The sequence below is a fragment of the Tripterygium wilfordii genome, chromosome 18, assembly GCF_013401445.1.
Source record: "Tripterygium wilfordii isolate XIE 37 chromosome 18, ASM1340144v1, whole genome shotgun sequence".
Taxonomy (NCBI): Eukaryota; Viridiplantae; Streptophyta; class Magnoliopsida; order Celastrales; family Celastraceae; genus Tripterygium; species Tripterygium wilfordii.
Window position 1 is genome coordinate 1,991,096 of NC_052249.1, and position 121,979 is coordinate 2,113,074.

A 121,979-nucleotide genomic window follows, 5' to 3' on the forward strand; every position below is an offset into this window, starting at 1 on the left:
AGACCTTTGTACAAGTGAGCTTCATTTGATTTAGTCTTGAAGGAAAAACTTTAGTGCATAACTTAGGCATCGCAGTTTCATACCACGGAAACAAACCTCTGTGCATTGCAAGGGTAAAGTTGTGTTGTCTTTCTTCTTGAAACCTTAACACCAAAGTCTAGAGAATGTTAGACAGTTTGAAGTTTACTTTAGATGCCTCAAGTCTATTCTTCTGGAGGTGTTAAAATACTTTCTCCGAACAGCCATTCTGCAATCATCATGAAGTGAATGATTTAAACCAAATTGTACCATTGGTTTTGTCTTATATTAATGGCAAGGATCAATTAAGGATGGAAGACCAGATAAGATCTACATTTTGGTGTAAGCATCTACACAAAGTAACCACTTTTGCCTACTCACTCTCTCAGTTATAATACGATTGTGGGATCCCAAGAGTGTTTAAATTTACAGTCATTGGGCTGGTATAAATAGTAGCAGTATTGTTTATATTTAGCATTTTCTCTCAATCAAGAATCCCATCGCAGTGGTAGTTGCTCCATTGCGACCTTGGTGTTGTGGCTTCCTACCGGCAGAACAACCTCTTTGCAATGTGGGGGGAAACTGCACTTATTCGTTATCTCCAAGTCTAAAATGGTGGAACCTTGTGCACTAACTAAGTTGCCTAACCCTCATCTATTTCGTAATACTCAGGGTAAATTGCTTCATCTTTCACTGTCATTCTGCCTTTAAAAGGATCCATTCGGAACTTAGATGTCTTCTCAGAGAACTTAAAAGCTCCTTCAACCCTGTTATCTAAGAGGGAGAGCTCTGTGGCCAATTTTCTTTAGTTAATTTTACATTTCAAGTCATTACCCTAGAAAATTAGAATGTCTCGCCCTTATGCTTGTTTTGACCTTTTCAAGGAAGATTCCTGAAATGAAATGGAAACTAATGGTAAATGTTTTGTAGTTATTATGTATTTAGAAGTTAAGATATAAAATGTCTATATAGAGTTTATAGATGTAGGCTATTTCATTGCATTGGTTTAGTTTATCAGGCCTCATTGGTTTTAGGCGTTGCTGCGCAGGTATAAGAAAACACTTTAGATTATTAGGCTCCTCGTGAAAGGATAAAGTGGTACGCGAATCAAATCCCATTGAAATGAAGCCCTTCCTAACAATTTAGTCACCATTCTCTCCCTCTCTCTATGTTTGTGTGTATATGTTTTGTACAAGATACAGGGTTATGGCAATATAACATGAGTTATTTGCAGGTACTTGTATAGAGGCTTGTCAACTGGAGATCGTCCTACATGTGACCAGTGTCTACGGATTCATGAAAAGCTGACAGAAAGAGCTGGTTTAGGATGCATATTACGTGCCCTGGCAGACACAGTCAATACAGTTTGATTTCGTTACTCCTTTTATCTTAAAATTTTCTCAGAACATGATTGATTCTCATGTACATGTAGTTGATCGTCTTAGAAGTATTAAACACAGTATACAAGAAGCTCTCTTCTAAATAAATATTCCATGATAAATCATCAATAGATTTTTTCAAGAGCTTTTGATATTTCTCAGATCTTATTTTGCAAGTTGGATGGTGAGACTGCTACCACTTCCACTAGAAGTGTTAGAATTCAATAGGACAATCTATTGGAGAATGGAGACTCAGAAACATCTGAACTTCATAATCATTCTTTTCATTAGCATCTCTGATGTGTAATCTCACTCTTCCTATACCAGAAGAAACAAAGAACATTTTTCCCATATCATATCACCAAGTCCTTCTCTAGCTAGTCCACCCTATCTACAATCCCTCCCTCTCTCAAAACAAGGTTTTACCTAAACAGAAGTCACATCCTAATAACCATTACTGGTCTCATCTTTGTCCCCAAATAACAAAAAGAAAAGGAGAACCCATGATCCTACATCCTTTTGGGTTATCCGTGATGTCATTAACCCGAGCTTACAACTATGGCCGGGAAGTAGGGGCATCAAACCGTCGCTGTTGATTTGGCAATGCTGCCCAAGGACTGATAGTTATTGGCCTCTGACCATTGGAACCCACAGGCTGGTGGCCAGAGGGAATTGTCGAAACAGCTGCAGCAGTGGTGGAGGAGGATGACGACGACGACGAAACGGCAACACGTTGACATGAAGGGCACATGGTGAGGCTGGTGGGAGGTTTCGTGTTCATGTAGAGGTTTGGGGAGAGTTTTAAGGCCCTAAGTTCCTGAACCTCCTTCTGCAACCTTCTGTTCTCCCGAGTCAGATCCTCACAGCACCTCTTCAGGTACTCACAATCCACTTCTGTTTGCTTCATTTTGGTCCTGCATCAATAATTTTGATCAACCCTTTCAATAATGAAAATGATTAAGATCCCAACAATTGGTATCCCAATTATCTGAGTTTCCGTGTTGGATATACAGGATTCAAGTGAATTTGTGGGATCCACTTGTCCCACGTGATGCATATGAAATCCTATATGTACAACTGCTAGTATAACAGATAACTGGGATCCCTATCATAATTGTTTCAGTAAAGGCTCTCTAGTGCAAGCTCAATGATTAATATCTCACCTGGCCCTCCTGTTCTGAAACCACACCTCTACTTGCCTTTGCATCAGATTCAATTGCTTTGCCAGAGCCACCTTTTGCTTCTGCAACCAAAACTCCACTTTTAATAAATTGCAAGTTAAGGCCATAATGCCAATGAATAACCAAAACTTCCCATAACAAATCAATCAAATAACCACCATGCTACTCACATGATTGAGTGTGCTATGTTCCTTGAACGTTTCTTCAAGGACCATGGACTCTTCCCTTGACAGCCTGAGCTTCTTCCTTGACCCATTGCCCTCACCGCTACCACCTTCCTCATCGTCACTGCCACAAGAATAGGAGACTCTCTCGGCCTCATTCTCCTCTCCAATAGTCTCTATCTCACTCCTCTTCCCACTTAAACTTGAAATAGTGCTGTTTGGGGATGAAACCCCTGCTTCCAATACTGAATTAAGATTTTGGACCATGTTACTAGCATGCATAAATCCTCCTTGAAAGTGGAATTCTGTAATTAACAGAATATTGATGGTTTTTTTAAAAAAAAAAAAAACTTTTTTCCCATCATTTCTTAGGGAATTTACTAAGTGAAGATTTGCAACAAAACTGGTGATGTTGAGACTTGTCTTGATTCATAATCCTTGAAGGCAAGAAATCAAATATTATCAACAATTTTTTAGCTATAACTACAAATCAATGAAAATAAATGCTGGTGCAAAATAAAGAGATATATTGCATGGAATGTACAATGTGTCCTTGTTTAACGCAAGATATAAAAATAAATAAATAAATAAAAAAAAACCTAAAAGCCTAAAATATAAAATTATAATCTCTGTCACCCAGCTTTTCCTAAAAAAGCAGAGAAAAATCAAGAGAGAAAGAGAGTAGTATTACCAGATGATTGGAATAGTTTCTTCAGACAAGGTTGCTGCTGGTGATTCTGTGTAATCCCAAAGCTTAGACTCAAATCCAACCCCAACCCATCATCTTTCTCACTCATTTTTCTCTTCCTATCCAATCACAGACCAATACCCGCCAAAATTTTTCCTGATTTCCAAACAAAGCTCACTCCTTTCAGCACTTCAGGGTATATTCTGTTTGGACTCTGAGACAGAGAGAAAATTGGAAGGAAAGGGTGAGAAGATGGACAAAGTTCACTACTTTTCTTTGGGTTTTGTTTTGTTTCGACTCAAATGGAAAAGTAAGCATGGAAAACCCCAAAATTTGGCATGAACTCACTCATTTTTCTTCCTCTCAGGCTCTCTCCCTCTCTCTCTGCCTTTCTATATAGAGAGAGATAGAGATATGGATATTAGGATATGCACAAAAGAGAGAAAATTTAGAAAGAAGAAACAGAGTAAGTTACTTGTGTCAGACGATGTAGGCTCAATCATGGTTTAGTATAGAGGAGTTAAAGAAAAGGTTCGTGTTTCGTAAGACTGGGTTGCCCTGGGTTGTGTTTAGTTGCGTAATAAAACAGTATTTTAACCGTGGTTAAATGTTAACCTTGTCTGACCATTGACTAAAAAGAGCTCAAGTGATTGATTGATAACTACACGCGCTCTCCTGTCTCCAGACTTCACGCACTTGAAATCATCATCATCATTATCTGATGATTAATTTGATCATATCATATCATGTGATGAATTGATGATGGTACAAAATCCTAGGTGGGACCACCCCATTGGCTCAAAGTCTTATTGCTATTCGGCACCTATATTTTTTTTATTGAGATCAAACTTTGAGGACACATATGCGGGATATGCCTAATCGAACCCAATTGATTGTCAACCGAACGCTTTCCAAATTATTCAATTTTGCTGAAATTCTACCAATTATTAAAAACAAAGCTCAAAATTGTTATGATTTTTTTTTCATCGAAGATCAATCATCATTCCATATAATCAAGAGTCCTCTCAAATGGATGCTACATTCAACACTTCAAATTGCACTTTATTGTTTATTGTCAAAGCGTAGTGCTAGAGCACCAGAATGGGTGCTGCTAAACAACACTTGTGTTTGTCTATCTTGAAACCTTGTACATACTCTATATATCAAGTGTCTATTAAGTTACCAATTTGAACCCACAAAACCAATAGAAAAATGACACGTGGGCAACCATTTTTGAAGTCTTGCCAAAGAGAAGGAAATAGTATAAATGATAGATGTGTTTCAAGTGTTTGTATTGTAGGGTGGACTCTTGACAATATAGTGATACACAAACACCAAAGTAAAATGAAGAAATTGAAACTAATACCCACCCATTGAAGTTGCTTTTAGTATTTGTGCCCAATTGAGCTCGTCAGTGCTCATGTATATGCCCTCTTCATAGAATGTCCTGTGTAGGGAACTTTTTTCTTGTAGTATGAAAATTGTTGTAGGGTCTTTCAATGGTTTGAGAGTGCCATAGTATTCTGTTTCCGAACTCTTCAATACACCAACTTCTAGCTCCCTAACATTGTTTAAGATAACTATTTATTTTCCAGGCAGCCAGTTATGAGCTTAAGAAATAAGAATATACGAACATAGAAGAGAGTTGTATGATCAATGTGCCTCTAAGAGTTGCAAAATTAGGTAAACAATGAGAAAGATTATTCTTTCAGCCATTCTTTACTTCAAATTGAATTTTTTTCCCCGGATAAGTCATTGTTATCCTTCAAATTGTTTGACAAGCTTTGGCTCCTTGAATATTGCTTTTGTAGGTACAATGTTCATGAAAAGATTGTGAATTTCATGGCACCTCTGCCCATCAACCTTCCAGCCATGGCCCCTATATTATTTGAGAACTTGTTCGCATTGAGAAGTTTTTAGTATCGATTTTGTAGTATTAATCTTATGTTTAATTGTACGTTTGGTAATTTAATCAGAGGCGTTAATGCTAAAACCTAGTACTAGACCATTTTCAAGCAAGTTTTTTTATTGTCTAAATTGTGGCTGGTCTTGTTTGCCGTAACTTAAAAAAATGGAAGTGTTTGGTTGCAAAGATTGATCTTGAGACGTTTTCCAGCATCCCCAAGGCCTCTATGTGAATGAAACTTTGGAAACAAAACTAGGAGAGTCACAAGAGATAAGAAGACATAACATCTATCATCTGGTATAATGATTTTTTACCATTGTTTTATCAGAGATCAGGCCCCTTAAAGGGCATGCCAAGAGTACCGCAACCCTGGTAGAGAGGGTGATAGTAGACTATCATTTCCCTCTCAATTTAAAAATTCAACAAAAAAGCAGGAAAACATTGAAGTACTCAAGAGGGATTCTCATGTCTAATCTTTGGCATCATTTGTATCATTAATGCTACAGAGTTTTTGGGATAACAATACCAGTAAAATACCAGTGCCATGCAAGTGAGACAGTAAAATACCATCATAGTCCACTTTCCAAAGCCATTCCATGCAAGAAATTCAACCCAAGGTTACTCTATAACAAAAGCACTAGGAATTCAAAACCAATACATAATTGTTCCAGTAAGGAAGAAACAGGCACCAGATAGCCACCAGATAAGCATATGGAGAATATAAGTGGATTTACAGGGTAAATGTAAGGATGGACGAGAGCGGTCTCCTGGTTTTCCCAACTTATCATCTCGATTAACTGGGGTGAAGAGAGAAAAAAATATCCATCAATCAATGGGTAAAATATTGATATTTATTCAGAAAAAAACAATTAAGAAACGAGTATTTCAGAGTTACTGCTTCACCAAGCAGCCAGACTGGGGGAGTGTGTTCCATACAATAATGAAGACACCTAGCATTCCCCAAAATGCAATACATACAGTAGCAACATGACAACCAATAGAGGAAAATGTGCATGTAGAGGAATTTACGTTGATTGTTGAGCACCAGCTTGTTGTATCATCTGAGAGTAAATGTATTCATCAACTCTCAGCTTTGCCAATGCCACCTGCGTACAAAAATAGTTGTTAATAGAGTCCATTGACATTCAAAACTGAAATCCTTGGTCTAAGAACAGCATCAGAGAGCGAAACTTCATAAAGCTGCTGTTTTCGGACCCCCTAAAATCAATCTGTCCATATGTGAATGTTTCAATGTTCCATTATTTTATTACATAAGACAACCCCTGAACCAACAGTACAAGTTATTGTAATTACACAGTTCAATGACACAATAAAATAATGTATTTCACTGAGCCTTTCGTATTAACCTGGACAAGTACAGGCTATATTCTTGCAAACAGATTTAGTAATTTCTCTTCATTATACTCTTTAAGTCAGCAATCTTTAGCAAGCAGTGTCTCTAAGAATAACCATCATCAGCCAGCAAACTTAGGCAACTAGCTGTCTTTGGTTTTTTTATTATTAGTATATCAATATGTTACAATATTTCATTAGCAATTTTCTCAGCTCAGATAGCCTAATGCATATACAATTTACAAAGCTTTGACATGACAACCATGAATCACCTGCACAAGAAATAAGGGAATATAACAGTCGTCACTCAAATCCACAACAGTTAAACCAACATCTTGAACTCCTGTTAGATACATTTAATTGCACGACAGAATACAAAGACATACTTCACCACATCTTTGCTATAACCTGCAACTAAGAAAACTTTATAAAGTTTAAAACAGAATTGGACATACCTGCTGAGCACTACCGCCAAATTGGATTTGCCTATGTTTCTGTTCCCCTTTTCCCCCATAAACCTATAAAATAGGATATAACTGAAGCTTAAGAAAGCTACAGGCAAGAAATAGAGCAACAAAAAACCAAGAGAACAAATTTTTTACTCCTCATGTTGGATAAAGGATAAAGTCCCCCATCTAGTTCAAACCAAACAGATTATTAACTGAATATTGAGAAGACAATTTTACCTAACATGAAATTTATATAAACCTTAGTACCTAACACAAACCCTGCATATTCGAGTGTATTTTCCTATAAACAACTTAGATGTGATTTCAAAGTGGGTGTTCTTGGATCTTGATGGGTGGACAGTTAACAGTAACAAAATCATGGAAGAGAGATAGATGGGTCCAAGGCAAGCAAGAGAGAGAGAATTCGTGAGTCCAGCAAGATGAGGAGATGAAGTATCACGAGTGAAGAAAAAGACTAACCCCTATCTGAAGTACAAAAAAGAACACCTCTTCATGGAATCGTACAACTACCCAGTTGGTTTTGATATTTCATCTCATTCCTCTTCTTGTAATAAATATATGAAATGGGTGACGGGTTAAAAATGAAAGTTTTGAGCTTTAAGAGAATGAGGTGAGGAAATGGCCTGTTGATAATTATGAAATATGAGTTTTCAAAGCTAGATAAAGGGGGAAATGGAGCTGCAATGGTTTGAACAAGAAATTTTCTCAGCAGTATTAGGTCATTTTTTAAACAAGAGTCTGTCTGCCTTAAAAAAGATGTGAGGGTACTCTGCAGTATTAGGTCCAATGTGGCAGAACAATGGAGAGGTTCTCTATTCTTGAGCAAAATTTACAGCAACTGTATTTTACCCAAAAACTATATGTACGCACAAATCAAAAATTATCAACACATGACTGTGAAAACTTAACCATCACTGCATGGCAGACACTAAACACAGGTATAGAAAGGTAGAAGCTAGCAACTACAGCAACCTAGATCCCTAAGAATTCCTAGAACAACATGCGAATATATAGATAAATGATCAAAAACTACAGCTTAGGTATTGACAATCCACCTACCTTGATCATGGCTCCAGACTCACTTCTGATCCTTGATATGTTGGAGCCGCATCTTCCAATCAAACCACCAACAAAAGTTTCCGAAATCATCATCTCGAACGTAACATAGTCAGCTGCAAGATTGGTTGTCCTAAAGATGATGTCGTTATAACACAGAATATTAAAACTTCATATTGCTACAAGATGTAGCACTTGAGAAACAGAGTTATTTTGATATTTGAAACACAAAATAACCTGAAGTTGGGTCCACAACTGGTTGGGTTGGTCGAATTAAGCTATAATTGTATGTTGGACTAATAGAAATCACTTGACGGGGTGGGTTTTCCCTGCCCAGCACAAAACTTGTGTAAATAAACAGAAATACTTTTATTACCAATGAGCGGAAACATCAAACATAGCCACTCAAAGTTAATGAGAAACCTGAGTTGATGACCAATCTCTTCTAGAGCCTTCAGCACTGCAGGAACATCACCTGATATCTGAATATGATATAAACGTTCAACATTCCGCAGCGTAAAAAATAAATAAAAGAGGCTTTAAAAGACCAAATTAAAGAATATTCAAAATCCAGCAGAACAAGGGCAACGGCAATTCTATAATATTTTAACATATTGACCCCTCAAATGCCATGAACTTCACACAATGCGTCATATCTTACTAGAAAAGCACTCAACTTTGAAATCATTAGACCCGTATTCTCTGAGAAGTTTCAATTCCAAAAAGAGAACGACAAGCTAGCAAAAAACTGGTATCAATTCAAAACAGTGAACCTAATTATTCAGGAGTAGGAAGTATATATCTGATAGAACATATGACCAATGACAAACAGGTTAATATCTTTAGCAGGCCATTGAACAGTCCTTCACACCCAATGTTTACCGCACCTAATCAAGCCAATTTTCTACCATTCTTGAAACCGAACTGAGTTTCCCAAAAGTGGTCCTCAATAATTTTTCAGGGAACTAGAATATATTAGGCACATCTTTACTTTCAGCAATATGCCCTCAGTACAGTACTTTCAGCAATATCAACCATACATTCCCTGAAGATTAAAGAAAAAACAAAACCATATATTCATCTGGTATGTGGTAACCCCTTCAATACCCTTTAGCATAGAATTGTCCTAGCAAGGGTAATAAGATAAGGCTATAAGGAAAAGCAACAATGGGATTCTACATCAAAAATATTAGTCAATCAGACGGCGAATTAATATGTTCATTTCATAAGCAACATTTTAGAAAGCTCACCTGCACAACTCTATCAGATTCATAAGCTGACGCACACAAAGGCAACTGATTTTGTGCGAGTACCGTGATTGTAGCACCAGAAGAATTCCTCAATTTCTCGATATTTTGACCAGACATTCCAATTAACGAACCTGCTTGGGACCCGGCAATCAAAATCCTTATTGTATTGGCAGCTACATGTCCTGCAGCAACTTTTGATGCCTCAGCATTGCTATCATCCTCCTGTTAAGTAACAAAGTGAAATTATTTATTTTGACAGCGAGCCTCACCAACCAACCGAAAGCACTTGCTAAGCCTTTGGACAGACTGAAAAACAGAAAATCCAGAAACAATCGAATAATCTAGCAACCAGAATTTATAGTTTTATACAATATTATTGCAAGTAAAGAAGAGCTGCTAACTTCTAAAAGCACATGCTTGTGATTTTACAAATAACATAGACAATTTTGAGTGCATTAATAGTGTATAATTGTACTTCACAAGTTTCCATCACCTTCAGAATTAAATTGGCAATTTGCTGCAGGGCATTCTCTGCATCACATTTCTCGTTTTCACTTTCTTTAGAACTTATGATAATCACTCGCTCTTCATGTCTCTGCACATAACCCAATAACAAAAGTAGCTCAACAAAGAAAGTAACAATCTTTTGAAACATAAACCCTAAAAAGTTCTATACTTACGGCGATGGCATCGGCGATCTTGATTGTAGCTTTCGTGTCCTCTCGAATCTTCTGGATACGATGCCCCACTTTTCCAATCACCTTCCCGATCTGCCTCGAAGGCACCACAATCCTGAATATCACGTCCAAAGCCACGGCTCGGCGCTTTGCGGCCGAATCCACCGTCTCCCCAGCCGCCGAGGCAGACGATGGGTCTCCGTCTTCGCGGCGGCGCTTTCCGGTTCCCGGAGGCTCGAGTTGCTGCTGAGGGTACGACTGAGGTAGAGTCAGAGGCAGAGGCTGGGGCTGGGGCTGAAACTGAAACTGATATTGGGGCGGGGGAATCATGGGTGGTTGTAAGGGGTAGAGCGGGTACCCGCCTCCCATTTGAGCCATCGTCAACGGGTCAGGGAGAATCGCAAAACAACGGAGAGAACAAGGGTTTTATACAATGTTCGAGATTACCAGATACTTGTGTTGTGGGAGACGATGAGCTGATTACGGATATGCCCTTTCAGAAGCTTATGAGTTATATCACTTTATCAATTCACAGAGATGAGTATCAAACTCCTCCAATAAGCCTGAACAACCAATTACCCATTTGGAGCCCACTAAGGCCCAAGACATGAAAATCGTGTCAAACCGACCGTTTGGTCGGTTATTGTTAAATGTATATTAGTAAGGATCAATCAAAAAATCAAAAAGAAAAAACTAACCAAACCGTCAATAACCAATCGAACGGTCAGTTAAATTTATGTTCAAAAATCAATCGAAACCAACAGTAAAAACCTTAATTTTGAGAGTGATTGGAGGACCAGAGAAAGGGGAGTAACGATAAATCTTGTAAATTTATGATTTTGAATTTTGTATGAAAGGGGAGTAACGATAAATCTTGTAAATTTATGATTTTGAATTTTGTATTTGATTGGACCTTTCTTTTTTCTAAAATGATTAAGCAATCATCCAGTTGCTAAGTTATAAGTACAATTTAAATGAATTTGTGGGTCCACTCCACGTGTCCTACATGATGCATATCAACTACTGGATGATACCTAACGATTACAAAAGCGGGAAATGTCTTTCCAAGACAGATTTTTTGCAAATCGAAATCCCTAAATCCCTAAGTCATGCATGGCCAAAATTTCTTACCGGGCCGGCCCATTTGGGTCTGGATCCCGAGTCCAGTTCGATTTACTAATTTTGTGCCAGCCGTGGCCGGGCCATACCGGTCTCATAGGCCCGTTCGACATCCCTAATCAGACGCGACTCTTCAGTCTTCAAGGTTAGCCACGGAAGACGGTGGCAAAGATGTAAAATCTCCCTGCTTTCTGGTTTTGTTCCCTTCTTACTTCTCACCGTCTGCCATTTTTTCCGTCGCTCACAGAAGGCGGCAACAACGTTCTTCCTCCATTACTCGACAGGAAACCTGAAATTAGTCTTAGACGCACATATAGGTATTTGTGTCTTTATTCTTTCTTTCTTTCTTCTTTTGAGTGTCAAGACTCTTCATTTCCGTGGAATGAGAATTATAAAACCTTGATACTGAATTGGGTTAGTGTAGTTTTCTTTACTTGCTTGATGGGATTTAAGTTTGGATTGGAGTTTCTTATGATTGTTTTTGGGTCTTAATAATATTTTTGAAGCAGAAGTTGCTATGGAAATCGTTGGGTTTTGATTTTTCTTTTCCATAGATGCTTGGTGAATTCTCCTTTCTTTCCATTGCATCCATTTTTCATATATAGCTTTCTGTGTCTGATAGGTTTCATTTGATTGATACTCAAGTTTGTATTGATGATTTTCTTTTTGTTTGTTCATATAGAGCTTTCTTATATTATTGTTTCTTTTTACTTGCTGTAATTTGATTTTATGTTTTAAAGTGTGAGAATAATCTGAGGGTTATACCCATCCAGCAGTCTGTCAATGTCATTACTGATTATTAACATGTAGTATTGCTAATTTTGTTAGGATTATTTAGTATGATTTCTTTTCTGTTCATTGCAGATGGCCAGATGGGATGAGATTTTTTCACTTCCTGTACAAAACCCACCAAATTTGGAGTTTTCTTCTGCTGAACTTGTTTGGTCAAAGGTGGAAGGCTGGCGTGACAAGCTAGACAGGGTTGCTTTAATCCCCTTTTCTAGGGTGGATGATTTTGTGAGGGGTGAAGCTGCAAATAAGGACTGTCCATCGAGATTTCATGTAGAAGCAAGGCGACGCCGGCCTTCTCAAATGCCTTACAAGGCAAAGGTTGATGGCATTCTCGAGTATATACTGTAAGTTCCTCTTTAATTACTAGCATTTTGCCTACTAAGTGTTCCTTTGGCTTCTGACTCTAGTGATTCTTTTGAATCTGCAGGTATTGGTGTTCCTTTGGACCTGATGACCATAGAAAAGGAGGCACGGTTCGGCCCAGCAGGAGTACTTACATACCAAAGAAGAAAAATGCTGGTCGACCAAATACTAAGAGAGGGTGCACCTGCCACTTCATTGTGAAACGTTTGATTGCTGAGCCATCTGTAGCTCTTATTGTATATAATCATGAAAAGCATGTGGATAAGAAAGGTATACCATGCCATGGCGCACTGGACAAGATGGCTGCTGGTACACGTGCTATGTTTGCTCCATACATCTCAGAGGATCTTCGTCTTCGTGTATTATCCTTGTTACATGTTGGTGTTTCAGTAGAGACCATAATGCAGAGACACAATGAATTTGTGGACAAACAGGGAGGTCCATGTAATCGTGATGACCTTTTAACTCATAGGTATGTTCGGAGACAAGAGAGGAGCATTCGGCGCTCTAAGTATGAGCTGGATCCAGATGATGCAGTTAGCATTAGTATGTGGGTTGAAAGCCACCAGAGTCATGTATTCTTCTTCAAGGATTTCTCTGATTCGGATCCTTTCACATTAGGCATTCAAACAGAGTGGCAATTACAGCAAATGATTCGGTTTGGCAATTGCAACCTTGTGGCTTCTGATTCAAGGTTTGGGACTAACAAATTGAAGGTTTGTAAATTATTAGTTTCTATAACATAGTCCTGCTAATTGGTGCTGTCAGCTGGCTTGCAGATTCCTCAGAAGCTAATAAGCTTGTAAATGCATGTTTTTTTTTCAGTATCCCATTCACAGTCTCATTGTGTTCAACTCTGATAACAAGGCTATCCCAGTAGCGTGGATAATCACACCGAGATTTTCTAGTGCAGATACACATAAGTGGATGATGGCTCTCTACAATAGAATTCGTGCAAAAGATCCTACATGGAAGTTGGCTGGGTTTATTGTGGACGATCCTTCAGCCGATGTACTTACAATAAGGTTGGCTGCCATTGAATTGAGTTACTATATTTATGTGTGCCTAAAATGTGTTTTATGTTTGAATTTAAAACAAGCATTTAACATTTTGTGTAGAGACATTCTAAGGGTCCTACGGGATCTGGTTGTGTGATTGCTTTGTCATCCTGCTTACTTTTTTTTTGTTGTCATGGGTCTTCCCCACTTCCTATCTTCTATAGCTCTATACTTCTCAATTAATTGGATTCTTGTTCTATATATCAGCAGCTGGGAAAGAATCATGCCCCTTAAGATTGTGAGTTTTTATTGTACATCCTTTCCTGCTAAAGGTGGTTTGTTGATTTAGATTGTCGAGTTGATGCATTATCTCTTGTGCATTGTTGTTTCTTTGAAATTCTTTGGTAGATGCTTAACTAGTTGAACTTTAATGCATAGAAATTAGAAAGTGTGCAATCTTGTTGACTTGTAAAAGGTTTACATTCTCTTCAATGCATGTATATCATTTTAGGTTCCTTACTCTATTCAATTAGATGACCTTGGACAATTAATGTCCGAGAGGGGGAAGACCGAAGATGGCTTATTGTCCTGGTGCATGCCATCGTAGTGTGATTATATCTAACATTTCTTATCTATTTTTTTTTAACGGATGCTACTTTTTTAAACCAGCTCCTTTGTCTATTTAAACTCAGGGATGTATTTCAGTGCTCTGTATTGATATCCTTTTGGCGAGTACGCCGTGAGTGGCAAAAGAACTTATTGAAGAGATGTTCGGGGACACAGATGTCTATTCAGATAGCAAAAAGGCTTGGAGAGGTAGTGGATGACATATGCAGAGGAAATGGAACTGTTGATCTGTTTAATACTTTAATGGAAGATTTTGTTGATGCATCTGATTTTATGGACTATTTCAAGGCAATCTGGTATCCTCGACTAGGTCAGTCGCATGTTACTTGCTTTCAAATTTCACGATTTAGCTCTGCTTGCTAACATTTGCATCTATTACTGAATTAGATCTAAGTGACTAGTCCCACATTTTATTTGGATGTATCTTTTATATGTATTGGTAAGTACATATGCCAGCGTGTCCCTATCAAAAATAAAATCAAATTGAAGATGCTATGTTTTATGGTTTCTTCGCTCTTAACTTTACTGTCCTTCTTTCTGTCTCATGCAATTAATGCCCTGGTTCCACTGCAGCACCAAGACTATGTGCAGTTGAACCACACTATCCTAGCCCACCGTCGCTGTCATCATCACAGCACCACCAAAATCGTTACCTTGATCCCATTGAATTGTCTCTCCAATAAAATAAGAACTAGAGTTTTTGTAATAGGTATGGAGTTGTAGACAAGAACATGGTCAGCATTTGCTTGCTCGATTGAATGCAAGATATATACCACTTTTATTCTTGTGGTTATTTTGTTTGGATCTCATTTAATTTGGCGTTAATTAGCTTGGTGTTTTGGTTGGAGATGAGAATTGGGAACCTTAGTCATCCCTGGCATAGGTATTCTGGGACATGGATTTTTCTGGCAAGTTGGGAATGGAGAAGTTAAAGACGCCCTACATGAAGTGCTATGATTTACACTTAATGGCCTATAAATTTGACTATGAACAGTAGATTTTGTGCTGATGGGGGTCAAGTGTTATGGGAGTGTTTATTAGGGTGATGATATAAGAACGAAGGCTAACAGTTAATGAACAATATCAAACGTAGGCATTCAGAGTGTATTCAGGGATATGACTGAGCTTGGGATTTTATTGGGTTTTTTTTTTTGTTTGACCCTTTCCTTTTATCAGAATTTGAAAGCTGAATTTCTTTGATCTCAGGAATTTGGACCACTGCATTAAAAACTATTCCACTGGCTAGCCAGGAGACTTGTGCAGCATTGGAGTTTTACCACAACCAGCTGAAGCTAAGATTATTGAATGAAAAGGACCCTGGTGTTTATCAACGCGCTGATTGGTTGGTTGATAAGTTGGGTACCAAAGTGCATTCCTACTTCTGGCTTGATGAGTACTCAGGGAAGGATGATTTTGCAAGATACTGGAAAGATGAATGGATTAGTGGTTTGACATCTTGGCGTAAAGCACTGAAAATCTCTGACTCGGATGTCGTCGTGGAAGGTAGATGTGCAAAAATTACTGATCATTGTGATCGAAACATCACCTATATTGTTTGGAACCCTGGTTCAGAGTTTGCTATTTGTAACTGCACCTGGGCAGAAATGGGCAACCTGTGCGAGCATGTGATCAAACTTATAAAACTATTTCGCGATAAAGGGCATACTAAGCCATCTATTACCATGTTTCAGTACAACCGGACCTTGTTTGATACGCTATTCTGCTCACCACATGATTCCGTGTTTCGTGATCATGCTGTTTCCTTAGCAGTCTCTATACAGAAGCAATTAGGTGCACTAGTTGATTTGGAAAGTAGCCACACTACTGCGAATCCCACTCAGAAACTAGCCGAAGTACCTATTGAGCAACAAACTTCTAATCAAGATAGAGAGTTAGTGAGTGAGAATGACTTTATGGATGAGGATGTGCCATCACAATATAAGAATGCTTGTGCTGGCGGAAATGATGGCTGTGAAGATAGTATAGGTGATATTCATAGTGGTAGTGCAAATGGCACTGGCATCGAGACTGACGGAGAAGAAGGTGCTTGTGCTGAGATGGATATTGATCCATTTACCATCTGCATTTCTCCCGCCAGTTTAGTCTCTGTTGATGAGGGTGTATCTGGAAATCTTCTCTCAGAAAATGCAGATGTGGTTACGGATATAGGCGATAATGGGGGCAGAATTACGATTTTGGAAGATGATGCATTCACTAACAAAAATTGTTTTGAAGAAGGTATATTGAGCCGGGATAGCTTTCAAACTATGAAATACGTGAAACTGCCCGCCAATGATGCCCCTGCTTCTGCAACAGAGTTTCTGGAACAGTGCATGATGACCCATCAGGATAGTGTTTGCAGCACTGATGCTGGGCCATCAAAAGCTTCCAGCACAGCTGATGCTGCTGACTTATCGGACAACACATCTCCATTCCCTGTGCAAACTGAATCAAAAGTGGCTGAACCTTCAGGTGCTATCATAGAAAACCAAGGGACACAGTTTGAACGAGAGAATGTAAGCTTGGCTAAGGATCATTTCTGTACAGATGGTGCTATTTCGTTTGATGGAGTTTCCAATGAGAAAAGAGATTGTTCAAATGGCGGTCATGATATGTTGCATTCAGAATCACTGCCCAAACAACCATTGGTGAGTGCTGGAGATGAGGAAGCTGCTTCCTGTGAGAAGTTATCTTCGTCTGACAAATCCGTTTTGAGTGTATGCGAACTTCAAGAAGGTGTCAAGAGTGATAACGCTGATAACGCAGATGCCAACAACTTAGAGACTGGCGGTAGCACTGTTTCCGCCACTAGTTGCATTAAAAAGCCATCTTTAACTGAGAAATTATCTCCAGTCGAACGCAAGCTTTGAGAGGCTCCTGACAATGGAAATGGGTGTGGTAGTGTCGACAGTGATATTACCAGCCATTTATAGGAGGCTACTGGTACTATTACGGGGACGAGCAATCTCAAGTTTAGTCTGACAAATCTCAAACAGAGGCAATGTCACTGCATCATGGCTAATATTTTGACTATTGCCTGCTCATTTTTCATGCACATATATATAGTTATAGTTATGAATTACACTTTCAGGAATGCAGGAAGTATCTTTTGTTACAGGGTTTATTTACTTTGAGCCCCGTTGATTGAGATGGAACTTTTTCCTCCCTCTTAGCCTAAATTTTCTGAAGGTATATACATGAACTTCTCGCAGTATTTTGGAAATATTATAAAGAGCAATTTATGAGAACAGAAAATGTGGAATTAAGGGAAGTTTCTGTGATGTAAATATTACCTTGAGCATGTTTTTAGTTAACACTTTAAAATTTATTATTTTTTTCTTTTCTACAAATTTATAATCTGTAGAAATTTATGAGGCACAAGGGCAAACATGTCATTTACCAGCCATTTTGGGGTTAGTGCACGGTGGTAGGGTGTAACCGACTTAACCGTCACTTCTTTCAAAAGACGAACAGAGAAAAATAAAACCCAGAGACTCAGAAAAGGCACATTGAAGAAGATTTCTCAATGAATTTGAAACGGAGAGACCAGTAATTGTCTCTTTCAATCACTTCAAACGGATCTCTTCGTGGGTTTCGAAGGGTCTTCTTTCCTCAAGATTCCACAACCCCAATCAGGCCCTGCATTCTCAGCAGAAAGTCAAGAGCTCTTGTCCAGACTCCAGGATCCTTATTTTCTCGACATGTTCGGACAGGCACACGCTCCTGTGGTAAGTTGTACAAGTGTGCTGCTGCTGCTGCTGCGGCATGGAAGTAGCAACAACCCTGCAACCCCATTTACCAGTGTAACAAATTAAATACTTAGATGGCATTCTCCCAGTGTGTCTCCTTTCACCTATTATTTACACTGCAAATATAGCAGCATTTCTCATTTCTAGCAATCAAAACAAAAAATGAATCACTTCCATGAAAGTCTTTCTGCTAATTTTACCTGTAAACAAGAGCAGAATTTTCCATTTCTATAAATCAAAACACAAATGAATCATACGAACTTCAAAGAAAATAAAACCAGTTGTCTGCTGATAGTTTTACAATCAATGGATCTGAAATTGTAATTTCTCTCAATAAATGACTTGAAAATAAATCCAGGCAAATTCACCAAAGAAAACAACTGTTTTGAGTCGGACATTATTTCGACCACGTTTGGGATAGAGGTTCTGTTTGAACATTTTCCACTTTGTCATCATTTGTTGTGCTCCCTGGTAAATAACCAATTCCAGTTTGACCTGGATTTGTAAGCACCTCAAAGTCTCCAGCAGTTTTGGCCTGCTCCTTGTTAGATATCGGTCTTCTTAGCTCTGCAAAGGCACAATAATCTACTTCATACACAGTTGCGCCCTTCAAGAACGCCGAGACAGCAACACCAACTCCTTCCCCTATGTATGCAAAACAGAATAAGTGCCATGAGCTTTGAGCAAAAAATATTCTGTGTTGATCATTAGGAACCAAGAACTTTTAAAAGAAGAATGATAACCAGGACACCAAATGAGTCAGTCAGAGTGCCAAAGACAATAAAGCCAAAACAGGAAAAATTGCAAAGAAAATCTTTGAATTCATTAGATCAATCATCAATGTGTGAGAACAAGAAAACTCCATGTTTTTGTGTTTTTGTTCGAAATGGTCCCACAAAAATGAAGTTCAAGAAAAGCGCAACAGATTATGTAGCTCACCATGTGTGACAAGGAGCAAGTTTTCTGAAGGGTATTTATCTGCAAGAGCTTTGATGATTTGTTCATATCTACTCCTTGCACCAGCCACAGTCTCTTCCCACTCGGGCAACTATAGTTCAAATCAAAGGATCCTATGTAAGCCATGACAACTGTGCTACACATTCATGTTTGAACACATATAACATGAAATTCTTCTGAAATGAAGAACATGGAAGGGTTGTGGCATACCTCTTTGTACACTCGTTCGACAGAATGGTCCACAGTCCCAGCAGGTAACGCTGCTTCAATCTCTGAGATGTTGAAACCAAAGTTGCCATCTCTGGGTGCATAATCATTTCTTATGGCTTCCCTATTCAACATCTCACATAATCCGTACTCAACTGAGACCTGAACAATGTAAGATGGAAGATCAAAGCGAAGCCAAATATACTAATGTACCCAACTGTTAACGGCAAAAATTCTTCATCTTGGACTTCTTCAGATACTATTTAAAGGTGAAATTTGATTCCTAAACTGCATTAGTGACATACCTAGTAATGCTAATAACTCGATTAAGTTCATTCTCGAAAAAAAAAATATATATATATATATTACCAATTTTTAACCCCGGAAAACTTTGGATAGACAAGACAACACCAATTCTCAATGATAACTACTTGTGTCACTCAAAAAGGAGTAGACTTACTCTCTCTTCTAGCCATTTATGGTCTATACCAACCTCAGCTACTTTCGTTTCTAACAAAAAATAACAAACACCAATGAAAAAAAACAACCTTAATCTCAAAAAGTTTGGATTGACATTATAAGGATCAAAATATACTTGAGTCCACTGACTGAATTCTCTTTGCCACTCAAATCCTGTCTATGTTAATACTTTCTACAAATTGTATTTTGTCCGTTTCATTGCCTGCTACATGTATTCATTTAAATCCCAACCCAAAGCAAAAGTAACGACATAGCTTAATGACAAATATTTTCCATTGATTCTGATCAAAATTAACCAAAAAAAGAAAAGATTGCAAATTTATAATGTATTTCCACAAATCAGAACAACCCACGAATGTTTTCTTTTCATTCAGTTGTCTTCAAACACAAATCACTCGAAACAAAAACAATAGGCAGTGATATCTATTTTGATCTGATCTGACCTTGATTTTGGAGGCATCAATCGAGACTTCATCGGAGATGGTGGCGTTGGGGTCATCATCGACGGCGCAGAGTGCAGAGACAACCTCGGAAGCAGTCTGGACGCATCGGATAAAAGGGGATACGAATACCCGGTGGATCGGGAATCCGAGATAAGTCCGGAGCTTCCTACCCGTACAAAAAGCCCTGACTCGACCCTTCTCCACCAGAGGCGGGTCCCAAGGCCTGTCCGTCGTCGTCACCCAAAGTGGCTCGAAGTTATCTATTCGGTCACCGTGCCTCATCACGACGACGCTCTGGTGCGACTCCACCTGCTCCTTCTTGTTCTCCATGGTTTTGACTCCTAATTTTGGATCTGCTTGTGAGTTTTCCTCCCCTTTTAAAAGGTGATTTCGGTTTTATAGGATCCAACAACGTGGAAATAGAGACAGCGTGAACGTTACAAGAAATGCCGGAGTGTTCTGTGGTTGCGTACAGGAAACTCTACCATTGTCCTTCCCTTGCAAAATTCAAATTCTTCCATGGGAATGTAGTATACTAATATGACTGTATATATTCTTTTTCAGGGAATAAGTGTATGCATATACATATATTTTGTTTTATCATGTCGTGTACAATTATATCGTTAAAGTCACAATTTATTCGGCTGACATGTTATTCAATTACATCTCGGTATTATTTGGTGTTAGTCGGTGTTTATTGCTCTGTTTTGTAACTTTTGGGTTAGAATTTGTAAATTTATAAATTATTAATGTTTGGTTGGTGGAGTAATTGTTGGGTTTAAATTATTTTTTTATAAAAAAGAAGTCACAAAGGTACATGTACTTCCAATCATCTCATATGGTAAGATTTTGGCAAAAATCTGATTTGATGTTCTCTCACTCTCTTATGAAAAGTGGTTACATAACTTCGTGGTGTTATCAATCAATATGGGCAGAGAGATAGGACAGAATAAGGTGGGTTTATATAATAAATAGAATAAGTGTTTTAGAAAAGAAACCCTTACAACGTACTTCTCTCCTGTCATAGGGTGGAATTTGGCTACAATCCCACTTCATGTTCTTGCCAAACAATTTCCAAGAAGCTTTTTAGAAACTTGGGCCGCATTTGGTTAGTCGTGCGAGTGTTAATGGGAACGAAAACAGGAACGAGAATGGGAATAAAAATGAGAATTATTTGAAATCAAGGATTCCCCAACTTGCTGCTTTAGAGTGAAACAAATCGACATTAACAAAGAGATTTACGCCGGTTTCCGAATTCTGGCTGTACAGCGGGGCCTTCATCACTAACGGCTGCTCATGAAATCCCTTAACAACTTTGATTGTTTGGTCCATAACCTCCAAAGGAATCCTATGATTGTGTTGGTCCTCCCCTGCAATTCACCCAAAAACTGAGCTTGATATGAGATAAAGCTAAAAATTCACTACAAGTTGCACATTCGTAGATACAAATACAACGCTTATGGTAAAGGTTGTCAAAATCGAGATCTTACATAAAGGTTGGATTACAACAATCATTCAATTTTACAACAATTACATGATGGAATCAAGAAATTACAACAATCATAATTTTACAGACCGAAGCAGCACCAGATTTCTGGTATCGACAAAGGCAAATCGTGGGCTTAATCAATCTCTGTGTGATTTGTCCACTCCATTGCCAATTCTGAAATTGCATTTGGAGAATCCCCATCAATGGCTAGTGCCTTGGCAGCTGCTTCTTTCAAGCCACTCATAACTTCACACATTCTCTTCCTTTCTTCTCTTCCCATTAAATTCTTCACTACTTCTGATATCTCCTCCCTCACTACTAATCCATTTTCACCAACTTTAGGCCTGATAGCCACCTTGATGTCATTTGTTAGCAACACTGCATTCATTTTCTGCTCCGCAAAGAGTGGCCAAGCAATCATTGGAACTCCATTGACGATGCTCTCAGAAACAGAATTCCAACCACAATGGGTTAGAAAACCACCAGTAGATTCATGACTTAGGATATGAATCTGCGGCGCCCAAGACGGCATTACTAGACCTCTCCCTTTGGTCCTTTCCAAGAACCCTCTCGGCAAGAAATCAAATGGGTCATTCTGACTTCGTATATTGAAATACGCCGCGTTGACAGATTCATCATTCGGGCTCTTCACAACCCACAAAAATGCATGCTCGCTCATTTCCAACCCAAAAGCTAGCTCATTCATTTGTTCAGTCGATAGCCTTCCACCGCTACCAAACGAGACAAATATAACAGATCCTTGTGCCTGATCGTCTAGCCATTTCAAGCAATAGAAGACATCATCATTGTCAAGATTGTTTGTATCAATCCGGATAAGCGGTCCAATTGCATAAACAGAGGATTTACAGAGTGTTTTTTCTTGTAACACTTTGATGGTTCCCGGCTCCAACTCCTTGAAGGTGTTAACCATGATTCCCTTGGCTAAATGTAGCCTTTTTGTCATGGAAAGGAGCCATACATAATACTCAGATTTGAGGTCTTGTACACCCTCAAATAGATCATTTCCCTGGATTGGAATACACCCAGGAAGCTTTACAGGTTCAATTATGTCTCTGTACTCACATGAGACTAAATCATCAAGCGTTGGTAGATAGAGGAATAAAGACAAACACATGGCGCTCATTGAAAGGAAAACATACCATGGAACATTGAATTCCTCTGCAACATCAACAGTTTCAATAGCAAAAGCATCAGCAATAAAAACGACTAACTTGGTACTTGCAACTAAGGACTTGATCACTTGACGCAAAGGAGACAGAGAGAGTGATATGGCCCTTGAAATTAGGAGCGGCGGCGGGTCGTTCTCTGGCATGTCCTGGTACTGAACTGGAGGGAGAAAAATATGATTAATGGTTGAAGGGAGGCCATGTAGGGCCTCTATCATCGCATCTGGTGGAGACCCAATTGTGGGAATGATTAGTGTTGTGTGGAAGTTGTGGTGGTCGACGAGTTTCTTGGAGAATTCGATGAGGGAGATGAGATGACCAATTCCAATACTTGGAAGGATTGCAACATGGGGTGCTTCATCTTCCATTGATATCTTTGCTTTCTCTGATAAACTGAATATGTAAGGTCGTTGCTTTACCAAATGAAGTTCCTATGGTGGATGTTAGGGCTGTCATTATATTTCTTCTTTTGTGTTATTAAAAAAATATTTCATGCTTTGTATATATTCTTCCTTATTTTACCGTTGCCTTTGCTTTTCTTTTTCTTCGAATACATATATGCAGTTCATGAAATATTATTTATAGTTCATGCTTATCTTACTGGACAGTTACTTGCTTAATTGCTTTTGTAGGATGCTGCATGTTTCGGTGTTACTTGCTTAATTGCTTATCTTATTTGTACTGTATTTGCCTTTGCTCATCTTACTGGACAGTTACTTGCTTATTTGCCTTTGTTTGTCTTACTGGACAGTTACTTGCTTAATTGCTTATCTAATTTGTACTGTATTATTCTGCTTGCAGGCTGTAGTATTTTGTTGGAAGTGTTCTCTTGTTCCTCCTCTAGTCCTCTGTCACGTGAAGGTTGAAGCTGTAGGAGGAAATCTATTTTTTTGAAGCTGTTGATGTATAATATTATAATGTATTCACTATTTATGTAATAGTGTAATCTATATTGAGTATTAACTCAATGAAAATATGTAATTTTAATTGTTATTATTGTGTATTGTGTTGAACACTAGAACTGAATCACTGTTGGATAATGTCTGTAAGAAGCATATCTTCTTTTTTTCTTTATTTTTTTCCTGCGACAAGTCTATCATAGGTTTTCAGAATTGGTAAATTTATCAATTACCGATCTATCATTACCGATCGAACGGTATATCGACTCTAGCGGTAGCGATAGCAATAGCATTGTTTGAGTTGCCGAACGCATCGATATGGTAACAGTATTACGTGTTTGGTAACGATAACCGTTACCTTAACAGCCCTAGTCGGCTAGTCCTACTTCCTTTCTTTAATGAGGGAGAAAAATTAGTATTGTTCAAGGTTTTGAAAATCGGATCGGTCATCAAATCGAAATAATTTTCGGTTCATGGTTCAATAGTTCAACCACAACATATTGAATTATTATATATATTAAAATATTTCATATTTTATAATACTTACATTAATATAGAAATATATCAATAATGCCTCCATGCAAAAATTCACAATCATTTATAAGTTCTTAAGCACATTAAAAAAATGTAATATATCAAATGATAAAAAAATAAAAATAATTATTGTGTAATAAACTAATAATATGATCATTTCAATAAATTAAAAATTTTTAACAAATTTTTTTTTTTAAAACTTGAAACGTGTGTGTATATATATAGATACACACTTTAATATATATATCTACACATATATAATGTACATTATATGCATATGTAAGGAAACTTCTATAATACCATATATTCAAATAAATTGTTACTTTAAACGAAGAAAGTCCCATATCTTAGTTGGTTATAGCATTTCTTAATGAATGAGAGGTCATGAATTCAAACTCTACCAAGAGTAAAATTTACAACAATCATTCAATTTTACAACAATCACATGATGGAATCAAGAAATTACAACAATCACAATTTTACAGACCGAAACAGCACCAGATTTCTGGTATCGACAAAGGCAAACCGTGGGCTTAATCAATCTTCTTGTGATTTGTCCACTCCATTGCCAATTCTGAAAGTGCATTTGAAGAATCCCCATCAATGGCTAGTGCCTTGGCAGCTGCTTCTTTCAAGCCACTCATAACTTCACACATTCTCTTCCTTTCTTCTCCTCCCATTAAATTCTTCACTACCTCTGATATCTCCTCCCTCACTACTAATCCATTTTCACCAACTTTAGGCCTGATAGCCACCTTGATGTCATTTGTTAGCAACACTGCATTCATTTTCTGCTCCGCAAAGAGTGGCCAAGCAATCATTGGAACTCCATTGACGATGCTCTCAGAAACAGAATTCCAACCACAATGGGTTAGAAAACCACCAGTAGATGCATGACTTAGGATATGAGCCTGCGGCGCCCAAGACGGCATTACTAGACCTCTCCCTTCGGTCCTTCCCAAGAACCCTCTCGGCAAGAAATCAAATGGGTCATTCTGACTTTGTATACTGAAATACGTCCCGGTGACTGATTCATTGTTCGGGCTCTTCACAACCCACAAAAATGAATGCTCACTCATTTCCAACCCAAAAGCTAGCTCATTCATTTGTTCGTTCGATAGCGTTCCACCGCTACCAAACGAGACCAATATGACTGATCCTTGTGCCTGATCATCTAGCCATTTCAAGCAATTAGAGACATCATCATTGTCCAGATTGTTTGTACCCATCCGGACAAGTGGTCCAATTGCATAAACAGGGGATTTACAGAGTGTTTTCTCTTGGAACACTCTGATGGTTCCTGCCTCCAATTCCCTGAAGCTGTTAATCATGATTCCCTTGGCTAAAGGTAGCCTTTTTGTCATGGAAAGGAGCCATTGGTAATACTCAGATTTGTGGTCTTGTAACCCCGCAAATAGATCATTTCCATGGATTGGGATACACCCAGGAAGCTTTACAGGTTCAATTAAGTCTCTGTACTCACATGAGACTAATTCACTAAGCGTTGGTAAATAGAGTAATAAAGACAAACACATTGCGCTCAATGGGAGGTAAACATACCATGGAACATTGAATTCCTCTGCAACATCAACAAAGTCAATCGCAAAAGCATCAGCAATAAAACTGACTAACTTGGTAGTTGCAGATAAGGACTTGATCACTTGACGCAAAGGAGACAGAGAGAGTGATGTGGCCTTCACAATTAGGAGCCGCGTCGGGTCGTTCTTTGGCATGTCTTCGTACTGAACTGGAGGGAGAAAAATGTGATTAATGGTTGAAGGGAGGCCATGGAGGGCCTCTATCATGGCATCTGGTGGAGACCCAATTGTAGGAATGATTAATGTTATGTGAAAGTTGTGGTGGTGGACAAGTTTCTTGGAGAATTCGATGAGGGAGATGAGATGACCAATTCCAATACTTGGAAGGACTGCAACATGGGGTGCTTCATCTTCCATTGATGTTTTTGCTTTCTCGGATTAAGTTGGTTGCTTCAGACACTCCAACAATAATAAAGATTTAAATCAGACAACATATAAAAAAAAAAAACCTAGCCAATCCAATCCAAATCCTTATCTAACGTTATAAATATCTTCATGATAAATCTAATGTCCTGATCTTTTCCTAATACTTGAAACAGGGGCAGAAGAGGTCCCAGGCTCGTCTTGATGGCTAGCAAAGTCAATAGCATTGTGCGCAGGCCCACACCCCCTTGGTGGACGCGTGATAGTTTTTAGTTTTTTGATGAAAAATTGATGAAGATATGAGACCCACAAGAAGAATAAGTAATTGAATAGGATAAAATTGACGCTTGATTTGTCTCTGTGTTCTTTTTCTTGGTAGAGTTCAACACGGATTGTTCTTCTTCAAATACATGTAAGCGTCGTCATTAAGTGTCGAGGGTGTTGAGGGCAGACTCGAGTGGGCAGTGCAGCGGGAGACTGTGCTGTTGCTGGGTATGGCGCTCAGGCGGAGTTTGTGCATGAGTGGTGACGCTCATAGTATAGAGAGAAATCAAAGGGTTGTGTGCATTGAGAGAGAGCAAATGAGATAACTTTGTGGTGTATCTCTCGGATTTAACACATGTTTCTTGGTGATCTTAGGTCAATGATGATCTCGCATCCTTATATTGAATAACATTGTTTGAAATAGCATAACGACACTACACAGAGTAACATCTTTAATGAAAAAATAATTGACGCTACTGAAAGTAACGTGAAATGTCATTTTGCAAATTACTTACAAAATGTGCTATAGTGCCATATAATTTATAAAATAATGTTATTCATAAAACTAAACTCATTGCTGTCATCATTGAAAAAAGGATCAAACCATCCATCAAATCTTCAACAATAGAAAAGCATATTTGTTTGCCGGTGAATTCCCACTAAACAAAAGAAACTAGCAAGTATGTAGTTGACTTGAGCTCAATCATGGTCCTCCAATTGTCCCATCTCAATGCCTCTTTTTAAGACTTTTAGTTGTCATTCTTTTGTCTTTTTCCTCTTATTAATTTCTCCTTTTCATGTGAGAGGCCAAGCAAGTCACAAACTCCTAATTGTCATGAAGTGGCAACTAAAACGACTAATCATCAACTCTTTTTTTTTTTTTAATTGATGATTGATAATGATTTTATAGATAAGAGTACGACGGCATGAACAAATATGTATTGGTATATATGTAAATTTTATAACTAAGCGATAAACACATAATCAATGGTGGATTGAGGATCCGAATTCATCGAGAGCATAGTTAAGCAGCGGGGGTCATGGTTAGATTTGTTTTCTCGCGGTGAGCAAATGTAAAAAAAAGAGGGTAAATAACACTTGTGCAAAAGGCTTCCGCAGCAAGGAGATCGAAGACAAAAAAGATGTACGCAGACCTTATCCCCATATAAGATATGGAGAGGTTTCTAGGAATTGAACTTACAATGACACCAACTGAAAAAAATTATATTAGCAAAACCATGGCAGTGGAACAAGTTTTTTTGAAAAGGTCATAGACCTTAATATATTTCTGAGCCAACTTGAAGATCCAGAGAATGAGGCCAAAGGCACTCGAGCTATCTTTTATAATGACAGCTGAATCTCCTTCAAACATTGTATGTCTGAAACCCAATTCTCTAGCTAATTTAAGTTGTATTATTGATTTGATCAATCAATTTGGTGTAATTGTTTGTGGGTATAGGTGATTTTAACACAACACTCGTGATAGGTTGCGACCCTACATGATATCACATAATTGTTTTGGAACTTTGCGCATCTCCAGTAATCGTTAGGCTACATTGAAAACACAATGGCACAAACTGGAAAATTATATTAGCAAACCATGGGATTGGAACAATTACAGAAGGCTTGAAACATATATCATTCAGTTTCCATATCATTCGATTTCCATAAAAAAACAACCAACAAATTTACTGATACTTATGAACAAAAATCCTTAGCTTTACAGATATGGCATATTCTGAGATAATATCTAGTGCATTAGTCACCAAAAACAGTCCAAAAATCCAAATAGAAACCTCAAGATAAACTCTTAACATCAGACATGTAAAGAATTTCCGCTTCAACCATCAAACAATCATTCATGATAAGACCTTTCACTGATTTCTCGAGATTCTGCAGGGATATAAAATTCGGAAACCCCCATTCGAGGCTAGAGCGACCAAACCAAGCCTTGCCTACAAGAGAAGAGTTGGATCAACAGCTTCGATTAAAAAAATGTGCTTCAGGATGCACCCCCAAAAAACACATGCATCACAAGCATTACAAAACTGACCAGACAGTATATATTCTTTTGCTAGCCATGCTCAAAGTCAATGTCTTTGTGTCATATTGAACAGTATATGCTCACTTCTGTGTTTTTAGCAGAAAAAAGGGGTGAAGGATGGAAATGAGATGATTCACAATGAAGCCTTACCAATCCGTTCAGCATGTTCAGACTCTTGAATTTGGTTCCTTATTCGCAGCTTGTAACGAACAAACAATTTCTGGCAAGGAGCAAGGCTTACAATCTTACATAGGAAGAGGGAAAGGGATTTACCCTTGGGAATCCGATCACCTTTTGGATAAAGCGCCAACTTCCTGGATACAGTACAAATGGACACAATGCAATCTCTTAGTGTGTGCAACAGTTATCTTCAATCAAGAAGCAAGAATGTACAAATTGCGCAAGTTATACCATTTTGATCCTTCCACATTAAACACTCCAGACTCATAACATATCTTGTCTAACTTGGAAAAATCTTTTATCTTCCAGGTCATGAGATTGTTACGAGTGTACTTAATCATGGAAAGACACTCAAGTTTGCAACTGCTTTTGACAACAAAGATCTCCGCCCCAAATGTGCATGAATCCCCAACAAGGTATCCAGTAGATGCATTCTTCAAAGAGTCGAGGGACAGAAATTGAGCAAATCCCCATTCAGTCTTTATCGCATGGAATCGCTTCATAGAACCCTTACAACCTGTAGAATAAACTATTTGTATAAGCTAAACAAGAAAATGGACAGAAAATTAATGTGATGTTTTGCTCTCTCTCTCTCTCTCTCTTTTTCCTTAAAAAAAATTATGAAAGAACAGATTAAACCCCATTTCTACATCACCTTCGATGGTCAAGTATTTGTCTCGAATATGATCAAACACAAAAAATTTGAAAGTGGCATTAACCTCCCAGCAAGCAGGAAGCTTTTCTGTCTCTTTGATTACCAAATAAAGGAAGATGTGGTTGTCTGCATTGGCATTCTTTTTACCATTTGGATAGAATATCAAGCTCCTGCGTGGAGAATTACAAGTAAGAAAAAGCATTTTTCACTTGGTAAATATTTCTCAGGGAGTGTGAATCAAACCCATGTTTGAATTGAAATTGAGATACTGATGCAAGTTCTTCCTTTCTGAAGCAGATAGATTCATAGAGAATTACAAGTAAGAAAATGCATTTTTCACTTGAGTAACTACTAATCCATGACAGAAAAAATATATATATATAAGCAAGAAGAGAGATGGAACCCACCATTTGTAGCCCCCAACTTCAAAAACATCAGTTTCATATTTTTCAAGCTCTGCTTCCGCGAGAGAAGAGAAAGACTCTATCTTGAACATGAAGTGGGCAGGAGGAAGATCCCTTTCGTAACTTGTTTTTACTTCTGCATCTGTGAACATACATTCTCGTGTAAATGTCAGAAGACTTTAATCTAACAGAGGAAAATGGAGAAAATGCCCCTTTTTTTTTAACTTCTGACGACTAAAATAGCGGAGTCAAAATTACAAATACACACAAAGCACAAATACAAAGTAAATAGTGAATAGTGAATAGAATTTGAGCACATTGCGAATCCAACCAAGAGTACAGGAAGAAAACTGAAAGCATACCAAGACTATGATCCATAACCACAAAGCTTCAAGCTTTTCAAAGTTCTCTCCTTTACCCAAGTTACACTACTCGCTGTCCCTGTATGTGCTGATAAATAGAAAGAGAGATGCTATTCAGGGAGAGAGAAAGTAGGGATTAAACTCACAATCTCTTAACAATTTCTTTAAATAAACAAATAATCAAGCATGCTTGTAAATAAACCTAGAAAAATCCCTCTTTTATTTATACATAATTTATGTACTTTATGTTGGGGAATTAGACTCACTCTCATCCTTGAGTGACAATAGAGAAATTTAAACTGAGAAAAGCAACAATCAACAATACAAGATTTACGTGAAAAACCTCTAAACCCGAAAGAAAAACCACGGTCGTTCTCAAAAGACAATCAAAAGAAAATTCATTACGTCGAAAATTTGTACAATCACACACTCAATTTTATCTCACCAAGAAAAACCCAAGAATCTCAAGACATAAACCACTAGTATTTATAGTACCTAGGAGTCCCGCCCCAAGAAATTTCCAATTACAAATATGATTTCCTTCACATTCCTAACTAGAGACTAACTTGGAAAACAAGTTTTGTTCCAACCGGGACTCTTCCATAACACCTAATTTTTTATCAAAATTCCACACTTAAATGTTAATATTTGGAGCGCTGCACTTGATTATCCATGTAGCAACACAGAACAACTTACTGTACCAACTTTGTCTCCTATATCAACACCAGGACACTCCAGATCACCAGAGAAATTAGAATACAAGCAAGATAACAACTCGTAGACTACTAACACAGATGCAGAACCGGATTACAAGTCTCTTGCATGGAAAACAAAGTTTGTATATTTCAAAGACAAAGGCCCGTTTGGATGACATTTTCTACTTGTTAGTATAAATGCTGCAGGTCATCCAAACAATCATTTTTTGGCACATAATTCAATACAACTTTTAGAGGCATTTCTATTACTTTTGAAGTGCTCCAAATTTTAACAATTTCACTACTTTTCACAAGCTTTTCTCTGTTTTGCCCCCATCCAATTAATATTATGCCAAATATACACTTATTAAGGAATAGTTTTATTTAAATACTTTTCATTTAATAAATTAATTAACACATAAATTAACTTTTATTAATATGCATAATTTATTACAATCTACTAATGATAGGACTATCCTACCGGTACCGGTATGTATCCTAGTGATAGGATACTTATGTATCCTACCGGTAGGATATTATAATTAGACAATACTTAGTTGTTTCACGACTGAATTTCTAAGATAAATTAAATAATAAATTAATTAAATTCAAATAAATTAAGTAATTTATTATTTATCATTATCTTTAATTAATTTAAAAGTCATTATATTATTTTTAATAATTAAATTGTTTGTTTGGATACAACGTATACAACAAATATGCATAATACCCCTGCACGTAATTTATCACAAAATGCTACACAAAACAAATGTTAATAACAAAAGTACAATCAAACACCTACTTAGCATTCAGTTAGCATTTCTGCTACTAAAATTGTCCAACATTTCTACTATCACCATTTTTACGGACATATCTACCACTTTGTAAATGTTCTACCAAACTAACTCAAAACAAAGAGAGAACGGCTTCTTTCATACGATAAAGATAGTTCTTACAATACCAGACTAAGACAAAAGACTAGATATGCTTCTAGACTTGCTTACCTGGCAGCACAAGATAAAATATTAATGAAACAAGTGACATGGAAGTCAAGTTAAGTAATACAAACATAAATCTTGGTCAACCAAAAACCAAATCAAACACAATAAAGAGCGGGATAATCATGTTTATCGCGAGGCAAATTATTGTGCAGATAGTCTAGCCAGACTCGATTTTGATCTGCCTCAGGGTGTTCATTTCTTTTCTAATCCTCCTGCTGTTATTATTCCGAGATGACATTGTAGGGTTTCCCACCCCAGGTTATGCCTAGTTTAATAATATTCTATTTTCACCAAAAAAAAAAAAGAGCAAGGCTTAAGTCTCTGAACCAACAATCCACTCTCTGCCTGTCATAGAGCAGGATTAGAAGTTAAAGACATCTTTCATGGCTCAGGTATTTCATCAAACAGTTGGAAGGCATGAGTATAATAGTAAATGTTTTACATTCAATATAAAACATTAAAAGATTACTGTTCTTCAATGTAAGAACAATTTGGTGTATGACTGCAGACTTCCCTAATCATTCCAAGGCCTAATTATACTTCGTATCATTGAATCTCTAATACCAACCTTATATGTTTCTTCAATGACTAAATACGGAATAAGTGATTTCTCAGAGAGTACTAACAAGAAAAGTCCATGGAAACACAGTTCCAAAAGCAAGGGAAGCAAAAAAAGTAAGAAAAATCCATACCCAGTTCACGATTTTGTGATATTTCTTGAGCACAATGTGGAGAGCAAGTTTAGGTGAAATACTAAGTATAAATCCGTCTCAAAGGAGTTTTCCTCCGAATGCATTAGAGATGTCCTGTATGCAATGAAGTTCTTGTATTTGTGTTGTGCACGTATCATGGCATTTATCAACTTCTGTAATTTACAACTAAAAATAAGATTTAGAGAAACTTTTTCTTCAAAAAAAAAATTAAGAAAGATTGAAAACTAAGCAAAAAAAAATCTAATGTTAACTGTACCAAGGTAGTGTACTATACTATTTTTCATTGTCAGCAATAAGGCCTTGATTTGGGTCCTAGAGATCCTCTAGAGGGAAGAATTCGAGCCACTCGCAACTGTCATTTGCAACTTAAAACCAGTGATCATCTGCAAGAAGACATAAGCCCAAATCTTTTTATGAAACTGTTCTTTCCTCATTATACCATTTGGCATTTGCCTTAACTAAATCAGTAATTTGTGGTAGGAAAATCTGAGACTAGACTGCTGGTAATACCTTAACTCTTAAGGTATCTCACCAAGGGGGACCAGATAGAATGAATGTATCTGTCTATAGCACACTATGAGGAGGCAGCAGGGTTAATCTCTAATACACTAAGAACTTAGCCTACCAAGTACCAACTATACTAACTCTTCATATTAAACAACATACATTGGTGCTGAACAATTAACTTTGTTTGATGACTGTCATATCCGATTAAACCCCCCTTTTCATGTTTTTAGATCTCATCCAATTTTTCTCTTGCAACTCAACATTGGTTTTCAAATAAAAAAAAAACTCTTGGTTTTCCCAGTTTAGTCATGATTAGAGCTGCTTTCATGTACTGTGAAAATTATAATAAAAAAAGACGAACAATTCTCGTGTACAAGGAAATCCTTGTGGACGGAATCATGAACAAACAGGTTGTATACCCCGCATAATATGTGGAGAGATTATTTCCATGAATTGAACATGTGACCTATAAGTTGAATCATATCACAATTGTTTTGGAACTATGCATCTCTTGTAATTGTTAAGCTACATTGAAAACACAATGGTACAAACTGATAAATTACCAAAACCCTGGGACTGGAACAATTATAGAAGGCTTGAAAGTTGAAACAGATATCATTTAGTTTCCACATCATCCCCAGTTTCCATAAAAACAACAGCCAAATTTACTAATACTTATAAAGGAAAACCCTTAGCATCTAGATACGGCATATTCTTCATTAATATCTAATGAAGTAGTCACCAAAAACAGCCTAAATAGAAATCTCAAGATAAACTCTTAAATTTAGACACATAAAGAATTTCCGCTTCAACCATCAAACAATCCTTCACAATAAGGCCTTTCCCCGGTTTGTCGAGATCCTGCAGGGATATATAATCCGGATAACCCAAGCGGAGGCTAGAGCAACCAAACCAAGCGTTGCCTACAAGAGAGGAGTTTGATCAACAACTTCGATGAAAAAAATGTGCTTCAGCATGCACCCAAACAACAGATGCATCCAAGCATTGACAAAACTGACCAGAGATTATTTTTTTGCTAACCACGCTCAATAGTCAATGTTTTGTCAGCTCATATCTTATGGTTTTTGGCAGAAAAAAAAAAGGGTGTTGTTAGATTGGCTTATATTAGGGTGACTAAAGAATGAAAATGAGAGGATTCACAATGAAGCCTTACCAATCCTTTCAGCATGATCAGAATCTTGAATTTGGTTCCTTATTCGCAGCTTGAAACGGGTAAACAATTTCTGGCTAGGAGCAAGGCTTCCAGTCTCATTCAAACATAGGTAGAGGGAAAGAGATTTACCGTTGGCACTCCCATCACCTTTTGGATAAAGCCCCAACTTCCTGGATACAGTAAAATGGACACAATGCAATCTCTTAGTGCAGCAGTTCTCATCAATCAAGAAGTAAAAAATGCACAAATTGCGCAAGTAATAATACCATTTTGATCCTTTAACATCAAACACTTCAGACTCATAATATATCTTGTCTAACTTCGAAAAATCTTTTATCTTCCAAGTCATGAGATTGTTACTAGAGTACTTAATCATGGAAAGACACTCAAATTTGCAACTGCTTTTGACAACAAAGACCTCTGCCCCAAATATGCATGAATCCTCAACAAGGTATCCAGTAGATGCATTCTTCAAAGACTCTAGGGAGATAAATTGAGCAAATCCCCATTCAGTCTTCATCGCATGGAATCGCTTCATAGAACCCTTACAACCTGTACAATGAGCTATTTGTATAAGCTACAGAGGAAAATGGACAGAAAATTACGTGATTTTTATTCTCTCTTTTTTTCTCAGAAAAGTTATGAAAGAAAATCGAACTCTACTTCTGTATCACCTTCGATGATCAAGTATTTGTCTCGAATATGATCAAACACAAAAAATTTGAAAGTGGCATTAACCTCCCAGCAAGCAGGAAGCTTTTCTGTCTCTTTGATTGCCAAATAAAGGGAGATGTGGTCATCTGCATTGGCATTCTTATTACCATTTGGATAGAATATCAAGTTCCTGCGTGGAGATTATGAGTAAGAGAAATCATTTTTCACTTAAGTAACTGATCCATGAGAGAAAATATATAAGCAAGAAGAGAGAGATAGAACCCACCATTTGTAGCCCCCAACTTCAAAAACATCAGTTTCATATTTTTCGACCTCTGCCTCTGAGAGTAAAGAGAAAGACTCTACCTTGAACATGAAGTGGGCAGGAGGAAGATCCCTTTTGTAACTTCTTTTTACTTCTGCATCTGTGCACACACACATGCCAAAATGTAAATGTCAGACGACTTTCATCTAACAGAGAAAAATCGAGCATGAAAAAAAATTCCCCTTTTCTTAAACTTCTGGCGACAAAAATGGCGGAGCCAAAATTACAATTACAAATACAAAGTAAATAGTGAATAGAAATGGAGAACATTGCGAATCCAACCAAGAGTACTTTCCAATCAAACGTACATCATTTTTTTGGCTTAATGAACAATCAATCTCTGATACAAAAACCCTCATTGGTATTTCAAAAATTATTAAGCCAAAACTGAAAGCATACCAAAAAGAAATGTGAAGTTAAAAACCGCAACTAGAAGAGAAAAAAAACTGAAAGCATACCAGGTCTATGATCCATAACCACAAAGCTTCAAGCTTTTCAAAGTTCTCTCCTTTACCCAAGTTACACTACTCGCTGTCCCTATATGTGCTGTTGTGAATTTGTGATAGATAGATAGAAAGAGAAATACGAAGGTGACGGTGTGTTGTGTGTTTGGAAATGTTTTTTTTTTTTTTTTTTAAATATTGATTTTAAGTTTAGATTTTGAAAACAAATTTAAGAATTAAAACGAAATATGGAAGAGTTTTACATAATATCAAATACTAATTTTTATTTTTTGGTTTTCGAAAATCAAAAATATTTTTCAATTTTGTGAAACAATTTCTAAAAATCAACACCAAATGAATTTTCACATCCACTTTAATTTTCAAAAACTAAAAATTGTTTTCGAAACTCTAACAAACACACTCTTGTACTTGGCCTTTTGAATCAATTGTGAAACCATCAAATTCCTTTTGGAAGTTCCTATGTCGCTCGACCATTGAATGTTATCCTAATTAATATGAAAAAATATTAATTTAAAGATAACTAGAGATAATATAATTAAAATTTACATTAATATATTTGGACTGAAGATTAGATTGAGTTTGAGAAAGCAAGACAATAAATGACAAGGTAAAACCTAGGGCGGTGCAAAATCCACATATGATCTGACCTGACCTGACTAGGTTAACCCGACCCTTATCCGCATAGTTGAGGGTTGGCTAAGGGTTTGTTAAAGGGTAGCCCAACCTTATACGGGTCGAATAAGGTATTTACCTTAACCCGATCCGTATTAACTTGACCCGACCTCATTTTATTATATAATGTTGTTTTATACTTGTATAGATCTGTATGCAACATATATATGTATGTATGCGTGTGTATATACACACACATACATGTACATATATGTGTGTCTATACATGTGTGTATGTATATATGTGTGTGTCGTAGTGTCTACAACGATAGGTAACCCGACCCAATCCAACCCATCTTCAAATGAGATTGGTTAAGGGTTGAAAAAAATCTCACCCGATCTTATTCGGGTCGGATAAGGTATTTTCCTAAATCCGACCCATCTTCACCACTAGTAAAAACAAATCATGCAAAAAATAAAAAAGCGAAACCTAAAAAAATGCCAAAAGACTCAGAGAAGTAATTGAGATTCTCGGCGTTTCTTCTTCTGGAAATCACCCTGCTCGGGTATTTCCACTCTCTCGTTCTGACTACAGGAAAACTTGAAACTCTGCGTGTTTAGAGGAGAAGAGACTTGACCGAACCCGTTCGCAAACTCTCGAGAGCTCTCCTCTTTGTGTGGACGCCCTTTGAGGTACTGCTCTCTTTATGCCTTGTGATGCAGACTGATGAAACTCTCATTGTATTGATTTAATAGTAGTTGTTGTATTTCTGTGGCTCGATACTTTTGAATCGAAAGCATATCATCTGGGATTATTGTTTGCAGTCAGTGAATTGAATTCGACCTCACTTTCGTCCCGTTTGTTAAAGTTGTAGTCTTTGGCTTTAGGGTTTACTTCAATTTAGTGATTCATGACGTGCAGAAGGAATCTATACGTTGACTGATGAGAATGAGATTTTCAGAATTCATGTGAACTAATCAAGATGTTAGTCGTGGATGGGAGAGTTCAAACCCTCCAAAAAAATTGTTGGGCAAACGCTTTGATGGTGGATTTGTTTTCAGGTTTATACTGTTCACTGCAATTTTATGCAAGTAGTTTTGTTGTTCTTTTCGGTATTTTGATCACGAGCCCAATCAACATACAGTTTTGCCCTTCCTTCCAATACGGTGCAATGGAATCTCTGATGCAGTTTGGTAGCACCAGCTAGCATTACACAGCTATGAGAAAAGAAGATAGCATTACACAGTGCATAACAATGTGCTATATGTTTTCACATGATAAATAGGTGAAAATTTATCGACCATTTTGAAGAGCTTTGTGTCTTTATGACAGATTGGAGTATGTTTTCTTTGGGTGTGCGGATTTTTTTAATGTCAGAACCCTTGACTGCTGACACAGAAATAGGGATTCTAGCTAGTCTCATTAGGGGGGAGTTGGGCAAAGGATTTTCTGTTAATCAGAAAGGCCGTTGGGACCCTATTTATGGGAAGACATTGCATTCCTTGAAGAAAAAAAGTACTAGCTGACACTTGATAAACTGTCTCAAAGCTCCCACTGCCACTATGATGTTTGGGGAAGGCATGTGTCAAGACATCTTAGATTCTAGCAGTGACTATTTTCTGGGAACAAGAGATTCTGCTTCTTAATTTTATTCTGCTTGCATATTTTTTCCTGAATTCTTTTGTTGAGTATGTGTGTGAACGTGTTTTATCATCTTATAGCTTCCGAATGTACTAGCTACATATTTTCACAGCTATTTGAACATTTTAGATTAGATAATGAATGGAACATGGATTGTTTTCCCCATTTGTTGGCAATCGAGGTTATTGGAGCTAATCTTCTGTCTTGTATTCTACTGCTCAGTTAGGGTCAATTAAGTGCATTAGCCATCAAGCATGTTTGGTCGGTCGGGCCCCAAAGAAGAGTGATAATTCCAAGTACGATGATGATCTTGGTGTCTCTAAAAGTGCAAGTCAAGATGAACTGAAAAATACAGGAGAATGTTCTTTAGCTGACGAGATCATGTCGAGTGCTATCAAGATCAACTCAGTGGAGGATGCCATGACCAGGAGGAGGGCGGCGAAGAAGAAACATGGTTCTGCTAGGAAGTCGACTGAGGTGGTGGTTCTCCCAAAGGAGGTTCCTGTGGGGGTTGCCGACTGCAGCTCTATTCACATCTTCCAGGTATTCATTCTATTGCCTTCATGGTAGTCTACTTTGGATGTTTTCTGTGGTTCGTAAGCTAATTTTCATTTTCCTTGTCAACTCACAGGGCTTGCAGGCACACTTTTATTTGAAGCAGGAGGTGTCGAGCTTGACTGGGAGAGTGAAGAGTCTTCAAAACTTAATGAAGGAATTCAAGGAAGGCAAATCTGGCGAATAGCGTCCGGATATATGAGGCCATTGCTAACTATGAAGAACTGCTAAGGATGAATGCTGATAGCATGACTTCTGAATGAGGATGAATACACATGTATCCAACACTTTTGTGGAGCTTTTTCCTGATTAGCAATGAAGTCTCCTTTTTTGATAGGTGCTGCTGTGTTCATTTTGTGAGAATCCTGACTTGATTAATTCAGAGAAGTTTTTTCTTTAAAAATAAATTTGAATGATACAGTTTTTACGTTTCTAGATTATTGACTATTTGACATCTTTTCTGAATTGTGGGGTATATAGAATATAGATTGGAGTTCTGAAGTGTGTGTTTGATGCAAGAATATCTAAAAGTAGTACAGAAATAAACTCTTTTTTTTTTGTATGTCGTATTAGTCGGGGATGATAATTGATTAACGTTTTCTTCACATTCTCACCTTGTTGTCCGCTGGCAAAATTGTTGCAGAGTTAAACTCAAAAGATTGTCGAACTTGTGTTTCTAGAAGGGTCATTCACTTCTTTTTTTACAGTCTTGTCTTTTGTGTATCAGTTTCAAAGAGTTGGCTCATGCTTATGAAGTTCTGATTGATCCTGAGAAGAGGGAAATCTATGATCAGCATGGTGAAGATGCTCTTAAGGAAGGCATGGGTTGAGGAACTCGTCTTGATGGTAGGCAGCTCGCCAGCTCCTGATCAAGTAAAACCCTGGAGAGGTCATAAAACCTGGTAATGGCCAATGACATAAACAATACCCATGCACAAGACGCCCGCAGTGTGTCGGGGACACGCAAGATGTAATGGCCAATACACTAGATAAAATTTTCTTCTTTAAATGCTGGATGTTCAATTGTTCTTTTGAATTACTTGAATGCAGGTCAAGCCAAAGCAATCACTGATGAGTGAATGCCTCAATAGTCAATACCAAAGTCCTTCCATTAAAGGGAAGCTTAATTTATCTTTTCAATGTGGAGTTCCCAGATTCAGGGTTTCTCAGCCCTGATCGGTGCCAAAACCTGGAGGCAATACTCCCCCCAAGGCCAAGCAAACAGCTTTCTGACATGGAGCTGGATGACTGCGAAGAGACCACTTACCTTGCACGATGTCAGCTCTGAGGAGGTGAATAGGAGGCAACAACAGCAGCAGTTCCACCGGCATATGATGAAGAAGAAGAAGATGATGATGATGAACAATCGTTGCCTCGAGTGCAGTGTGCCAAGCAGTAAGCTGACCATAATCTTTTGTCCGGCATCTTAACTGTATGTTTGTTTGCTTTGACGTGCAATTGTATCAGCAATTTTAGTAATCTTTTTCATTAAGCTAATTTGTTAGTTTGTAGCATTTCACATCATATATACTATATATATATACACACACTATATATAAAGTGGGTGAGACAAAGCTTGCCAACACGTGGCTAGTCAGCTTGCCGACACCTGTCCAGTGACACATGGGTTTTGATAATTTGTCAAGGTTTATTTCGTAATTTACACGTGGGTTTTGATAATTTGTCGAGGCTTATTTCGTAATTTACTTGAGGTGCATTTGTGGATTTTATTAAGATTAAATAAAGGAAAACTAGGAAAAAAAAAAAAAAAAAAAGGCAGTAGGAATCTAGAGCGTGTAAAAATCTTCCATTGAAGTCATTTTTAAACTGAGAGCATTGAGCTATGCCATCGTCATAGCGAGCATGTTAGTTTATATATATATTCTAACAACTATATCTTGAGAAATTTGTAGCAGCAGATAGATCGAGTAGGACATGTGATCTTTGTATTGAAACACATCAATAATGTTTTCCGCTCTGGCTGCGGGCCCAAACGAATTTGTTTTTCGTGAGTCGTTGTCATTGGTTTTCAGTCTAGAAAATACATTCTTGTTGAGAGGTGTTTGTTCTTTATTTATATACCACTCGATTGAGTTATACCAATCCGATGTGGGATATTAGTCTTGACACAATAAACACAAGATTATTGTTAATTGTTGGTTGGTGGCAAGTTAGGTACTTATAATTAAATTATTACATATGTTACCAACTACATATTGGCGTGCAAATTGTATAATCACTGGTAGTTTCTTGGGGATTAGAACAAGATATACATACATAGGTGTATATGTATATGTAGCTATAGTGTGTGGAATTATATTACATCACAACATTCCCTAAAATGTAACCAAATCCTGTCGTATGTACCCAGACAAGCATGCGCAGAAAGTCCTTAGGATACCCTACAAATACACGACTGGTTAGGTATTTTAACTTGGTTTGATATATAATTCTCCAATTAGTGATATATATATATATATATATATATATATATATATATATATATATATATATATATATATATATTAGTTAATGAAAGGAACACATAATGGCATAATGAAAGATACAAAGTATGAGCTATGTGTTCTTCAAGTTGTTACATTGTTAAATCCTATTCCATGCACCCCTTTTGTTCAAGACAGAAAACTAGATTATACTAATTTTGCATTTAATTTCAAGGTCCAACAATTAATAGAGCAATACTACAGACCCCCAATTTATCACTCTCACTTTACCCTCAATCCTATGTGGCATATGTGATCATAGTCATTGATTATAAATATAAATGTAGAGTTCACTTAAATATCCAACACTCCACATAAATTGAGGATCATGCATCGGGGTTTTGAGAGGTTTTCAAATTAATATTAGTGCAAGAACATTTTTACAAAGGAATTTAAATCTTCATCAGTGGTAATAAACACTAGATTGGTTTGATTATCAGGTTTAATTCAGTTTCTTGATGTCCCCCCACAACTTTAGGACAATTTGTGGATGACCCAAATGATTAACCTCCAATATTAATTAAGGGTAGAAATTTGATGTAATCCATCAAAGATTATGAAAGTTCTTTATTGATTAGACATATCCAAAATTATGGACATCAAATAGAGTTGTTTAGAGATGATAATGTAGGGTAGATACAATAATTTGCACTTAAAGATAGGATTTGACATTTTAAGTAATATATAATTCAAAAGTTATATATATATATATATATATATATATATTCTTAAACACAAAAGTTTCTACACATCATTTTGCTTTAGAAACCCCTCTAATGCCCCATTAGTGACCCTTCCTTTTGGTTAGTAAGAATAGAGAGTCCAACTTATATTTTGACATGACCAAGTCTCCCAAGTAACCTAGAGTGGGCCCATTACCCAAAAATAAAAATTACAAAAGAAACTAAAAGTAAAATTAGTGGGCATAATAGATCCTAACAAAGCAAAGATTTGGAGAAAGAAAGAAAAAGGCAAAAGGGAATTGCAACTCAAATATACATGATTTGGTTTGGTTAGATATTGGTGTTGCCCCAAAGTGAAGCTTTTTTGTGCATAATAATGAACCTAATTGAATTTTAAAGGATCTATAGATTGGATTTGGCTTTCAAAAAGACCAATTAATGGATTACATTATGTGTAATTTCCAAGAAGGATCTCATACAAATTTGGACAACAAGTCACCATTACAAGGACCCATATGAGGCCATTTCAACCAAAAATGGTGAGCAAGAGTACTTGTGTGATTAAGGGTTTGAACCACTTGACAATCATGACTTAATATATAAGTGGTGGTCCATGTACTTTGTATTTTTAGGGCATGTACATATATAATAATTGGAAGCTCTTTTCTTCTCACATTAGGCTCACTTGGTTCATCTTCTAAATTCAATACATATTTTTTTAACCAATTTATCATTTGGGGTTTAAGTTGAGACAATACCCAAATGACAAAAAGATTAAGTTATATTGACATATAATCTATATTGTTTATATGTAATAAAGGTTAACTATTATGTAAACAGATGAGTAACTATTCGTGTATTTCTCAAACAGGTACTTAACAAAATAATTTTTTTCCCAAAATTATGTGTTTATTCATTTATTTTAACGTATCTGTATATACATCTGTTATTTATATTTATACACTACATGAAATTGTATTTACTACATAGTACCTTTTCTGTTGCATTTTTTAAAAGAAGTTGGGATAACTTGAACAATCATAGAGGTTTTGGGTAAGACCAGAATAGCATAAAAAAATTTATTTTGAACAATAATGGGGACAAACTATTATTTTACCTATTCAGGGTTAACTTATCAATACAAGACAAAACATAGAGGGCTTCTTATCAACAAAGAAGACTTATGTACAAAGGATAATGAACTTCTCGAAAAAAAAAACCCAAACAAAACACTAATATCTATATATATATATATATATATCAAATTAAACAGTAAAATATGGCAAGAATAAAAATAATATATATATCACAGGTTGTAGTTCTGTATAGACAGGGAGATGTTTGTGTTCGTTTGTTAAGATACTTAACGAGCTCGAGCTTTAATATTGAACATAACGAGTATGTTTGCGAACGACAAAACCAGTATGTTCACGAACATAACGAGCTGAACATGAATATGTTTGAGCTTGGCTCGTTTATGAAGCATACATTAATACGTGTTTCTATACATATTATTAAACCAATGTCAGTGTTCCAGCGCCAAGGCCAGATCACATTCATGACATTATTGGGTCCAATTTGGAGCTGACATACCAACAAAGGCTTTTAAGATATATATATATATGACTTGATTTGATCGATTTTGTTGGTGCTCATACCCACAGAAATATTGAAATTAAAACGTAAAATAATTAATTCTGGTGAATTTCATGTTGGGGGCTCATACTCGTTGTTCATGTGAACTTCCTGGGTTGAATAAGACTAATACAAATGTCTCGTTAATTTATAAGCTGTGAAATAAACTATTATGAGTTTGGTGAAATTTTATGAACGGAAACTGACGTTAACTTATACATTTGTGAAAAATGTGCTACCGCTTGCGCTGCGTTTGCCAAATGGGTGTAAGATATCACCTCAAAAATTAAAATTAATTGAAAGAGAAGCATTGTATTATTCAATCTGTCACATGGTTCACAATTTAACTGAACTGTATAGTATTATTCCCCTTTGTGCCATGGGCCCATCTTGTTTTCTTTTTTTTTTTCCTTTAAAATTAAAAATAAAAAAAAAAGTATTTTAGAGGAATTTAAAAGCCCAAAGGCACTCGCATTCTTCATTTGCTCCAACAGTATGGAACAACAAATCAACACAGAGAGTGATGCCCAACCAAACCTCCTCTCCTCCTCCTCCGCCACCTCCACCTCCACCTCCACCTCCACCTCCACCTCCACCTCCACCTCCTCCTCCTCTGATTCCCATGAAAACAGGGGAGCAAGTAAGAGAGGTCATCATGATCAAGACATTGAGAGTGGCAATGAAGGTAATAACAAGAAGAAGAAGGGTAATAATGAGAAACATCCAACATACAGAGGAGTCCGAATGCGGAGTTGGGGCAAATGGGTGTCCGAAATCCGGGAGCCTCGCAAGAAATCAAGAATATGGCTCGGAACATATCCAACGGCTGAAATGGCTGCTCGAGCCCACGATGTAGCCGCTCAAGCCATTAAAGGCAACTCGGCTTACCTCAACTTTCCAGAGCTGGCTCATAAGCTTCCCCGTCCCGTCACCACCTCTCCCAAGGACATCCAAGCCGCCGCCGCTGAGGCTGCTTCAGCGACGGTGGAAATTGTCGGGAGTCGTGAAAATGAGACCGAAGCCGAGCAGAGCCTAGAAACTACTACTTCAGCCAGCTCGGAAAATTCGCACGAATCTGCAAGTTCTCCTTCCGTTGATTGTGATGACACATTGTTTGACCTCCCTGATCTATTCATCAACGGATGTGATCGAGGGGATGCTTTGTGCTATCACTCTCCAACGTGGCAGTTGCTTGGAGCCGATTATGGGTTCCGGCTTGAGGAGCCCTTCTTGTGGGAATATTGCCCCGAGCTGGCTCATAAGGACATCCAAACCTCCACCGCTAAGACTGCTGCAGCAGCGGAGGAAATTGTTAGGAGTCGTGAAAATGAGACCGAAGCCGAGACTAGCCGAGACACAACAACTTCAACCAGCTCGGAAAATTCGCAGGAATCTGCAAGCTCGTTTTCCGTTGATATTGATGACGCATTGTTTGACCTTCATGATCTATTATTCATCAACGGCTGTGATCGAGGGGATGGTTTGTGTTCTCTCTCTCCTACGTGGCAGTTGCCTGGGGCCGATTATGGGCTCCGGCTTTAGGAGCCCTTCTTGTGGGAATATTGATTGATTGGATGCTCAATTACAAGCCGTCTGATTGTCCATCATATTTGATCACATGGAGGACCACCAATATTGGAATCTGAGGAATGCTTCATATGATCATCTCTCCTATTACTTGGAGTAACAGGAGAGTGAGAGAGAGAACGGTTGGAGAAGAGAAAGATTTACATTGATTTGTTTTGTTTAATTGCTTGGTTGGCTGGTAACATGCATGGAAATGACAGAGAATGAATTTCTTTTTTTAGGCAAGTGGATGAGGGAAGACTTACTTCTTAAGAACTTGCAATACTTCCATGTGATGTAATTATTCCCAATAATGTAACTTTTCGTCATTGAAAGATTTTTTAGGTTTCAAATCGGTTATCGAATGTTCAAACATTTCAATTTAGTAATGAGAAGTTCAAATTTGCTTCAATCCAGTCACAAGGGTAGATTTCTCATTTTTTGGGCGGTTATGACATTAAATATACTTGGGGTTCTAATATACTTGATTTTATGTGTATTAAGAGAAGTTTAATGCAAGTGATTTACCTTGGTGTTTATAGACATTTACCCACCTTAATTACAATGGAATTTCCATATATAGTAATATAATTTGGATCATTGTTGTCCCTAATTGTGACAAAAAAAAACCCTTCACCCTTCTCAACCAACCTCTTCAATTAATTCTTCCTCCTATTCTTTAAATTGAATAAAGAAGGGGAAGAACTTTTGAAAAGTAAAATCTATTACTTAGCTATTGTGTGAATGATGATTGACAATGATGCACTAATTCTTCAACATTTAATATATAAAATTTTTCAAAATTGCTTTTACGTTAAGTGACTATAATAAGACCTTTTTGCCAGCATTAGGTACTCCAAGTTTAAAATTACACAATTAATTATAAAATGATAAAGTGATGAGCTATAGCCTATGGGTGGCTTTGTTTTCTTCTTTCTTTTTAGTAACAATAAAGTACATGCTAGTTCTATTTTGCTACCAGAGTTCAATCCTCTCCAGAGGCATTAGCTCACAAATAAATTGTCCATGAACTTGTCTAACATGTGTAATTTTTGGGTTAACACACAGGCCCGACAAGGTTTACCCAATACACACCTAAAGGATAATTATTGCATATCCCATCGTTAAAAAAAAAAAACTATATATGATTAGACCCAACTAAATTAGAGTAGTACTACATTCCAAAAATCCCTTGTGTGGCGAATGTTTGCTACCTAAAAATGGTGACAACCATCACATAAACTAAAGCAATGTTAAAGCTCAAAAATCTCTCTCTTTATTGAAAGTGCTACTTAGAAAAACTTTTAAGTGTTGCCATATACTTACACACACACAAACAAAAGAACACATGTATTAGTGCTAAGTGACTTCAGTGTCATTATCTCCAATAATATTATTTTGTATTCGATTCCTTCAATATCATTATTTTTAAGCCACACTTCAATTTCTCATTGGACCAAATGAAAAACCAAATTAGTTTAGACTTAAGTACCCACAAGTAGCCAAATAATTGGAGCTGTTTTTTGGGACAAAACAGTAATTATAATCCAATCTTACAAAGAATGAGACAAGAGAAAAGACAATATGTAACTTGTAAGGAAAATGACTGCAAGAATCTTACAATTATTTTTGTGTCAAAAAAATTGTGACAAGTAAGTAATCATGTTGTGATCAGGGCTTTGCAGGTACGAGATCCCGAACTTTATTTAAAGTGCAGGATCCATCTAACATCATTCATGCGCGAGCCTTTTCATGTGTGGGAGCGGCACTTTTACACCAAATGAATGGTGTCAGATGGATCCCTTACTTTAAATAAAGTGCGGGCTATCATATTGTTATTCTCTATTTTTTTTTCTTTCTCTATATAGTCTTGACCAAATGATAATGACAAAATGCAATATAGAGGTTTGTTAGGAGATTGGTTTAATTCAGGAAAAAGTTTGTATTGATTGATTTGTTAAAACATACTTTGTGGGATTATCTTCAGAGATGCGGGTTTTGTGATCATAAATGGAAGACAAGGTCAATTTCGTAGGGTCTATAAGGTACAAATAATCTTAATGAATGTTTAATATTTTTAATGTATAATGATTAGGACTGAATTAGACGATGTTCACACCTTATAAAGAAATAATTAAGTTAAATAAACATGTATATATATATATATATTATTTATTTATTTTTTCATTATGAGTGCAATTCTTTTGTTCTAGTCAAAGGAATTGATTCAACCTACCATTTTTGTTAAACAATTTAGTGAAGTAAACAAAAAAATTAGTCTATCGAGATTAAATTGTAAAACATTTGGGTGATAACCTAATTGCTTAATCTCTCCAGTGTCAAATTGTATGGACTCGAGAGTTCCTGAGTTCAATTCTCGTTGAGAGCAATACCATTGTGGTCACGCACTGGGTTTTAGTCCAACTTACCCTGTCATCAAGTGAGAAACTTATGTGTGCGCGGGTCTGATAGCTCAAGTTTAGGCACATATCGAATGTGCAAAGCGCAGTCTTTGTATGATGTCGTTTTTGGTTACCAAAGAAAAAGAGATTAAATTGTAATTTAATTAGGTCATAGGTTTTAATTTCTAGATTGTTTATATACATCTTCTCTAGTTCTAATTAATTTTCCATTATGCATTGAGAAGTTTTAACAAACTTCCCAAAACAAAATTAAAAATATAAAAAATGAAAACGAAAATAGTCTTAGCTACCTCAGTTGACAAAATCTTGGGATATTTATTAAGAACCATGACTTAATTAATATTACATACGGATGGATGTTCATACGTTATTTTCAAAGCATGTGAAAAAAATTAATATTAATTTCAAGAAATTATTTTATAAATGAGCCAATGATCATGCTGAGAATAGTTAATTATGGTCGGTTTTTCATTTTACAATTAATAAAATGATTGGTCTATGATCTTTCAAAATATCTTGAAGAGCAAATCTCATTTTTTTATATTGTTAATTAAAAAAAATTAATCGACAAAAAAATCTCTATTTTCTTGAAGACTTAACACCTAATTGTAGGATTGTGTTAGTTTAAAAACATGTAACACGAGGGACAACAATGTAGAAGTACGTAGATAATGAATAATAATAACATAATGATTTGAGATCCAATTGTTCGTTCAATAAGTTAATTAAAATATTACCAACGAGAGATGACTCGGTTGGCATATGTGTGCTCAATATTCGATTTCAATGAGAAACGTATTTCTTAGTGATATTTCAAAAAAAAAGTTAATTAAAATATTAATTAGATTATATATTTTAAATTAAATAAAGGTTATGGTCAATTGGCCATCATGCATTAATATGTAGTTGTATGCCTAAGACTGAGTAGGAAATCATGCATGTCTTTGAAAATTAAAAAAAAACAAAAACAAAAGAAAAAAGCAAAGAATCTCATCTTTGTTTTTTCTTTTGTTTTTTTCCTTTTTTTTTCTTTTAAGTTGGAAAGAAAATGCATCAAATGCTTTTTACTCATCAAATAATTATGAGATACTTGTATGCTTTTGATGCATGTTTCCGCTTTTGTACTTGTGTGTGTATAAGAGAGAGGGACTTCTAATTATATATATATCATATGTAAAATTTATTAATAGGGTGATTAACATGAGGTTTTAGATGGAGTAGTATTTTTTATAATCGATAATGATATTACACAAGTTTATCTTTTGGATAATTGAGCCGTCAAGCCCGTATGAACAGAAGTTTTCCATCTAACGATATGATAAATTGGGTCAAAACTCAGTATACCTCTTCATTGGATTCATCATAGAACTTCGGATCTGGGAGAGAATGAGTGCACCAAACAATTTTTTTAAAAAATTAAAAAAAAAACATAAATGTGTAGTATTTAGCATGATGAATATGACGATATTTTTTTGTTCAAAATAAAAATCAAATTCAAATGAAAAAGGCATAACAGTTTTAAACCATCGGAGATAAACTTAAAACATTTGATTTTCGATTACGATTAATTTGACTTTTATTTCAGATAAAAAAATATCGTTGAATTGGTCATACTAAACACTACACATTTATGATTTTTTTTTCAAAATTTTTTCAAAAAATTAAAGCACCAAAATGATACACGATTGTAGAGGGACATAATCACACTTAACAAAAAAAATTAATTATTTGACTTTTTAGTGCGTATCATTGCATTGACTAGTTGGAGAGGGCCAAAATCTTCGGTAATGACTATATTGGAATGATTTCAAAATTCTCCGTAATGATTATATTGGAATGATTTATAAATTTTGGTCACTAACGTGAAATGTTTTAACATTCAATTACTTAATTGTAAATTTTTTAGTGGCTAAAAGTTTTATTAACTCGTTTAAAAGGAAAATAAAATTATACTTTTAAGAGAATTGATGTTTCACAATAGTTATATGGTATATAGGATTTAGAGGTGTAAAATCCCTCTGATCAATCGTTCAAGTCGGTGGGACGTAGTTCCTTGGGTTTTGTGGGTTGAGATCTGATGGCATGGGCCTACTTCTTAGGAGGGGGGTTAAGAGTCCTGTTTTGGGCCTCGGCCCATTCTTAGTTGTGCATTATGCTTCGGCTTATGACTAAATAGGTGGCTCGTTGTGCGCACGATGTGCCATCCCGGGCTTAAAATTGGCCCAAATCTCATAAAATGACCGTTAGGTTGAGGTCTTCCTTGTCTCCAAAAAAAAGTAATTATAAAATTTTCTAATCCCTCAAAAAATAGAAAGATTGATTAATTTATTCTTTTCGGTTCGATAGCGTGGATAGATATGAAATATTAACACCCATTATTGAGTTTAGTAAGTTGTTATAGGTCATAAATCAAGTTAATTTTGATTTTGCATCAATCAAATCATGGTTTCCTAATTGAAAATGTGAACATGTAGTCAATAGAAGTCATAGAATATTAACACAAATTACTTATTGCATTGTTTAGTCATTAATCAAGACGTTGAAGAACAAATACTCAATCAGCTATTCAGCTAATTGATTGAAGAGAGACCATCAAGAACAAATTACCATGATGTCTTGCTTCAATTGGAAAATTTTGAAATTTTGAATTCATCATATCTCCATGTTCCAACCATTTTGAGAAGAACAAGATATGATGGTGCGCTTCATTTTCAGTGAGTTGGAGTAGTCCTGTCGATGCTTTGACATTTATACACAAGTGTGTAAACGTAGACATATATTATCAATGAACCAATGAACTTCGTCTGACAAATATATATATATATTTGTGCATGCTTGACAGCAGGATATTACATGCTTGATTATGAACCTTCTCCATAATATTTATTTTAGAACATTTTGCACGTTTCATCTAGATGTGGTTATGAGGTTTTGTGATAGATTCGATGCTTTTTTGGGTAACTGAAAAGTTCTCCAACTCAACATGTCTGTCGAATAACTAAGTCAGTTCTAAACTCGATACGTAATAACCATCCCCAGATATTCAAAGAGCACCAAGCATTGTGAATGTTGGGATTTTAGTATGGAGCTTTTGTTTTGTGAGCGGTGACTCGACTTGATGACCTGACCCGAGAAGATTGTTGCATATCCTGTGAGTGGATTTTCGAGAGGTTTACTTAGTGGAGCAGAGGTGAGGACGGACTGTGTTTTCGTTTAAATAGGATTTTTAGCTGACAGACTAAATAACCTTGAAATAAAATAAGCCTGCATTTTCAGAGTTTTTCTCTTTTGTTTCTCTAAACCCACTTTCATGCGAAACAATCTCCTTTTGATATCACTATTAGGAAACACCGATGTATTACTTTGCCCAAATTTTAATACTATCATTTTAAAGATATTGTATGTTTTCCTCAAGTTCAAATCTAAACCCAACCCATCATAGGATTTTTCATGACCTTATAGGATTTACAACTTTAAAACACGTCTTGCTAAGTTAAGGAATACATAAGCTTATAAACCGTCTATCAGATCTTTACTTTTAGTGATATATGACTTTTTTCTAAACAATCTCCCCCTCACTTGAAGGTATGGGTCAAGCCCACTAAGTAGAATCAGAAGTCACACATGTACAATCTACATTCAAACTAAACAACATGGGTCTGATATCACAGTTAGGAAACACCAATAGATTCCTTTATCCAAAATTGACTATCATTATAAGATATTATCCGTTTTCCCAAGTCTGAGTCCAAGTCCAACCCTTCACAAGACTTCCAAGGTCTTCCAGGATTAACAAGTTTAAAACGCGTCTTACTAAGTCAATAAAACTCATAAATTATATACTATCCATTATATCTTTATTTTAACAGAGTGAGACTACGAAAATGTTGGAAGTTTAATCCATACTTTCCATCTCTAACCCTCCTGAATCCTGATTGTCAAACACCTTTGGGTTCCAACAAAAACAAGATTTACGGCCCACTTGGCCTAGTGGGTTAATCCGCTTACTTTTCCGAATGTTGGGCCTGACCCATAAAAAAAAATGGTTGAAGAAGTGTTCATCTTTCTTTCTATCACAACAGCACAATGCACATTCAAGTCATATAGGGACAGCGAGTAATCGAGTACTGGAACTTGGGTAAAGCTGTAAAGGGGAGAGCTTTGAAAAGCTTGAAGCTTTGTGGTTATGGATCATAAACTTGGTATGCTTCCAGTTTTCTTCCTCTTCGCTTTGCGGTTTTTAACTTTAATTTTTGTTTTTGTCGGTACTCGTTTTGGCTTAATTATTTTTGAAAACAAATGGGGGTTCTTTTTGTATCAGAGATTGATTGCTCATTAACCCTAAAAAATTATGTATGTTTGATTGGAAAGTACTCTTGGTTGGATTCGCAATGTGCTCCATTTATATCCACTATTTACTTTGTATTGTGCTTCCTATGCATTTGTAATTTTAACTCCGCAGAAAAGGGGATTTTCTCGATTTTCATCTGTTAGATTAGAGTCTCCTGACATTTAGATGAGTATGTATGTGCACAGATGCAGAAGTAAAAAGATGTTACAAAAGCGATCTTCCTCCTGCCCACTTCGTGTTCAAGATAGAGTCTTTCTCTTTACTCTTGGAGGCCGAGGTTGAAAAATATGAAACTTCTGTTTTTGAAGTTGGGGGCTACAAATGGTGGGTTCCATACCTACTGATTGTTTTTCTTTTCTCTCATGGATTAGTTATTTAAGTGAAAAGTGCTTTTTACGTCGATTCTCCATGCAGGAGCTTGATATTCTATCCAAATGGCAGCGAGAATGCTGATTCAGATGACTACATTTCCCTTTATTTGGTAATCAAAGAGACAGAAAAGCTTCCTGCTTGCTGGGAGGTTAATGCCACTTTCAGATTTTTTGTGTTTGATCATATTCGAGACAAATACTTGACCATCGAAGGTGATACAGAAGTAGAGTTTGATTTTCTTTCATAATTTTTCTAAGAAAAAAAGAGAGAAAAAAATCACGTTAATTTTCTGTCCATTTTCTTGTTTAGCTTATACAAATAGCTCATTTTACAGGTTGTAAGGGTTCTATAAAGCGATTCAATGCGGTAAAGACTGAATGGGGATTTGCTCAATTTCTCTCCCTAGAGACTTTGAAGAATGCATCTACTGGATACCTTGTTGGGGATTCATGCATATTTGGGGCAGAGGTCTTTGTTGTCAAAAGCAGTTGCAAATTTGAGACTCTTTCCATGATTAAGTACACTAGTAACAATCTCTTGACTTGGAAGATTAAAGATTTTTCGAAGTTAGACAGGGAATATTATGAGTCTGAAGTGTTTGATGTTGAAGGATCAAAATGGTATAACTTGCACAATTTATGCATTCTTACTACTTGATTGAAGAGAACTGGTGCACTAAGAGATTGCATTGCGTCCATTTTTACTGTATCCAGGAATTTGGAGCTTTATCCAAAAGGTGATGGGAGTGCCAAGGGTAAATCCCTTTCACTCTACCTATGTTTGAATGAGACTGTAAAGCTTGCTCCGAGCCAGAATTCGTTTGCCCATTACAAGCTGCGAATAAGGAACCAAATTCAAGATTCTGATCATGCTGAAATGATGGGTAAGGCTTCATTGTGAATCATCTCATTTTCATTCTTCACCCCAATATGAGCTAATCTAACTGATCCCTCTCTTTTTCAAAACCAAAAAACATGAGCATAAACTGTTCAATATGAAACGAATACATTGACTTTAGCATGGTTAGCAAAACAATGATCTCTGGTTAGTTTTTGTCAATGTTTGTGATGCGTGTGTTGTCTGGGTGCATCCCCAAGCACATTTTTTTCATCAAAGTTGTTGATCCAACTCTTCTTCTCTTGTAGATAAGGGTTGCTCTGACCACAGCTGGGGTATTCAGCACTTTATATCCCCGCAGGGTCTCGTGAAACCGATGAATGGGCTTATCATGAATGATTGTTTGCTGGTTGAAGCAGAAATTCATTACATGTCTGAAGTTAAGAGCTTATCTTGAGATTTCTATTTAGACTCTTTTTTTTTGGTGACTGATGCGTTAAATTAAATGTTATCGAGAATGCCGTATCTGTGAAGATAAGGGTTGTCCTTCTTAGGTATTAGTAAATATGGCGGTTATTTATGGAAATCAGATGGTATGGAAATTGAATGATATCTATTTCAAGCCCTTCTGTAATTGTTCCAATTCCATGGTTTTGCTAATTTTCAGTTTGTAGCTGGGTTTTTACAAAAACCATTTGGGGTGGTAATGGTCAGTTTTATAGCGAACAGGATGTATGCAGACTTGCTAGAACATCTTACAAGGCACAAGCAATATTTGGCGCCTAACAAGAGTGATGGACTAATCTGGAAATTCACTCCTAAAGGCAACTTCACTGTCAGCTCTACATACCACAGAGGCACATACTACTGGAAATGGAAAATGGCTCTCCCCAAGCTCTCTCGCCTGCCAACCCATAAATGTTTTGTCACCTATGGCAAGGTCTAGTCCCTCCTAAAGTGGAAATTTCACATGGATCTTGCTCCACAGGAAACTCTCTACCAGGGACCTACTAGAACAAAAAGGAATCATAGCAGCCCCTGATAACATCTGCCCAAGTACTGGAACAATATTACTGCAAAATCCAGGCGTCCACAACAACTGCAATGGTCACCTCCTCCAAGTGGCAGGCTGAAATGGAATGTAGACGGCTAATCATTAGGGAAGCCAGGAAGGGCAGGAATAGTTGGTGCTTTGAGAGAAGCAGATGGGACTTTCATTTGTTTATTCTCTTCCTATGTTGGCATTTGTGACTCAAGTGTGGCAGAATTGAAAGCATTAAGGAAAGCACTGGAGGAAGCTATCAGAATCTTTCAACACATATTAGTTAGTGAGACTACAAATGTTGGCCTGTAGGAAGTTCACCTGGCCTAGTGGGTTTTGAATCCAATCCCCTTACTTTTCCAAATGTTGGGCCTAACCCATTAATAAAAGATTAAAGAAGCCTTTATAGTTAATAGCCCGGTCTAAGTAGCATTCTTCTTTTTCTCTCTCAAGATTCACAACAGCCCATACAGCCATACAGGGACAGCGAGTAGTCGAGTACTGTAACTTGGGTAAAGCCGTAAAGGGGGAGAACTTTGAAAAGCTTGAAGCTTTGTGGTTATGGATCTTAGACATGGTATGTTTTCAGTTTTCTTGCTCCTCTAGTTTCGGTTTCTAACTTTACTTTTCTTTTTGTTAGTACTCGTTTTGGCTTAATAATTTTTGGAAGACAAATGAGGGTTTTTGTATCAGATATTGATTGCTCATTAACCCTAAAAAATTATGCATGTTTGATTGGAAAGTACTCTTGGTTGGGTTCGCAATGTTCTCCATTTCTATTCACTATTTGCTTTGTATGTATTTGTACTTTGTAATTTTGACACCGCCATTTTAGTCGTCAGAAGTTGAAAAAAAAGGGGATTTTATCGATTTTCTTTTGTTAGATTAAAGTCTTATGACATTTACATGAATATGTATGTGCACAGATGCAGAATTAAAAAGAAGTTACAAAAGGGATCTTCCTCCTGCCCACTTCATGTTCAAGATAGAGTCTTTCTCTTCACTCTTGGAGGCAGAGGTTGAAATATATGAAACTGATGTTTTTGAAGTTGGGGGCTACAAATGGTGGGTTACATACCTACCGATTGTTTTTCTTTTCTCTCATGGATTAGTTGTTTAAGTGAAAAGTGCTTTTTACGTATGTTCTACATGCAGGGGCTTGATATTCTATCCAAATGGTAGTGAGGATGCCGATGCCGATGACTACATCTCCCTTTATTTGGTAATCAAAGAGACAGAAAAGCTTCCTGCTTGCTGGGAGGTTAATGCCACTTTCAGATTTTTTGTGTTTGATCATATTCGAGACAAATACTTGACCATCGAAGGTGATACAGATGTAGAGTTCGATTCTCTTCCATAATTTTCCAAGGAAAAAAAAAACACATTAATTTTCTGTCCATTTTCTTGTTAGCTTATACAAATAGCTCATTTTACCGGTTGTAAGGGTTCTATGAAGCGTTTCAATGCGATAAAGACTGAATGGGGATTTGCTCAATTTCTCACCCTAGACACTTTGAATAATGCATCTACTGGATATCTTGTTGGGGATTCATGCATATTTGGGGCTGAGGTCTTTGTTGTCAAAGGCAGTTGCAAATTTGAGTCTCTTTCCATGATTAAGTACACTAGTAACAATCTCATGACTTGGAAGATAGAAGGTTTTTCTAAGTTAGACGAGGAATATTATGAGTCTGAAGTGTTTGATGTTGAAGGATCAAAATGGTATAACTTGCGCAATTTGTACATTCTTACTTCTTGATTGAAGAAAACTGTTGCACTAAAAGATTGCATTGTGTTCATTTTTACCGTATCCAGGAGGTTGCAGCTTTATCCAAAAGGTGAACTGATTGCCAAGGGTAAATCCCTTTCTCTCTACCTGTGTTTGAATGAGGCTGTAGACCTTTCTCCTAACCGGAAATTGTTTGCCCGTTACAAGTTGCGAATAAGGAACCAAATTCAAGATTCTGATCATACTGAAATGATTGGTAAGGCATCATTGTGAATCATCTCATTTTCATTCTTCACCCTTTTTTTCTGCCAAAAACCAAAAGATATGAACATAGACTGTTCAATATGAAACAAAGACATTGACTTTGAATATGGTTAGCAAAACAATAATCTCTAGTCAGTTTTGTCAATGCTTGTGTTGTCTATGTGCATCCTGAAGCACATTTTTTTCATCAAAGTTGTTGATCTAACTCCTCTTGTACTTGTAGATACACATTGGTTTGCTTGCTCTCGCTACGGCTGGGGTTATCCGGATTTTATATCCCTTCTGGATCTCGAGAAACCGGTGGAAGGCCTTATCTTGGAATGATTGTTTGATAGTTGAAGTGGAAATTCTTTACATGTCTGAAGTTAAGAGTTTATCTTGAGACTTCTATTTTGATTGTTTGTGGTTACTAATGCGCTAGGTATTATTGTATAATATGCCATATCTGTAAAGTTAAGGGTTTTCCTTCATAAGTATTTGTAAATTTGGCGGTTGTTTTTATGGAAATCGGATGATATGAAAATTGAACGATATATGTTTCAAGCCTTCTCTAGTTGTTCCCAAACCATGGTTTTGCTAATATTTCAGTTCGTACCATTGCGTTTTCAATGTACCCTAACAATTATAGGAGATGTGAAGTTTCAAAACAATAAGAGGCCTTCTCTAGTTCAAATCCCATGGTTTTGCTTGTGACACTTTTTCTCAACAATCTTCCCCTCATTTGTTTGATCGTCAAGTCTACTTAGTGGAATTAGTGGTCACACAATTACAATCTACATCCAAGATAAACAACCACGATTGAATTGTTAGTAAACTGCGATGGACTCCATTACCCAAACTTAACTATCATTGTAAGATATGGTCTGCATTCCTAAGTTCTTATCACAAAATGTAAATTTTCATTTCCTCATATGAGTTCTCAAATATACAAACTCATAAAGGAGAGAGAGTGAGTTTGTATATTTTGGAGAGGGTAAAAGTGAATTAGTTAATTTAAGAATCATTGTTGATGAAATGAGGATTTTTTAAAATTTGAAAATGAGTATGTAAATCACGTATGAAATATGTATAGCACAGGTTCGAAAACTCATTTTACATTTCATTCTTGGAGTTGCTCTTACATTTCCCGAATGTAGGTAAGGTCCTAAGTCCTAACTCCTAAGAAAAAGAAAAGAATAAGGAAGTCTTTATAGTTAATGTCCCGGTCGATACCCTTCTTTCTCTCTATGAACACCATCTCTCTTTCTTTCTATCACAACAGCATATAAAGAGGCAGCGAGTATTGTAACTTGGGTAAAGGAGAGAACTTTGAAAAGCTTGGAGCTTTGTGGTTATGGATCATAGACTTGGTATGCTTAATAATTTTTGAAAAACCAATGATGCATTTTTTATTGGAAAGTAGTCTTGCTTTGATTCGCAATGTGCTCCATTCCTATTCACTATTTACTTTGTATTTGTGCTTCGTGTGTATTTCTAATTTTGACTTTGCCATTTTAGTCGTCAGAAGTTTAAAAAAAAAAGGAGAATTTTTTCCATGCTAGATTTTCCTCTGTTAGATTATTGTCGTCTGACATTTACATGAGTATGTATGTGCACAGATGCAGAAGTAAAAACAAGTTACGAAAGGGATCTTCCTCCTGCCCACTTCATGTTCAAGATAGAGTCTTTCTCTTTACTCTTGGAGGCAGAGCTTGAAAAATATGAAACTGATGTTTTTGAAGTTGGGGGCTACAAATGGTGGATTCCATCTATCTCTTCTTGCTTATATTTTTTTTAAAAAAATTTCTCTCATGGATTATTTAAGTGAAAAATGGTTTTTCTTTCTTCTGTTCTCCACGCAGGAGCTTGATATTCTATCCAAATGGTAATAAGAGTGCCAATGCAGATGACCACATCTCCCTTTATTTGGTAATCAAAGAGACAGAAAAGCTTCCTGCTCGCTGGGAGGTTAATGTCACTTTCAAATTTTTTGTGTTTGATCATATTCGAGACAAATACTTGACCATCGAAGGTGATATAGAAATAGGGTTTGATTGTTCTTTCATAATTTTTTTTTTTAAGGAAAAAAGAAGAACATATAAAAAAAGTTTATTCTATAGGTTGTAAGGGTTCTATGAAGCGATTCCACGCGATAAAAACTGAATGGGGATTTGCTCAATTACTCTCCCTAGAGTCTTTGAAGAATGCTTCTACTGGATATCTTGTTGGGGATTCATGCATATTTGGGGCAGAGGTCTTTGTTGTCAAAAGCAGTTGCAAAGTTCAGTCTCTTTCCATGATTAAGCATACTAGTAACAATCTCATGACATGGAAGCTAGAAGGTTTTTCGAAGTTAGACAAGGAATATTATTTGTCTGAAGTGTTTGATGTTGCAGGATCAAAATGGTATAACTTGCGCAATTTGTACACTCTCTTACTACTTGATTGAAGGTAACTGTTGCACTAAGAGATTGCATTGCGTTCATTTTCACTGTATCCAGGAACTTGATGCTTTATCCAAAAGGTAGTAGGAGTGCCAAGGGTAAATCCCTTTCCCTCTTCCTATATTTGAATGAGACTGAAAGCCTTGCTCCTAGCCAGAAATTGTTTGTCCGTTTAAAGTTGCGAGTAAGGAACCAAATTCAAGATTCTGATCATGCTGAAATGATTGGTAAGGCATCATTGTGAATCATCTCATTTTCATTCTTCACCCTTTTTTTCTGCCAAAAACCAAAAGATATGAGCATAGACTGTTCAATATGAAACAAAGACATTGACTTTGAGCATGGTTAGTAAGACAATAATCTCTAGTCATTTTTGTTAATGCTTGTGATGCATGTGTTTTCTGAGTGCACCAAAACACTTTTTTTTTCCATCAAAGTTGTTGATCCAACTCTTATCTTGTAGGTAACCATTGGTTTGGTCGCTCTAGCGCCATAAAGAGTTTTCCGAATCTTATATCCCTACAGGATCTCGAGAAATCGGTGAAAGGCTTTATCGTGAAGGATTGTTTGATGATTGAAGTGGAAATTCTTTACGTGTCTGAAGTTAAGAGTTTATCTTGAGATTTCTATTTAGACTGATTGTGGTGGCTAATGCGCCATATATTATCCAAGAATATGCCATATCTGTGAAGTTAAGGAAGCTTGATAAGTATTAGTAAATTTGGTGGTTGTTTTTATGAAAATCAATATGATGATATGGAAATTGATGTATATATGTTTCAAGCCATCTGTAATTAATTAATTGTTCCAATCACATGGTTTTACTAATTTTATGAGTTTGTACCACCGTGATTAAATAATTGTGTGAAATAATGCAGGCTGTAATTTTTTTTAAAATAGCGTTGAGAAATATGCTTCATATGTTCACCTATTGGAAACAGTCTATTCACATATTATGTGGGAGTAAGGTTTGCGTACATTTTGCATGTCTCAAATCTCGGCCCACCATTGGAGCTTTGTACATGAGAGTTATTTACTTTATATATATATATATATTTGGTCATTGCAGGAAAGCAAATCTAACCATAATTATATTGGGAAATCAAGAGTTTTTACTTGATGCAAAAAACCAATGTTGAGCTGCAAGTGAAAAATTGAATGAGACCCTTTAAAAAGGGGTTTACTAGTCATCACACAAGTTCAAATTAGTGGAAAACTTTTTTGGACAATTTGAGAAAGGTATCCGTTATTATTTTCCTTTGAGAAATGGTGAATAAATTATTATTTTTCTCTCACGTCGCAAAATCGGATTATAAATTGCTTAAGTTTGGTACTTAAGTGAGAGCAAAGTTTCTCCTCTTTCACTCCATTTAACTCTCTCCTACAAAATAAGTAAGGTGAAATTATTCTCTCTTTTCTACCATATTCACTTAACTCTTCAAAACATTAATCCAGGTAAGCTTGGAGGAAGCACACTTGTCCTAGTGGGTTTTGAATCCCCTTAGAGCAACTCCAACAAAAGATACATATGAGAATGTAAAATCGTAACTGTCAATATACATACTCATTTTTAGTTAATTTAGGAATAATTGTTGATGGAATGGAGAACTTTTAAAATTTGTAAATGAGTATGTAAATCACGTTCGAAATATGTATAGCACAGGTTCGAAAACTCATTTTACACTTCATTCTTGGAGTTGCTCTTACGTTCCCTAACTCATAAAAAAAAAAAAAACAACGAACCCGAATGTTGTCCTAACTCATAAAAAATAATAATAATAAAGAAAGTCTTTATAGTTATGAAATAGCATCTCTCTTTCTTTCCATCCCAACAGCATATAAAGGGGCAGCGAGTAGTGTAACTTGGGTAAAGGAGGGAACTTTGAAAAGCTTGAAGCACTGTGGTTATGGATCATAGACCTGGTATGCTTTCAGTTTTTTTCCTCTTCTAGTCGCAGTTTTTACGTCTGACATTTATATTGGCATGTGTGTGTGCACAGATGCAGAAGTAAAAAGAAGTTACAAAAGGGATCTTCCTCCTGCCCACTTCATGTTGAAGATAGAGTCTTTCTCTTTACTCTCAGAGGCAGAGGTCGAAAAATATGAAACTGATGTTTTTGAAGTTGGGGGCTACAAATGGTGGGTTACATACCTATCTCTCTCTTCTTGCTTATATATTTTCTCTCATGGATCAGTTACTTAAGTGAAAAATGTTTTTTCTTACTTATAATCTCCACGCAGGAGCTTGATATTCTATCCAAATGGTAAAAAGAATGCCAATGCAGATAACCACATCTCCCTTTATTTGGTAATCAAAGAGACGGAAAAGTTTCCTGCTAGCTGGGAAGTTAATGCCACTTTCAAATTTTTTGTGTTTGATCATATTCGAGACAAATTCTTAACCATCGAAGGTGATACAGAAATAGAGTTTGATTGATTTTCGGTCCGTTTTCTTGTTTAGCTTATACAAATAGCTCACTCTACAGGTTGTAAGGGTTCTATGAAGCGATTCCATGCGATAAAGACTGAATGGGGATTTGCTCAATTTCTCTCCCTAGACTCTTTGGAGAATGCATCTACTGGATATCTTGTTGGGGATTCATGCACATTTGGGGCAGAGGTCTTTGTTGTCAAAAGCAGTTGCAAATTTGAGTGTCTTTCCATGATTAAGCACACTAGTAACAATCTCATGACTTGGAAGATAGAAGATTTTTCGAAGTTACACAAGGAATATTACGAGTCTGAAGTGTTTGATGTTAAAGAATCAAAATGGTATAACTTGCGCAATTTGTACATTCTTACTTCTTCTTGATCAAAGAGAATTGTTCCACTAAGAGATTGATTGTGTCCACTTTTACTGTATCCAGGAAGTTGAAGCTTTATCCAAAAGGTGATCGGATTGGCAAGGGCAAATCCCTTTCCCTCTACCTATTTTTGAATGTAAGCCTTGCTCCTACCCAGAAAATGTTTGCTCGTTTCAAGCTGCGAATAAGGAACCAAATTCAAGATTCTGATCATGCTGAGAAGATTTGTAAGGCTTCATTGTGAATCATCTCATTTTCATTCTTCATCGTAATATAAACGTGAGCATAAACTGTTCATTTTGAAACAAAGACATTGATTTTGAACATGGTTAGCAAAACAATAATCTCTGCTAAGTTTTGTCAATGCTTGTGATGCATGTGTTTTCTGGGTGCACCAAAACACATTTTTTTTTTCATCAAAGTTGTTGATCCAACTCTTCTCTTGTAGGTAACCATTGGTTTGATGGCTCTGGCGCCGGCTGGGGTTTTCCAAATTTTACATCCCTACAAGATCTCGGGAAACGGGTGAAAGGATTTATCGTAAATGATTGTTTGATGGTTGAAGCAGAAATTCTTTACGTGTCTAAAGTTGGGAGTTTGTCTTGAGATTCCTATTTAGACTATTTGTGGTGACTAATGCATTAGATATTGTCGAAGAATATGCCATACATGTAAAGCTAAGGGTTTTCCCTTATAACTATTAGTAAATTTGACGGTTGTTTTTATGGAAATCGGGTGATATGGAAATTTAATGATGTATGTTTCAAGCCTTCTCTAGTTGTTTCAATCCCATGGTTTTGCTAATTTTTCAGTTTGTACCGTTGTGTTTTCAATGTAGCCTAACAATTACAAGAGATGCAAAGTTTCAGAACAATTACAGGCCTTCTCGAGTTGTTCCAATCCCATGGTTTTGCTTGTGAGACATTTTCTCAACAAATCTCCCCCTTACTTGTGTATCAGGGTCAAATAAACAACCTATTTTTGATACCATTGTTAGAGCAAGTGCATCGGATAATCTAAAATGAGTAAAAATTCATTTTACGTTAGCCTTTTTCTAGAACGCCACATCCAAACGGTAACCTATTCGGTACCTCAAAATAGGTAAAAAAATTCCGTAACCCAAATCTAGGGTGTGAAAATGATACCCCTAATCTATCAATAACAATATTTTAATAAATACTCTCTCCTCCTCCTCTCCATCTCACACGAACCACTGGACCTTTTTCGTTTCTTCTCTTTTGAAATTGAGACTGCTCATTCATGTACACAAGAAGTCGTGAAGAAAAGAGCTCAAAACTGAAATTCCCAGGTTTCTTCTCTATTCAAGCTTCTTTCTTCACCAGATATAATCAAGAGTCACACATGTACAACCCATATCCAAGTTAAACACCAATGGATTCTCTTACTCAAACTTGACTATTATTGTAAGATACCGTCCATTTTCCCAATTCCAAGTGCAAACCCAATTCATCACAGGACTTTCAGGGCTCATAGTTTTAAAATATGTTTTACGAAGTCAAGAAAACTCGTAACTTATAATTTGTTGATTATATATTTATTTTAGCATGTGAAAATCCTTACTTTCTATCTCTAACCCTCCTGATTGTCAAACAAGTTATCAAATAGTTTTGGGTCCAAACAAAACGAAAATTTAAGGAAAGGGGAAGCGAAAAGCCATTGATGGCAATAAGGAAAGCGTACTGGGCCTAGTGGGTTTGAATTCCCCTTACGTTTCGAAAGTTGGGCCTAACCCATAAAAAAAAAATAAAGAAGCCTTTATAGTTTATGGCCCGGTCTGTACCCCAGTACGGCAGTACCCCTCTCCTCTCGAGTCGGAGTAGCACTTCTCTCTCTTTCTATCACAAGTCACAAAAGCACATCCAGGGACAGCGAGTACTGCAACTTGGGTAAAGGAGAGAACTTTGAAAAGCTTGAAGCTTTGTGGTTATGGATCATAACCTTTGTATACTTTCAGTTTTCTTCCTTTTCTAATTGCGGTTTTTAACTTTACTTTTTGTTTTGTTAGTACTCGTTTTGGCATAATAATTTTTGGAAAACTAATGAGGGTTTTTTGTATCAGAGATTGATTGCTCATTAACCCTAAAAAATAATGTATGTTTGATTGGAAATTACTCTTGGTGTTGGATTCGCACTATTTACTTCTTATTTGTGCTTTGTATGCATTTGTGATTTTGACTCCACCATTTTAGTCGTCAGAAGTTTCTTGGGGGGGGGGTTTCATGTTAGATTTTCCTCTGTTTGATTAAAATCGCATGACATTTACATGAGTATGTACGTACAGTCAGTACAGATGCAGAAGTAAAGAGAAGTTACGAGAGGGATCTTCCTCCTGCCCACTTCATGTTCAAGATAGAATCTTTCTCTTTACTCTCGGAGGCAGAGCTTGAAAATTATGAAACTGATGTTTTTGAAGTTGGGGGCTACAAATGGTGAATTCCATCTCTCTCTTCTTGTATATATATTTTTTAATTTTCTCTCATGGATTAGTTACTTAAGTGAAAAATGCGTTTTCTTTCTTCTGTTCTCCACGCAGGAGCTTGATATTCTATCCAAATGGTAATAAGAATGACAATGCAGATGACCACATCTCCCTTTATTTGGTAATCAAAGAGACAGAAAAGCTTCCTGCTTGCTGGGAGGTTAATGCCACTTTCAAATTTTTTGTGTTTGATCATATTCGAGACAAATACTTGACCATCGAAGGTGATACAGAAGTAGTTTGATTTTCTTTCATAATATTTCTAAGAAAGAAAAGGAGAAAAAAAAATCACATTAATTTTCTATCCATTTTCTTGTTTGTCTTATACAAATAGCTCATTCTACAGGTTGTAATGGTTCTACAAAACGATTCCATGCGATAAAGACTGAATGGGGATTTGCTCAATTTCTCTCCCTAGACTCTTTGAAGAATGCATCTACTGGATATCTTGTTGGGGATTCATGCATATTTGGGGCAGAGGTCTTTATTATCAAAACCAGTTGCAAATTTGAGTGTCTTTCCATGATTAAGCACACTAGTAACAATCTCATGACTTGGAAGATAGAAGGTTTTTCGAAGTTAGACAAGGAATATTATGAGTCTGAAGTGTTCGATGTTAAAGGATCAAAATGGTATAACTTGCACAATTTGTACGTTCTTACTTCTTGATTGAAGATAACTGTTGCACTAAGAGATTGCATTGTGTCCATTTTTACTGCATCCAGGAAGTTGAAGCTTTATCCAAAAGGTGATCGGATTGCCAAGGGCAAATCCCTTTCCCTCTACCTATCGTTGAATGAGACTGAAAGCCTTGCTCGTAGCCAGAGATTTTTCGTCCGTTACAAATTGCAAATAAGGAACCAAATTCAAGATTCTGATCATGCTGAAAGGATTGGTAAGGCTTCATTGTGAATCATCGCATTTTCATTCTTCACCCCAGTATAAGCTAAATGTAACTGCACCCTTTTTTTTCTTCTACCAAAAGCAAAAAACATTAGCAAAAACTGTTCAATATGAAACAAAGACATTGACTTTGAGCATGGTTGGCAAAACAATAATCTCTAGTCAGTTTTGCCAATGCTTGTGATGCATGTGTTGTCTAGGTGCGTTACAAAGCACTTCTGTTTTTTGTCGAAGTTGTTGATCCAACTTTTCTCTTGTAGGTAAGGCTTGGTTTTGTCGCTCTGGCGTCGGTTGGGGTTTTATGGATTTGATATCCTTGCAGGATCTTGAGAAACCTGTGAAAGGTCTCATCATGAATGATTGTTTGATGGTTGAAGCGGAAATTCTTTACGTATCTGAAGTGAAGAGTTTATCTTGAGATTTCTATTTGGACTGCTTTTGGTGGCTAATGTGCTAGATATTATCGAAGAATATGCCGTGTCTATAAAGCGAAGGGTTTTCCTTCACAAGTATTGGTAAATTTGGCGGTTGTTTTTATGGACTCACAAACAAGAGAGTGGGTCAATTGAACCCACTGAAATATTTTTTTTCATATAGATATATAGTAATTTTGAAATTGGCCCCTCTAGTACTAGTATTTTATGTATCTAAATGTTTTATTGGGCCAAAAACAAATGACTTTGTCTTGTAAATCATAACTAACGTATTTTAAAGACCCAAAACTAAGACAAACACAAATGACCTAAACATGATCACTTTAGCAATAACTTTTCCTTGGGCTTAGAATCTTTTGTTGTGTTTGTAAATTGTAAGCTCGAGAGTAGACATGAGCACATACTACAGTTAGGTTTTTCTATTGTAACGTTGTTGTACCGACGGCTACAAGAGTGAAGCGTGACAAAAAGTCACAATGATGGAACTCCAAACTCCATCCTAGGTAAGGTCTTGATTTCCTCAACTCCTCTCTAACTTCTCCTTTCCATAATGACGGAACGACGGAAAGTTACCATGATGGAACTTCGAACGACAAAAAATAACCCAAAAAAATTTCCGAGGGAGATGCCTTGGACCCCCGCAAATTTTTTTTCGCTTTCTATATAAACCCGACCGTACATGCTCTGGCGCCTGGGTTCGCCCCTAGTGGATACCGATCTCAATCTCTACTCTACAACTCTCTTCCAAAAATTTAATGTGTGGACCATGAGTTTGATGATCCTATAATTGTTACAACTTTGTATATCACATTTATTCTTCTATATAGGTATTATAGTGCTTCTCCTCCACTCATCAGGCATCTTACGGTCTTAATAATTTGATTAAATAACCTAGTGAGCCATACTATACCTACATCTCCTATGCACTTCCATAATTAAATTGGAATTCTATCCGATGCCATGGCTATATCCCCTTTCATTTTTCCCAAAACTTCATTCACTTCAGTCACTCTAATACGTCTTACATACCACGGATCCCTATTTTCATGAGAGATATGGAGATTTTCACTGTTCCCTTCACGACCTGGTCTGTACCTCTCTCTCTGAGTATGTGAGAAACACTCTTTCTCGCTGGTTCTCATTTGTGTATTTCTACCCGATGGGCAGGGTTCGAACCCTGTGAATAGCATTTGTGTGTGCATTTATGTGAGTATGTATGGGTTGGAGGGATGCATGTGTATGTGTGGTTCATGTGTGTGCTTCTATTGCTAGATGATGGGGATTAAAAAAAAAAAAAGGGACAGCGAGTACTGTAACTTGGGTGGATGAGAGAACTTTGAAAAGCCTGAAGCTTTTATGGTTATGAATCATAGACTTGGCATGCTTTCAATTCTCTTCCTCTTCTAGTTGCGGTTTCTAGTTGTGTTTGATCATATTGGAGACAAACAATATGAGACCATCGAAGGTGATATAGAAATGGGGTTTCATCGTTCTTTCATCACTTTTTTTAAGAAAAAATAAAAGAAATGAAAGAAAAATAACATATAGTGAAAGTTTTTGTACAAAGATTGGCTTTTGAGTCGAGAATGAGAGATAGTTTGGTTGGTTAGGTTGTCTGTCTAAGACATTAACGTTTAGGATTTCATTCTCATAAGGGGATTGAGATTTTGATAGTTTTTATCCGTTATGATGGCCTCTATACCTCTCAGGCATGATTTACCGTGTGGGTGGCCTACGAGCTTTAAAAAAAAAAAAAAAAAAGAGAGATTGGCTTTTGAGTCATTTAGCACTAAAAAGTGATGTATTTTTACTTTATATTATATGTTGGTGGGTCCTGGGCCCGTGGCAAAAGGTTGCTTGATTTAGCTTAAACATGAAGGAAAAAAAATACTCCCAATATTGAGGGTGTCAATATATATTATCGCCTTCCTAATTCTATTTAACTATTAATTTTTCAATCTAAATAAAATCTAAAAGTTTGAGAGGGAAGAACTGTCAAGTGTTGAACGATTGCGGCAAAATCCCAGAAACACTCGTTCGCGACAGTAGGAGAAAAGAGAGAGAGCGAGAGATGTCAGGATTCTCATTCGGATCATCCGCATCTGCTTTTGGATCCTCTCAGTCCTCGTCGTCCCTTTTTGGAGCGGCTGCGAGTTTCGGATCTTCATTATTTGGGGCAGCTACACCTACTTCAGGATCGGCTTCAAATACATCAATGGCAAGTTCCGCTCCCTCCTTTGGAGCGTTTTCCTCAGCGGAAACTTTTGCGCCAGCATTTGGGACTCCTTCATCGGCGGCAAGCTCAGGCTCAAACTTTTTTGGTACAACTTCATCGGCGGCAAGCTCAGGCTCAAACTTTTTTGGTACAACTTCATCCACGGCAAGCTCAGGCTCAAGCTTTTTTGGTACAACTTCATCCACGGCAAGCTCAGGCTCAAGCTTTTTTGCTACACCTTCATCCGCGGCAAGCTCAGGCTCAAGCTTATTTGGTGCACCGTCATCCGCGGCATGCTCTGGTTCAACCTTGTTTGGTGCACCTTCGTCCGCAGCAAGCTCTGGTTCAACCTTGTTTGGTACACCTTCGTCCGCAGAAAGCTCTGGTTCAACCTTGTTTGGTACACCTTCGTCCGCAAAACCAGATGCTCCTGTTGCAGTGCTTGAAGCCGTGACAACCACTGTTGCTTTAACTCCTCCTGCTAGTAGCACAACTTTTACTTCCTCTGCTGCAACTTCAGGGCTTGCAGTGCCTGCATTTGGTGTGAGTTCTTCTTCTTCTGCTACCACAGATTCGTCTGTTGCTGCTCCTGCAAGTGCTGCTGCAGCATCTGGGGCTGTGAGTTCTTCAATGCGTTTTGGACTTAGCAGTACATCTGCTTCATCAACCAGTACTGGATCTTTCACAGGTTTTCAGCTGTCGACAAAAACATCTGCCGCTGCCTCGTCCTCTCAAGCACAGTTAACATCTGCTTCCCCTGTGTTTGGTGAGTATGTCCATTTCTCGCTTTTGAGATTTTTGATCAATAAATGACTGAGTAGTAGGTATATGTACCTAAATGTCATGTTTGTGGTAATTGTATATAAGTCGCACTTACGTAGCTGTATCTCAAATTCTCTTCAAATTCAGTTGTTTGGAAGCTTTGAAGTATATTTACTTTGTACTTGAAATGGTATACTGATGACTGCAAGTTATGAATATTAGCTGTTTATTGGGAAGAACTGGTGGTTGACTGCGCTTTGTTATGGGATAAACAGTACTTGAGATGAAATTTTATCTTTACGCATTTCAAGAAGCTATTTTCCTGATCAAAGTTTGTTTGGGGTGTTCGCCACGATATTCTGCGTTCAATTAGACAATGAAGTGGATGAGGATGAGGATGAGGGTGAGGATGAGCAATCAAGCAATGAGTTTTTAAAGCAGCCAATATTGCCCACTTTTTTCGTTGAAAATGTTGTACCTCGTGTAGGGCAGGACAAAGGTGATAAGTTGGAATTAATGGTGAACAAAGTCATAGGGCTGCTGGAGGTCATAGTGAGTAAATTGTGTTTATTCGAACTATGACTGTTTCTTTCACTGTCAACTGTCCCTGATATGCCCACCACTGTTTAGCAGCAGAGTCAGGTACCAGGGTCAATTGGGTAAAGGAGAGAAGTGAGAGAACTTTGAAAAGCTTGAAGCTTTATGGTTATGGATCATAGACTTGGTATGCTTTCAGTTTTCTTCCTCTTCTAGTTGCGGGTTTTAACTTTACTTTTCTTTTTGGTAGTACTCGTTTTGGCTTAATAATTTTTGAAAAACCAATGAGGTTTTGTATCAGAGATTGATTGCCTATTAACCCCAAAAAATTATGTATGTTTGATTGGAAAGTAATCTTGGTTGGATTCGCATTGTGCTCCTTTTCTATTCACTATTCGCTATTTACTTTGTATGTTTGTAATTTTGACCCCGCCATAGGGGGGATTTTCCTCTGTTAGATTAAGGTCCTCTGACATTTAAATGAGTATGTATGTGAACGGATGCAGAAGTAAAAAGAAGTTACAAAAGGGATCTTCCACCTGCCCACTTCATGTTCAAGATAGAGTCTTTCTCTTTACTCTCCGAGGCAGAGGTTGAAAAATATGAAACTGGTGTCTTTGAAGTTGGGGACTACAAATGGTGCATTCCATCCCTCTTTGCTTATATTTTTTGTTATCAACTGATTGTTATATTTTTTTTATTTTTCTCTCGTGGATTAGTTACTTAAGTGAAAAATGCTTTTTCTTACTTGTAATTCTCCACGCAGGAGCTTGATATTCTATCCAAATGGTAAAAAGAATGCCAATGCAGATAACCACATCTCCCTTTATTTGGCAATCAAAGAGACCGAAAAGCTTCCTGCTTGCTGGGAGGTTAATGCCACTTTCAAATTTTTTGTGTTTGATCATATTCGAGACAAATACTTGACCATCGAAGGTGATACAGATGTAGAGTTCGATTCTCTTCCATAATTTTCCTAAGTAAAAAAGAGAAGAAAAAAAAAATCACATCAATTTTCTGTCCATTTTCTTGTTAGCTTATACAAATAGCTCATTTTACAGGTTGTAAGGGTTCTATGAAGCGTTTCAATGCGATAAAGACTGAATGGGGATTTGCTGAATTTATCTCCCTAGAGTCTTTGAAGAATGCATCTACTGGATACCTTGTTGAGGATTCATGCATATTTGGGGCAGAGGTCTTTGTTGTCAAAAGCAGTTGCAAATTTGAGTGTCTTTCCATGATTAAGCACACTAGTAACAATCTCATGACTTGGAAGATAGAAGATTTTTCAAAGTTAGACAAGGAATATTATGAGTCCGAAGTGTTTGATGTTAAAGGATCAAAATGGTATTACTTGCCCAATTTGTACATTCTTACTTCTTGATAGAAGATAACTGTTGCACTAAGAGATTGCATGTTGTTGTCCATTTTTACTGTATCCAGGAAGTTGACGCTTTATCCAAAAGGTCATCGGATTGCCAAGGGTAAATCCCTTTCCCTCTACCTATGTTTGAATGAGGCTGTAAGCCTTGCTCCGAGCCAGAAATTCTTTGCCCATTACAAGCTGCGAATAAGGAACCAAATTCAAGATTCTGATCATGCTGAAAGGATAGGTAAGGTTTCATTGTGAATCATCTTGTTTTCATTGTTCACCCCAATATAAGCTAATCTAACTGCACCTCTTCCTTTTTTTTTTTTTGCCAAAACCAAAAAACATGAGATAATCTGTTCAATAAGAAACAAAGACATTGACTTTGAGCATGGTTAGCAGAACAATAATCTCGTCAGTTTTGCCAATGCTTGTGATGCATGTGTTGTCTCTGGGTGCATCTCGAAGCACATTTTTTCATCAAAGTTGTTGATCCAACTCTTCTCTTGTAGGTAAGCGTTGGTTTGATCACTCTGCCACCAGCTGGGGTTTTAGGGAATTTATATCCCTGCAGGATCTCGAAAAACAGGTGAAAGGCATTATCATGAATGATTGTTTGATGGTTGAAGCTGAAATTCTTTACGAGTCTGAAGTTAAGAGTTTATCTTGAGATTTCTATTTAGACTGTTTGTGTTGACTAATGCGCTAGATATTATCGAAGAATATGACATATCTGTAAAGCTGATGATTTTCCTTCATAAGTATTAGTAAATTTGGCGCTTGTTTTTATGGGAATAGGATGATATGGAAATTCATGAATCTGTTCCAAGCCTTCTGTAATTGTTCCTATCCCATGGTTTTACTAATTGTTAGTTTGTACCACTATGATCAAATAATTATGTGAAATAATCCAAGGTGTAATTTAAGGGTCACAAGTTCACTTGTTGAAAATAGTCTCTCCACATATTATGTAGGGGTAAGGTGTGCGCGTACATTCGGCATGTCATCGTACATTATGCATGTCCCTGATCTCGTCCCACTGTGAAGCTATGTGCATGAGAGTTATTTATTTTTATATAGATTTGACCATTGCAGGAAAGAAAATCTAACCATGATTATACTGAGAAAATCATGAGTTTTTTACTTGATGTAGAAAACCAATGTTGAGTTGCAAGTGAAAAATTGGATGAAATCCTTTAAAAACATGAATACGGGGTTTAACTAGTCATCACACAAGTTAAGGGACTCCTGAGTTTGTAAATTGTCTATTACATCCTTTTTAGCGATGTGATATTTTTTCTCAACAATCTCTCCATTTGTTGGTCGGGGTTGGTCGGGGTCAAGCCCATCAAGTGAAACTAGCAGTCATATAGGTACAATCTACATTCAAGCTAAATAAACTCGCTCCCATACCATTATTGAGAAACATCAATGGACTCGAGTGAATAAACAAGTTAATTATGGTAATGAATAAACAAAAAAAAAAATTGAATTTTTTTTTAAATGAATAAAACAAATTGATTACATTAACAAATATATTTTATTCTTTATTATTTAAAATACACCCACACATATGGTGAGCCATGTAAACAAGGCTACTACTCACAATTAATAATTATGTCCCAAGAACCCAAAGACATTTCTTCTACATTGAACCTCCTTAAGAGAAACAAGAACACATATGGCTCATGTTCTGCAGATGATGCACTGATGCACTGCGTCGTCGCCCTTACTGATCAACTCAAAACTTGTTAGTAAATTACTAATTCAACTCTCTTCTTGTCATGGATGCATTGAAAATTTTATACCCGTAAAAGTTCATACATTTCCAGTACAACAGTAAATTTTCAATTTTCACAGTTTCAGTAAGAAAAAACTACTTGATTTTAAATTCAAATGCAGCATAAAAAACAATTTTGTTGCCCCCAGCAAGTACATTTATAGGCTACGAACAAGAATGCCTTCAAAGGTAATTCCAGGACCAAATGCTAAAGCAAGTCCCCATTCTTCACTTCCATCTCTCTTCAACTTTTCCCTCATGTAATCCATTACATAGAAAATTGTGTTACTGCTAACATTTCCATAGTCCATGAGAGCTCTTCTGCTGCATTCAAGCTTCTGAGCGTTCAACTCAAGAGTGATCTCTAGCCGGTTCAGTATAGCCGGTCCTCCAGGATGGACAGCCCAAAACAGGTCATTGAATTCTTTCAAACCTGCCTTTGACATGAGTTTTTTGCAGAAGTCCTCGATGTTCTCATCGATCTTTTGTGGGAGGTCTCTCCCAAGCTTGAAATGTATGCCCTCTTCAGAGAGGCGCCCATCGATGACATTCTGTGTCCCTGGAAGAAATTGTTGAACTGCATAGTGCAGTTCCATGAAGGGAGACTCTGTTCTTGTTAATGGGTTGGTACCAATTATAGCAGCTGCAGCTCCATCACCAAAAAGTGCAGCACCTACAAGATCATAGGGGCGTGCCTTGTTTGGGGGCCGGTAACCAAGTATGGTCGTTTCTGAAGTTGTTAACAGAACTCGGCTTCCTGGGTTGTTTTCTGCTATGTCCTTGGCAACTCTGAGGCCAGTAACACCGCCATAACAGCCAAGAAAGTATAGCATTACACGGCCAACGTCACTCCTCAGACCAAGCTGGCTAGCAAGGTAAAGGTCACCACCAGGCAAGCGTATCTCGCTGGATGAAACATAGACAATGTGAGTTATATCTTCTACAGGCCTTCCCCATTCCTTGATGCAAGCAATGCTTGCTTCTAAGGCCATCTCCACAACTGCAGGGTTAGCTATTTCCAGCCTCTGCTTGATTGTTGGCGAGCCCTCAGTTGCTAGTTCAGGGTATTTGTCTAGGATATCCTTGGACATGACTGTGTATCTTGTCTTCACAGTTGTAATTTTACCTAGCAAAAGAGAGATTGAAATTTTAGATTTAATAAGACAGGACAGTAGACATACTCAAATAAATGAAATTAACTAACTATTGCTTACACAATCGCTCCAGCTTCTCCTTAATAGATGCATCTTCACATTTTGTGTCGTGAATGTAACCCTCCACCAAGCAATCTTGAGGAATCAGCTGCTTGGGGAAGGCCTTGCCTAGTGCAAGCACTGTTGCCTTGCCTGGTGTTGGAGTGCGCCTTATGTGAACAGGATAGTGCTTAGAGACACCATTATTGTCAGTTCTCAACATCTTCAGGAGGTTTAACAACAAAGAACTTGGAAAATATGCAGAAGATATTGTAGGACTTTTGACAAAGGGGCATATAAATGAAAGGTTAGCAAGGTCTTGGAGAGAGGTTGGTGTCAAAGAAGACTAGCATGGAAGCAGAAAATTGACTACTTTATTAGGTTTAGGTTATCTTTTGGGTCATGCACTTGAAAGCATGAAAGCTCTGAGGAGTGACAATCTTTGCTTTTCTTTTTTGATTAGGTAGACTTGAACCTGATTCCAACTTACCCTCCTTTTCTTCATAAAATATGAGACATGAGATGGGCAAGCTAGGAACTTATGAGAGAGTCCTCAACAAAGCAGAGCATTCAGGAACTTGATCCAGGTTTATAACCATGAGCTTGACATCTTGCAAAAAAAATTCCAAACAAATGAGCGCTGCAACAAAGCACAGTTCGGACATATTCACCATAACCATAAGAACCCATCAAAAGTCACAGTTATTAGACTCCAAAAACCTGTATTCCTAACAGAGAGCATAATAATCCATAGGAACCTGGGTTCTGCCTGGGATTTTTTTTGTTTCTAGGAGAAGAATGGCACCAGAACAGCTCTTTACAATAGAGAGAATGACCAGTCCTAGAAAATATAGCAGTGCTAAAATAGATAATTGCCAAGCATTTTGGTCTTAAAATAAATACCTATTGGAACAGCCGATTTGTTGCAAGCTCAACCGTTCAAAATCCAATATTCATTCAGAAGACCAAGGCAATGCTAGTTTAAGGGGCCTTTAATTTCAGTGAGAAACTAATGATAACTCATTGAAGGCAGTCCCTCCCGGATAACATTCCAAGCCACCCAATACAGTGAAGAAGAAATTAAACTGGTAAAAATGTATAGATATGTTGTCAGTGGTGAAGACTTTTTCTTTCTTCCTTCTTTTTTACTTCCCTTTCCAGTTCCACAATAATACGTGATCAACCCTTACTTTCTAAAGCTATGTAAAGCTGGAAGCCAAAGAGAATTCATTGTTTGTAAGAAGATAATGGAAGGATTTCATTCACCAGCCTCAATAATTTAAACCACCCCACTGAACTAAGGACCTCAACTTAACTTTGCTTTCCCCACAGCCAAAGGATGAGCATTGGAAATTTCTGAAAATCATGATAAGGAAGGAATTAGTCTGGAATAGATGACAGAAAAAGAAAGACAGAGAGATTCTATGGGTGAAATAAATGAAGCATGCTTCAAAATAGGAGCAGCGAAAGAGTATGCATGAAAAAATTTAATACGATAGCAAAACATAAGCCTCAATACGATGTACGCCACAGAGTGTTGGGCTATTAAAAGACAACACACTCAAAGAATACATGTAGTGTAAATGAGAATGTTACAATGGATGTGTGACAGCAAGACAAAAGATAGGATGAGAAGCAAGACTATTCAATCTAAGTCTAGACTCTAGAGTAGCAGCAATTAATACAAGATGCGAGAAAATTGTCTAAGGTGGTTTGGACACGTATGACATGCAGAAATTAGTGCAGGAACACGATGAATTGAGAACATACTACAAGTAAGAGATGCTAAAAAGAGGAAGGAAAGACCAAAAAATGACTTTGATGGAGGTGACAAGAAAAAAATAGGGATTATATGGGAACATGGGAGAGTATAGCTTTAAATATGAACGAATGGCGGAGGAGGATTCAAGTAGTGGACTCCAACTTCAACTAACTTCTCTTGTTAACATGTAGCCAACCCCAATATATTTGGTAAAAGGCAGGGAAAGACCAAAAAATGACATTGATGGAGGTGATAAGAACAAAAAAAAAAGGGATTATGTGGGAACATGGGAGAGTATAGCTTTAAATATGAACGAATGGCGGAGGAGGATTCAAGTAGTGGACTCCAACTTCAACTAACTTCTCCTATTAACATGTAGCCAACCCCAATATATTGGGTAAAAGGCAGGGAAAAACCAAAAGATGACATCGATGAAGGTGATAAGGTAAAAAAATAGGGATTATATGGGAACATGAGAGAGTATAGCTTTAAATATGAATGAATGGCGGAAGAGGATTCAAATAGTGGACTCCAACTAACTTCTCTTATTAACATGTAGCCAACCCCAATATACTTGGTAAAAGGCTTTGACCATAATGACAAAAATTACACATCTTGCCTTTGTGCAACTTTTCTAACAAGGGTATCTAAGGTTTTGCCCCAACCATTCTCTTGGGCAAGTGCAACTGAATCTGTCTTAATACCGAGTACCAAACGCATGCATTCAAATGGAATCTCATAATAAAAATCTGGAACACAAAACAGCAATCAATTGCAAATGTATGAGAGAATGCCGTAGAGCTGGGTGTGAGAGAGACTAGATTATGAATCCTAGTTGCAAGTTATCACAAATGATTTGTACACTCAATCAATGTTGCAGGCTATAGGAGCAGTTATACAAAGTACACATAAATGAATACTTTATGATGTACAGAAACTGAAACTTATACTCAAGACAATTAAAGAATAAATGCAAAAAAATGTGAAATTTCGAGTAGAACGTACCAAAATTTTTGAGCAGCTAAATTTAATCCTTGAAATATGGGATCTCATTTTGTTTATAAAGACGGGACATGATGCAGAAGCACCATCCAGCATCCCCAAACCCACTGCATGAAGCATTAAAATGTTACTGAATACAGAATTGTCTAAGAAATGAAGTACGACATATTGAAGAAGGCACACGAGAGCAACTAACGAAGCTGTCATGGCCATGATTACAGGTTCATTCAACAAAGTAATGCAACTAACATACTATAATCTTGAGCTTAAGTCCTCCCAGTGCTTTCTAATTGTGAATTCCCGCGTCACAGACTCCTGATCTGATAAGGAAACGCTCATCTGAGACTCCCTTCCTGTGTCTACATACTTTAGGCTTGTACCTGTAAAATTGCCAAGTAAGAAAAACCAAAGTCCATTGCTAATCGCTCTATTTATATAGTATCCATTGAGATTCATATATGTATTTTCTGAATTTTAAATAGACAAATCGGAAAGAAACTCAACAAAAAGGAATAGTAATTACATGCTTTGATGTCTATGGATCTCAGAGCTGATTTGTTCAGAGTTATCAGACAGCCAGTGTGTTTGCAACCTCTTTGATACAAAGTTGGCTTCCTCAAATTTCCCCCCAGCATGTAAGGCAATTCTCAACTCTTCTATGCAGCTTAGTTGTTGATGAATGCCCTTCTCCACTAATTCATAGTACAAAGCAAATGCTTCACAAAGTCTTTTGCTCTTACAAAGGCCTTCTATGACTGTGCTGCACATCTTAACATCAGTAGTTTGATGCTTCTCCAGACTAAACAGCAACATTTTATATGCATCAAACAGTCTTTTACTCAGAAAAAGAAAATCAATCAATTCCCCCATCTCAACCATGAAACCATTATCATAGAGCAGCCCAACAATCTGGTATGCTTTATCTCGCTTTCCACAACTAAAGAGTAATCTTACAGTTTGTGTCGAGAGATAGATGTTTTGTCTGATACGTGTCTCTAACATCAACAAAATAGAGCTAGCAGATTCAGAGGCACAACTTCTCTTCAAAAGTTCAGCAAGTACAGAATGGAATGTAAATGTTGCAGGGAGATGGCAGCTCTTCAGCATTGACTCTAGGGCCCGGTAGGCAAGAATGGGTTCACCTTTCTGCAAGAGGCCATCAATAAGTGATTGATAGGTCTCATAATCAGGCACAAAATCTCTCCTCAACATCAAGACCAAGAGATCATACCCAGCCTGGAATGTAGCTTCCCTACAGTGCCCCATGATCAGAGTTTTGTAAGAAGGAGGATCTTGCTTTCCACTTTTCATCAGCTGCCTAAACACTTTCTCAGCCTTCATGGTTTTTCCATTTCTACACAAATACTCAAACATGGGGTTAAATGCTGCGACAAGAGGCCTACACCTTAGATCCCTTAACAAGATCTCCTTTTCTGATAGTTCGTCAAACAACTCCTCTGCTCTCTCAAAATCCCCTTTCTGGCACAAATTGCGAATCAAAGCACTATATGAAGCTGAGTCTGGTTGGACATGCAATTCCAACATCTTCTCAAAAATCTTCAAGGCCTCATTCAGGTTTCCAGCATTGCATTGTGCATCCATCAATGTGTTGAATGTACAAGTATCAGGAGTAAATACTCCCCCACCTATCTTTCCTGCCAATAACTCTTTTAACTTGTCAATTTCCTGCACTTCAGAGAGCCCCTTAACAAGAGTATTATATGTAATTTCATTCGGTTTGAGCCCTCGATCAACCATCTCCCGGAAAACATCCAAAGCCGCATCAATCTCTTGTTTCATACAATACCCTCTAATCAAAGTTGTGTACGTAACAACATTAGGACTCAAATCCACATCTCTCTTATCCATACCCTTCACCAAATTATGAGCAATCCTAACCTTCCCAGCCCTGCACATTCCATCGACAAGTGTATTGTAGGTAATGACATCAGCATCACAATTGAATTTCCTCATCTCCTTAAAAAACCGAAACCCTTCCTCAACCATTGAGTTCTTGCAAAACCCTCTAATCAAAATATTGAAAGTATATGTATCCGGGGTAACCCCATACGTTTTGAGCATTTCATCAAACAGACTCTTGGCCATGTTAGTCCTACCCCTTTTAAGCAAAATCAACAAAAGACTATTAAAAGAGAAAACAGAGGGCGAAACACCTATGGCCTTCATCATCTCAAAAACCTTACAAGCTTCTTGAAAAAGACCAGCTCGACCGTAACTCCTAATCAAGCTATTAAAAAACTTGTCTTCCAGTTTCACCACACCATTAGACCTCCTCTCAATTGAATTCAAGAAATTACGCGCCACATTGAGATTCCGAGCTCGACCCAAGATTTCTAGCATGAAGAAATAGGACTGCTGATCGTGAGTGAACCCAATTTTCTGCACCCAGTCAAAAAATTGCATAGCTTTCGGAAGGGAATTAATGAAGTGGAGGGTCTGGACTACGGTGGTCTTGGATGGAGAGGGGGCGAGAGAAGCGAGAGAGGACTCGAGGTCACGCGACCAAGGCTTGGTATTGATGAGTCGCGCCATGGATTTAGCTCTCTTGGTTTTTGTAGATGATCTCTTTGGTTTAAATTTCCTCCCGTCCAGTTCTTCCCCACCATCACTATCTTCATCATTCTCAACACCATGTTTTCCCCTGATTTTCTGAGTGGAGAAGAACCTAAATTTTTTGAAATTATTCAATGACGAGAGATGTAAAGAGAATTCACGGGAGGAGAATTGGAGAAAACGTACCTGAGAGATGAGGGAAGGAGGTTTAGGTCTGTGGAGCCTCTGTGCTTCAACAATTGGCTCAGACTCAGAGAGAGTAGCTCTGCTCGACTGTGAGAACTGGACAGAGCGGCCATGAAAGCAAACCGGGGGTTGCTTAACGAGTTAAGCAATTTTGTACGCTCATTGCTCTTTTTTAAGCAAAAATTATTTCTAAAATCTCCACCAAAATTTAAAAATTGTTTTTCATGTCTTTTTTTTTCAGAAAATAATTCAAAAAAACCATTGGTCGTTTATTTTAGAAAATCCAGAAAATAAAAAAAATACTAAAATTATTTGAGAACAGAAAAATAAAATAGACTCAAAAAACAAACTAAATAGACCTTACGACCCTTCAGTTATACTACTTGTCCTAGCAACTGAGATCTCAGTTATCCCATCACATGCTCTTTAAATCTGATTCATACATCAGGATCCCAGTTGTTGGGACGAATATCTTTTTCGATCACCATCGCAATGCAACGAACCAATCGGAGCCGTAATGTAATCTCAAAATCAAAAGAATCAAAGACTTCTTGCTGATTTGTACATGCAGAAGCATTTCTTGCCTCCAAACTGATCTTGAGGCTACTTTGCTTAACCAGCTCCTCCTGCTTATTTGTAGTTGTGCTTTGTTGTTTCTCATTTCGTCCCAAAATCACATCATATCTCCTCTGGTCTACTTGATTAATGTGCCTCAACCTCAAACTACCTTGTAATAGAAGTTTTGGTTGTGGGTTTTGAAGATTTCAATGCATGGCAAAGGAGGCTGATGAATCTGAGAAGTGAGAATGCACTGCCACGAACCGGAATTGGATCATGGATGGACCTATATCTATAGACTATAATGGAGGCACTCTTTGTCCTTCGATGCCCATTGCCACCATGTAACCTAAGAACCCATCTCAAAGTATGATCTCAGCTTTTCATCATAAGAGCCAGCCCTCTAAATTTGTGATCGAGGTCCTCAACTGATGGCCAAGAATCAAGACAGAAAAAATGAAGTCAACGTAGATGGATATCATACATCAGTATTCTTACAGTTTTAACCCTAATGGTGAGTTTGGTACAAGGGTAATGGGGTGTAATAGTTACAAGGGTAATTAAATTTTAAGTTTACTTGTGTTTGTTATGTCAGTATAACTTTTACTCCTGTAATAAATTTTAGTAATTAAGCTTATTTTTTACACATAAAGTTTACTAGTGGGGGGACTTGGGTAATAAAAAGTAATTAGAAGTTTTACTCTAACCTATTACTCTTTTAAATAAAAAATTCTAAAAGTTCATAAGTTATATATACACATATATATTATATATTATATATATGTATATGTATATGTATATGTATATATATATACACATATACACAGACACACACACATATATATATATAGACACACACACATATGCACTGTCTGTGTATATATATACATATATATATACATAAATATATATACACACATATACATATACACACATATATATATGCATTGTCTGTGTATCAGAAATTCTCCTATGTGGACCAAAAGTGTGGACCAAGTTTGTGGACTTGTTTTTCAACCATAGATGTGATGGGTCTCATAATAAATGTGTGGCCCCCACTTATGTTGTGATTGATTACAACCATTGGATTTTGGTCCACAAACTTGGTCCACACTTTTTGGTCCACATAGGAGAATTCCTGTGTATGTATATATGTATATATACACAGACCAGGAATTCTCCTATGTGGACCAAAAGTGTGGACCAAGTTTGTGGACCAAAATCCAATGGTTGTAATCAATCACAACATAAGTGGGGGCCACACATTTATTATGGGACCCATCACATCTACGGTTGAAAAACAAGTCCACAAACTTGGTCCACACTTTTGGTCCACATAGGAGAATTTCTGTATATATATATACATATACATATATATATATATATGTATATATATACACAGACAGTGCATATGTATGTATATATATATATATACATACATATGCACTGTCTGTGTATATATATACATATATATATATATGTATGTGTATTATATATATGTATATATGTGTGTGTATATATATATAATACACATAATCTCACTTTTTTCTAGTTTGGTTCATTACAATAATAACAAATAAGGGTAATGGTATTACACCAGTAATGTATAGTCGTAACAAACAAGAATAATGAATACTTGGGTAAATTTTACCCTTCTTTACCAAACAATGGTAACACTTATTCTCCATAATTGTTATTACCCTTGTAACATTTACATAGGTAATAAATTATACACCTAAATTCTTACCCCCATACCAAACGCACCCTAAAGGAAAAAAAAAAAATATATATATATATATATATATATATATATATTACAATAAGCAAACATCACTACGTGGCCCGAGATTTATGCTCATTCACCTCTCCAATGACAAGTTAGATTGGGTGGTTCTTCGATTACTAAAAATAAAAAAACTAGTTGTTTCATATCAACTTACTGTATCAGCTGCAACAAGATTCAATCCAACTCCCCAACTCTAGTGGAGATCATAAAAATAACGGCAGTACCATCTTTGACAGCTTCAAACTTCGATTCTCCATTAGCCAACCGCCAATAGAAACTCAAACCGCTCCTCAGACCGAATTGACCTGTCAAAGACGCTCATAGGAATATTTTAACAAAAATTTTAGGGATCCCCAGTAAATGGGATATCAATCATCTCAGTAATTCATCTTGTCCCTTGATTAATATAAGTGTAGGGGCCCACAAAATCTAATCATTGAACCAGAGAGTGACATGACAGTCAGTCACTGGGATGACTGAGATCCCTATCACTTCCGATATTTCTATAACTCCAAAAAACCCTTCAAGCGTGAGTCATTTGAGCAAAGAGAAGAACGTATGCTAGTTTTCGTAGAAGTTGGTCAAATATTATGAGTTTCACACTGGACTATAAATATCATAATCATAATTTTAGATGGGAACATTGTGAGAGATCAAGGTCATACTCGATTGTTGTGGACGAAAAGATGCAATGTCATTAGCATCAAGGGGGGAAATTTTCTTTTCAAGCTAAACAACTCCCATGCATAAATATTTTGCAATGGCCTAGTCGGTCAAAGACAATATGTACTCAACTCGTACTCTCACATAACTTGGGTATTTTCATTTAGTATAGTTGGTAATTTAGGTCTCACTAGTCATTTTTCCATTTCCATGAGGTCATGAGTTCGAGTGGGGTAGAAGTGCAAAACTTTTAATTGCAACCATAGGGGTAACCACCCCATTCAATATCTAGTTAAACCATATTTAGTTTCTATAAGACGAGCATTTTACCACAGTTCTACCAAAGTACACGTTGACATACGTCTCTCCCAATAAGATGTAGTTTGCAAAATTCGACACGGACAGCTGCTCATTATAAATTCTACGAAGTTCACAACACATGAAATTTGAACTTACGACCATTGGAACCACAGAAAAATTGCCTTAACTTTGCCAATCATGCAATCACCTTTGTAGTTGTAGAGGATTAAAATCGTCTACCAATGGACTTTTAATAAGTTTTCACATGTCACGTGAGGAGTGGATTTAGGAATAGCACGGTTATAGATATCTCACAATTAAGGCATGGGATCATTCAAGGTGGCCGATCCACTTGATTTAAATCAATTGATTCTCCAAATCAAGGGAGATCTTCATGACCTGTAAAGGACATTATATAAACCTAAAGAGAAACTGAAGGTAAGGAGGAGTGTTTTTTTACTGCTGACTATTACTACTTGAGAGATAAAACTAATTTGAGCGGTAGGACGTCTCCAGTCACCACCACGATGGGTCATTGGACTTGTTGACTTGTCTTATTTCAAGTGTTCAAAGGATCTAACGCTTCACGGGCTCAATTATTTGGAATAGTTCCAAGAAGGCAAAATTGTGCACTATAATGGTTTTTATGTTACATTTACTTAATTGCCTCCTTAGTTTTTTGTCCTAACTTACTTTACCAACAAAAATCATGAACATATGGTTATATCTATATGCACATGCCTCGTAAATCGTATCATCTTACAATCTAGATCGCAATTTTGACATGGCTATATGCACCCACCCCGACACCAGTGTCCCATCACCAACAACTTCAAATTAGGAATATACGTGGTTAGACAACTTGTACTACGTCTTAATATGGTCAACTAGGAAGAAAAAAAAGAGGAAGAAGATTGCAGGCCCATTACGGCATTACCATGACAGCATTACTGATAGTGAAGTGTATTATTTTAAATGCTGGAAATTGTCCAACAACCACAATGGAGAAATATGATGATGATGAGCTCATTAGATTCCTCATTGGACGGCCCATGTAGTCAACTTGGGCCTTCTTTGTCGCTACCCAGACAGAATCTCACCGACAAGACCTCTGGGAATCAACAACTCCATTAACTCCTTAATCCCTTTTCCACTTTCTAGTTTCTTCATTAGTGCCCTAATTATTATTTTTTTGAAATTAGGGCCACATTAACTCCTATTTCATTTTAGTGCCCTAATTACACTATACTGTTTTTATAATTCAAATTCTAAGAGGTTACATTGGATTATGAACAACTTGCATTACTCATGGTGAAAATTTTAGTTCTTAAATGAATGATGTAATTTAATTTCCAAAAAATTACATTGAGTGTCGATTGTCCATGACGGGATGGGGCTGTAATTCTTTTAGTTAGAATGAAATACAAAATCATGTTAAATCATTGTTTAAATTTTGTTTTCGAGTATTTTGAGTGCGTATAATGTAAAATATAATAGATTTTGAAAAAAATATTTTTAACTTTAAATCCTAAACTATAAACCCTAAATCTTAACTCATAAACTTTAATATGTCTTTTTCTAAAAAAAAGCCAACAATTTAATATTCTCTACGTCCCATTTTGATTGTCCTTCTTTCTATTTTTGGTTGTCTTAAAACTAGTGTCATTTTTCTTCATTAATTAACAATTTTATTGTTATATTTCAAAATTACCTTTGTTTCAAAGAAATTTATAATAACATAATAATTTTATGTTGTTAAATTGTATTAAAATCATGTATCCTTAAAAAATTGAATATATGTGTTGTTAAATTGTATTAAAATCATGTATCCTTAAAAAATTGAATTTTCAAAGGATACAAGATAAATTCGGAGAGACAGTATAATTTTGAGAGAAACTATAATCAACCTCGCCCCGTCAGTCGGCTGGTTTGGTCCTCCCATTAAAGATGGCCCAGCTGTTCCCGTCTTTGTCGCTACCGCGAGAGGATCTCGCAAACAGCATACATTGGTGTCAATCCATACTCAAATCATGGTCTTTTTCTTTAATCGGCTGTTCGCAATTCTAATTCCAAAATTACCCTTTGACTTATTCGGGAAACACCAATTTGCCATTTCATATTGCCGTCGTCATTTCATGAACAAGAAAATAGTTCATTGCACCCATAAATATATCGGAGAAAATGATGAAGATCGCAACAATATTCATTTTAAAAGCATCTCTCAATAGTAGTGTGTGACACTCATTAACAATGTCATCATACTTAATAAATGAGTGTCAGCACTGTTGTGATGCTTTTGGGATGAATGTTGTTCGGATATGTAGCAATGTGCTAATGTTAATATATCGAACCATGGAATATAGGTACAAGACTATAATAATATAATAGTTTTTTTAATTTTATAGATAAAACATATTTATTCTCCTTCCCTTCAAATGACTCTATTTTTACAAATATTTGATGAAATCATTCTCTCAGTTCTCTTAAAATCTCCCCCGTTATATTTTTCTAAATTATCTAAACAGAATAATTTAGAGAAAACTCAATTTTTATTATTTTCCCTTCTACCAAATTTCTCAATCCAAACGCACTCTTAATTTCTCGTATAATTAAAGAAACAAAAATAATTAAACCATATTAAAATGTCTCCCATTTATTTATTATTATTATTGAGAAGAAAAATGGCTCCCATTGTAGACATTCAAAATTTCAAATCACTTCATGTCCACCATGATATATTCCAAAGTATACCCCATCGAACCACTGGCAAATCCGTAATTAAATAGCCTGAACAATGTCATTTACATAAGTGCTCACTCTATATGAAGCGCGTCATCCTCATGCGAGATCCTCAATTGCCATTTCTACTACACCCCGCGCCAAAATGCAAGCCAAGCCCTGCCACATTATCCCCGCGGCATTCCGATCACCCGAAAAACTATCTCCGGCTCACCGTCTTTATTCTCCGGCCAACATACCACGAGCAATATCCATAGCAACCCCGGATAACAACCGTGTGAGAACAGTGACCACAGAGAGAACAAGAAACTATGAAGAAGACGAAGCTACGGCAGCGTTTTGGGACTACCAGTTCTTGTTCGTGTCGCAACGATCGGAGACTGTTCAGCCCGTGAAGCTCCAAGTCGTTGATGGTGCGATCCCGTCGGACTTCCCCTCCGGAACTTACTATTTAGCCGGACCGGGAATTTTCTCTGACGACTACGGATCGACGGTGCACCCTCTCGACGGCCACGGATACCTGAGATCGTTTACATTCGATGGAGTTAAAGGGGACGTGAATTTCATGGCCAAATACGTGAGAACCGAGGCTCAAGAGGAGGAGTTCGATCACGCGACTGGCACGTGGAGGTTCACACACCGGGGCCCATTTTCCGTTTTAAAGAAAGGGAAGAAGTTGGGGAATACGAAGGTGATGAAGAATGTAGCGAACACCAGTGTGTTGAAGTGGGGAGGGAGGCTGTTGTGCTTGTGGGAAGGTGGGGACCCGTATGAGATTGAATCAGGGACGTTGGATACTGTCGGCAGGTTCGATATGATCAACGGTTCAGATTCGTTGGTGAACAGTAATGGCAGCGTTGATGGGGGTGATGTGTGGGAAGTAGCCGCCCGGCTGTTGAAGCCTATCTTACATGGTATATTACTCAACTAGGGAATTATAATCCTATATATTTTATCTTTGTGTTGTTCGATCGATTTTACCGGCTATACCGTATACTAATCGTCTGATCGGTATGATTTCGATATCGATATTGAAGACACTTGATATATATGCGTATAAATTACTCATCGCCTGATCGGTATGATTTCGATACCGATATTGAAGACACTTGATATATATGTGCATAAATTACTCAAAAGTAAAAAAAAATTAACTAAATTAATTTGTTGTGCATACAGGAGTGTTCAATATGCCTGCCAAGAGAATGTTGTCACATTACAAGGTTGATGCTAGAAGGAATAGACTACTTACAGTATCCTGCAATGCAGAGGACATGCTTCTACCTCGCAGTAATTTCACATTTTATGGTAATTAATTAAATCATATTATATAAATGCTCAATAATACAATTATTTATGTTTTAAAATTTTAGAATTAGTGGCGATAGTTCAGTTGGTTATGTTTATTGTCATCAACATAGCGCGGGTTATTATAACGTCTCGAGATTTACGCACACTCAATTGTCCGAATGATATGTTAGGCTGGGTGGTTTCTCAATTGCCAAAAAAATTATACAGAGTTTAAGACTGATGTTTTAATTCTTGATATGTGTATGTGCAGAACATGACTCTGATTTCAAGTTGCTGCAGATGCAAGAATTTAACATTCCTGATCATCTGATGATCCATGATTGGGCCTTCACAGACACTCATTACATACTGTTTTCCAACCGCATCAAGCTGGATGTCATCGGTAATTAACTAGAGATTAATTTTTAACCCTGATTAGTGAAAGGTAAACCATGATTAAGAAATTAATTAAGGCATTTTGATTATAATATGCAGGGTCAATGGGTGCAGTGTGTGGGTTATCTCCAATGATATCAGCATTGTCAGTGAACCCTAGCAAGGCCTCTTCTCCAATTTACTTGCTTCCTAGATTTCCAAATGAATCCAGTGATAGTGTTGGAGGCAGAGATTGGAGAGTGCCTGTGGAAGTTGATTCACAATTTTGGCTACAACATGTTGGGAATGCTTTTGAGGTTAAGGATCAAAATGGGAATTTGGATATACATATTCAGGCTGTTGCTTGCTCCTACCATTGGTTCAATTTCCAAAGCCTATTTGGTAAGTAATTTTGTCATTTTTTTTGAATATATATATATATATATATTTTTTATATAAATAGTTTAGTGAAAAAATGGGGTCCGGATGTCCTCATTTGAGAAGCGCCTAGTCATGATAACGAGTGTGCTAAGGGCAATAGTTAAGGATTCACCATAGTATGTCATGTGTGATGAGCACTCACTCTCCCACCTAAACTTAAAATACACATTTCAATAGAGCGTTTTCCGATTCCAAATCGGAGCACCTTTACATCATTTATCAATGCATTTCCCATATAAGATTCTGATGATCTCAATCTGGTACTGGACAGGATATAATTGGCAAAGTGGGAAGCTAGATCCTTCAATTATGAATGTCAAAGAAGGTGATCAAACTCAGCTACTGCCTCATCTTATTCAGGTACCCATGACTGGATTTCTTCAAATAAAGCAAGCTAATTAGTATGAATTGAGTTATATAAGGTCAAAATGGTGACAATAAATGCAGGTTTCGATCAAATTAGATGCCGAGGGGAGTTGCTACAAAGCTTGTGTAGAGCCGTTGAATGAATGGAACAAATCATCGGATTTTCCTTTGATCAACCAATCATTCTCAGGCTACGAAAACAAATACATCTATGCTGCAGCTTCATCTGGGTCTCGCCGATCTTTGCCAAGTTTTCCATTTGATATGGTGGTTAAGCTCGACTTGAAAGACAAGTCTGCTCGTACTTGGTCTACCGGCAGACGGAGATTCATTGGGGAGCCCATTTTTGTTCCGAAGGATGAGAGTGAAGATGATGGATACCTTCTTGTGGTTGAGGCAAGTAGTCCAACACTCTTTTTTTTCTTCTTCCTCCTTTTTTAAACCGTGAACAACACCATATTAGACATTCGAAATGTGTTTGACGATCCACACGCAAAAAAATTTCTCACCTAATGACAAGGTAAGTAAAGTATTGCTCACAGAGAAATTTCTCCCTTAATGACAAGGCGCCTTGTCACGAGAGTATTTGCTCTTAATGGAAATCGAGCTCATGATCTTTCAAGTCATGCAATTTAGCTTCGATGAAATTCACTATTAGACTATTGCTCAAGTGGTTCCAACACTAGGCTACATTAGTGTGATCATTCCCTGAATTTGTCATTGTGAGCTCTAGCATAATTGTGCTAATTAACACAAACTAATAAGTTTGTTTTTGCAATTGCAGTATGCAGTTTCAATCCAGAAGTGTTATCTTGTCATATTAGATCCCAAGAGAATTGGAGAAGGAGATGCACTTGTAGCAAGAATTATGGTCCCTAAGCACCTCAATTTCCCATTGGGGTTTCATGGTTTTTGGGCTATTAACCACGACTAAAAATGTTTATGATTTCTTAAATCTCTATTATAATGAAAATGTAAATTTTTTGTCGTATCATTTTGCCGATAGCGTTTTCATTATAGAATTTATAGGTGTAAACATCTATTTTGTTTTGGTAAATAAAGTGAGAATGGAAAGGCGAATTTGGATACCACTCAATTCTAGTATGTGTATTAATTAAGGGGTTGTTAATGTAAACATCTACAGACCTATTTAGAAATATATTATTTTTCTCCCGACATTGCCCTAATTATTAGACATATTATAATTCCCTTGATGCTTTTATTTGTTTGAAATACCATTGAGAATTATGCTTCTCATTGGAATCGAACCTTGTACACACATATGTCTAACCCAGTTGATTGTCAACCGAACCACATCTCATTGGTATCAATGCTTTTAGTTGTTAACGAAGATAATCATATATAATAATTAGACAATGTATTTAGCCTCTTGGGAGTGGTCTAGTTTTTTGTTTTTTGAAATATAGCTGAGAAATATGATTTTCAATAAAATCATACATTGAGCACATATATGCCTAACCCAACTAATTGTCAATTGAACCTAGGATAATCAACCATCAACTGACCCACTTAGTCGGGTTGATAATATCACCCGACCCATGTATAGATGGATTGGTTGATGGTTTTTAAAATACCGTATCGTCAGTTACCGATAATTATCGACCAACTGAATATTTTAAAGAAAATAAAAAAATAGTACTAATAATTTTAGTTTTGTTATTGTTACCGGTCAACCGCTCCAAAAATGTTGGTTGCCAACCGACATCCGACTCATAAAAGTCGGGCCGATAGTGATTTTTACATTTGACCAAAATCAATTGGTCGGGTTGGTTGCATTATCGATCGATAATCAACCGACCCAATCGCAATCCTAACTGAGCCACCTCGTTAATTTGGGAGTGATCTAGTTGGTTCATGCCTTCCACCCTGAATTCAAATTCTTATGGGAATGTCCATACGTGCGATTTTCATCTAGGAACATAAAAATTGAACAAGTATTTATTTGTTTGTAATCAATGGGCCCGGCCCACCCTCTTGAATTGAAGGACTTGTCACTTGTAGAATGCTATCAAGTTTCAAGACAAGTAGGCCCATTTACCTAATAGGACGGCCCAGTAATTTTGCGGCCCTAAGAATTTATTTTCCATAATAATTATTCCTTTTTGTATATTGAAATATTGAACGATTCCCGCAAAACCCTTGTACATTCAAAACCCAGAAACCCTCGTTGGTAACAGTCGGAGAGCAGAGAGAGAGCGAGAGATGTCAGGATTCTCATTCGGATCATCGGCATCTGCCTTTGGATCCTCTCAGTCCTCGTCGTCATCTCCCTTTGCACCCGGATCCACTGCATCTACTTTTGGAACCTCGACCGGATTCTCATTAGAATCATCCGCAGTAAACCCTAGCTCCGCCTCATCTTCCGCATCCTCCTCTTTCCCCTTCTCTTTGAACACCGCCTCCTCTTTGTCTTCTTCACCTTTCTCTTCAATAACCAACCCTAGTTCTGCTTCGTCTGCGGCTCCCTCGTTCGGATTCGGACAACCTGGCGCCTCCTCTTCGTCATCGTCGTCATTTTCCGCTTCTCCTTTCTCATTTGGTACTGCCGCAGGTACCGGAGCTAGCCCCGGTCCATCTCTGTTTGGGGCGTCCTTCACCGCTGCATCTGGCTCTGCTCCATCCATCTTTGGGGCAGCTTCTTCGGCTTCAACTTCGAGTTCGCCCCTTTTTGGAGTGGCTGCGAGTTCCGGATCTTCATTGTTTGGGGCTACTACACCTGCTTCAGGACCGGCTTCCAGTTCTTCATTGTTTGGGGTGAGTTCTGCAGCTGCTAGTTCGGGTTCGCCCCTCTTTGGGAGTTCTGCTCCGGCCTTATTTGGGGCAAGTACATCAACTGCAAGTTCCGCTCCCTCGTTTGGAGCGTCTTCCCCAGCGGCAAGTTCTGCGCCAGCAATTGGGACTCCTTCATTGGCGGCAAGCTCAGGCTCAAGCTTTTTTGGTACACCTTCAGCCGCTGCAAGCTCTGGCTCAACCTTATTTGGTGCACCTTCATCCTCGGCAAGCTCTGGTTCAACCTTATTTGGTGCACCTTCATCCTCGGCAAGCTCTGGTTCAACCTTGTTTGGTGCACCTTCATCCGCTGCAAGCTCTGGTTCAACCTTGTTTGGTGCGCCTTCGTCCGCGGCAAGCTCTGGTTCAACCTTGTTTGGTGCACCTTCGTCCGCGGCAAGCTCTGGTTCAACCTTGTTTGGTGCACCTTCGTCCGCAGCAAGCTCTGGTTCAGCATTGTTTGGTACACCTTCGTCGGCAGCAAGTTCTGGTTCAGCTTTGTTTGGTAGACCTTCATCTGCGGCAAGCTCTGGTTCATCTATCTTTGGGACTTCTTCAACCACGGCAACTTCCACACTATCCCTGTTTGGGGCATCAAGCGCTCCAAGCTCTTCTACTGCCTCTGCTATCCCAGCATTTGGCGCTTCATCTTCAACAATAGCATCTCCTTCATTTCAAAACATTGCCTCTTCAAGTTCATCTTTAAATACAAGCTCTGCTCTGCCTATCTCTGCAGCTGCCTCTGGATTTTCTTTTGCTAAGAGTACTCCAAGTTCTATATCAACAGCTGTGTCAGCAGCTGCTCCTTCTCTGACATCATCTTCTTCCAGCAGTTCAGGCTTCTCGTTTGGAACACCAGCTTCCTCATCTACTCAATCCTTCTCTGGATTCGGCAATGCCGGTTCAAGCACGGCAGCTGCAAAACCAGATGCTCTTTCTTTTGGAACTTCATCTGCTTCACTTTTTTCTGCGGTCACAACCACTGTTGCTTTAACTCCTGCTGCTAGTAGCACAACTCTTACTTCCTCTGCTGCAACTTCAGGGCTGGCACTACCTGCATTTGGTGTGAGTTCTTCTTCTTCTGCTACCACTGCTTCATCTGTTGCTGCTCCTGCAAGTGCTGCTGCAGCATCTGGATCTTTCACAGGTTTTCAGCTGTCGACAAAAACATCTTCTGCGGCCTTGTCCTCTCAGGCACAGTTAACATCTGCTTCCCCTGTGTTTGGTGAGTATTTTCTCGCTTTTGAGATTTTTGATCAATACATGACTAACTAGTAGGCTTATGTACCTAATTGTCATGTTTGTGGTAATCGTAGACAAGTTGCACTTAGTAATCAGAATTGCTATATTATGTAGCGGTATCTCAAATTCACTTGTTTGGGAACTTTGAAGTATATTTACTTTCTACTTGAAATGGTATGCTGATGACTGCAAGTTATGAATATTAGCTATTGGGAAGAACTGGTGGTTGACTGTGTTTTGTTATGGGATAAACAGTACTTGAGATGAAATTTCATCCTTGTGCATTTTAGGAAGCTATTTTCGTGATCAAAGTTTGTTTGGGGTGTTCTGCCATGATATTCTGAGTCCAATTAGACAATGAAGTGGATGAGGTGAGAGTGAGCACTGAGCAATCAAGCAATGAGTTTTTAAAGCAGCCAATATTGCCCACTTTTTTCGTTGAAAATGTTGTACCTTGTGTAGGGCCAGACAAAGGTGATAAGTTGGAATTAATGGTGAACAAAGTCATAGGATTGCTGGATGTCATAGTGAGTAAATTGTGTGTATTTGAACTATGACTGTTTCTTTCACTGTCAATTGTGCCTAGTATGCCCACCACCACTCAGAACAGCAGAGTAAGGTACCAGGGTCAATGTAGCGGTGTTGCTGCCCTTTGTTGAAGCTGAAGCAGGCCGAAAGGAGGCCCAGGGCCTATGAAGAAAATTGATTCAAATGAAGCACCTTTAAAGAGTATGTTGTTCACACCAAAAGCGAGGCTTATCCTTGTGTATGAGTGACACAAGGGTCCCCTTCATCATCTCTTTGTAGTTAATTTTGATGACCTACAACAAAACCTAGTTTCTAAAACTTACCTTAAAATTTATAATTAAGTATGCATGTTATGTGGAATATAAGGATATGCGAATACTCGAATAGTGATGACTTCAGAGTTCAAGTACTGCCTTTTGGAGTTGATGATCTCATCTGTTAACTTCAATAGAAGTAGACCCAATAGGATGAGCAGTGCAGGGGGTATGTCAATAGGATGTCCATTTATAAGTCAAACTTTCTACTGTTCCACGTTGTGCTGTTAACATCGGGAAGAGCAGTCTGTAACAAAAGCAGTACCCTAAGTGGTACCAGTAGCTGTGTGTCAACAATTACTATATGCATAAAATGTTAACTTAAGAAAGGATTACTTGTTTACATTAGTATAGTCCTAACAGACTAGACCAATAAGCCTATCCTTTGCAATTCTTTTAAAATTGGAAGATTTTCATTTGGTGTGATCTCACATGAGATACAGTTATGTACTTCTTTACTGCAACTGTCTTATTTATGCTTAGTTCATAATTTCTATAACTCCTTTACTTCCTCTATGAAATGCTGAGATATATTTTTCTCAGTTATTGTTTATTTATGATGGAAGTTCTTCGATAATTCATTCTGTTGGTGTTCCTGCTTTATCTTGTGCAGCAGCGACAACTTCCACTTTCGGTACTACTGCAGCTCAGACATCATCATCTCTTGTAGTTGCTTCCAGCAGCGGGTGTGTACACTTTTGAGCTTATTGTTGTTTAACCCTGGCTTTTATGGATTTTTTTTTCCTTCCGGAAGATAATTGCGCTTTTGAAAATGTAGTGACGAGAGAAAGTAGTGTGTCTATACCATCTACTACAAAACTGATACATAGTTTGATGCCCACCTTTAAGAAATATCAATGAGTTTTGGAGTTCTGCTGAGGTTTCCGCTTGTTTTGTACATTTTCGTGTAGGACAAGTGCAAGTGTCGGTGCCGTGGCATCTACTGCACCAAAATTACCATCTGAGATTACTGGAAAGACTGTTGAGGAGGTAATTTGCCCACTTCCCCATGTTTATATTTTGTCCCCATCTTTGACTTTTAATATAACTAGTTGGGAGCCCGTGCAATGCGCTAGAAGCCTCGTTATAATTTTTTTGATTAATGATTAAAAATATAAAAAATAATTTTTGCTCCGTGAATAATATAAATAAACCATGGGCCCATGCAAATAGGTAATCCCATGTATGGGCTTTGTATGAATCTAACACAACCTCCAAAGAGGGAAGGCTCCCTTCTGACCAATTTGGTTAGGAGTTGATTGAGAGTTAAATAACTTATTTGTCATCCCTGCACATTCCAATTGAATTGTTATTATTTTTTATTACTCCCTCCATCCCAATTTGTTTGTCTTCCCCTGAAAATCCAATTTTTATGGAGACATGATTTAATGCAATTTAACCACATAAAATAATCATGTTATTCCAAATTTGCCCTTATTTATGGCATTACTTTTTTTCTTTTCTTGAAACATTTGTAATTAAAGTAACAAGTGTAATTTTGAAATACAACAACAAAATTGATAATTAATGAAAAAAAGTGACACTAGTTTTGGGACAGCCCAAAATGGAAAGAAGGACAACAAAAATGGGACAGAGGGAGTATTATTATCTTTTCATTATTTTATTTTTTGTTAAATTTCGTGTACCATAATAGTGTTATATGTAGAGGAATATAACTCTAATAGGATTATTATTGATATTGATTTTCCTTTTTAATATTATTATAGTATATTTAGATTACCATAGTTTTAATTAAATTAATTTTTTTCTTTTACATTGTGTGATGTGTCACCACGTATGAGATGTAAAAGTTTCAGTTTTGAAGTATTGTATATAGACTAGCCCTTGATATATTGGCCCTGTTAATGCAATTGTGTGAACTTGTTATCAAAATACGATAGTTCTGTGGATTGGTACCTGAATATACTGGTTGTGCTTATATGAAATTGAACACATGTTTGAACCACATGTAAATATGTAATACGTGGAAAGAGATCTAAACAGCTGTAGTGAAGTAAAACTTTTGGCGGGCTCTAAGCATGCTAAAAGAAATTATCTATTATGATAACATAAAATTAGCTTTATTCTTTTTATATGTAAGATAAGTGAGTGATAAAATCTTACTGAGATTGGACAGGATTTCCTTCACAAAATAGATAACCACAGTGAAAAAGTGTGAAAGAAAGGAGAATTTGGGGCAAGTCCATTCCATCCCCATATAAATGCAATCCAGCTCAAGTGGATGCAACTGCCCATTTATAACATGAAACCTTTTGCCTCTTGACCGAACATTTTCTTCAATTTCCTTCTCAAAATCCTTTTGTATTGCTCTTGAAACAAAGATGCTATAGATCTCCCTGGGTAGAAGAACTTATTTACAGATCCTGGCTTAATGTTTCAGCTCTTTGTTGTCACTGTATCTGGGTGTTGTTATTGTGCTTTTTATTCCCCTTCCCTCTATATGCTACTTATTGGAATTTTATGGGTTTCAGTCCTTTGGTTTATCTTACTTTAATCAATCTTTCAATGGTATTTATTACAGATCATCAAGGAATGGAATGCTGAGCTACAAGAGCGTACTGGGAAATTTAGGAAGCAGGCTGCTGCAATAGCTGAATGGGACAAGAGGATTTTACAGAATCGTGATGTTCTTCTAAGGCTTGAGGTGATCCCTTTAGCAACAAGATAAGAGGATTAAATATTATTGTATTATTCTTAATCACAGTTTTAGTTCAAATGTTCCCTTAAGCTCATGTCAAGAGAACTAGTTTCATTGTTTACTTCAGTTTTATTTCATAGTTGGAGCATTTCTTTACTACTTTGAAAAATGTGTCAATTCTGAATCACTTGGTGTTTGTGATTGTACCGAAATTGAAACAATATTTATCTATCAAAAACAAAGTGATTGTGCCAGAACTGTTTTGTTTTACACTGCCATCTATATGTTTTAAACAGCTAATGTCTAGTTGTGATTCAGATTGAAGTGGCAAAAGTTGTAGAGACCCAAGCTAACTTGGAGAGGCAGTTGGAACTAATTGAGACTCATCAGCAAGAGGTATTCTAACAAGCTCTGAAGTTGAATTGCTAAATTGTTGTTATATTGAGACTGTTGTATATATTATGGTTATTTGGTTTGGACACTTATTGGTCGAGTCCTTTTTTTTGCCATCACACTTTTGCACCGTCCCAGTACATGTGTATATGTAAGTTAAGTTATCATTTGTTTTTGTTCATAACTGATTGTGTTTGGTTTTGTAATACATGCTTCCAATCAATGAATTGATGATTTCAGTGCAGCAAGTATATACGTTATCTTGTAGACATGTTTCTAAGGGTTGCTTCTGAGAGGCCTGTTGAACTTTAGATGTGCAATTCTAATTTAGCTTCTGAGTTGTCATTTGTTGAGTGGTTTTGTTATCAGTATCTCCTTGATGTGGCCACCATCAGTTGAATACATTCAGTTAAGGGTTATTGCCATCTTTGTCCATTGTTTGGGAAGCAAAGTTTTTCCAATAGAATATGAATTTTGAATAGAAGTGATTTTGCTGGTGTTACAATCTATGTCTTCTTTACATGTTAAGGAAAAAATTTGTCGTTTTAGTGCATTCACCTTGATAATGGTAACTAGTAAAAATTTCAGAACAATGATGTCATTGCCATAACTTTGTCTTTTTCTTTGAAAGTGATTTTAACTTCTGTCATCATCTTGTGCTGATACTTGATTTATTCAAATATTTGCATGTCTTTTAGTTGTGTCGAATTACAGTTTCTTATTCTCCCATTATTCATTATTGTCATATTCATCTCTTCATTCTACATACAATGACGAAGGTGTCTATTGCATTTCCTTATTTCACTTATATTATTAGGTTGACAAGGCCTTGCAAAGCATGGAAGAAGAAGCAGAACATATCTTTAAGGATGAGCAAGGATTGCTTCTTGACGACGAAGCTGCTTCTACCAGAGATGCGATGTAAGTACTCAAATCTTCAATTTCATTCCAATTTCACAGTGCTTCCCTTTCCCTTTACTCATTTTAGCCCTCCTTCAATTATATTTCTCTGTCTTTATTTCAGAGTAAAAGGTTGTTCCTCACATGACGGAAAACATTGATTTTCCATAGTTAAACAAATGTGATAAACCTACTTGCAGTAACTTCTAATTTGTTTGTGCACATGGTTATGTACACATTTGTAGTGAAATTGCAGTGCTGGCCTCATTCTTTTTTCCTTAAATATAAATATGTAATTTTTGAGGTATTCTTTCATTTTCTGTGGTGGCGCAGATGATTATATGTTCCTACTTGTCAGTTTAACTGTGAAGTTTTCATTTATTTTCTTTATGTATTTGATGCTCTAAGATTTCTTTTTCGTATTGACTTCAGGTATGAGCAGGCTGAGTTTATAGAGAGGGACTTGGAAAATATGACTGAACAGATCAAATCCATTATCGAGACCCTAAATGCTAACCAAGTAAAGGCCTTAAATTATATGTTGCTCCCATTCGGTAAGCTTTTTCACAAATGTCAAGATGATTTTTGTGTTTGTGTAGGGTGGAGAATTTGATACAATTGATGGGTTGACTCCATTGGATGTGGTTGTACGAATTTTAAACAATCAACTAAGTTCTTTAATGTGGATCGATGAGAAGGTTAGTATATTATGAAAACTTTCTTAAACATAATTTATCAATTGGAATAATGCAATGCATTTTTGGTTGTGTATGCAATTAGTTTATGCAAGTATTAGAAGTTAGATACATTTCCTCTCGCCATTAGTGGCAGCATTTGTACTTGGTTTCAGCAATAATTAAAATCGAGACAAAATCTTTGTCATCAATAGCTTGCTTCTCTTTTCCTTTATTTTCACTTCAGCTGGAGGCTGTATTGTACGTTTGTTTTAGCCACCAAAGTAGTAGTTCCCTCTTTATACTTGCATGAAAGAGCTACCCATGTCATCCATCTATACTGACCCGAACGAACATTATATAAATATTATAAATATATTGTGTATGAACTGGTAGAAGTTTTTTGAAATTATGGGTCTCTCAACTTTCTTTTTCATTTTCTCTGCTTTAATAACCAAATGTTGATTTTATTCAAGTGTCACTTGCTGTCTGCATATCAAAAGTACTGAATTCTCTCTCTTTACAGGCCGAAGAATTCTCTGCACGAATTCAAAAGCTTGCTTCCCAAGGTTTGGCTGCAAATCGTGAATTGATGAGCCAGAAATTTTGGTTATCTTGATTTTTTTTAAAATTCAGTTTCCGAGCGGGTTGGGATCAGTATATGCAAGTGAATAAGTTCTTGGACTTTTTTCTTTCGACAAAAAAATTTGATAAGTAGACATACGTTGTTAAAGGGTAACCGTGTTGCATCATTTTCACTCTTCAGAGCTTTTTTTGTAGAATAACTTGCAAAGTTGCAATGGTTTTATTCTTGCAGCCCAGTAAATTTTACTGTTAAAAGTTCTCTTTAAGCAAATGACATTTATTTATGAATCAGGAATATGTACAAAAGGAGCTTCAAAACAGGAAGAGAATATAATTAGAAGTGTTCATGCAGTATGAGCCACTGATGACTACAGTAACTTTAAGCAAGTAAATTCACTGCAATGGTGCAGTTATTGGATCAAGAAGATATGAAAAGAATAAATCTTGATGGCAAGCTATGAGACTTGCATTGCTTAACCTTGCCGATTGCGTAACCCAGTTATTAGATCAAGAAGATATGAAAAAATAAATCTTGCAGTTGGAATCAAATCTTGGACACACATATGTTTAACGCAGTTGTTGTTCAAATAGCTTCCTAGACAGCTCTATCGGACAATAGGTCCATTTGCAGCATATGAAAAACATTAATAATAAGCCTCCCACATCCATGAGAAAGCAATGCTCTTATATCACTGCCGTTGAACAGTTGCTCACCTGCATCAAACTGTCGAAATAGCTACGAATTGTGCCCAGAAGAAGTTTCGATGGAGAGAAATTTGACAAAGCCAGTCTCCCTTTGTTTGCTTTTGCAGTGAATCTACTAACACTCATCTCTAGGGGTGGCAAAAATTCAGCTCTGGGTCTGTTCTAGATCGGATAACAATACATGTTTACGAAATATTTACATATTCAAATCCTAACCCGGATTGAATTGCGAACGTTCTTAATTGATCACACCTGAATTGGTTTAATCTATGCAACTAAATCAAGCAATGACATAATTTGGGTTCTGTCAGACCGGACAGAGTTTTATCACTCTTACAATCATCTCTTTCTGAATGAATGCAACCATAGAGAAGCTAAGAATGATATAGGATCATGATTTCTTGTTATGATATGAAAATGCGATAAAATAATTTGAAAAATTTTATTGGCACATCATTAAAATGTGATAAAAACAAATTTTACTGTAGCGTAAGATTTTCTCACATATTTCTTGAGGCTACTCGGTTTAGTAAAAAAAATACAAATTGGAAAGCAGGAAAGAGAATTTAGAAGATATTTTATTTACAAATTACAACGGTCCGATGCGTACTGCTCCGTTTCATTTCCTTCAAACAGAGGATTAAGTTTAGGGTTTAGGGTTTTTGTTATCCGTCAGTCTCGCTGTGCCCCTAAAACCCTGAACCCACCATGGCTCGATTTCCGAGGTCGCCCAAGCCGTCCCAATTATTTTCCGTCTACTCCTCTGTTAGAGGTACGTCGGCTCCGTCTACATCGCCAACAGCCGATCTTCTCCGGGGAAACTTCCACATCCTACGTCATTTATCTTCAGGAAGTGCGGCGCGGGCAAAATCGGACAAGGAGCCATGGTGGAAAGAATCGATGGAGCGGCTCCGCAACATTGGGATTTCGGCCCATATTGACTCCGGCAAGACGACGCTGACCGAGCGGGTCTTATTCTATACCGGTCGCATCCACGAGATTCACGAGGTTCGTGGCCGCGATGGGGTTGGTGCCAAGATGGATTCGATGGACCTTGAGCGCGAGAAAGGTATCACCATCCAATCCGCTGCGACTTACTGCACATGGAAAGGCTATCAGGTATCTGCAATAATATGCCACTCGAATTCTTTTACGCTTACGATTAGGGTAATTCTTCTTTATATTTGATTGTAATGGTGGTGGTGATGTAGGTAAATATAATTGATACGCCGGGACATGTAGATTTTACGATTGAAGTGGAGAGGGCATTGCGAGTACTTGATGGTGCCATTCTTGTGCTTTGTAGTGTGGGAGGAGTGCAGAGTCAGTCCATTACCGTAGATAGACAAATGAGAAGATATGAGGTTCCAAGGCTTGCCTTCATCAACAAATTGGATAGGATGGGAGCCGATCCATGGAAGGTGTTGGGCCAGGTATTGCTTTTATCTTTATTGCTATAAAATCAAGTTCAGCTTTTAAGCTCATTTGTGATATTAAAAAAAACAGTGTTAATGATGTGACTGGGCTTGGAATTTCTGATTCGCTACGAATTTTCACTTTAGGCAAGGTCTAAACTACGACATCACAGTGCAGCTGTGCAAGTTCCCATTGGACTGGAAGATGATTTCCAAGGGCTTATTGACCTTGTGCGGTTAAAAGCTTGTTACTTTCATGGTTCCAATGGGTCTGTAACTTTTATGGGGTTTCTTTACTTCCTTTTGGGTCTGTAGTCTAACATGGTTAACAAATTTGCTTATAGCTGTCCTTGTTTTTTGCAGTGAAAAGATTGTGGAGGAAGATATACCTGCCAATATGGAGGGTTTGGTTCAAGAGAAGCGCCGAGAACTAATTGAAACAGTTTCTGAAGTGGACGACAAACTTGCTGAACTCTTTCTCGGTGATGAGACTATATCTACTGCAGACCTTGAGGTATGTTGAAAAAGAAAGATGGCTGTGCAGAAAGGTAGACTAGTAAAGCTAAAAACTTCCCATAAATTTTGGCGTCAAGTATGAATGTGGAAAATTATTTTTTCCTACTCAAAGTGCATTTCGTATTTGGCTATAGGCAGAAAACCTTAACAAGTTCATACCCTAAACGATAAAAAAATAAAATGAAAGGAAAGGAAAGAAATTATGATCTTTGTTTCTTTGATTGTGAAGAAATGACAATCTTTGTTGATAAACAGCTAGTGTGTTCCACCAATTGGTTTAAGGTGTTGAATGTTGTATTGACTTTCTGTTCTCTTTGAGATATGTCAGGGGGGACCTTAGGAGTAAATATATACCGTGAGATGCTAATGCTCTATCAACTGACTATTTGCTTTGATTTTCCCTGTATGGAAGTGTGTTGCCATAGATTGTAATAATTATATTCTGTACAATGGCGATATAGAAGAACTCTGAGTAAAATCTTTTATTTAATTTTAATTCATTCTTGCATGTTCTCAATATGGCGTCAAAGCTTATATTTCATTTCTATTTCTTGAGTAGGAGGCAATTCGCAGGGCAACCATAGCACGGAAATTTGTACCAGTGTTTATGGGCAGTGCATTCAAGAACAAGGTACTTTCTCGTGACCTTGTGAATGTTGAGCTGCTAGATTAATTAGATTCAATCTCATGCCATTTATTGATTACAGGGAGTACAGACTCTTCTGGATGGTGTACTTAGTTATTTACCTTGTCCTATTGAAGTTAGTAACCATGCTCTTGACCAAAACAAGGATGAGGAGAAGGTATTTGTTTCATGAAGAGGTTTTATTTTATCCTTTTTTGAGTGATAATCTTTCAGAGAGATTTATCTATTCTGTTACGGTGTAGGTTACATTGCTTGGATCTCCAGATGGACCTCTCGTTGCATTAGCTTTCAAGTTAGAGGAAGGGCGCTTTGGTCAGTTGACATATCTGAGGTATGGCTTAAGTTATGTTGATTTTTATGACGATATATATGTTCATATTTTCCACCTAATTCCATTTGTTAAGCTCTTTAAGTGGGTCATGCATAGATGAAAAAGCAGTACTAATGTCTGTGGATGTGGGTTTGTTTTTGGATTAATGAAGGATCTATGAGGGTGTCATTCGGAAGGGCGATTTTATAGTTAACGTAAACACTGGAAAGAGGATTAAGGTGAGTTCAAGTTCATTGAATATTTTAATGACTTTCCATTCATATTTTGTCTGTCTTTTGTTGGCCGTGAATCTGCAGAAATTTAGTCCTGTTTATACCTACATCTCTTCCAATATTATTTGATACCAAGAGATATAACATGTGAAATCTGGATTATTGGTTGGATGAGTCAGCTCTACGTACTGTTGATATCTCCCTTAAAAGTTAAAACACAATTTTAGAATGCTAATCAACATTGAAGTCTTATTTATAACATTTCTGGGTCTGCTACATGAATCCGTAAGGAAAATTAGAGGAAACCCAATAAGCAGATTCTAGTTTACTGTTTACCAATTTTTTTCAATCTAAACCCACGCTCTTGAATATGGTGTCTTCCTTTTTTTCCCAGTTCCATTGATTTCATTTTGGCCTCTGTTATATGTTTTTTTTGGTTTCTGCAACTTGAATTTTTTCGACTTTATCACATAAGGGCCACAACATTTCTACATTGTTCATGCTCAAACCCTCTTAGACAATTACTCCTCATCTTATCTTTTATTGGATCTATCAATACCTTAGATAGGATAGTCTCATTTCTTTTCCTATCTTATTTTTTCATGTGTCGCCACACTTTATTTATTTATTTATGGGAACATGTGTCTCCACACATGCTACATCTCTACCTCATGGTGATCCTTAATTAAACTACAGTTTGCATTTGTTGTGGCCTGCCACCCACCAGGAAAGCCTGTTGCAAAATTTACAGAGTCACAGTTGAAGATATTTGATATCTGGATTTCTGTTATGTGTTGAGAAATCGTTTTGTGACTTTTGTCTACTAACAAGGGTGCACATGCGAGTAACTCTTAAAATGACGTCTAAATTACAATTTTTTTAATTAGGATGCATGTCTCCTTTTCATTATATTAACTTTCTGGACTTTATCATGATCTTTTTTCTCATTTCTTATTTACCTGCTAAGGTTTACTTATCAATTTCTTTGCAGGTTCCAAGGTTGGTTCGTATGCATTCTGATGAAATGGAGGCAAGTGTTTTTTATGAGGGTTTATCTTACAAGCTTGGCTAGTGAAATTGTTAGAAGTTGATCCAGAGTGGATGAAGCATTTGCTTGATATCTTTTTGAGTCATTTGACCTTTTTGGGTTAAATTTATTTTGATTAGTGTTTGGGGTTTTCTTTTTTGTACCACAGGACATTCAAGAGGGGCACGCTGGGCAAATTGTTGCTGTATTTGGAGTAGATTGTGCTTCAGGTGCTACTTCTTTCATTGTATATATGTGCACATGCACAATTTTCTCCTTTTGTTTTTCCCTGATTTATTTTAGAAGACTGATAAAAAAGTGAGAAACTTGTGCAAGTTGAATATTCAGAAACAGGGAAATTTCACAATGGGAGTTTTTAGAGCCTCTTGTGAAAGTATTTACATGCGCACTTTTCTTGTACTAAGTAGAGTGTGTTCTGACTGTTTATTATGTTTAGTTGAAAGGAAAACCTGCTTCCCAGCCAGCGCAACTTGGATTTATGTGATGCTGGTGGTTTGAGGGTGATTTTCTAGTACTAAGGATAATGTTTTCTACTGTTATTACGATTGGTTGAAAGGAAAACCTGTTTCCCAGCCAGCACAACTGGGATTTATGTGATGCTGGTGGTTTGATGGTGACTGTTAGTATCTTGGGTTTCTCTGCAGCGGTTGTCCCAAACATACCTTGGAGTGGTTGCATCCCTCAGAAATAAAAGATACCTGCTTGTTGCTGCCTTGTTATTAAACTCCTGACAAGTGCACTAACATTTATGTTCTGTTGTGTCATCAGGAGACACTTTTACAAACGGAGCAGTTAGATACACCATGACTTCAATGAATGTCCCTGAGCCGGTGATGTCATTGGCTGTTCAACCAGTCTCAAAAGACTCAGGGGGACAAGTGAGCAAATTCATGTGCAATTGGATATATTGTTGTTTCCATGGCTTCCGCTGTTACTATTAATAACACGCTCAATTTATCTGTGTGCGCACTGTTTCCTTGACAGTTTTCAAAAGCTTTGAATCGCTTTCAGAGGGAGGATCCTACATTCCGTGTCGGTTTGGATCCTGAAAGTGGACAGGTTTGATCCATAAAATTGTTTTTTCACATTGTCATCGACTATTCTAGGGTGCCTATCTTGCCTAACTTTGACCTTATAATGATGCTTTTCTTTTGTGGGCAAGACAATCATATCTGGGATGGGAGAGCTGCATTTGGACATATATGTGGAACGTATTCGAAGAGAGTACAAGGTCTGTTGCCTTTTACTTTGATGTAGAAGTCAAGGGTTTTCAACATTTTGCAAATTGAGAATCTTTACCTTTAAATGGAGTTGCTAATCTGGTGCAATCCAACCACCCCCCCCCCCCCCCGTCTCCCCGAACTCAGGTTGATGCTACTGTTGGAAAGCCTAGAGTGAACTTCAGAGAGACTGTTACTCAACGGGCTGAATTTGATTATTTGCATAAAAAACAGTCTGGTGGACAAGGTCAATATGGACGAGTAGTTGGGTAAGCACAAAATATTTTTTGGCTTTTCAAGTCGGAGATGCTAAAAGAGTCTAGGAAAGTCAAAAGTAACGAAAGGGACATGAACATCATAGGATTTGTAGAGAGCTTAGCGCTTAATGGATTCTAACTAGTTTTCCTTGGATTCACTTAGCTGACCCAGAAATGTTTCGGATCAAGGCTTTGATGATGAATATTATCCTTGAGTATATTGTGCAAGGAACTTGTGTTGTACCTTTGCCTTTCCACCTTGTGGGCAAGTTGATTCTGGTCAGTTGTAACTTGTGCAGTTTGTTACAGTACACTTGTACTTCTTGTGAATTTTTTTTTTTCTTCTCTCATTTGATATGGTTTGAATGCAAAATTTTGACCAGTTCTTTGACTTACATAGCTAGCAGGTATGCATCGTTATGGTGTTTTATGTGGTCTATTATCCTGAGAAAACAATTTTTATTACATAATTACTTTTTCCTTAGCATAATGAACATAGATGCTATAGTTATATGTTTGAAATTCTATATGGGTATGTAAATCAGGTAGCTGCCTTGGAGTAGGCTATTAGCAAGGTTGACCTGCTAACTATTTCATCTTTCAAAGTGTAAGGAATTATTTTGCCTGCAGTGGATTCATCAATCAATGAGTTGTTTGCTAATTTCTGATTTTCTATATTGGCAGGTATATAGAGCCACTTCCTCCAGGGTCGACTGCTAAATTTGAATTCGAGAACATGCTTGTGGGGCAAGCTATACCATCTAATTTTATCCCAGCAATCGAGAAAGGGTTTAAAGAAGCTGCCAATTCGTGAGTTCTCCACTTCCTTATTTCATTTATAAAGGCAATGAAATAAAGGTTGGAACACAGCTTCCATGTATGTAATATGGTGTGAGTTGTATTTCTGTTCTCTTAAATATTATGTAAACCATGTTGTGTATCTATAGGCAGTAGCAGGATTGGTTTGGGTTGGTTGTTTATTTTACATGCATTTACTTTTATGTAGTGCAAAACAATATAAAAGTAACTAGAAATAAGCAGATGCATGTAAAAATAAGCAATCAAAGTCCAAACTTCAATGAACATGTACTATGGAACATTAGGTTTTGTTATAGGAGCAAGCATGCATTTAAAACTGCATTTGAGTTTAAAGACTTCAAGAAATCAAAGACCCTTAAAACTATTGTCATGTGAAATCAACAGGAAGAAGCTTTGATCTTTCATTATGGTCCCAATTTCTAGTAGTCCACTATCATTAAGAACTTATTATGTTGCTGTGAAATAAGAGCGATAATGGAAAACTGAACATTATTTTGCAGAGGTAAACTAAATTGGCCTTTTGTGCCAGATTGGTTTTGTACTTCGTCAACGCTTGATGCATAGAATAAATGAAATCGACTTATGAAGCGAAATTCCTTACTTTTTAGAAACGATCCAGCAAATGGATCATGAAAAAAAACACTTGGTTACTTTTTTTATGGTCAGAATATAATTGAAGGATCTAACATTTTCTATTATACGTACAAGAGAACTAATGGTACGCTAAACATTGAATTCTATAATATTGTATATACTTTATCCTCCAAGGCTCCAATACATGCACAGTTTTGAAATGATGATTCAATAGGTATAGGATGAATGAAAATGGATTATTTTGTACTGTGTAATTTTACAACTACTGTAAATAATTTTTGGTTTTGTTTTGTGATTTCTTTAGCTATTATGATTGTCATGGATCATGTGAACCTGCTTTCTAATATCTGTGGGCTCTTTTCAATACAGGGGTTCTTTGATCGGGCATCCAGTTGAAAATATTCGTGTTGTCTTAAATGATGGTGCTTCTCATGCTGTGGATTCTAGTGAACTTGCATTTAAGCTCGCATCAATATATGCTTTCAGACAGGTCCTTCTCATATCCTCGATTTTTTTCTTTATGAATGGATAGTGCCTACCCTTCAAGCTTTCTAGGAATCTTAATTTCCTTTTTATGAAATAGTGTTATCCTGCTGCCAAACCTGTGATATTGGAACCTGTTATGTTGGTGGAATTGAAAGTACCGACAGAATTTCAGGGAACAGTTGCTGGTGATATTAATAAGTGAGCATTCTCATCTACCCTGTTTATCAGAATCTTATCATCAATCCCTGTCTGCCAGAATCGTAGTAGCTTTTGCTTGCTTTCCTCAATATTAAAGAACCTGTTTTATCTGTAATATGACAGGAGGAAAGGTTTGATTGTTGGAAATGATCAAGATGCTGATGACTCTATCATAACTGCACATGTAAGCATGGCCTTCTTTCTTTTCAAATAAATTGCAAGCCTGGAATACGATAGTACTAGTGGTTGCTTCGACCATGTGACATAGTTTTTCTGCTTTTGTATCTGCATGGTTTATGAATTATATCTTGTCTTTTCTGAAGTCATGGTCAGGTTTTTTCTGAATTGTTTGAATCTCTTCAGACTAAATTTTGAATATTAGTTGGTTTGCTTCTCATTATCAATCCAATTTGCGATCTCTTTATCAAACCAAAATTTATTGTTTTCGGACTCATTTATGCACATGGAAGAGTAGGCCTTTTCTTGCAAACGTTGGTTGGCGCTTTATTATTTATCTAGTTATTACGCTTTCTAGCTTCAGTCAATACAGCGAAGTGCATTCTATAACATGGTTCATTCCCTTCTTTTTTCCGCATTAATTTGTGCTTTAAGCCTATATTTCAGTGTCCACAGAACATATTGAATTATTTGGACAATTTAGGCGCCATACCTTCCTTTCTAAAAAAATTTAACTGATGTGGTATACTTTTCTTGTCTCTTCCAGGTTCCTCTGAACAATATGTTTGGCTACTCTACTGCTCTTCGTTCAATGACACAGGTAATATTAATTTGGTATACAATCAAAATGTTTCTCACTATTTTGAATATTATGTATGGATGTATATATGGGTGGCTTCTTGATCTTTCTTATGTACAGGGCAAAGGTGAATTCACAATGGAATACAAAGAGCATTTGCCAGTTTCTCAAGATGTGCAGATGCAACTGGTCAACACTTACAAGGCTAGCAAGGGAGCTGAATAGACAGTTTTTGGTCCTTTTGCTATTGGCCTCAAATGCTGCCCAAGCACGTCGGATGAGCTCAATGCCGACAGAGCAGCTTCTTCTCCCATAATAGTCTCTAATCTTCATATTCTTTGAGTCATATATTCATCTGATAAAGGGTTTTCAGCTTCAATTTTTCTGTCTTGTAACTTAGTTCACAAGTTTGATCCATGTGATGAATGAGTTTTGGAAATGACAAATAAAGAGGTGTTTCTGTAGGTTATAACATTATGGGTGTATAAGTTATACACGCCTCTCAAGGAACATGTATACGTTATACAGTTCAATTCGTTCTTATGAAATCAACCTTATAATCTCATGATTTACATTATTCTTGCCTTACATTCACACTCAAATGCTACTCTGCTGTTCCATGTTCAATCAATGAGACACCAACTGTTAGTTTCTTTTTTGGGTAATCGAGGAATCACTCAGTTCAACATATCTTTCACAGTTGAGTGAGCGTAAATCTCATGCCACTATAACAGTTTGCACCACGCTGGCAACAGGTAAGACTGGATCGAAGTCCATGTAGGTGAAAATGGGTCCTAATCCCTCCCCAAAAGTGGCTTGAAAGCCCACGAGACCAAGAAAATCCTAGGCTGAAGCCCATGCAAGTGAAAATGACTCCTAACCCCTCTCCATAAGTAGACCGAAAGTTCACGAGAACAAGAACAAAAATGTTAGAGATTCAGCATCCAAATAATCTCAATGGTGGATCTTGTCTCTTGATTGATGTAAGTGTAGGGGCCCACAAAGCTTGATGCTTGAACCAGAGATTGACACATCCACTACTGGGATGACTGAGATGCTTTTTACTGGGATCTCTATCACTTCTGGATCAAGAAAATCTTCAGAAAATACTCTTAACTAGTCTGAACTTTCGACCTTAACATCTACTCTAAGTTCAAAAATATAACCACCTGAGCTCTCCATTCACCAACTTTTACTTTCCCATCCTCAATGTGACATCTGTTTTTTTAAAAAAAATTAGGTTCTCAATGTGACATCTATGGCATCTAATGTTTAGGTATATAAAAAAACTCCGTTTATGGCATTGTTTATATATTATGAACATGAATGCCGAGATAGCATTAAGAAGCTATTAAGCTCATGAAAAGCTACTAGTGGGCACTTGAAGAAACAACAGTTGTGGATGATGCTGATGCTGATGCTGATGCTGATGATGATGTTGGTCCGCCACGTGTTCAGTCTCAGATTATTTATTCCCGAAAATTAATTAGGATAACTTAAATTACAAGTTTTCGTTTTCCTTTGGTTCATCAATTATCTTGGCAACCAAACAGGGGGATTGGTTCTTTTCTTTGTAAGTAGTGTATCTCTCCTTCATATGCTTTAACATGTCTTGTAGGCTTTGTTTTGGCATTTCATTTTTCCCCAAGAGAGGTTTATGTTTATATTCTCTTTTGCCAGTATTCTATATCTTCATACAGATCAAGATTGTCCTTGAGGAAATTTCTGTTATTCTTTCTGATTGAGAAATGGAATACGATTTGCTGCTGCTTCAGAAAACTTTGGTTGTTTTATTTTGTTTAACTTTGTTTTGGAAGATCATCAGGCATATGTGGAGTTTCCTAATTCTAGAAAAAGATCCTGTGATAGTACTAGTAACTGGTGCAACAGGCAAGCTCAATTTATTTCTTCAAAAGTTTTTATTATTTCTACAAAAAGGGATTTCAGAAAATGGAATTTTCATGTTCATCAGTTTATCTTGGTGGAGATATTAAGTGTTCTGATGGGTTCAATTCATTGTTCCTATTTTGTTCAATTCATTGTTCTTAGTTTCTTCACAGTATGCCAAGTACATTTAATTTTCTACTATCTGCAATTGGTTTCTCTTTATACAAAATAATTCTTCAGACTTCTTCTGGTTTCATAAGGTAATCTTTGTCGAGGAGTTTCTATACTAATCAGTACCATAAATCCTCATAGAAGTATTCTGATTTTCTGATAATGAAGCAAGGAATATATGTTGGTTCTGCAACAGGGCAAATAGGATATGCTCTTGTTCCAATGATCGCCAGGGGAATCATGCTAGGTCCTGATCAACCAGTGATTCTGCACATGCTCGACATTGAACCTGCAGCGGAATCCCTGAATGCCTTGAAAATGGAACTGATTGATGCTGCCTTTCCACTTCTCAAAGGTACACGGCTTTGCAATTTCCATCTCCAAGTACGTAGTCTGTTTTGATGTATGATGAAATTCATCATTTGCATGGTTTTCAACAGGTGTTGTTGCTACTACGGATGTTGTTGAAGCTTGTAAAGGTGTCAATATTGCTGTCATGGTTGGTGGATTTCGGCGGAAGGAAGGTATGGAAAGGAAGGATGTGATGGCTAAGAATGTTTCCATCTACAAGGCTCAAGCTTCAGCTCTTGAGAAGCATGCTGCTGCAGATTGTAAGGTGAGAAGAACCCTTCAAAAATGGAACTGTAACTGCCTCTCCTCAATTCTTAAACAATCTTATTTTGCAGGTTCTAGTGGTTGCCAACCCAGCAAACACCAATGCACTTATCTTGAAAGAATTCGCACCTTCGATACCAGAAAAGAACATTACATGTCTTATTCGACTCGATCATAACAGGGCATTGGGCCAGATTGCTGACAAGTTAGATGTTCAAGTGAGCGATGTGAAGAATGTCATCATATGGGGCAATCACTCTTCGACCCAATATCCAGATGTGAATCATGCAACTGTCACCACCAGCAGTGGAGAGAAATCTGTCAGAGAACTCATCGCTGATGATCATTGGTAGGCTACAAGCTGCTTCCTACCCTCTTAATACTCCCATTACATATGGTTTGTTTCATGAAATGATAGCTGCTATATGTTGAAAATATGGCTACTCTGGACAATTGCAATGATCTGGTTTGCTGATACATGGGATATTCTTGGGTTCATCTTATAGGTCATATGGCACAATTTCTTCTGCTACTAATTTCCCTTTTCCATTATTCATCTTAGGTTGAGCAGTGAGTTCATAACGACAGTACAGCAGCGCGGCGCTGCCATAATCAAAGCTCGGAAGCTATCTAGTGCTCTGTCTGCTGCAAGTGCTGCCTGTGATCATATCCATGATTGGGTTCTTGGGACTCCCAAGGTTTGGCATTATTTATTCTCTATAGCCTCTGAGATTGTGGAACTTCATTCATCCTATATCTTGTATTAGAAACTGCTTAAAATTGCCTTGCTTTCTTATCATCTCTGCATTATCAGGGAACATGGGTTTCCATGGGAGTGTACTCTGATGGTTCTTATGGAATCCAACCAGGCCTCATTTATTCTTTCCCTGTTACTTGTGAGAAAGGAAATTGGTCCATTGTGAAAGGTATCTTTTTCCTTTTTGCTCAAAGTGTAATGGAAAATCTTTGCTTCTCAGTTGATGATCATTAGAAAATGATTAAAATCTGGTTGGTTGTTGGGTTGACAGGGCTGAAGATCAATGAGTTCTCAAGAGCAAAGATGGATACAACAGCAGAGGAGCTCGCTGAGGAGAAATCATTGGCTTATTCATGCCTCAATTGAAACTCAACTCATTAAATTCCATATTCCAGCAAAAAAAAATAAAAAATAATAATAAGAGGAGGAATTTGTAATTTACTTTAATTTAGTCAAATAATAAAATTGAATAAGCATTGCTTCTTTGCTGCCTTTGGTCACATATCAGATAGAGTTAACTTGGTATTCAGTATATATAGCTTCTCACATGAAGGACATTGACAACTAGGTTTTTCAAAGAAATTTAGTAAGAGAGAAAAAGCAATAATGATAGGGATCCCAGCGGCAATTGTTATTCTAGTTATTCGAGTTGTTGAGTTGTACATATAGAATTCTATGTGCGTCATATGAGATATGAAGAGCCCACAAATTCACATGGATCATGTGCGTCTAACTCAACAGTCGCTAGGATAACAGATAAATGACTTGAAATGAATGTCTTAGAATAGCCACATGCCACTAAGAAGAAAAAGGAAAAACCACAAATTTTCGTCTCTTCCATATATATATCAATTATATTGCAAACTATTTACTTTTTTTTAGCTACATCACAAATTCCCAGATCGAATTTGCATATCCCAACCATATAAGTAAAATCATTGTACCTCTCACACATGTGACACATTTTTTAGGTCTAAAAATCATTGACAACGATCCACGAAACATAAATATGTGCGAGGGAGTGTCAATACTAATATCCACATCAGATTGATATAACTCAATTGAGTGATATTATAAGTAAGGTTTTTTCACCTTCTCTCACATATATAACGCATTTTTTGAGCCTAAGAACAATTGTTGACTGCCCATGAAAAATAAACTTATGCATATCCGTGTTCTAGAGCATATTATTATGATCTTAGAACATCTCCAATGGTGGCTCTAAGTCACCACTCCAAATTCTTCAATACTAGTTGTTATCAAGTGTTTAGATTGCAATACACCCACAATGATACTCTTGAGCCAACACTCTTTCCTTCCCTCTATATTCTCTCTTTTCCCCCCTCTCTCTCTCTCTTCCAATACACATCAATTGTAATTCACAGAAACCCTGAAACCACAGCTTGTGCATTAAACTCCATTCATTTGATCAAAAAGAAGCTTCAATGAATCATCATCAATACCTTACCAATGTTCATGGTTAAACCCACCAACAAAATCCCATTTTGAAGCAAACATATTTTCGCACGCAGAGATATAACCAAAACCCATCTCACATTATCCTCGAAAAGGGGCTTGTGGTGGTACAGGTGATTCTTCACCTTCTGAAAAACTCTAGTCATTTGTGCTGTAGAGGAAGAAGAAGGGGTTGGAGAGTGGAGAAGAGGAACAAGAGAGGGGATGAAAGGAAGTGAACGTGCCATGATTTTGTGGGTTGAGCGGGTTCCAATCGTGCACTATTGATTTTCTAGAGTGTACTCCAAATAGGGAGTGTGAGCAAATTTACCATAGTTTTTCAAGGGTCATTTTACTCTCACTGCGGATCATTAGTAGTCTAGTACTGTATTTATCAAGAAAGACAGATATAGAGTGCTTTATACCAAGGATACTGTGGACGCTCTTACGTGTCTGGGCTTAGATTTCCAAGCCATGTTGTTCAGTTTTATGGATAACTCAAAAATAAAATATTTTAACTTTGATAAATTCGAGAGAGAGATGCGTGTCCTATTAACCTAAATTTAAAATATAAATTTGGTTTCTTGGGGGAGACAATAATGGAGGGCCTAGCTATTAAAGGGTCTTTCAATGAATCTGTAAAAGTTAGCAGCTTTAGGTACTATGAATTCTTTGGCAAAAAGACACCTAAAGTATACTATACTAGTCTAGTGCATTTAGTTCTCCTCTAGAAGAGAATAGACCCAGCAAATAAAGGAGGTGCAGCTCGTACCAAGAAACTGCAGCTTCTATTTTAATTGACAACACCTAGAAACCCTAAACACAGATAACTCTTCTGTCATGAGTCTCATAGTTTCAATAAACTAGGTAGATCACCCATCTAAAAACAGTACTCCTTACCTAGTACATATTCTATTATGTCTTATTTCCAGATAATGGCGGAAGCTGCTTGTGTAGGTGAAAATGAGACTACTAATCCTTCTTTGAAAGTGGGTTGAAAATTTATGATATCAAGAAAACCTTATAAAAATACTATAGGTTTTGCTGCTAGCTGCTGATGCGTCTGCAGTTTATTTTTAATTATTTGTAGATATTAACTAGGTTGAAATCCATGCAAGTGAAAATGAGGCTTTTAATCCCTTGTCGAAAATGGGTTGAAAGGAGAGACCAATTAGTTCAAATTTACGATCTTAGCGGCATCCATCTTCTCTAAATCAGATATATTCCCCTGGGCTGAAAGTTTATGAGATCAATAAAATCTCATGAAAATATCAATTGATTCGAACTCTCGACCTTAGTGGCATATATCCGCCCTAAACTGGAGATACAAACAGTTCAACTATTGAAGTATTCCTCCATGGTTAATGAGCTGAAAGACAAAAAATAACAAGAGGAGAAGTTTGCAGGAATTAAAGACCTAAAAACTTGTGCCACCGATTGGATTCATAAAAAGTTTTATTTTTATTTACAAAACTCCCTGAAAAACATAGCACGCAAAGAAAGGCTTACAATAGACACACACTTACTAGCATCAAAACGCAGTTGCTTCTTCTTCTTCTTCTTCTTCTTCTTCTTCTTCTTCTTCTTCTTGCCCTTCTTTTGAAGATTTTTTTTTTTGGCTTATATTAATTCCTTTTTTCTAGCACATAACATCCTTGAGAAGCTTGTACCTCCTCGTACCTGACCGAGGAGAAGGTACGCCGCCGCCGGGAATCCTCGTCTTCTCTGCGCTGCCCCAGCCGCTGCCGCTTTCTTGGCGATCGTGATTCTTGATTTTGTCAACCGAATACTCGGATCGCCTACCGACTCCGCCGGGTTCGTGTCCGGTTGTTGATTTCTTGGAAGAGCTCCCGTGTTTGGTACTTCTCTCCTCGCTTTGGCACCAATCGCACACTTCTATTGGCCCAGAAAATTCGCTATAATAGTTGCTGCAGTACCTGATCATAACTTACATATAGTTTTAATTAATCATAATAAAAAAAATCCATGATGATGGGTGGTGGTGGTGGTTGATGAGATGAAGTGGCTTAATTGGTGGTTATGGAGAGAGGGATTCAGTTACAAGTAGCTATCAGAGATTATGATGATGGTGTCATGGTCATGATATATAGTAAAAACAATATAAACATACATGCCTATATGTATATATATATATATGTACATATATGTGCTCATGTGCATAGGATGATGATTATTAGATATATTATCTTATAATCTGTATTTACTGTGTATACTTGCTATTAGTTTACCAGCTGTACACCAGCTGTCTTTGGTCTGTATAAGTAAGATACTTTCTGTATTGCTTTATGACCAGGAATCTCACAAATTTGACACACATCAACACGAGGAGAAGATCCCAAAATACCAGTTGGAGAAGGTGAGTTACCTGAAGGTCTCTGAAAATGAGCAGGGGGAACATAACCTGAGTATCCATGGCTCACAAAAGGTTTTAGTTGGTAATGGACAATTGCTTGACATACATAAAATTGGCACAACCACACTTCACACACCTGTCAAACCATTACGTCTCACTAATGTTTATCATGTTCCTCATCTTTCTTATAATCTTCTCTCCATAAAACGCCTCTGTCAAGACAATAATTGTGTTGTCTATTTTGATGGTTCTCTTTTTTGTGTCAAGGACAAGATCACGGGGATTCCTCTCCTCAAGTGCACCAGTGACAGAGACCTTTACCCAATCAGCTCTCATTTTGTTCAACCTTATGCTTCTGCTCTAGCTGCCACTACTACTCTTGGTACTTCATGGCATCGTCGACTCGGCCATCCCAACTCTGCTGTTCTTGACATTATCCGGCAATCATGCTCTTATTTAGGCATTCCCAAATTTTTGACCCAATGTACTTCATGTTGTTTAGGGAAATCTAAACGTCTCCCTTTTTCATTCAGTTGAACATTGTACTGTTGCCCCTCTAGAGCTTGTTCATTCAGATGTTTGGCAGTCCCCTGTTGCCTCATTTTTGGGATATCGATACTATGTAATTTTTGTGGATGATTTCTCTCGTTACTCTTGGCTTTATTTTATGAAATTCAAGTCTGAAGTTTTTCAATGCTTTCGTGCTTTTCAGCTGCTAGTTGAGAATCTGTTCAGTCGAAAAATTAAAATTTTTCAAAGTGATGGAGGCAAAGAATTTGACAATCATATGTTCCATAATCATTTTACCTCCTCTGGCATTCTTTTTAGAAAATCTTGTCCCCACACCCCTCAACAAAATGGGTTGGCTGAACGGAAACATCGCCATGTCATTGAAATGGCTCGAACATTGCTTATTGATTCAAACCTTCCTCATCAATTTTGGGCAGATGCTGTCTCTACTTCCATCTATCTCATAAATCGGCTTCCTACCCCCCTCCTACAAAATCTATCCCCATTTCACAAGCTCTTTAACACCCAACCAAATTATGCCTTCCTCAAACCCTTTGGTTGTGCATGTTTTCCCAATCTAAGTGCTACTACTTCCCACAAACTATCCCCAAGATCAATACCATGTATTTTCTTGGGATATGCAACCAACTATAAGGGTTATCGATGTTGGGATCCTCTCACTCGTAAAGTCCATATCAGTAGACATGTCATTTTTTATGAAAATGATTTTCCCTATTCTACCTTGGTCTCTTCTCCTTCCTCCAATATCACATCTGAACCACCATGTCTCACCTCAACCTATACCTTTTCCTTCCAGGATCCTCCTCCACAACACATCCCTTTCTCTCCTCCATCAGCCTTACCTCTATCTTCTACAAACTCATCTGTCCAGAACAAGACAATCCCTTCCTCATTGACACATACCACTTCTCCATCTTCTGAACCTCCTTTCCCCCTTCCCATCACCTCAGATTTTCCTACTTCCACATCCTCTGAACCTCAATCTTCACTGCCACCTACCATTTCTTCATCTTCTGGTTCTTCTCTCAATATTCCAGTCACTTCATTCAATTCCTCTCATTCTTCTGTTCATTCCATGATAACTCGTTCCAAGTCTGGTATCTCCAAACCCAAATTCATTCCCTCCCTTGCTGCTACAATTAACACTGTTGAGCCAACTTGTTATAGTCAAGCAATTAAAGATCCTAAGTGGCATCATGCTATGGTTGATGAATTTAATGCCTTACTAGCTAATGACACATGGTCTCTTGTTCCATTTGATGCTACTAAAAATCTTGTGGGCTGTAAGTGGATTTTCCGCATTAAATATAACTCTGATGGTTCCATTGAACGATACAAAGCTCGCTTGGTAGCTCAAGGTTTTCATCAACGTCCTGGCATCGATTTTCATGAAACGTTTAGTCCTGTTGTCAAACCCACTACCATTCGACTTGTTCTCTCTATTGCCTTATCGGCAAATTGGACTATTCGTCAATTAGATGTCAAAAATGCCTTCTTACATGGTCATCTTTCTGAGGATGTTTACATGAAACAACCTCCTGGTTTTCAAAATTCCCAATTTCCAAATCACATTTGTAAATTGCGGAAAGCTCTTTATGGTCTTAAACAAGCTCCTCGAGCTTGGTTTCATCGGTTCAGCACTTTTCTCTTGCGTCATGGCTTTACTTGTAGCAAGTCTGACACTTCTATGTTCATCTTCCGTTCCTCTTCTGATGTGTTGGTTCTACTCTTATATGTTGACGATATTATTTTAACTGGCAATAATCCCATTCTCATTCAAAAATTCATTACCACACTGTCCACTCAATTCTCCATGAAAGATCTTGGTGATCTTCATTTCTTTTTAGGTATTCAAGCCACTCGTAAAGCTGAAGGTATTTTTCTTTGTCAACAAAAATATTTGGCTACGCTTCTGGATCGTTTTTGTTTAGCTTCCGCCAAGGCTGTCAAAACTCCCATGTTTAGCAAGATTCCTCTATCTCTATTGGATGGTGAGTTACTTTGTGAGCCTACTGAATATAGAAGCATGGTTGGAGCTCTTCAATACTTAACCATGACACGGCCTGACATTGCTTATTCAGTTAATCTTGTTTCTCAGTTTATGCATGCTCCGCGGACCGCACATTTGCAGGCAGTCAAAAGGATTTATCGATATCTCAAAGGCACTCAGCATTATGGTTTATTCTTGCGTTCCTTCAAAAATCCTTCTCTCACTGCTTACACTGATGCGGATTGGGCTGGTTGTCAGGACAGTCGACGCTCTACCAGTGGGTATGCTATTTTCTTTGGTCCTAATTTGATTTCTTGGAAAGCGAAGAAGCAACCAACTGTGTCTCGCTCCTCGACTGAGTCTGAATATCGAGCCTTGGCCTATGCAGTGGCTGAAACAATCTGGATACGACATCTTCTATGTGATTTGGGCATTCCCCTTGTATCTCCAGTCAAGGTTTTATGTGATAACATCAGTGCCACTTATCTCACAACCAATCCTATCCTTCATGAACGCACCAAACATATTGATGTTGATTATCACTTTGTTCGTGAGAGGATCTTGCAACGAGACATTCTCGTCCAATATCTTCCGTCTCGGGATCAACTTGCTGACATATTTACCAAGGGACTTGCTTCATCTCGTTTTGAATATCTGCGTTCCAATCTGTCCATTACTCCGCCCTGTCCAGATTGAGGGGGTGTATTAGATATATTATCTTATAATCTGTATTTACTGTGTATACTTGCTATTAGTTTACCAGCTGTACACCAGCTGTCTTTGGTCTGTAGAAGTAAGATACTTTTTGCTATTAGTTTACCAGCTGTACACCAGCTGTCTTTGGTCTGTATAAGTAAGATACTTTCTGTATTGTTCAATTTCAACAAGTCAATATTATACTCAATCTTCAATGATGATGATGATAATGAAATGGATGATGAGGATGAACATACGAATGTTGAAAGCGGTTACGGCATTTGTAGCAGCGGAAGAGCTTGTCAGGGAAACCCACATCGCCGCACATGCAACACACCGTCTGGAGATCCACCATTTCAACTGCAATTCCCTCTCTCTATCTCCCTGATCCCTCTCCCTCTCCCTCTCTAACAAACAGAGAGAATATATATGATGATAAACTGGAAGAAACCCAAGAAAGAGAGAGAACTGCAAAGACAGCCTTGTATATATATAAAAAAGGAAATTATTAAATATTATGTTTGTGTATTTGCAGTCGTTTTCAGGAGCGGAGAGAGAGGGAGGGCGATGTGAACCTTAAAAATCTGGGTTGGTTCAAATGACGGTTGTGTCCCTGGATGGTCAATGTTATTATCGAATGGTAGGTCTGCTGTAAGAAGAAAAAAAATGTCTTGCTGGGAGAAAAAAAAATCATGAATGTGTTTTGATCAGATTTATCAATTTTATTTTATCTTTGTATATAATATTTTAATATAAAAATATTAATAAATTAATAAATTAAATTAATTTCATTTCTTTTCTTTTATGATGGATATTCAAATAAGAGGAATAACAAATCATTTTTGAATTTGGGAGAAGACAAAACCAAAGAGAATGGAAGGTATAATATTTTTTCTTCTATCATGTTTAGATAGATATAAAAAAATGAATGAAATTAAATTAGTTTAGTTTATTAATTTATCTTATTTTTTATGTTAAAGTATTATATATAAAGATAAAATATATTTATAATTTATAATTAATTAAGCATCTTTTTCCTCCAAATTATCTTATTTTGACGAGAAAGTATCTTGATTTATTTATTTTTTTGTCTGAATAGTAGAATATGTGTGGTGTCTTCATCGATCATTAAGAGCCGCACATATTTGTTTCAATCTTTTTGTTTTTCAATGTTAGAGCATCAGCAAAAGTTGGGAGTCTTGGATGGGTAATTTTCAGTCCTTATCAGGATTGTGTGGATGATGGGGCTGGGATAAATTTTTTTATTGTCAGAATCATTTCTTTTGGTCATAATCGTAAAAAAAAAAAAAAAAATTTAATGTTAAGTATACATTATTACGTACTCCGGTATCTTGCAAAAGTACTTGCGGACTTATTGGATTTCCACAATGTGTGTACTATTACTTTACTAGCTAGGTATAGTTTAGAGGTTGCTCGATTGACAATCGATTAGATTAGATATATGTGTATCTAAAGTTCGATTGTAATGAGAAACATATTTCGTAATGGTATTTCAATAAAAATTACGTATAGTTTTATTCAATTGTCAGAGAGGAAAAAGAAAAACATCTCTAGTGTTGATTAAAAGTATGTTAGTGATACTCTCTCGCCATAATTCAATTGTTTCGTGAGTTTGTCTCGTATAGGTAATTAATTTGTAGGCTACTTCATGAGTCCAATAAGTTTATCCAGTATGCATCGAAAGATAATGACAACAAGTTCTTAGCAGAGAAAATAAACGAGTTCAATTATATGAAATGAGTTTCGCCAATATATATGAATGAATTAAATATAGCAAAATTAATTAACAAATGTTGAACTCACTCTTTAGTGTTGAAAGTGAAGAAATTTATAGTTGAATGAGGAAGACAATAGAATAGTAGACAACACAATAATTTAGACAATGTTAAAGATCCTCAAAATGTGATTCTCAAAAGTCCCTTAAAATTATATGACATTAAAATAGTCATTGATTAAAAACACACATATAGGACTCACTTCATATCCAACACTCCTTATTAAATGAGGGTCTCAAAGCATTATCCCAACAAATTTGATAGAAGTTCAACGTTCTGCCTACATCCACCCTATATAAATCCCTTTGTAGTTATTTTCTTTTTGTTTGAATTCTACTATACAGAAGGTTACTATTTATAGGGTTGTGTGAGTGAGGAAATGAATCAATCAAATTCTCAAATTTATTTATTTTGAGTACAAGTACAGATACAATATACGATACACTATCAGATCAAGCCTAGGAAAGTATAGGTGTTAACTGACCCCACGCAAGGGGCACAAACCAACCCCACGCAGGGACAAACTAAGCTCACACACATCCTTATAAATATTCAGGAGGATATGAGACTAGAACTTATGACCTGAAATCATTGTCATTCAATCAATGATTCATTTGTAATTCTCAATTGATTTTAGGATATTTGATTGATATTATAAATATTATGATTAATTATATCGATTAATATTGAGTTTGCCTTGTTGACTATTCAATGCACACCCGTAAGATAATGACCACCTATTAATTAATGTTTTGAAGTACGTGCAAAAGTAGTGTGCGAACTGAAGAAGAGGACACATACGTATAAATATTTTTGTGGAGGTCGAGTCGAGCACACGCAATTGTGTCCCAAAAGAAAGACACTTGCTAGCACCACGTTTTCCTTTCTTTTCTTTTTTTTTTCTCTATTTTGTCCGGGTCCTATTAGAAGAAGCCTGCAGACTATCAACCATGGGTCGTGGACACCACCAATTAAGATTAGTGTCATGTCACCTTTAACGTCGCTTTGATCGTTCTATGTGGGCTTTTCTTTATCATCTTCCAAGTTCCAACACACAAATCATATTAGCCATATATATATATATATCATGTAGCAAACATAACATAATAATGCTAATTGCTCGCTTGTGAAAAGTTACATGATGAGAGAAGTTTTTTTTCCCCCTTCTTTTAGATGATTTGTTGAATTTGTCATGATAGGGTTTAGGGTACATTTATGATTTTGACGTAGATCGGTTAAGGTATGAAAATAACTAACACTTATGTGATAGTTTATTGGTGAATTTCTTCGGGATCAAATCATATGGATTTAGAAGGTTCTGAGTCCCTCACTATGAGCAATATTCTTATGACCATGCAATGAATTTTGGCGTAGATTATCATATCATCAAGTGAAAAACTTTTGTGCGCATAGATTTGATGGCCCAAGTTTAGGTTTTTATCAAATATTTAAAAGACAAACAAACGATAAATTATATAGTGTTGTTTTCGATTTAAAATGGGGTGAAACTAATTAATCAAACTGTGTTGTTTTTCGTGTTGAAAGCCAAACTTACAGGGGCGGACCCAACGCAAGGCAAGGGTTATGGGGTCAATTGATCCCACCAAATTTTTTTTTGGGACTTTTGGAGGCCGGTACACTAGATTATACTTAATTGTAAAAAAGTACAATCACTAAAACATCCTTTTAAAAAAGTACACTGTAGATCATCTTTTACCAAAATAACCTCAATTTTGATTTTCTCTCTCCACGAATTGTGATACAATAGTGATACTTTTAAATAGAAGATCCAATTTAGTGTTCAATTTATATTTTTGGCTCATAAAATGATGATATAAATGTTAGAACGTAAATTTGATAGTATTACATGTCTTTCTGGTTCAGTTATGTCATTTTAGTGGATTTTTGATGTTCGTGATACTATAGTGATACATCTCTGCAGCTGTAAATGTTTTTCCAAAACGAGCAAGAGATGTACAAACCAAGAAAAGAAAACCATAAAAGGAAAAGTAATTAGGAAGAAGAAGTATGCATATTGGTTCAATTGTATCATTTTAATGAATTTTTTGTGTTCGTGATACTATAGTGATACATCTCTGCACTTGTAAATGTTTTTTCAAAACGAACAAGAGAGGTAACCAAGAAAAGAAAATTAAGAAAGGAAAAGTAGTTAGGAAGATGAAGTATGCATACTAGTTTCATCATTTTAGTGGTTTTTTGGTGTTGGTGATACTATAGTGATACATCTCTGCAAAAAACGAACCAGAGTCCAGATCTGCAAAAAAACAAAGCACAACCCAGATTGAACAACGAAGCATAGTCCAGATCTGTCAAAAACGAAGCAGAGCAACTCGACGCAATCCAGATTGAGCAACGACGAAGAAGGAGATGAAGAGAGGAGAAACTCGGCCAAAAACGGAGAAGAAGACAGCGAAGAACCAGATCGAGAACCAGAAGAAGAAGAAGAAGGAGAGAAAGAAGGAGATAACTTTTAGTAGAGAAGAAGGAGAGAAAGAGATGACACACTAGAGTTGGATAGTTGGAGGGAGCAGAAGAAGAAGAAGAAGAAAGAGGAGGGTATTGTAGGTATAAACTAAAAAATATCTTAAGTCAGATGACCAAATTACCCTTAAATTGCACTTTTTTACAATTTTAAAAATGCCCATAACCTTTTTACAATTAAGTTGTCTAAAGTGCTCTTACTGCCAATTGTCCCTTTTTTTTTTCATATACTTCGTTATACAAATTGGACTTTCACCCCACTCATTTTTTGATGTTGACCCCACTCATATAACATATTTCATACAATCTTAAAGTTAGAATGTTAAATGGGTCACAACCCATAAGAAATTCTAAAGGGCCCAATAAATGGGCTTAGTCTAGTCTTGTAAATTATTTTGCATTTTAAATGCCCATAACTTATGCTTTTGATAGAGTACTCAATAATGTATTTTAAATAACCATAACTTATTCTTCGATAGAATCCTTATAAAAAGGGCCAATAATCCACTTTCAAAATATAAAAAAATTGTCGACAATATTTGTTGATCAATTTTCAATTATTAGTCACTTTTATCCTATAATATTTTGACTTTTATTGTTGCGTTCCATATTTTTAAAGAAATCATTAATAAATAACCCAAAAAAAATCCGATGACAAACCCCACAAATTTTTTTCGCTTCCTGTGTAAACCTGACCCCATACACTGGGGAGGCTGGGTCCGCCCCTACAACCCTAGTCCAATTTTGGTTTCTTTATGTGTGTTTTTTATGAAGTCCCATATGGCATATGCTTTATAAAACTTCTTCTTCTTTTTTTCCTTTTGTTTAATTGCTGTAGTGAATAAAAATGCAACTTGTGGGGATTTTAACAATTTCGAGCAAGTGACAGAATCAGACAAACAAGACTGTCAAACAACCAGCATATATAGCATAGGACAGCATAATCTGCACTTTGTGCATCCCAGTATATATATATATTCCACTACATATATTCTATCATACGAATTTTACAAAATTTAATATTTAAATATAGACTCAAGATCTTAGACCAAATCTCCTAATGAACGAATCCGTCTCTCTCTATCAACAAATGTAAAGAAATCAAACATGACTCTCTTGACCACTGTTTTGGTCTCTTTTCTTCTTTTGATTAGTTCTGTTTGTGCCTAACAAAAAAAAAATATATGTAAAGAAACCAAAACCTAACCTGTTTACCTTAAAAATAACAGATGAACCGCACGTTTGACGGATATGTAAAATACCTACCAATAATTAATTCTCTCTCTATAATAACCATGGTTATAATATAATTCAGTATGAAATAGAAGTAACAGTTAGAATTTCCAACCAA

The 121,979-nt window shown here is 37.0% G+C and overlaps 18 protein-coding genes and 1 long non-coding RNA gene across 29 annotated transcripts in view; 10 read left to right on the forward strand and 9 right to left on the reverse strand.

Annotated features, from left to right (window-relative positions):
* LOC119984103 (actin-related protein 2/3 complex subunit 5A) overlaps positions 1-1,551 on the forward strand; it is a 3,049-nt gene extending 1,498 nt beyond the window's left edge. The window contains exon 4 of the mRNA XM_038827890.1: positions 1,253-1,551. Within this exon, the coding sequence (XP_038683818.1) occupies positions 1,253-1,388 (136 nt within the window). The 3' untranslated portion in view covers positions 1,389-1,551. The remainder of the gene's footprint in view (positions 1-1,252) is intronic.
* Positions 1,552-1,665: 114 nt separating this feature from the next.
* LOC119984102 (homeobox-leucine zipper protein HAT3-like) lies at positions 1,666-3,922 on the reverse strand. 2 transcript variants are annotated; one of them, XM_038827889.1, is made up of 4 exons: positions 3,434-3,922; positions 2,749-2,975; positions 2,561-2,640; positions 1,666-2,311 (listed from the first exon to the last, which is right to left on the reverse strand). In XM_038827889.1, the coding sequence occupies exons 1-4, from the start codon at positions 3,537-3,539 to the stop codon at positions 1,954-1,956; spliced, it is 771 nt and encodes a 256-aa protein (XP_038683817.1). In that variant the 5' UTR covers positions 3,540-3,922; the 3' UTR covers positions 1,666-1,953. The 2 variants fall into 2 exon arrangements, with proteins under 2 accessions (XP_038683817.1, XP_038683816.1); XM_038827888.1 differs by having other exon boundaries at positions 2,749-2,987; positions 3,434-3,919.
* A 1,874-nt stretch (positions 3,923-5,796) lies between these two features.
* On the reverse strand, positions 5,797-10,659 carry LOC119983269 (RNA-binding KH domain-containing protein PEPPER-like). Of its 2 annotated transcripts, XM_038826927.1 has the most exons (9): positions 10,146-10,657; positions 9,959-10,060; positions 9,466-9,687; positions 8,639-8,697; positions 8,453-8,544; positions 8,219-8,331; positions 7,145-7,207; positions 6,366-6,442; positions 5,797-6,133 (listed from the first exon to the last, which is right to left on the reverse strand). In XM_038826927.1, exons 1-9 carry the CDS (start codon positions 10,518-10,520, stop codon positions 6,130-6,132), a joined length of 1,107 nt encoding a protein of 368 aa, XP_038682855.1. In that variant the 5' UTR covers positions 10,521-10,657; the 3' UTR covers positions 5,797-6,129. The 2 variants fall into 2 exon arrangements, 1 of the variants encoding a protein (XP_038682855.1); XR_005464597.1 differs by lacking the exons at positions 5,797-6,133; positions 6,366-6,442 and having other exon boundaries at positions 8,219-8,348; positions 10,146-10,659.
* Positions 10,660-11,446: 787 nt separating this feature from the next.
* Positions 11,447-17,189, forward strand: LOC119984739. Its single transcript, XM_038828826.1, has 6 exons — positions 11,447-11,578; positions 12,126-12,397; positions 12,481-13,132; positions 13,242-13,441; positions 14,107-14,351; positions 15,248-17,189. Exons 2-6 carry the CDS (start codon positions 12,126-12,128, stop codon positions 16,909-16,911), a joined length of 3,033 nt encoding a protein of 1,010 aa, XP_038684754.1. The 5' UTR covers positions 11,447-11,578; the 3' UTR covers positions 16,912-17,189.
* An 800-nt stretch (positions 17,190-17,989) lies between these two features.
* On the reverse strand, positions 17,990-20,388 carry LOC119983617. Its single transcript, XM_038827303.1, has 4 exons — positions 19,878-20,388; positions 18,958-19,116; positions 18,730-18,838; positions 17,990-18,435 (listed from the first exon to the last, which is right to left on the reverse strand). Exons 1-4 carry the CDS (start codon positions 20,205-20,207, stop codon positions 18,188-18,190), a joined length of 846 nt encoding a protein of 281 aa, XP_038683231.1. The 5' UTR covers positions 20,208-20,388; the 3' UTR covers positions 17,990-18,187.
* A 938-nt stretch (positions 20,389-21,326) lies between these two features.
* LOC119984590 (hydroquinone glucosyltransferase-like) lies at positions 21,327-22,987 on the reverse strand. The gene has a single exon (XM_038828606.1). The coding sequence runs from the start codon at positions 22,919-22,921 to the stop codon at positions 21,500-21,502; it is 1,422 nt and encodes a 473-aa protein (XP_038684534.1). The 5' UTR covers positions 22,922-22,987; the 3' UTR covers positions 21,327-21,499.
* Positions 22,988-24,309: 1,322 nt separating this feature from the next.
* On the reverse strand, positions 24,310-26,185 carry LOC119983355 (hydroquinone glucosyltransferase-like). The gene has a single exon (XM_038827030.1). It carries the CDS (start codon positions 25,939-25,941, stop codon positions 24,520-24,522), a length of 1,422 nt encoding a protein of 473 aa, XP_038682958.1. The 5' UTR covers positions 25,942-26,185; the 3' UTR covers positions 24,310-24,519.
* Positions 26,186-27,809: 1,624 nt separating this feature from the next.
* On the reverse strand, positions 27,810-30,340 carry LOC119984318 (MATH domain and coiled-coil domain-containing protein At2g01790-like). Its single transcript, XM_038828186.1, has 6 exons — positions 29,857-30,340; positions 29,498-29,636; positions 29,091-29,260; positions 28,667-28,952; positions 28,393-28,569; positions 27,810-28,180 (listed from the first exon to the last, which is right to left on the reverse strand). The coding sequence occupies exons 1-6, from the start codon at positions 29,870-29,872 to the stop codon at positions 28,009-28,011; spliced, it is 960 nt and encodes a 319-aa protein (XP_038684114.1). The 5' UTR covers positions 29,873-30,340; the 3' UTR covers positions 27,810-28,008.
* Positions 30,341-33,331: 2,991 nt separating this feature from the next.
* On the reverse strand, positions 33,332-35,521 carry LOC119983337 (MATH domain and coiled-coil domain-containing protein At3g58370-like). The gene is made up of 6 exons (XM_038827006.1): positions 35,384-35,521; positions 34,887-35,025; positions 34,621-34,790; positions 34,213-34,498; positions 33,947-34,116; positions 33,332-33,695 (listed from the first exon to the last, which is right to left on the reverse strand). Exons 1-6 carry the CDS (start codon positions 35,397-35,399, stop codon positions 33,538-33,540), a joined length of 939 nt encoding a protein of 312 aa, XP_038682934.1. The 5' UTR covers positions 35,400-35,521; the 3' UTR covers positions 33,332-33,537.
* Positions 35,522-36,450: 929 nt separating this feature from the next.
* Positions 36,451-39,711, forward strand: LOC119983338. Of its 5 annotated transcripts, none has more exons than XR_005464609.1 (4): positions 36,451-36,693; positions 37,865-38,185; positions 38,274-39,167; positions 39,248-39,711. It is a non-coding gene; the product is annotated as an uncharacterized LOC119983338 (long non-coding RNA). The 5 variants fall into 5 exon arrangements; XR_005464610.1 differs by having other exon boundaries at positions 38,274-39,099; XR_005464608.1 differs by having other exon boundaries at positions 36,456-36,693; positions 38,274-38,553; positions 38,925-39,711.
* Positions 39,712-43,514: 3,803 nt separating this feature from the next.
* LOC119984691 (ethylene-responsive transcription factor ERF034-like) lies at positions 43,515-44,840 on the forward strand. The gene has a single exon (XM_038828764.1). The coding sequence runs from the start codon at positions 43,515-43,517 to the stop codon at positions 44,559-44,561; it is 1,047 nt and encodes a 348-aa protein (XP_038684692.1). The 3' UTR covers positions 44,562-44,840.
* Positions 44,841-51,071: 6,231 nt separating this feature from the next.
* LOC119984632 lies at positions 51,072-64,849 on the forward strand. Of its 4 annotated transcripts, none has more exons than XM_038828674.1 (10): positions 51,072-51,210; positions 51,545-51,683; positions 51,774-51,943; positions 52,066-52,351; positions 55,426-55,466; positions 57,202-57,340; positions 57,445-57,614; positions 63,677-63,962; positions 64,056-64,225; positions 64,494-64,849. In XM_038828674.1, the coding sequence occupies exons 1-10, from the start codon at positions 51,195-51,197 to the stop codon at positions 64,649-64,651; spliced, it is 1,575 nt and encodes a 524-aa protein (XP_038684602.1). In that variant the 5' UTR covers positions 51,072-51,194; the 3' UTR covers positions 64,652-64,849. The 4 variants fall into 4 exon arrangements, with proteins under 4 accessions (XP_038684602.1, XP_038684604.1, XP_038684603.1 ...); XM_038828676.1 differs by lacking the exons at positions 57,445-57,614; positions 63,677-63,962; positions 64,056-64,225; positions 64,494-64,849 and adding exons at positions 60,268-60,437; positions 60,513-60,798; positions 60,894-61,057; positions 61,279-61,589; XM_038828675.1 differs by lacking the exons at positions 63,677-63,962; positions 64,056-64,225; positions 64,494-64,849 and adding exons at positions 57,703-57,988; positions 58,084-58,253; positions 58,490-58,840.
* Positions 64,850-66,636: 1,787 nt separating this feature from the next.
* On the forward strand, positions 66,637-70,482 carry LOC119984432 (nucleoporin NSP1-like). The gene is made up of 6 exons (XM_038828373.1): positions 66,637-67,648; positions 68,688-68,820; positions 68,948-69,117; positions 69,243-69,528; positions 69,625-69,794; positions 70,063-70,482. Exons 1-6 carry the CDS (start codon positions 66,739-66,741, stop codon positions 70,218-70,220), a joined length of 1,827 nt encoding a protein of 608 aa, XP_038684301.1. The 5' UTR covers positions 66,637-66,738; the 3' UTR covers positions 70,221-70,482.
* Positions 70,483-71,329: 847 nt separating this feature from the next.
* Positions 71,330-78,185, reverse strand: LOC119984319 (pentatricopeptide repeat-containing protein At1g02060, chloroplastic-like). The gene is made up of 7 exons (XM_038828187.1): positions 78,048-78,185; positions 75,811-77,973; positions 75,597-75,667; positions 75,374-75,487; positions 74,925-75,034; positions 72,545-72,869; positions 71,330-72,456 (listed from the first exon to the last, which is right to left on the reverse strand). Exons 1-7 carry the CDS (start codon positions 78,158-78,160, stop codon positions 71,489-71,491), a joined length of 3,864 nt encoding a protein of 1,287 aa, XP_038684115.1. The 5' UTR covers positions 78,161-78,185; the 3' UTR covers positions 71,330-71,488.
* Positions 78,186-84,200: 6,015 nt separating this feature from the next.
* On the forward strand, positions 84,201-87,553 carry LOC119984431 (carotenoid cleavage dioxygenase 7, chloroplastic). The gene is made up of 7 exons (XM_038828372.1): positions 84,201-85,007; positions 85,273-85,401; positions 85,655-85,786; positions 85,879-86,160; positions 86,471-86,559; positions 86,647-86,961; positions 87,350-87,553. Exons 1-7 carry the CDS (start codon positions 84,239-84,241, stop codon positions 87,497-87,499), a joined length of 1,866 nt encoding a protein of 621 aa, XP_038684300.1. The 5' UTR covers positions 84,201-84,238; the 3' UTR covers positions 87,500-87,553.
* Positions 87,554-88,712: 1,159 nt separating this feature from the next.
* LOC119984430 (nuclear pore complex protein NUP62) lies at positions 88,713-96,917 on the forward strand. The gene is made up of 9 exons (XM_038828370.1): positions 88,713-90,580; positions 92,053-92,125; positions 92,351-92,429; positions 93,982-94,104; positions 94,417-94,494; positions 95,309-95,412; positions 95,824-95,911; positions 95,991-96,089; positions 96,592-96,917. Exons 1-9 carry the CDS (start codon positions 88,789-88,791, stop codon positions 96,682-96,684), a joined length of 2,529 nt encoding a protein of 842 aa, XP_038684298.1. The 5' UTR covers positions 88,713-88,788; the 3' UTR covers positions 96,685-96,917.
* A 1,033-nt stretch (positions 96,918-97,950) lies between these two features.
* Positions 97,951-106,431, forward strand: LOC119984442 (elongation factor G-2, mitochondrial). Its single transcript, XM_038828383.1, has 20 exons — positions 97,951-98,474; positions 98,567-98,788; positions 98,918-99,039; positions 99,134-99,284; positions 99,846-99,917; positions 99,994-100,089; positions 100,175-100,263; positions 100,415-100,481; positions 101,467-101,505; positions 101,672-101,732; positions 102,292-102,401; positions 102,508-102,582; positions 102,686-102,754; positions 102,891-103,012; positions 103,685-103,810; positions 104,783-104,903; positions 104,997-105,097; positions 105,221-105,281; positions 105,822-105,875; positions 105,975-106,431. Exons 1-20 carry the CDS (start codon positions 98,064-98,066, stop codon positions 106,077-106,079), a joined length of 2,274 nt encoding a protein of 757 aa, XP_038684311.1. The 5' UTR covers positions 97,951-98,063; the 3' UTR covers positions 106,080-106,431.
* Positions 106,432-107,561: 1,130 nt separating this feature from the next.
* On the forward strand, positions 107,562-109,767 carry LOC119984746 (malate dehydrogenase, cytoplasmic-like). The gene is made up of 7 exons (XM_038828834.1): positions 107,562-107,744; positions 108,109-108,267; positions 108,353-108,528; positions 108,599-108,876; positions 109,090-109,225; positions 109,342-109,453; positions 109,556-109,767. The coding sequence occupies exons 1-7, from the start codon at positions 107,603-107,605 to the stop codon at positions 109,648-109,650; spliced, it is 1,098 nt and encodes a 365-aa protein (XP_038684762.1). The 5' UTR covers positions 107,562-107,602; the 3' UTR covers positions 109,651-109,767.
* A 2,383-nt stretch (positions 109,768-112,150) lies between these two features.
* Positions 112,151-116,809, reverse strand: LOC119983995. 2 transcript variants are annotated; one of them, XM_038827736.1, is made up of 2 exons: positions 116,588-116,809; positions 112,151-112,667 (listed from the first exon to the last, which is right to left on the reverse strand). In XM_038827736.1, exons 1-2 carry the CDS (start codon positions 116,683-116,685, stop codon positions 112,379-112,381), a joined length of 387 nt encoding a protein of 128 aa, XP_038683664.1. In that variant the 5' UTR covers positions 116,686-116,809; the 3' UTR covers positions 112,151-112,378. The 2 variants fall into 2 exon arrangements, with proteins under 2 accessions (XP_038683664.1, XP_038683663.1); XM_038827735.1 differs by having other exon boundaries at positions 112,151-112,676; positions 116,588-116,802.
* Positions 116,810-121,979: the final 5,170 nt, after the last annotated feature.

Bases quoted from the DNA above. Each gene is read 5' to 3' on its own strand.
- LOC119983617 (XM_038827303.1), bottom strand. From the start codon at position 20,207: ATGGAGAACAAGAAGGAGCAGGTGGAGTCGCACCAGAGCGTCGTCGTG. The intron at 19,117-19,877 runs GTCAGATCAGAT...TACATTGTTCAG, and splicing joins TTGATGCCTCCAAAATCAAG to GTCTCAGTTGAGTACGGATT. The intron at 18,436-18,729 runs GTGAGCTACATA...TTGCATACATAG, and splicing joins CTTGCTCCTTGTCACACATG to GGGAAGGAGTTGGTGTTGCT.
- LOC119984746 (XM_038828834.1), top strand. From the start codon at position 107,603: ATGGAATACGATTTGCTGCTGCTTCAGAAAACTTTGGTTGTTTTATTT. The intron at 108,268-108,352 runs GTACACGGCTTT...GGTTTTCAACAG, and splicing joins TGCCTTTCCACTTCTCAAAG to GTGTTGTTGCTACTACGGAT. The intron at 109,454-109,555 runs GTATCTTTTTCC...TTGGGTTGACAG, and splicing joins AAATTGGTCCATTGTGAAAG to GGCTGAAGATCAATGAGTTC.
- LOC119984102 (XM_038827888.1), bottom strand. From the start codon at position 3,539: ATGAGTGAGAAAGATGATGGGTTGGGGTTGGATTTGAGTCTAAGCTTT. The intron at 2,988-3,433 runs GTAATACTACTC...ATCTTAATTCAG, and splicing joins GAAACTATTCCAATCATCTG to TATTGGAAGCAGGGGTTTCA. The intron at 2,641-2,748 runs GTGAGTAGCATG...TTTTGGTTGCAG, and splicing joins AACATAGCACACTCAATCAT to AAGCAAAAGGTGGCTCTGGC.
- LOC119984590 (XM_038828606.1), bottom strand. From the start codon at position 22,921: ATGGAAGATGAAGCACCCCATGTTGCAATCCTTCCAAGTATTGGAATT.
- LOC119983337 (XM_038827006.1), bottom strand. The intron at 34,117-34,212 runs GTATTATTACTT...TACTGTATCCAG, and splicing joins GATGTTAAAGGATCAAAATG to GAAGTTGGGGCTTTATCCAA. The intron at 33,696-33,946 runs GTAAGGCTTCAT...CCTCTCTTGTAG, and splicing joins TGATCATGCTGAAAGGATTG to GCAACGCTTGGTTTGGTTGC.
- LOC119983269 (XM_038826927.1), bottom strand. From the start codon at position 10,520: ATGGCTCAAATGGGAGGCGGGTACCCGCTCTACCCCTTACAACCACCC. The intron at 9,688-9,958 runs GTGATGGAAACT...GTTACTTAACAG, and splicing joins TTGCCAATTTAATTCTGAAG to GAGGATGATAGCAATGCTGA. The intron at 8,332-8,452 runs GTTATTTTGTGT...CCAATCTTGCAG, and splicing joins AGTTGTGGACCCAACTTCAG to CTGACTATGTTACGTTCGAG.
- LOC119984319 (XM_038828187.1), bottom strand. From the start codon at position 78,160: ATGGCCGCTCTGTCCAGTTCTCACAGTCGAGCAGAGCTACTCTCTCTG. The intron at 77,974-78,047 runs GTACGTTTTCTC...CAAAAAATTTAG, and splicing joins CTCCTTCCCTCATCTCTCAG to GTTCTTCTCCACTCAGAAAA. The intron at 75,035-75,373 runs GTGCTTCTGCAT...TTTGTGTTCCAG, and splicing joins GGGTTTGGGGATGCTGGATG to ATTTTTATTATGAGATTCCA.
- LOC119984431 (XM_038828372.1), top strand. From the start codon at position 84,239: ATGCAAGCCAAGCCCTGCCACATTATCCCCGCGGCATTCCGATCACCC. The intron at 85,008-85,272 runs GTATATTACTCA...TTGTGCATACAG, and splicing joins GTTGAAGCCTATCTTACATG to GAGTGTTCAATATGCCTGCC. The intron at 86,962-87,349 runs GCAAGTAGTCCA...TTGCAATTGCAG, and splicing joins GATACCTTCTTGTGGTTGAG to TATGCAGTTTCAATCCAGAA.
- LOC119983995 (XM_038827735.1), bottom strand. From the start codon at position 116,685: ATGGTGGATCTCCAGACGGTGTGTTGCATGTGCGGCGATGTGGGTTTC. The intron at 112,677-116,587 runs GTATGTTCATCC...AGTTATGATCAG, and splicing joins CGTAACCGCTTTCAACATTC to GTACTGCAGCAACTATTATA.
- LOC119984432 (XM_038828373.1), top strand. From the start codon at position 66,739: ATGTCAGGATTCTCATTCGGATCATCCGCATCTGCTTTTGGATCCTCT. The intron at 67,649-68,687 runs GTGAGTATGTCC...GAACGGATGCAG, and splicing joins ATCTGCTTCCCCTGTGTTTG to AAGTAAAAAGAAGTTACAAA. The intron at 69,118-69,242 runs GTGATACAGATG...CTCATTTTACAG, and splicing joins CAAATACTTGACCATCGAAG to GTTGTAAGGGTTCTATGAAG.
- LOC119984632 (XM_038828674.1), top strand. The intron at 55,467-57,201 runs GTAAATCCCTTT...GTATGTGCACAG, and splicing joins AGGTGAACTGATTGCCAAGG to ATGCAGAAGTAAAAACAAGT. The intron at 57,341-57,444 runs GTGGATTCCATC...TTCTCCACGCAG, and splicing joins GAAGTTGGGGGCTACAAATG to GAGCTTGATATTCTATCCAA.
- LOC119984430 (XM_038828370.1), top strand. From the start codon at position 88,789: ATGTCAGGATTCTCATTCGGATCATCGGCATCTGCCTTTGGATCCTCT. The intron at 94,495-95,308 runs GTATTCTAACAA...TTATATTATTAG, and splicing joins TTGAGACTCATCAGCAAGAG to GTTGACAAGGCCTTGCAAAG. The intron at 96,090-96,591 runs GTTAGTATATTA...CTCTCTTTACAG, and splicing joins TAATGTGGATCGATGAGAAG to GCCGAAGAATTCTCTGCACG.
- LOC119984739 (XM_038828826.1), top strand. From the start codon at position 12,126: ATGGCCAGATGGGATGAGATTTTTTCACTTCCTGTACAAAACCCACCA. The intron at 12,398-12,480 runs GTAAGTTCCTCT...TTGAATCTGCAG, and splicing joins GGCATTCTCGAGTATATACT to GTATTGGTGTTCCTTTGGAC. The intron at 13,442-14,106 runs GTTGGCTGCCAT...ATTTAAACTCAG, and splicing joins GCCGATGTACTTACAATAAG to GGATGTATTTCAGTGCTCTG.
- LOC119984691 (XM_038828764.1), top strand. From the start codon at position 43,515: ATGGAACAACAAATCAACACAGAGAGTGATGCCCAACCAAACCTCCTC.
- LOC119984442 (XM_038828383.1), top strand. From the start codon at position 98,064: ATGGCTCGATTTCCGAGGTCGCCCAAGCCGTCCCAATTATTTTCCGTC. The intron at 98,789-98,917 runs GTATTGCTTTTA...TTTTCACTTTAG, and splicing joins CATGGAAGGTGTTGGGCCAG to GCAAGGTCTAAACTACGACA. The intron at 100,264-100,414 runs GTATGGCTTAAG...GGATTAATGAAG, and splicing joins GGTCAGTTGACATATCTGAG to GATCTATGAGGGTGTCATTC.
- LOC119984318 (XM_038828186.1), bottom strand. The intron at 29,261-29,497 runs GTGGGTTCCATC...TTCTCCACGCAG, and splicing joins GAAGTTGGGGGCTACAAATG to GAGCTTGATATTCTATCCAA. The intron at 28,953-29,090 runs GTGATGTAGAAA...TTTATTCTACAG, and splicing joins CAAATACTTGACCATCGAAG to GTTGTAAGGGTTCTATGAAG.
- LOC119983355 (XM_038827030.1), bottom strand. From the start codon at position 25,941: ATGGAAGATGAAGCACCCCATGTTGCAGTCCTTCCAAGTATTGGAATT.